General features: G+C 39.7%; 1 long non-coding RNA gene and 3 other non-coding genes across 5 annotated transcripts; 2 read left to right on the forward strand and 2 right to left on the reverse strand.

Moving 5' to 3' along the window:
- The first annotated feature begins 16,547 nt into the window (after positions 1-16,547).
- TRNAS-GGA (transfer RNA serine (anticodon GGA)) lies at positions 16,548-16,619 on the forward strand. Its single transcript has one exon. It is a non-coding gene; the product is annotated as a tRNA-Ser (tRNA).
- Positions 16,620-37,908: 21,289 nt separating this feature from the next.
- Positions 37,909-37,980, reverse strand: TRNAY-GUA (transfer RNA tyrosine (anticodon GUA)). The gene has a single exon. It is a non-coding gene; the product is annotated as a tRNA-Tyr (tRNA).
- A 5,682-nt stretch (positions 37,981-43,662) lies between these two features.
- Positions 43,663-121,528, reverse strand: LOC138990003 (uncharacterized). Of its 2 annotated transcripts, none has more exons than XR_011466193.1 (5): positions 121,125-121,528; positions 120,976-121,032; positions 51,770-51,890; positions 44,880-44,928; positions 43,663-44,265 (listed from the first exon to the last, which is right to left on the reverse strand). It is a non-coding gene; the product is annotated as an uncharacterized lncRNA (long non-coding RNA). The 2 variants fall into 2 exon arrangements; XR_011466194.1 differs by lacking the exon at positions 51,770-51,890 and adding an exon at positions 74,877-75,069.
- On the forward strand, positions 96,402-96,508 carry LOC138990081 (U6 spliceosomal RNA). The gene has a single exon (XR_011466245.1). It is a non-coding gene; the product is annotated as a U6 spliceosomal RNA (small nuclear RNA).
- Positions 121,529-126,235: the final 4,707 nt, after the last annotated feature.

Raw genomic sequence — 126,235 nt, forward strand, 5'->3', positions numbered from 1 at the left:
TAGCATGGAAACATATAAAACATACATATACTATAAAATAGCATGGACACATATACATATAAAATATACATATACATATAAAATAGCATGGAAACACATACATATAAAACATACATATACATATAAAATAGCATGGAAACATATAAAACATACATATACATATAAAATAGCATGGACACATATACATATAAAATATACATATACATATAAAATAGATAGCCAGGGGGAATTTCCTGTATGACTCAGGAACTCAAACCGGGGCTGTGTGACAACCTAGAGGGGTGGGATGGGGTGGGCGATGGGAGGGAAGTTCAAGAAGGAGGGGACTTATGTATGCCTATGACTTATCCCTGTTGATGTAGGAAAGAAACCAACACAATATTGTAAAGCAATTATCCTTCCATTGAAAGTAAATAAATTAAAAATAATAATAATAATGGGACATCAAGATCATGACAGATAAAGTTATCTTTTTATCAAAAAACCCCACTTTTATCAAAAGTGCAGCTATGAAGAAAATACTATTTATGGAGAATTTTCTATAGAAGTAAATACAAATTTCCCTTGCAAAAAAAAAAAGTATGTATATATTTTATGCTCCCAAAGGTGACCTGTCCAGCTCCATGTACAAGGGTTTCCAAGAACTAAGTTCCCTTCAGTCTCCCTGTCCAGCCCTAGGGTGGTATCCTCGGGCACACGGTTGGAGCACCTCCCCAGCAGCATGTTTGCATTTCAGCCTATGGGAAAGAAATAGAGAACATCCGGGGCAAGAGGCTCATCACTAAGAAAATTACCTACACATGATATATTTTCACCCCTCTCACTTCCCATTGACCCAAACTTAGTCACATGGCCACAGCTAATCACAAGGCCACATGGGAAATGTAGTACCTATTTCAGTTCAGTTCAGTTCAGTTCAGTCGCTCAGTCGTGTCCGACTCTTTGTGACGCCATGAATCGCAGCACGCCAGGCCTCCCTGTCCATCACCAACTCCCGGAGTTCACTCAGACTCACGTCCATCGAGTCAGTGATGCCATCCAGCCATCTCATCCTCTGTCATCCCCTTCTCCTCCTGCCCCCAATCCCTCCCAGCATCAGAGTCTTTTCCAATGAGTCAACTCTTCACATGAGGTGGCCAAAGTATTGGAGTTTCAGCTTTAGCATCAGTCCTTCCAAAGAAATCCCAGGGCTGATCTCCTCAGAATGGACTGGTTGGATCTCCTTGCAGTCCAAGGGACTCTCAAGAGTCTTCTCCAACACCACAGTTCAAAAGCATCAATTCTTCAGTGCTCAGCCTTCTTCACAGTCCAACTCTCACATCCATACATGACCACTGGAAAAACCATAGCCTTGACTAGACGGACCTTTGTTGGCAAAGTAGTGTCTCTGCTTTTGAATATGCTATCTAGGTTGGTCATAACTTTTCTTCTAAGGAGTAAGCATCTTTTAATTTCATGGCTGCAATCACCATCTGCAGTGATTTTGGAGCCCCAAAAAATAAAGTCTGACACTGTTTCCACTGTTCCCCCATCTATTTCCCATGAAGTGATGGGACCAGATGCCACAATCTTCATTTTCTGAATGTTGAGTTTGAAGCCAACTTTTTCACTTTTCTCTTTCACTTTCATCAAGAGGCTTTTTAGTTCCTCTTCACTTTCTGCCATAAGGGTGGTGTCATCTGCATATCTGAGGTGATTGATATTTCTCCCGGCAATCTTGATTCCAGCTTGTGCTTCTTCCAGTCCAGCGTTTCTCATGATGTACTCTGCATAGAAGTTAAATAAGCAGGGTGACAATATACAGCCTTGACGTACTCCTTTTCCTATTTGGAACCAGTCTGTTGTTCCATGTCCAGTTCTAACTGTTTCTTCCTGACCTGCACACAAATTTCTCAAGAAGCGGCTCAGGTGGTCTGGTATTCCCATCTCTTTCAGAATTTTCCACAGTTTATTGTGATCCACACAGTCAAAGGCTTTGGCATAGTCAATAAAGCAGAAATAGATGTTTTTCCGGAACTCTCTTGCTTTTTCCATGATCCAGCGGATGTTGGCAATTTGGTCTCTGGTTCCTCTGCCTTTTCTAAAACCAGTTTGACCATCTGGAAGTTCACGGTTCACATATTGCTGAAGCCTGGCTTAAAGAACTTTAAGCATTACTTTACTAGCGTGTGAGATGAGTGCAATTGTGTGGTAGTTTGAGCATTCTTTGGCATTGCCTTTCTTTGGGATTGGAATGAAAACTGACCTTTTCCAGTCCTGTGGCCACTACTGAGTTTTCCAAATTTGCTGGCATATTGAGTGCAGCACTTTCACAGCATCATCTTTCAGGATTTGAAATAGCTCAACTGGAATTCCATCACCTCCACTAGCTTTGTTTGTAGTGATGCTTTCTAAGGCCCACTTGACTTCACATTCCAGGATATCTGGCTCTAGGTGAGTGATCACACCGTTGTGATTATCTGGGTCATGAAGATCTTTTTTGTATAGTTCTTCTGTGTATTCTTGCCACCTCTTCTTAATATCTTCTGTTTCTGTTAGGTCCGTACCATTTCTGTCCTTTATCGAGCCCATCTTTGCATGAAATATTCCCTTGGTATCTCTAATTTTCTTGAAGAGGTCTCTAGTCTTTCCCATTCTGTTGTTTTCCTCTATTTACTTCATGGCAAATAGATGGGGAAACAATGGAAACAGTGACAGACTTTATTTTCTTGGGCTCCAAAATCACTGCAGATGGTGACTGCAGCCATGAAATTAATGTTCATTGCAGCATTGTTTATAATAGCCAGGACATGGAAGCAACCTAGATGTCCATCAGCAGATGAATGGTTAGGAAAGCTGTGGTACATATACACAATGGAGTATTACTCAGCCATTAAAAAGAATACATTTGAATCGGTTCTAACGAGGTGGATGAAACTGGAGCCTATTATACAGAGTGAAGTAAGCCAGAAAGAAAAACACCAATACAGTATACTAACACATATATATGGAATTTAGAAAGATGCTAACAGTAACCCTGTGTACAAGACAGCAAAAGAGACACTGATGTATAGAACAGTCTTATGGACTCTGTTGCAGAGGGAAAGGGTGGGAAGATTTGGGAGAATGGCATTGAAACATGTATAATATCATGTATGAATCGAGTTGCCAGTCCAGGTTCGATGCACGATACTGGATGCTTGGGGCTAGTGCACTGGGACGACCCAGAGGGATGGTATGGGGAGGGAGGAGGGAGGAGGGTTCAGGATGGGGAACACATGTATACCTGTGGCAGATTCATTTTGATATTTGGCAAAACTAATACAATTTGTAAATTTTAAAAAAAAAAAAAAAGAACAACAACAAAAAAAAGAAATTAAAAGACACTTGCTCCTTGGAAGAAACGCTATGACCAATCTAGACAGCATATTAAAAAGCAGAGACATTATTTTGCCCACAAAGGTCTGTCTAAAAGTTATGGTTTTTCCAGTAATCATGTACGAATGTGAGAGTTGGACCATAAAGAAAGCTGAGCACCAAAGAACTGATGTTTTTGAACTGTGATGTTGGAGAAGACTCTTGAGAGTCTCTTGGCCTGCAAGGAGATCCAACCAGTCAATCTTAAGGGAAATCAGTCCCGAATATTCTCCTGGGTTCCCTTACCCTACTACTCTCTGCCCGGGTGCCCTTTCCCAATAAAGTCTCTTGCTTTGTCAGCACATGTGTCTCCTCGGACAATTCATTTCCAAGTGTTAGACAAGAGCCCAGTTTCGGGCCCTGGAAGGGTTCCTCCTTCCTGCAACAAATGGCAACTCTGGCAGGGACTCTTCTTCGCTGAGACTGACATCCTGACGACTCGGGGTACTCAGGGGCCAGCTTGCCTGCCAATGGACCAGACTCAGCGGCTGCAACTGGGACCCTTTTGTCCCTGGTCTCCTCCTGACGCGGACAACTGGCCAGAGTGCTCCGACCGGTAAGGAACAAGAGACTTCATTGACCTCTCTCCCCTTCCCTCTCTCTTTCCTCTCTTTAACCCTTCCTATCCTTCCCCGTTTTTCTAGTCCCCCAGTCCTGGATGCAGGAATCTCATCAAAGGGCCCTCAGCCTGAGCTGAGGATTGGAGACTGATCACCTCCTCTTGGCAGAGAACTCGAATTCTGGTTCTGGTCTGGTCTGATTTCTGGTAGGGCCGAGTTCCAGTCCTCCCTTCTCTGGAGGCCCGGGGAAAAATCCCATAACACCTGGGTATCTGTAGGTGGCAGGAGATGTCTGTAAGGCCACCCCTTTTGCCCCCCCTCCTCTCCCTTCTTCTTTCAACCTGGCTTCCTTTCCTCCCTTGAAATCTTTGATGTTAGTACTTGGATCTGAAGTTCTGTGTCTCTATAGGAGGTTTTCTGAGAGACTGTATTCTTGTATTTAAGGGCTTCCCTGGTGGTGCAGAGGTTAAAGTGTCTGCCTGCAATGTGGGAGACCTAGGTTCGATCCCTGGGTTGGGAAGATCCCCTGGAGAAGGAAATGGCAACCCACTCCAGTATTCTTGCCTGGAGAATCCCATGGACAGAGGAGCCTGGTGGGCTACAGTCCACGGGCCGCAAAGAGTCGGACACAACTGAGTGACTTCACTTTCACTTTCATTCTTGGAAGGTCTGATGCTGAAGCTGAAACTCCAATACTTTGGACACCTGATGCCGAGAACTGACTCTTTGGAAAAGACCCTGAAGCTGGGAAAGATTGAAGGCAGGAGGAGAAAAGGATGACAGAAGATAAGATGGTAGGATGGCATCACTGACTCAATGGACATGAGTTTGAGCAAGCTCTGGGAGTTGGTGATGGACAGGGAGGCCTGTCGTGCTGCAGTCCATTTGGACACAACTGAGCAACTGAACGGAACTGAATTAAAACTGTAGGAAACACCACCCAAAGCAGACCTACAATCCTTCTGGCCAATTTTCCAGGCTCAGACAGAAGCATCCAGAGATTTTGGGTGAAGGGGTCCAGTGCCCAACCTGATTCAGCCACAACCAAGTAGGAATGTTGCTCTAACAGCCCCGATTTCCCTCTAGGGAAATGGGGGGCTGTGTGTCATGAAAGTGTTACCATCTCCCAAGTCTCCTGCTCCCTCTCAGAGAAGCCATCATCCTCCAAGTTTATGAACATCATTAGTTAAAACACAGACCTAATTCTGACAGTGATTGCAGGAAAATGTACTTTAGGATAATGAGGCTAAGACATTGGGGATAACAATGACTATAACTATCTCTTTCTAGGTAACTTACATACTTGGCAAACAATGGGCTTGTGAAGACGTGATTTTCCTTCTCCTTTAGTGAAATTGTATGTTACTGTTTCTGAATTGTTCATGATTGTTTCTGAAGAGTAAAATTTTATATTCAGTTGCTCCTAGGTCATATGCCTGTCCTTCTAGAGTTCCCCAGATCATTCATTTCATTAAATATTATCTTTTCTGTGAAGTTCCCTTCACAACAGTTCTGATGCCTTGGTCTAACCAAAAATCTTTTAGCCTACACACTGGCCACATGTTTTTCAGAGAAAACTTTTATTTATTAATAAATATATTACAGACATAACATGACTAGATGGTATATGAAAGCTGAAAACTCCTCAGTGCTACCCAGATCTTAATCTTCAGTCTGTCCTTCACCTTACCCACATGGGCAGGAGGAGTGGGGAATGTTCTGGTTGCTGCCTTCATGCTATCCTAATGGAATTTTTTTTTTTTTTTTACAAATCCCAGAGCTGCTTAACTTCCCCTGACATATTCTTATCTATGAGTTCAGCTCCTGAATTTTTCTGAAATTTGTAGCTTATACATCCCTTAACCTTTCAAACTCTTAAATATAAAATGTATAAAGGAGAAGGATGCTGACTGAAATCTTGGTGGTTTAAAGTTTCAAATAGCACTTTACACTCACTCATAAGAAGACAAAAGTATCCCACAATACACTAGCCTGGGCAAAAAGCCACAGGAGTGTCCATTGATCTAATAAGACCATCCCAGCTGGAAGATCTTTTGGAAAATAACTGAATCGCATTTTAACTCCAACGCTTCTCCATTTGAAAAATGGGAACTCTGAGGCCCAGAGGGATTCAGGACCAGCCCCAGGTCACTAAATCAGCAAAAGGCACAGTAGTCAGAAGACCGAGGATCCAGTGCCCTATTTTCTCCACTACAGAGTTGTTTGTTGGAAAAAGTATATTTCTGTTTTGGCATTCTTGAGTCTACAGATTCCTAGCATAAGTTTTGGCATAATGAAGTATGGTGTTGTAATCTTCTTCCTAACTGTAACCCTTCTTCAGTCCTAAAAACCATATAAGGAATTTGATCTCTATCATAGTTTCCAATTAGCTTTGACAAACTTGATGTCTTGCCAACCAGTACACTACATCACACCTACTGAGTCCAACAGAAAAATGATTCTATTAAATACCTAGACTTAATATCTCAGCTAAAAATCACCATCTGTTCACACTTAATTACAATCTTCCGAAAACATATTTATTTAACAATCTTAAAGAAAAACTCCACTTGCAGAGAGGAATTAGGATTTGAATTTTTAGTCTTTGTGCCGAAGAGCTGTCAATTAAACTTAATATTATCTCAATCCTGGCTCAAGTCCTACTGGAAACAGAAGCACACATTTTTTTTTTTTTCAGATGGTTTCCAAAAACACACTCTTGCATTTATTTCTGAAGGAAAATTTTAAGATGGTGAAAAATAAATAAATAAAACAGGATGCATTTCTTGCTCTTTCTTTCTTTTCAGCTTTATTTCTTAAGTATACCTTTCTTGAAAACAGGAATGGAATGGAAAAAACTCAGCTTCCAGGTGTACTTTATCACTAATTGGCTTAACATGCCAGACAAGAAGCCAGCCAGTTATTTTCACCTCCTGTCATTGTACTTATATGCCTCTCAGAAGGACTCTTCTGGGTTCAATCAATATAAAGAACTGTATATAAGCAGTCCTTTATTCTGCGACACTCCTGTAGAGATCTGATTTGATGTCATTCAGAGTCTCTTTTGAATGGTTTCAATAGCCAGAATCTCAGGCACAAGGTGCTTTTACGAAGTTAAACAGACACTAAGCTTGAAGAAATTTACAGAAGAAAAAGGAATGCCCTGCCCATTCAGAATAAACTTATAAAAACTGATAGTCACAACATTCATAACCAAGACCTTTATGGTTGAACTGTCAGTCACCTCACAAGACAAAATATCCCTCGCCAAAAAAGTATTCTATTTCGGGAGTTATTTTCTGAAATGGAGAAGAATGAATTGAACTGCCTCTGGCCATCTGTGTGTATTTTTTTCACTCTCGTAGCCTTTGCTGCTTGGAACATATTGTGGTATTTTGGCCTCTGTTGGGGAAAAACAGGCAATTAAGACACTTTCCAGAGACCCACAGTTTTATAGGAATGACTTTCAAGTAGTATTTATTCACTTGTTTAAGAAATAAATACTACTGCTTATTACATACCAATTTCTATGTAAATATCTGGGAATGCAACCAGGGCCCAGGTAGACGATTTTGCTGTCCTCATGGAGTTTACAGTCAGGACAGAGACAGAAAGACCAAAAACGTTAATTTAACTAATTACATGAAAAGAAGAAAAATTGTCAAAGAAATTTGGACTTTTTAACATAATTCTCAAAAAATGATGAATACACTGTTTCAGTGTTTAAATACTGATCTATGAAAATAAAGAAATTAACATTTATTTAATCGCTATGTAAAGTCCAGGACTTTACATATATTATTCACTTACTTCTGACAAAGATCTTTATAAGTGGATAAAGGAAACTTGGAGCTTCCCTGGTAGCTCAGCTGGTAAAGAATCTGCCTGCAATGCAGGAGATCCCAGTTTGATTCCTGAGTCAGGAAGATCTGCTGGAGAAGGGTTTAGGCCACTCACTCCAGTATTCTTGGGCTTCCCTTGTGGCTCAGCTGGTAAAGAATCCACCTGTGATGCGGGAGACCTGGGATTGATCCTTGGGTTGGGAAGATCCCCTGGAGGAGGGCATGGCAATCCACTTTGGTATTCTCGCCTGGAGAATTCCCATTGACAGAGGAGCTTGGCAGGCTCCATAGGGTCGCAAAGAGTCGGACACGACTGAGTGATAAAGCACAGCACAGTACAAAGGAAACTTGAGCTTAAAAAGTGGAAGTGTCCAGAACAAAAAGACGGTCTGTAAGCTATAAAGCCAATAATCAGATCCACATTCAACTGATTCAAAATGTGTGCATTTGTTCACACACCTTATGACTTCCTCAACTAAGTCTTCTTTGGCATCTTAGCAGGAAAGGTCACATTGCTTCAGACTTCTCTTTCATCAGCTAAAAGTAGACATACAAGTTTCTCTAGCCAATATCTTTACCTCTGATAAGAATAATTGTTTAAGAGTAAAATAAAAAATCAACCTTATGTAAAATCTCCAAAGAAGACAATCTCTCCCACTTCCAGGGACAACACAATCTGATGTTTCATAATTCCACAAGCATTCTAATACTCAATAATCTTCTACTTGCTTAGCAAGTTCTCATTGCCAGATCAAGTGCCTGTGGTAATAGATCTTAAAAGAATAAAGCCCAGAATTGAGAAGTTAAATAGTTTATATATTTCAACATTCATTATTCATAAAACAATGAACTAACAACAAAAAAATCTGGCTTCCTAAGCAAATTACAGTCAGCTTGCACAAGAATGATCCTGTTTGCATCCTGCTAGATGAATACAGCAAAAGGAAAGTCTACTACTTACCAATATTTGAGATAAGTCGCAAACAAGCAGCCCATATTTACCTAAAGAATCATTTGAAAATCTTTTATTAATAAAAAAGGACACATTTTGTTTCCACATGTTTCACATAGCATCATAAGCCCACTCCAGATCATGCCTCCAACTGAGCAAACTAAAAACTCTTGAAAAAAATTAAATAACTACCGGAAGACTCTGAAATATATAGATTTTTAAATCATTAGCAAAATATTGGGTGAGTCCAAAAATGTATAAACAAATATCAAAATACATTATGGCCATGTATGGTTTATCCCAGTAAAACAATGTTGGTTTAGCATTTGAAAACATAATTCATCATATTAATAGAATAAAGGAGAAAATCTATATGATCAATGCAATAGATGGAGAAAAAGCATTTGATAAAATTCAACTCTCATTCACAATTTAAAAATACAAAAACTCTCAACAACTTAGGAATATTAGAGAAATTTCTCAAACTAATAATGGGCACCCATGCAAAACCTACAACTAACATCATACTTAATGGGGAAAGACTGAATTTTTATCGCCTGAAATTAGTAACAAAGCAAGAATGTCTACTTTCACTGCTTTTATTCAACATGACACTGGCAGGGAAAGGGGGAACCTAAACCATTGCAGTCATTTTTTAAAAGAGGGGGTGCAGAGAAGGTAAAAGAAAAAATAAATTAAAGGAATAAAGATCCGTAAGGAAGAAGTACTTCCTCTCTACTACAGTAGAGATGATAGAATTGCTTATGTAGAAAATCTCAGAGAATCTACAAAATAGAGATTCGAACTAATAAAAATAAATTTATCAAGATACATAACTAATGTTTTAAACTATTGAATTCCAATACACAAGAAGCAAACAATTCAAAAGTTACATTTTAAAAAATTCCATTTGCAGTAGTACCAAAAAGAAAAATCTAATCAAAGATGTCCACATTGAAAACTACAGAAACTGCTGAAAGTAAAGAAAATCTAAATAAATGAAAAGACATACCATATTCATAGATTGAAAGACTAAATATCATTAAGATAATAAACTGATCTATGCTAGTTTCAGTTCAATACCAATCAAAATTCCAGCAGACTTTTTTGTAGAAATTGACAAACTGACTTTAAAACATATATAGAAAAGCAAAGGACCTAAACTAACCCAAACCAAAGAACTTTTTAAAAAGAAAAACCAGGTTGGAAGACTTACCCAACCTGATTTCAAAAATTCCTATATAAAGCTATAGTAATCAAAGTAATTTGGTACTGATGAAAAGAGACACATATATGAACAAGAATAGAGAATCCAGAAATAAACGCACACATACAGTAAATTGATTTTTTACAAGAATACCAAGGCAATTCCTTGGAGAAAGACAAGTCTTTTTAACAAATGATGCTGTATACACTATAAAGAAAAAAAATTAGCATAACCCTTACCTCACACCCTACATAAAACTTAACTCAAAATGAATCACAGATCCAAATTTGAAACATGAAACTCTAAAATTTTCTACAAGAAGCAATACGAGAATTATAGTTTTGGAGAAAGCAAACATTTCTTGGATAAAACACAAAAAGTTTGAGTCACAGAGAAAAAGAATTGTAATTAATCTTTGACAAAACTAAAATGTTTACTGCTTGAAAGGAACCCCTAAGAAAACAAAACCACAAGCCACAGACCTGGAGAAAATATTTGCCAAATACATATCAGACAAGTACTTGTATGAGAATCTATTAGTATAAAGAATTCTTATCACTCAATAGAAAGAAGATACTCTAATTTTTTAAATAAGGAAAAATTTACATAAACACTTTACCTAAAAACATCTAGTTTTCCATAAGAATATTAAAAAAATGTCCAAGTTATTAGTCAACAGAGAAATGCAAATCAAAATCAGAATGAAATACCACTATACACCCAATAGAATGGCTAATATACACATTTTTAAACCAACAATACAAAGTGTTGATGAGAATATGGAGAACTGCTATTGAGAACATAAAATTCTACAACAGCTTATCAGTTTCGCAGATTCAGTATATACCTATCATACCACCTAGCTTGTCCACTCCTAGGTTTTTACCCCAAAGAAATGAAATTATGTCCCATTAAGACTTGTAAACAAATGTTGATTGCAACTTTATATGTAATAGCCAAAAACTGGGAATAGCTCAAGTGTCCATCAACAGGTAAATGGATAAACAACTTGTGGTATGTCCTTACAATGCAAGCTTACTCAGCAATAAAAAGAAAAAAACAGCTGGTATACTCAACAAAATGAAGTTTCAGATGAATCTCAAAACCACTATGCAGAGTGAGAGAAGCATGGCAGAAAGGAGTACATACTGTGTGATTCTATTTATGTGAAATTCTAAAAAATTAGAACTAATCTATAAGGACAGAAAGCAGATCAGTGGTTGCCTGTGGATTTTGGCAGAGGGAGGAATGGATTACAAAGGAGTTATAGGACAATTTAGAGAGAGAGAAATAACTGTTAACTTGATTATGGTGATGGTTTCATGGGTGTATTACATTTGTCAAAATGGATAAAATTGTACACTCTAAATATGTGCGGTTTATTATAGCAGTTCCATTTTACCCCAATAAAGATGTAAAATAAATGCATGCACTTTGTCTAATTGCCCCAGCTTCAAGTCAAGTCAGTGGACTGCTTCATTAGCTTCATATCTAGATGCACTCACATAGTCCCTGCTGTGGAGCCCAATCCCCAAATTCGATCATGTTAGATTGTAGCGTCATAAAATGTCATTTAAGGGAAGAATTAATTAATGTACAGAAACAGAATTCCCTGGTGTTCCAATAGTTAGGACTCAGCGCTTTCACTGCCGGTCTCTGGCTTGGATCCCTGCTTGGGGATAAGATCGTAGAAGCTGCACGGAGCGATTAAAAAACAAACAAACAACCACACACAGAAACCTTATCTGGTGATTAAGAATAAGGATCTCAGAGCTAGACTTACCCAAACTCAGTTCTCTCTCTCACTTGCTATGAGACCCTGCATGAGATTACATTTCCTGTGTCTCAATTTCCTCATTCCTATAAAATGGAGATAATAATTTTTACCTCATGAAATTATTCTGGATATTCAGTAGGCTGACACAAATATAGCACATGCCTGGCTCAGATCAGTTCAGTTCAGTTGCTCAGTCGTGTCCGACTCCTTGAGACCCCATGAACTGCAGCACACCAGGCTTCCCTGTCCATCACCAGCTACTGGAGCTTGCTCAAACTCATGTCCGTCCAGTCAGTGATGCATCCAACCATCTCATCCTCTGTTGTCCCCTTCTCCTCCCACCTTCAATCTTTCCCAGCATCAGAGTTTCTTACAATGAGTCCATTCTTCACATCAGGTGGCCAAAGTATTGGAGCTTCATCTTCAGCATCAGTCCTTCCAATGAATATTCAGAACTGATTTCCTTTAGGATGGACTGGTTGGATCTCCTTGCAGTCCAAGGGACTCTCAAGAGTCTTCTCCAACACCACAGTTTAAAAGCATCAATTCTTCAGCACTCAGCTTCCTTTATAGTCCAACTCTCACATCCATACATGACTACTGGAAAACTCATAGCTTTGACCAGATAAACCTTTGTCAGCAAATAGGTTTCTAATAAATGAAAACCCTGCCATAACACTCAAATGGGAATCCCAAATTTTCTAATTCTTCACAATATTCTATCATGTTACAGCAAGGTAATGAAATCATCCAGGTGAACCTAAATAGCTATGTAATTGATGGAAATTCTAGGAGCCAATCATCAATCATATCTTTTTCAAATTTCCTTCATTGATGGGTGTGTTTTCATGGGGATTTTATTGCCCTAAGAGTATAACCAAGGCTCCACATTTTCTCTCTTCCTGCCCACCTCCTCTTCTTGTTTTTGCAGTTGCATCAAAGTCCTTGTATGAAGTTTCTGATCTAAAATATTGGATGTAGATGTTTTCCCAGGAAATTTGTTAACTCTTTCTGTTTATAAATGGATTAAAATTTTCTACACGAAATGCCAGGCTGGATGAAGCACAAGCTGGAATCAAGATTGCTGGGAGAAATATCAATAACCTCACATATGCAGATGATACCACCCTTATGGCAGAAAGTGAAGAGGAACTAAAGAGCCTCTTGATGAAAGTGAAAGAGGAGAGTGAAAAAGTTGGCTTCAAACTCACCGTTCAAAAAACAAAGATCATGGCCTCTGGTCCCATCACTTCTTGGCAAATAGATGGGGAAACAATGGAAACAATGACAGACTTTACTTGGGCTCCAAAATCACTGCAGATGGTGACAGCAGCCATGAAATTAAAAGATGCTTCTCCTTGGAAGAAAAGCTATGGCCAACCTAGGCAGTATATTAAAAAACAGAGACATTACTTTGCAAAAAATGTCCATCTTGTCAAAGCTATGGTTTTTCCAGTAGTCGTGTATAGATGTGAGAATTGGAACATAAAGAAGGCTGAGTGCCAAAGAATTGATGCCTTTGAACTGTGGTGTTGGAGAAGACTCTTGAGAGTCCCTTGGACTGAAAGGAGATCAAACCAGTCAATCCTAAAGAAAATCAATCCTGAATATTCATTGGAAGGACTGATGCCAAAGATGAAGCTCCAATACTTTGGCCACCTGATGCCAAGAATGGACTCATTGGAAAAGGCCCCGATGCTGGAAAAGACTGAAGACAGGAGGAGAAGGGGATGACAGAGGATGAAATGGTTGGATGGCATCACTGATTCAATGGACATGAGTTTGAGCAAGCTCTGGGAGTTGGTGATGGACAGGGAAGCCTGGCATGCTGCAGTTCATAGGATTGCAGAGTCAGACACGACTGAGCGACTGAACTGAACTGATATCTGTCCTACGACACTGTTAGTGATCTGTCCCAGTCTGGAATTCCCTTCATCTGGTACATAGTTGGTGTTTCATAAATGTTGCTACCTTTATTTTCCTGGTTCAGGATTAAGTCAACCAGCATAGGGCTAAATACACACAACATAGAAATCAAATGGGACTATTAGGTTCAGAGATACATTCTATAGGAGGCTCATCAGGCTTGCACAGAAACACAAGTGTAGCTGGCAAAGATTCTTGAGAGTTCCTTGGACAGCAAGATCAAACTGGCCAATCCTAAAGGAATTTAACGCTGAATATTCATGGGAAAAACTGATGCTGAAGCAAAAGTTCCAATACTTTGGCCACCTGATGTATAGAGCTGACTCACTGGTAAAGACCCTGATCCTGGGAAAGATTGAAGACAAGAGGAGAAGGGGTGACGGAGGATGAAATGGTTGGATGGCATCACCAACTCAATGGACATAAGCTTGAGCAAACTCCAGGAGATAGTGAAGGACAGGAAATCCTAGTGGGCTGCATGGAGTCGCAAGAGTCAGACATGACTTAGCAACTGAACGAGTGTAGCAGATGTGTCATTTTAATGCTATAGCTGCTTCTGATCCTAACCCACTAGCAGCACTCTATTTTTTTCATTCCAAAGTAGACTAGATGTTCACTTCATTGACGGTAAAGAAACAGGGGCCTAAATAAATGATTGCTTACTTCTATATCCCAGTCACTGTACTAGAAGCTTTCTTTATCATTTCTATAAATCCTAGAATAAACCACTTCTGTTTTACACATGACATAACTGAGGCTTGACTTGTTTAAGGCTGTAGATGAAGTGTGGAATAATGAAGCCAGGAGTCCAATCCACACAAGATTTTGGTCACGCAACCTCTGTGGTGTACATTATACCATATCACTTCTCAATGTTTGTGGGCTTAGAAAGGGCAACTCTTTAATTTATCTTCCAAATGGAGAGACTTCTAAGAGTGAATGTGGCAGGATGATAGGCATAAACCAGAACTCTGCTGGGCACACTGAAGTGAGTGATTACCCTAATCTGAATTATCAACTATCAATTATCAAATATTCAAGCAATATTTCAAAGCAAAGAGATATCAAGAAAAGAGATGAAAATCTGTGGCATGCTGAATGCTGGCCAAATAGACTCTGCAAAGGAAGATGTGATCCTGATTTTAGGGAAAATAACTGGGACATGATCTACTTCCTCACTACTCACTGGATCTGCAGACCAGCAACAGCCCCTCAGACCTACTGCATTTGAATCTGCCTTTTAACAAGATGTCCTGGTGATTTACATGCACATTAAAGTTTGAGAAGCACTGTTCTACAGGTCTGTAAACTTGCTTACCATCTGAGTAACATGGAAGTTTAAAAAATTCAAGGGTGCATCACCCAAGATCCTAATTCTGTGGAATTTGGGGTGAAGCCAAGAATCCGCATTTTAAAAGAGCCCTCCATGAAAGCCTCGAGAACGGGCAGATTTGGGGCTCACAGATCTAGAGCATCCAATGTAAACGGCAACCAAGTTTTCACCAGGAATCATACAAAGTTAAAATAAAAGCAGCTTAAGAGTCATTGTATTTACATTTTTATCAAGAAATTTATCTTTTTTTCAGCCAAAAAAATCCTTTGAGAGATAGATTCCATAGTAGGAAAGTATGTTAGCTGAGGAATTTTCAATGAAATGAAGCAAAGCATAATATTCCCAAAGAAGGCCTTCCAGCTCCTGGAACAAACTCACACAGCCCTAAGTGTGCCCAGACACAGACACAAACATAAAATGAGACCGAGAAGATAACCAAATGTTGCTTCCCAATACATTCACAGCCCTGTGGCCATAATTACTTGGTCTTTGTGAGAACATCTGTTCCCCTAGTCTCATCCCGAGGCCCAGAGTTATGCGCACAGTCTGTTTCTGTGTCATTTCTCAGGGTGTTGTCCCACATCAGAAGCGAAGCCTGAATGATTACAGACACTTTGCTGTGTTTTACGGACTCTTCCACCTACATTTCTTTTTGGCAGTCAATTTGCTGTTAAATGTCTAATGAGTCTTTAGTGAAGCAAAACTCAGGCATTAAGCTTCAGTGACTAGACTGAATCTAAAAACTCAGATCTTATTCTATGGTGAAAAGATAGAGCAGCAAATTCACAAACGATGTAGTCCAGACTCAGGACAAAAAGTCAAGGTCATGTTCACATTCAAACTCTGAAATAAAAACAGTCCAGAGAAGCAACATCAGGCAGAAGGCAAGAAGACAGTGCTGATGACCTGGGCTTCTGAATCACGTCCAGTGACAGATTCCTGCCACTCCTGTGGCCTTTTCAGGCAGCGCTAGCGGTAAAGAACTCACCTGCCAGTACAGGTAGATGTAAGGGATGTGGGTTCGATCCCTGGGTCAGGAAGATCCCCTGGAGGAGGGCATGGCCACCCACTCCAGTATTCTTGCCTAGAGAATCCCATGGACAGAGGAGCCTGGCAAGTTAAAGTCCACAGGGTCACACAGAGTCTGACACGACTAAAGTGACTTGGCACACGTGCACAGCTCTTTTTGAAGAAAAACTGTAAACTCTAAGTCTCTCAAGTGTAGAGATTCCATTGTTTCTATTCTCTGCCTTTTTGACATATCATATCATTACTTCTACTGGTTACTTTTTCAGTATTTTATAGTGAAAAGAAAGGACAATAAACATCTGAGTCATCATGGTCTGGATTCAACAATCATTAACATTCTGCTTTATTTGTCCTATTATTTAAATTTCTGTTGAAATTTCCACATGAGTTGTGGACATTATGACTCTTCATTACCAAATACATAAGCTTACTTCTCTTGAGACTAAGCTCTCATACATAACCATGATATTACTAAAACACTGCAGAAAACTGGCAAAAATAATTCCCTAATATCACCTTAGGGCTTCCCTGGTGGCTCAGAGGTTAAAGCGTCTGCCTGGAATGCAGGAGACCTGGGTTCGATTCCTGGGTTGGGAAGATCCCCTGGAGAAGGAAATGGCAATCCACTCCAGTACTCTTGCTTGGAGAATCCCATGGATGGAGGAGCCTGGTGGGCTACAGCCCACAGGGTCACAAAGAGTCGTACACGACTGAGTGACTTCTGCTGCTGCTGCTAAGTCACTTTAGTCGTGTCCGACTCTGTGTGACCCTATAGATGGCAGCCCACCAGGCTCCCCCGTCCCTGGGATTCTCCAGGCAAGAACACTAGAGTGGGTTGCCATTTCCTTCTCCAGTGCATGAAAGTGAAAAGTGAAAGTGAAGTCACTCAGTCGTGCCTGACTCTTCACGACCCCATGGACTGAAGCCTACCAGGCTCCTCCGTCCATGGGATTTTCCAGGCAAGAGTACTGGAGTGGGGTGCCATTGCCTTCTCCACTGAGTGACTTCACTTACTTTCTAATATCACCTAATATCCACTCCTTATTGAATTTGCCTGATTACCCCTGAAATGTCTCTATTCCAACATTTTATTTCGCCATTTGTCAAAGAGCAAAGTTGAAAGAATTTTACAGTACACTCATATACTCACCACCCAGATGCTGCCATTCATTTTTTACTGTGCTTGTTTTACTACATCATTACATTTATCCGTACACATTCTTTAGCCATCAACCCATCTTACTTTTGGACATATTTCAAAGTAAAATGCATCAGCAGTTTACCCTTAAATATTCTGTGTGCAAATTGTTAGATAGAGTTCAATGCTTGTTTATAATTTTTCTTTTGATGGGAAATTTACATACAATGAAATGCACAAATATTAAATTATATTCGCTGAGTTTCAACAAATACATACATCTATGTAACCCATGTCTATGTCAAAAAAGAACATTACCAGGAATTTCTTTCCTGATCCTACCCAGTTGCTCCCCTCCCCTCTCAGAGGCAAGCTCTGTTCTGATGTTTTTCACCATAGATTCTATTTTGCCCATTCTAGAACTTCATATAAATAGAATTATACAGTGGTTTCCTTGCTAAATCAACATCATCAGGGTGCAGTGGAACTTTGTGTGATAGTGATGGAAGTAAAGAAAAGGAATTCTCACTGTACGCATTCATGCCATAGCTCTGTTTCCATTGGAAACCACTGACCACCATAAAGGAAAACAAAGTTGTTCACATAAGCTGCTCCTAGCTTGGTTTTTGTCATATGTACCATGCTGTGCCACCCAGATTCCCACTTCAAGAGTGAAGGATTGGTCCCCCAATGCTGAGAAGATGGTCAGATGATAGCCTTCTGTGCCAGATGGGAATTGCCTCAACAGAAAAGAGCCATGTCACCCAAAGTCACTGCCTCTTCATAGGGCAGGCTGTATTCAGTGACTGGTCCACCTAGATAAAGAATCTGCTCCCTCACTCCAATTTGGTGCAAGTCTAAAGCCCCACATTAGCCTCATAGCTTCCCATGGGCTTGTCTGAGCCCATATTAGATGGAACCCCAGCCAACCCCTCCCTCTGCCATGTCCTTTCTGTCCCATTCTTTCCACACCTCTTGACCCCCAAGAATACTCCTTAGTACCCCTCATATTGTTGATCTTCTCAGAGTCGATTTCCTGGAGAATCCAACCTGCAGTAAGGGTTACACGGCCAATCACCATTAAAGAGGTCACAGCTATTTCACTGATAATTCTATAGAAACCAAATTTACTCAGATTTTGCCAAAGGAGATGTCAAGGCACAAAATTTATGTGATTTTTCTTGAGATTATCCAAGGTGCCAATATTGTGCAAAGGCAGTGTGCCAAGGCATGCTCAAAAGGCACATAAAAACGCTGCCAAGTTTTCTTCTCTGTGTAAAATTTATGTTTGTTACAACAGAGTAAAACTCACCATTTCAGTTATGCGTGCCAGATGGAATGTTAAGATTCATGGGTTTGCAGAGTGGGGTACAGAGCAGGGAGTTTAGAACAAGTGTTAAGTTTAGAACAAGTGTTAAGAAGCAGAGTATTCATAGAAAGATAGTGTGTTTAGTGGAAATGCGCTGTAATCTCCTCATGAGTATATACAAGAATACGGACAGAACAGTAAATCTACTGAAACAGCAACACCATGCCGAAAGGTGACAGTGACTATAGCAAGAACTGTGGGATGGCTTTAGAGATGCTACAAGAAATGGTTTTACAGTAGGAGCAGTTACACGGATGTTTCTGCTGTCTGGTTTAATGTTTGGAGATCTGCCATCAAAATCTCCATCTTTCGAAAAAGCCAACATTGAATGTAAAGAAGTTGAGACCCCTGAGCTGGGGTTTAAAACCCAAGAAATAAGCGTACCCCAACCCCTACTCTATGGGTTCTAACTACTACACCTATAAGTAGAAAAATAGATACAGTTTTCATCTATTTTGGGAAGAACAGGCTTGTGCTCTTTCCTAATAAAGTTAAGCATATTGGCACTTGAAGCCTGTTAATACACAGGATTGCTAATCAGAAAAGAATATAAAAGACACAGGAGGCATTTACTTTAGAAGCAAAACCAGCATTTTGATGTCCCTGGGTCTGTTCAGCATAAAGATGTAGCCCCATAGAGGGAATCAAAACGTGGCACTTCATTTTGACAGTGTCTACATGGCCTTTCTATTTTCTTTTCTCTTTAAGTTTGTTGGCACGTTTCTTCCAGCAGAGCGTATCAGCTCAGCACACAAAGCATTCTTTATACTCCTGAAAATGAGGTATTGATAAGCCCAAAGGACTCAGATGAGACAGGTTTCTGGTTCTTTCTGGCATCAGTGAGATCCAATTTTCAAAAGGTCTGTGGCTAGGGTTCCAGAGTCACATGTGAACTACTGGATTCTATGACTTATTGGCAAATCAGCAACTGTCTCACACAGATGAAAGCCAAAAGTGGACTGCTCTCCTGCATCAAGACTGGTTGTGGTAATGACCCTAAATTCATCACATAACCACACAACCCCTTATTTCATGCAAGCTAGTGAAAAGCCACAAAATTCACATACAGGTCTTGCTCTTTAAAACAAAAGAAATATTTTAACTACGAAGCCCAAAGTGGAGGCGAGTCTTCGATCTCAGCAACTTATCGGCAATACCTCCTGATCATTCTTCGCCCAACAGGCTGGTCATTTTCATAAATGTAGCTGGCAGTTCCGACTTCACCTGGAGGGGAATGTAACCCAGAGCAGCCAACCAGAACTTCAAATTCTCTGGTTTTTGTCAGATACTGTTAGCATCGCAGTCTTTTCTAAATTTAGGCTAGTGAATCACACAAAACAGTGACCTGACTGCGAAGCTTCATCGAGTTTATATGGGGGTGCAATCAACAACACATTGTATTGTAAAGGTAAACAATGTGAAAACAACCAAACCTCCTCCTGGTTCAACACCAACAAAAGAAAATGACATTGTGAACTAGGCTTGCTTTGCACGACCGAATACAGATGTGCTCCCTTGCATTTTTTAGCTTCCTTTTCTAATGCTTACAGTATAGTTTATGGATTCATAGCATATGCATATGTCAGCTTATGGCGCTCAAGGATTAATTTCACTTTATCCAATATGTTGCTAAGCCTCTCAGGGAATTTGTGGTCTAGTGTGATGAGCTGACATAAAACTAATTTAGCTCAGATTCTGTTTTTCATACTGTCACAATTTAACTATTTGCAGCACTGTTTGCAGGAATTCAGATAAGGTTATTTAATGAAAGAAAAATGACAAGTAAGACATTCCTTAGCTTTCCCCGATTCTAGCCAATTCCTCACCCCTTACATCCAACAGATTATCAAGATCTAAAGACCCTAGTTCAGTCCAGCAGTTGACATCTCCCCTCTCCCATAGGTATTGTCTTAGTTCAGATTCCTTTGGTTTTCCTCTGGGCCCTCACAGTGACCTCCTACCTGGTTTCCCTTTTACCAGAGTCTCTCTTCCCTGAAACCAGGATTCATTCTGATCTGATCATGTCAGTCCCTTCTTAGAACGGCGGAGCGGGGGTGGGGGGTGGGGCGGGGGCGGGGAGGGCGGAAATATATATATATAGCTTTATGGGAGTGCAAAGAAGTTCTGGCTTCACAACATCATTTGAATGAATGAATTTATCACAGTCTACAACCTTATCCTCAGATCCATAAGCTCAGAAATGAGTGGTATCTCAGCAATGGATCTACACTAAAAATCGTGCAAGATTCATGTAAGAACTAAAATTGTCAGCATATTAATTTCCATTAAAATGTAACTTCTAGACAAGCCTTAATCCTCATTTTGGCCTGAGGTGCATATTTCTCTACTAGAAGCACAGTTACATGAAAAGCCATTTTATCATAATGCCCTTTACAGCCCTGGAGTTTGCTCGGGAAAGTGAGTTGTTTGGCCATTTGAGACCTTCAGGGGATGATGGTTCAGGCTATGACCACATCACTGCAAGTACTGAAACATGCAGCACACACGGAACTCTCCACCACGGCTCTGCTTTGCTGAGCTTCTATTTTCCACAATCCAGGCTGACCAGCCATTTTTGGCTGGCACAAAGCAGAGGATTAGGTTTCCTTATTTTGCATAGAGTTCACGCCATTTCCTGGAGATTACTTCTCCCTTGGAATTCTGGGACGGTTTCTGGAACTCCTTAGTAACAAACTCATGGATGGGCCTAACTTGTCCACTCTCTCAATAACCAAACACATTCCACCCATATCTTCTCAGAAGACAGCTTTACTTCTAAATTCTTCAAGATCTCTTCCTGTCACCATTTAAAGTCTGGCCCCAAACTGCCTCAAGTGCATTTACTCCCACATGTCCACTCTCTCCAGACACATCAAACTCTTCACCCTTTTCCTTCCATGCCAGAGAAGTAGTCTCCTTAGGCTGCAAGCCACAGAAACAGTTTCCGGTTAACTTAAGGAAGGGATTTACTAGGGTCGGATGGCTCAGTGGTAAAGAATCCAGCTACAGTGCAGGAGTCGCAGGATACCCGGGTTCAATCCCTGGGTTGGGAAGATTCCCTGGAGGAGGGCATGGCAACCCACTCCAGTATTCTTGCCTGGAGAATTCAACGAACAGAGGAGTGTGGCAGGTCCATAGGGTCACAAAGAGTCAGACATGCACTGCAGCATGGCATGGGATAGCATGGGCTTCCAAGTGGGGCTAGTGGTAAAGAACCCTCCTTCCCATGCAGGAGATGCAAGAGACACAGGTTTGATCCCTGGTCAGGAAGATCCTCTGGAGGAGGGCATGGCAACCCACTCCAGTATTCTTGCCTGGAGAACCCCATGGACAGAGGAGCCTGGCAGGCTGTAGTTCATGCGGTCGCAGTCATTCCTGACAGAAGTAACTTAGCATGCACGCAAGCATGGGGTAGCACAGAACATCAGGGAAAACCAGGTTGCAGACAGAATAGAAACCAGAGCAGAGCTGAGGACCTAGACAGTGAAGACAGCTCTGTTCAGGGAAACCCCACAAGAAAGACTGAACTCCAGCCACTTCCTATCATGCCTGAGGTTCAAAGGCTCACATCCCACACTTCAGCTTGGGGACAGCAGGGCACCTTTTTGGAGGACCCCCAAGACTTTTAGAAAGAGAGGAATAATTTCTCAAAAGAAAGGAAGGTTCCAGAACTGTCACTGTGACCAATGAGGGGAACAAGGCTAATTGAGAGTGGATAAACTGGGGGACCAATATGTGGAGCTGGACCTAAACACTTAGAGAGCAGAAATCCACAGGTGCATGGGTAATCTGAAGGTTAAAGCAGAAAATGTCCATGGAGGCAACACACTGCACAGAAAGGAAAAGGGAAAAATGGGGAGAGAGAAGGAAGGAGCACTCTAGTCTATGGACATAATTCAGGGAAATCTTACATGTGGTGAGAAAAGAGTAAGAATGCATAATGGGTATTTGCTTAATAATTAAAAACTTGAAGACTGAGTGAATTTAAAAGAATAGTCTCTTACACAAGTTCAAGAAATTAATACTTGAAGCTTTATAGCAAGGCCCAGCTCTTCAAAAAGGGCTCCACAACACGAAAGTCTGACCCAGCTACTCCTCCCCTTCTAACTCTGTCCTTCAGCAACACTGCTCATTTTTTTATTCCCTCAAACACCAGCTCACTCCCATCTCAGAGCCTTTTGCACATGTGGTTCCCTCTACTAGAGTCGTCTTCACTTCCTGTGTTAATCAGAGAACAGAATCAATAAGAGACATATCTCTATATTTATCTGCCTATCTATCTACCTACCTGTCTTTCAATTTGTCTAGACAGATTTATTTTAAGGAGTTACTTGATTATGGAGACTGGGAAGCCCAAAAATTCAAGAGCAGCCAGCAGGCTGGAAACTCCTGCAAGAGTTGGTATTGCAGTCTTGGTCCAAAGGCTGGAAACTCAGGCAGAATTTCTATGTTGCAGTCTGAAGGCAGAATTTTAATCCTTTCCTCTTTGGGAGACCTCAGTCTTTATTGTTAAAGCCTTCAACTGATTAGATAAGGCCCACCCATGTTACGGAAGGTAATCTGCTTGAATCAAAGTCTACAAACTTAAAAGTGTTATTATTGTTTAGCCTCAGTTGTGTCTGACTCTTTGTGACCCCAAAGACTGTAGCCCACCTGGCTCCTCTGTCCATGGGGTTTCCTTAAGCAAGAATACTGGAGTGGGTTGCCATTCCCTTCTCCAGGGGATCATCCCAGTTCAGGGATTGAACCCACATCTCCTGTATCTCCTGCATTGGCAGGCAGATTCTTTACCACTGAGCCACCAGGGAAGCCCCAATTTAAAAGTTAACCACTTCTAAAAATAACCTTCATAGTATCATCTAGAGTGGTGTTTCACCAAATACCTGGGCACCGTAGCCTAGTCACATTGACACATAAATGTAACTACCACACTTCTTGTCCCCCTACCCATCTCCACCACTCTAGCCACCTCCTTCATGTCTCAGCTTAAACCTCAGTTCCCCAAGGAAGATTTCTTTAACCTCATCTTCCATGGACACTTTTAGAGCACTCTGGACCCTTCCTTCTTAGCACCTCCCACAGCCAGTGGTTAATCTGTGTGTGTTTCCGGGTGTGGGCAACTAAACCATATAACTGTTCACTACTATATATCTCCCCCCCACTGTAAGTCCTATGAGGTTAGACTGTTTTTCTTAACACTCTGCTTCTAGCGGGCTTCCCTTGTGGCTCAGCTGGTAAAGAATCCAACTGCAATGCAGGAGACCTGGGTTTGATCCCTGGGTTGGGGAGATCTACTGGAGAAGGGAAAGGCTACCCACTCAGTATTCTGGATGGAGAATTCCAAGGACTGTATAGTCCATGGCGTCACAAAGGGCTGGACACGACTAAGCGACTTTCACTTTCACTGCCTCTAGCACCAACCACAGTACCTCCACATCCTAGGCATTCTGTACATTTTTATTGAATTAATTAATAAAGGAATCAGAGAAATGGTCCCGAGGTTTGTCATCCTAGCACTTTTTTTGACTTTCAAAGGTTAAAACAGCCACAGACATCAGCAGAAACCCTTTGCTTGCTCACTTTGTTCCAACTTCCTACAAGAAGCATCACATAAAATGTTTTTTCCAGAAGTTTAATACAAGGTGCCTCATGGGACCATGCCTAGCCTGACAAGTAAATATGGTCTAGTTTTCTCTTTCCTTTTATTCCTAATCCCAAGGATAGTAAAGAAAAGAGGGTTATTTTGGGTACAAAGAAACTTCTTCCAGTGGTGAGCAAACCTCACTTGGGTCTTGAAGCACTCCAGAAAAATCTTCAAACATATAGAATGGAGACTGCATTTACCCTGGGAATCATCTAAATACATACAATTTTTCATGGATAATGGATTTGTTAAGCATGCTTGGAATAATCTCTATTCTTGAATAGCTATGAATAATTGCAATATTTGGAAATTACTATGCATTACCAGGCTAAGCAGGCATACTACAGTGAAATTAATTCATTAACCCTTTTCAGAATGCTGACCTTACAGGTCAAGACCCAGGAAAACTGAATTGATGTATCGGTAAATATAAATCAAAAAACTTAGTAAGATGCCTTCCTAAACAAAATACCCACCAGCATTTTTTGTCATGATGATTCAGTTCAATGAGAAAAAGACACTATGAAAAAGAAATGAACAAGCAAATACAGACATATCATCTGGTTGGAAAACCTTTTATCCCTTCTGGCATCTTCTGCATACCCTGAAGCCCATCCTCAATTTTCTCAAAACAACCTTTTACTGCCGTTCTATTTTTCCTTCCTGTTTTTTTCCCAACTTTTCCTCCAGATTTTTAGATAATGAGAAGGCAGATAATAAGTCTAGACACTATATTATTTTTATTACTTTATGTGAAAGAATACATCTGAAAACTTACTTTGGACATTGCTGTCAAAAATAAAATGCTAAATATGCCCTATAGCTGTCATTTGAAAACAAAGATACACCAGACACAGATGAGGCAATGAACAAAACAGATGTACAGACATAGATAGTGGAGTCCTTTTTCAACAGGACATGAGATACCTAAGGATAAAAGCCTATCTTTGTTTTTACAATCCACCTGGGATAGACCAGAGCAGGGGTGAGGGGCATCACCGATCACACTGGGAGTGTTAGAAATCCAAAGCAACATATGAGAATATTCTTCACGTGCCCACAGGTTGATTTCTAAATTTAAGAATGTCTGTATCAGTGGAACTGGACGTGACAAACTTCTCGGGGAGTTAGGGGGAGGGATGGAGATCCCATTAAGTCTAGGAGAATTTTTAGAGCAAGAAGTCAGAAAGGAGCTAGAGATGAGAATGCAGAGTGGGAAGAAAGGAAGGAGAGCAACGGACAAAATATGAGAGCACAGATAAGGACAATGGACACTAGGGTTGGTCCTTAGACACTTGGCTGCAGCAGAAAGCAAACATTCCTAGGAGGGGCGGAGAGGTGTCAACCAAAAATTCAGAGGCAGAGGGTCTTGATTATCAAGATCTAAGAGGAGTTCTAATAAGCTATAGCAAATCAGCCAAGGGAATAATAGAAGCTACTGGCAGGGAAGTCAACAGTGGAATCAGTAAAAGATTCTTTACTCTGTTTCTTATTAGTTTTTGACTCAGAAAAAGAAAACAAAATTTAGAAATAGCCTCTGATTCAGGACCACAGTAAACCAATAAAAAGAAATGTGGATTTTACCAGCCCAGGTGGAGTTCAGACTATAGTCTGGACAAGTGGGATGTGTTCTGGTAAAATAACCAGTAAATTATTTGTGTTTATTTTCAAGTGCAATTACATGTTTTATGTGTGCTTTCAAGGGATTTAGATTATCCTCAATTGATACATGATGGCGATGAACTGCATCTAAAGATTTACCCAAGGGATTTCTAAATGCAGGCATGTCAAGTGAACAGCCATTTGCAAGAAACTCATCCTGGTGCTTGCATGGCACCATGGGTTTGAACCCTCCTTCAGGAGCCTTCAGAACAATAAACCATGATGCAAACCAGAAATTCACAAGGTCAGGCTTTCTGCAGTTGACTGACACTGCATTCACAGCTGGAAAGCTAGCAAGGTGGATAGTTCTAGTTAGAAAAGCCTCCGTTCTGAACAGCAAAAGAAAGGGGGGAGGGAGGAGACAGCAAAATGACACTGCAAAGACAATGAAAGGAATTGGGCATGGCAGCATGAATAAAAAATAATTGATATTTAAATTCCTTCTTGCCCCAATGTGAAAATCAGATTTCTTTCATTAAATTTTGGATTAGAAAGATAAGAAATCAGCAAAGAGCATAGTCAGAGTTAACTTTGAATTCACTTTTCTAGGGTTCACTCCCAAAGAGGTTGAAATACCTGAAAAGACAGGTTTTTTTTTTTTTCTATAGAATTATCAACCTAGACAGGTGGCTTGGTGTCTCAGGAGAAAACACAAATTTTAGTTTCCAAAAGGATAGTAGATACTATTTCAGTAATTAGTGTATTGGTAAGAGCTATGCTTCAGGTACTTTTGAGTGTTTCCATGTAGAATATATGCATATTTAACTACAACGGCATGGGATACACATGCTTTCCAGGTATATTCTAATCCTCTCAACTACCCAGGAGGGTGATACTCCTATCCTCTTTATTTTACAAGAGACACTGAAGCAACTTTGTCAAGGGTAACCTCTGGTTAGGGCAAACTGTGATTTGAACTCAGACAGTCCAATTCTCTTCTTGACCATTGTCATGGTTGTGTTTGAGACAGTCTTTCAAAATAGCTTCTCTACAATGATAATGAAAGCATTTTTTCAGAAATTACCTACACCAACTGGGAAGTACCATGTCAAAAAAATGTCTGACTAGTTGTGCGCCATGAATTCAGTACAGTTATTCTAAAGAGTTCAAATAAGTAGAACGCATCAAGAAAATTCAATATGACCAAGAGCTAAATTGTTCATTTGATGAAATCATTGCCCATATACCCCAAAGTTTATTTATTATATTATTGGATGATGCTTTAGGGCTGGTCTCATATGGACCATTTAAGGAAAAGTGAGCACTTCTTGGTCACAGTGATGGTTGATTAATCTCTCCCCTTTCACAGTCTCCTCTGAAATCCTTTGGTTCAATCAGACAAAAAACTTTTAACAGAAGGTGAGGCTAATGGTTACTCTTTTGTTTTTAATGACAAATATTCATAAATGAATTAAAAGACACTTACTCCTTGGAAGAAAACGAGTGACCAACTAGAGAGCATATTGAAAAGCAGAGACATTACTTTGCCAACAAAGGTCCGTCTAGTCAAGGCTATGGTTTTTCCTGTGGTCATGTATGGATGTGAGAGTTGGACTGTGAAGAAGGCTGAGCGCCGAAGAATTGATGCTTTTGAAGTGTGGTGTTGGAGAAGACTCTTGAGAGTCCCTTGGACTGCAAGGAGATCCAAACAGTCCATTCTGAAGGAGATCAGTCCTAGGTGTTCTTTGGAAGGAATGATGCTAAAGCTGAAACTCCAGTACTTTGGCCACCTCATACGAAGAGTTGACACATTGGAAAAGACTCTGATGCTGGGAGGGATTGGGGGTAGGAGGAGAAGGGGATGACAGAGGATGAGATGGCTGGATGGCATCACTGACTCGATGGACATGAGTCTGAGTGAACTCCAAGAGTTGGTGATGGACAGGGAGGCCTAGCGTGCTGCTATTCATGGAGTCACAAAGAGTCAGACACGACTGAGCGACTGAACTGAACTGAACTGAACTGATTCATAAATGTCAAAAACTGGGAAAATAATTAGATATTTATTAGTTAGGACCTGTTTATATCTTTTATTGATTATTTAAAGGGGCTCTATCTTTTAAATGTGCTAACATGTATGAATTTTTAAGCTTACTAGTAGATTCCTTCTCATAGAAGGTGCCTCTCAGGTAGCACCTTCCAGTGTCAGCTCAAATAATCAAGTTACTGATTTTTTTTCCTAAACTATCAAATTATTTTCACAACAAAACAATTAGCAGTTCTAATGTGAAATTATCTGAGTTTACTAATTGCTCCTCTGCTTTTATTTTTACTATAAAAATAGTTTCCGTAACAATGCAAAATAAAAGTCTGAGAGTAATCAAAGGAAAAAGGGGAGAGGGTCTATATTAACTTGAATGGATCAGCTAGTACTGCAGAAGTGCAGTAAATAGGCATTCTGGCCAACCAAAAGAAATCTCTCTTGCCTACAAAACTTCATCCTGTCAGAGAGAATCAGGCCAAGAATGGGGACAAAAACAATGTTCCTTAGGAAATAAATTCTTAGTATTCTCTGTGTGGGGAAAGAAGCCCATTTCTATGTTTAGAACTCAGTGAAAAAGCTGACAAGTGCAAAGCTTGTCAATCTATCAAAATGCCAAAATCCATCATTTCAGACACACAAAACTACACACATCACTTTGAGTTTCTTGGCTTTCCACTGCCCAGCAGGGTCCAATTGATCTTGGTCCAGAAAATTAACAATGATGTAAAAGTAAATATTCCTATAGATCAGCAGTAAATGGAATTATGCTTTCTCCCTACAACCAGGACTTGTGCGTTTTTCCAAGGTTGTGTGCTATGATTCATGGGGTCCCAAAGAGTCGGACACGACTGAGCGACTGAACTGAACTGAACTGATGACAACCTTAGAACAGAACTGTGATTCATATTTAGATTTTCCCTCTCTAACTAAACCTAATTTAAAATAAGTATGTGTACCCTGCTTTAATAAAAGCTATGCATACACAATTATTTATAAGAATAATTTATTTATAGAATAATAGTTATGGTATAAGACAAATGTCTCTAGCATGTATTTGTAAACTTGTACATAGGTTAAAATAAGTTTGCCTGATCTGAGCATGCATCTCCTCCTACTCTTAGAAAATTAGAAATTCTAAAATATAAGCAAAACTGTTTTGAAGTTACTCAAACAAGCTGAGGGTCTCGGTGGCCCAGGAGGTACCCTGGTTGGGACTGGAGTTTCAAGGTCCACCCAGAAATTTAAGGCACTTTTTTTTTTTAATCTCACAATAGCACGGAACTTAGAATTGAGTCCCCTGCAAAACAAGACTATGCTATGCTATGCTAAGTCACTTCAGTCGTGTCCGACTCTGTGTGACCCCATAAACAGCAGCCCACTAGGCTCCCCCATCCCTGGGATTCTCCGGGCAAGAACACTGGGTGGGTTGCCATTTCCTTCTCCAGTGCATGAAAGTGAAAAGTGAAAGTGAAAGTGAAGTCGTGTCTGACTCTTAGCGACCCCATGGACTGCAGCCCACCAGGCTCCTCCATCCATGGGATTTTCCAGGCAAGAGTACTGGAGTGGGGTGCCATTGCCTTCTCCAAAACAAGACTACAGAAGGGCAGGTTCTCCCCAGTCTGGGGCAGTAGTGGGACAGCTTGTCACCTGCAGGGGTTCTAGGAAGAAGAGAAAGGTCATGTGAAAAGAAGAAAAAATCTTAAACCTGTGACATTAGTGGATACGAGAGTTACATTTGCATGGCCTATGTGATAAATAGTAAACTGAGAACTAACAATGACAGCACAAAACCAAGTCCTGGACCATTTAAACCCTGGGACTCTCAATAGAAACAAAAATAAAATGCCCTGTAGAGAAATGTCCACAGTATGGGCACAGAAAGTCACATAACACACCCCACTGAAGACAAGCTAACAAGGAAAAACACAACCAAGTACTTGGAAATGATTTGCACGGAGAGAAAAATCAGCAGACGTGATGAACTGGGTCAGCCAGAAATCCTACAACTAGACCATAGAAGAGAGAACAATCTGAAAGAGACATAAAATAACAGCATTAAAAAGATGATAAAGGGCAGTGAATTAGAAACCCACAACCAAAAGGTGAAAATATGCATTTGGAAATTTTAAAACATGCTTCTAAATCATTCATAATCAGTGAAGACAACATGCTGGAAATTTTTAATACTTGGAACTGAATAACTATGAAAATGTAACATAAAAATCTGTGAGACATAGCCAAAGTATCCTTTAAAAGGAAATGTATATACTTTTTTCTTTATTTTTAATTGAAGGATAATTGCAATATTTGTGCTGGCTTCTGCCATACATCAACATGGATCAGCCATAGGTATACATAAGTCCCCGCCCTCTTGAACCTCCCTCCCACCTCCCACCCCATCCCACCCCTCTAGGTTGTCACAGAGCCTCGGTTTGAGTTACCTGAGTCATGCAGCAAATTCCCACTGGCTATCTATTTTTATATATGTTAGTGTATATATTTCCATGCTACTCTCTTCAAATGCATATACTTTTAAATGAATGTTAGGAAAGAAAAAAGAACAATTGTAAGCCCAGCAACTCAAGAAGTGAAGAAGAATACCAGAGTAAGCCTGAAGAAAATAGCCAACATAAAAGCAGAACTTAATAGACAAGAAAACAAATAAATATTAGAATTGATAAATAAAACAAAAACTGACTATGGAGGGAGAAAACACACACACAAAGGAAATTTAAACCTCTAGAAGACTGATCAAGGTAAAAAAGAAAAGATATTAGCAGCAAATATTAGGAACAAAGAAGGGATGGAACTATAGATAGAATAGAGATATTTTGAAGCATATAATATGTTAAACTGTACGCCAACAAATGTAAATTCAAACGAAAATTCTAGAAAAATATAAATTATCAACACTGACGAATGAAAAGATAGAAAGCCAGCATAATTCTATATAAAATTTTTAAATGATCTGTAAAAACCTAGCTACAAAAAAATGCCTCCAAAGTTTTACAAGCAGTCTATACCAAATCTGCAAATAGCAGATAGTTCATATTTCATACAAATGATTCAGAGTTTAGAAAAAGAGAAGTCTACTACTCATTTTATGAAACTAGCATAACCTTAATACTAAAACTAGCTAAGAACTGTATGGGGGGGAAGTTACTGACCCCACTATTAATATAGACATAAAAATCCTACATAAAATACTAGCAAAATAAATCCAGCTGTCCTATGGTTATGGGGGGAACAGTGGGCAGGAGGGATAGGGAGTTTGGGATTGACTTATGCACACGTGTGCATGCTCAGTTGTTTCCGAGTGTCTGATTCTTTGTGACCCCATGGACTGTAGCCCACCAAGCTCCTCTGTCCATGGGATTCTCCAAGCAAGGATATTGGAGTAGGTTGCCATGCTTTCCTCCAGGAGCTCTTCCTGACCCAGGGATTGAACCATCATTGGCAAGCAGATTCTTTACCTCTAGTGCCACCTGGGAAATAGATAACCAACGAGGACCTACTGGATAGCACAGGGAATGCTGCTCAGTATTCTGTAAAAGCTAAATTGGAAAAAAATTTGAAAAAGAATAAATACATGTATAACTGAATCACTTTGATATATACCTGAAACTAACACAATACTGTTAATTAACTATGCTCCAATATAAAAGAAAAAAAAAATTTTTAAGGGAAAAGTATGCCTTTCTACTCCAAAAAAAAAAGTTTCTTAGGGGAAAAAGAAGCATGATAATAATGTAAACAAAATTTTTCTAATCAACTTTAACATATATTTACATTTTTTTAATCTGTAAAATAAAGTTAACTGAAGCAAGTGGAAATGTCTACTCATAAATAAATAAATCCACACCTACCAGTTTCAAGATAGTGATTAACTATGCAAAAGAAGGTCAAGAATGGGATGAGGAGCCATCAACTCCATTGCTAATATTTTGTTTCCCAAAAAAAAAGAGGAAAATAAGGCAAATGTTACTAGCTTTAAAATCTAGTGGTTGGTACATGGGTATCTGTTAGATTATTCTCTGTATTTTCTAATTTCATAATTTTTAAAAATTAATAAGTAAAATCAACAAATCACCTATATATCCATGATCTCATTTTGGTAGACCCTCCCAAATAAGGTTGTTGGGTGTCCATTTTACAGATGAGAAGTAGGTTCCTCAAAGTTAAATCCATTATCAACTATCACAGAGACAGAAAGGGGAAGAACTGGGATTCCAACTTAAGTCACCTAAACCAACATGTTCCTCCAAAAATTCCTTATCTTACAAAATTACCCATAGAGTCCCATAAAGATCAAGTTCCATAGTGCATTGAATATTTATTTCAATTTTCAAAAATTTGACTGGCAATCAACCTTTCAGGATAAGATTGTTTTTTACCCCATAAATTAGTGCATTCCTGAATTCATGGAGCTTGACTCTGTACAGCTGACAAAAATGGGTCTATAATAACGTCACTGTCTGGTTGCAGTTGGCATTTACACTGGAGGCTCTGGGATCCTGAGCCCTGTGGCTGTAAAAGCACCCCTTTCTCCTGCCCAATATCCTTCCAAAGGGATAAAAAAAAGAGCCACCAAGAAACTCTTATCCACATGACCTTAAGCTATCTTGAGATTGTTGAAGAAAATCTGTGACCTGGCATTCATACTGACTTACCAGCTCAGTTTAAAAATATATGTTCAACAGTCAAGCAGCTGTTATTTCTCCTTCCTTTGCCAACTGATTATGTAGAGCAAGTTTTGTAATTTTTCCATTATTCACGATTCTTGGGTTATCAGTCTTCTGTACAAACGATAACATGCTTTATTGGAAGATAAACTGTCTGAGGATGGAGTTGGAAAATAAGTGATTCGGGGCAACTGAGAAGGGGTTTTGTGCATCAGATGGTTTTAATTAAAGCAATGATATCAAATCTGCTTTTACTTACAGAGGCGAGACACCTCCCAGGGTCGGTCTGAGATTAAAGCCTTTGTTAGTCTTTTCCACCAAAACTCTACCTAGGTCTTCTGAAGTTTTCTGTTTTCCTGTTGAATGCCAGAGAAACTTTGGTATAAAATTACGGAAGAGAATGGGGAAAATGCTGATGCCAGTGGCTGTCCCAAAAAAAGAGAGGGAGGGAGAGTAAGAAACTGTTGCTGCCACTCCTGCCAAGTCACTTCAGTCGTGTCCGACTCCGTGCGACCCCATAGATGGCAGCCCACCAGGCTCCCCTGTCCCTGGGATTCTCCAGGCAAGAACACGGAGTGGGTTGCCATTTCCTTCTTCAATGCATGAAAGTGAAAAGTGAAGGTGAAGTCGCTCAGTTGTGTCCAACTCTTCACGACCCCATGGACTGCAGCCCACCAGGCTCCTCCGTCCGTGGGATTTTCTAGGCAAGAGTACTGGAGTGGGGTGCCATTGCCTTCTCTGAGAAACTGTTATACTATCCTTTTTTTCTGTTTGTTTCTGATTTGTTTGTTATGTTTATGCAAAATCCTTTATTATCTAGAGTTGCATTAGCATAGAATATGGGCGTAAGGACCCTAACCTTCCTCCAGTGATGACAGTCTCTTCTTCCAACAGAGTACATTTCTCCATTTTTCTTCCCTCTACTACCAGTACCAATTGCTCTGAGCACCCTACAGTTTATGATCACTCTCTCAGGGTTCTAAAACAGTTTTAAGACCCCCATGTCATTTTTATAGAGATTATAAGTCTCCTTCATTCATAATTTTTATCCAAATAAGGCCCTTGACTTCACCTGTTATGGGAGTCTCACATGAATTTGTGATGTGCGCTCTACCTCCCTGGTCAGATTGTGGGCTTTTACTAAATTCCTTTAAAGTAATATTTGGGAAACATATTTCAAGATAAAACACTTTTTAATTAACCATCCTCCTGCTCTCTAACACTGCTTTGACCTTGGGCTACAGTGACAATAAAAGGTTTCTTTTAAAATTCAAGTTATAATACACTCTGGTCTGACCTATACAAAAAATACAATTCATCCATATCTCTAAAGACAGAGGAATGAACTTTTAGGATATATTTAAATTTAAAAGTAATCCCCAAACTTTCCTAAGTCTAGCCACCAACACAATTGAGTGATAGTCTAATAGCAAAACTGGTTTATTAAAAGTTTGTCTCTTTCTAATTTTGATCCCCTCTAGCTCCATTTAGGCAGATAAAAAAATTTCATGAAACCTAATTTCTAAAAGCACTTAACACAGTTCCTCAGATTTTCAAATGGAAAAACTTGCCTCACATCTTCCTAAGTAATGCTGTCTAGGTAAACCAGCCTTGACCTCTGGGGCATCTTCTGAAAAAGCTGGGCCAGGTCACCACATGGACTGAGAATGGAGAGAGGACAATCTCGTTTCCCCAGTGGTGATCATACTGCCCTAAACATAGCAGATTCTCAACAAGGAATATGGAGTAAACAAGCACATCTCATCCCTATAACCCACTTGTCAATTCACGTACACTGTCTTCTGAGACTCATCCATTTACTTGTTCATGTAAAAAATGTTGTTGAGTACAACACAGGACGCAACAGAAACGATCCTACTTCAGGGAGCTTATACTGTAGTGGAGGGAGTCAGGCAATTAATAAGTGAATGCATAGTATTTAGGTATTGATAATTGCTGTAGGAAATAATTAGTCAAGAGGGAAGATAGATGGTTTTTCAGAGAGGGCTACTCCAATTATAAGCTTAGTAGTCAGGGAGAGGATTTCAGACAAAGAGAGAATAAATACAAGGACTTGGGGAAGTCAAGGAGGCCATATGGCTAGAGGTGATTGAGGAAAGGGGAGAGTGACAGCTAAGAGATCAGGGAGGAAATGAGGGAACAGAAAATACAGGCCCCCCCGGGTCATCTCTCGGGTGGAGGAGGACAATCACAGACTGGAAGTCAGGAGACCCCATGCCTCATCTTAGGGGAAGAAGGTTGTTCAAACCCTGTTGAGAGTTTCCATGCAAGAATGTGATCCAGTAAATCTTCTGAGTTTTAAATGATGGAAATTCCTTTTAAAAAAAAAAAAGGTGTACACAAGACAAAGGATGTCTGAGGGCCACTCCTGCCCAGGGCTGTCCTGGAAGCCCAGGCTTGGATTCTCCTTCCAGGCGTCGCCTCCTGGTCTCATGGTCTTTGCACCACCAGGAAGTACAGCGCAATCCCTCAGAGGGCGGCCAGCCCCCTCCCCAGTCCAAGGGAATCATTTCCTACAACTGCAAACAAGTCCCGCTCTCTATCCTTTGCTGCGTCTAAGCCTAGAGAGTGAGTGAAATCACTCGGTCATGTTCAACTCTTTGCAACCCCATGGCCTACATAGTCTATGGAATACTCCAGGCCAGAATATTGGCATGGGTAGCCGTTCCCTTCTCCAGGGGATCTTCCCAACCCATGAATCGAACCCAGGTCTCCCGTATTGCAGGTGGATTCTTTACCAGCTGAGCCACCAGGGAAGCCCTCTAAGCCTGGGAATTTCTCTTTTATCTCTAGGCTTTAACATCATAGAAACAAAACCCAGAAAAACGTGCCTTCTGTTTCTGCCTGTGCACTACAAGTCCTCTCACACTCTCATCCCCTTCTCATATACCTCCTCTGAGGGAATGTGAATTACAGCAACTGCCTGAGTGAGGGGTGGGGAAATAAGAACAGGAATGCAGAGTATTGAGGTAAGACAGGAAAAATACTAGGCAGCAAAAAACCAAATCAATTGCTCAAAATATTACCAAGACACACATAAACCAGGACAGTGTGAAAATTACTTTTGGGAAAATAAAATAGTCCATGGAGAGTATTTGCTCTCCACAAACTTATAATTAAGATGATAAAACACACACATACATACAACTGTATGTGTAAAGCATGAAATTTAAGACTGTGTTAATTCTAGCTGGAATTATTAGGAAAAGGAGTTATGGAAAGTTGGACTTAAGCTTGGTCTTGAAGAGTAAATATGTTTGTATTTTTAAGTGAAAATTGTCACTTTTGGCAGGAGTGTAAATTGTACTTCTAGAAGAAAATTTGCAACATTTACCAAACACTTGAAAATGTGGATTCTGAATGTCCCAATGGTTCCACTTACAGGAATGCATGTTAATGACATGTACAAAGATGTTCATAACAGGACTATTTATAGTAGCAAAAATTTAAAAGGAACAACCCAAATATCTATAAACAGGGTAAGGAAATCATGGTGTATCTATAAAGTGGAATATTATGTAGGCAATCAAAATAAACACTTAAGAATATATATATATATATATATTGACCTAGAAAGATATCCATCAAAAAAAAATTTAGACCAGAAATTTCACAGTAGGAGTCATCTCATTTTTTTAAAAAAGTAAATGTGTATATGTGTGCACACACCCTGCATATTGAAAACTCTGAAAAAATGTACACAGCAAAATGATGCTGGTGGTTATGGTAGATAACGCTCCCATCCTGCCTTGGGTGGGGTGGACATACTTCCTGGCAATAGTAATGTTGGGCTTGGCCATGTGACTTGTGCAGAGCAATGGAATATGAACCAACGTGCCATCTGTCCAAGCTAATGCTTTAAAGGTGAGGGTATGGCTTTGGTTCAGCCTCTCACTCTTCCTGTCTGCTGTGAGGGTGGGATTGTCACAGGGCAGCTCCTCTAGCCTGAGATTCAGAACAGGATGCCATGGGGGCACATCCCAGAACCTGAGCTTACCCACAGCCACACTGCTGTCCTCCAGGAACAGGAGGGGAAAATAAGGCTTGCTGTGGGGTCACAAGTGACACACACTAAGCCACTGCTAGTGTGTGTCACTTGGTACCAGAACAAATTTAAGAAATACAGTAACTGTTGATAACCAATAAAAGTGCATGGAAACAAAAAAAGAAAGAAATACGGTAACTCTCACTAGGCAATTTTTTTTTAACTGAAATTACAAGTAATTTTTACTTTTAAAAAACTTACATATTTCTGTATTGTCTGAAATTTTAGCAGACATAAGTAAGGTTATGACTTACTTTCATTATCAAAAAAGCAATAAAGTTACAAAAATAAAAATAAAGTTTTCCGATAAAAAAACATTACTGAAAATGTATGAAAAAACCAAAAGTGGACCATAATCTCACCATGCATAGATTATCTCTTGACAGTTATAGAATATGTATTTCTAGTGTTTTTTCCCCTATGTTTTTTAATTATTTGAACTCATACTCTATAGACAATTATTTTTTTCTCTCCTATTAGAACATGAGTATTTTCTTATGTTAATAAATTTGTTATGTTATGGTAACAAATAATATCATATAAAGACAATATATTGTCTATTATAAATGTGCCACATTTAATTCTCCTTTGCTAAACATTTAGGTTGTAAGTTTTAATTATAAAAGTAACTGTAAGGGCCATCTTTATACACTGAATGTTTTTCTATATGAAAAACTATTTCCTCAAGAGTGGGTGAAATTTAAGACCCTGTGTGTGTGTGTGTGTGTGTGTGTGTGTGTGACTCAGAAATGTCCAGCTCTTTGCAATCCTATGGACTATAGCCTGCCAGGCTCCTCTGTCCATAGGATTTTCCAGGCAAGAATACTGGAGTGGTTGCCATTCCCTTCTCCAGGGGATCTTCCTGACCCTGGGTCTCCGGCATTGCAGGCAGATTCTTTAACATCTGAGCCACCGTACATGCTGCCAAATTGTTTGATGGGTAAAAATTTGACGAGGAAAAAAATAATAGAGGAGTATAAATAAAAGTTTGGGGCCACACTAAGTTGGGCGGAAGAGGAGCAAGTTTTCTCATACTGCTGTATGGGATAAAGAGTTTTAACTTGATGTTATCAGCATGAGGGGAGCCGCTGCAGGTCCTTGTGAAAGGATAAATAGAAGGAACATGACATTTTAGGGTGATTTCTGAGCCAGCTACACTCACAGTGAACTAAAAGGTACACGGAGGTTAGAGACAGAAGTTTGGCACTGCCCTGCTTAGTCACTCAGTTGTGTCCGACTCTATGTGACCCCATGGACTGTAGCCCACCAGGCTCCTCTGTCCATGGGGATTCTCCAGGCGAGAATACTGGAGTTGGTAGCCATTCCCTTCTCTAGGGGATCTTCCCAACCCAGGGATCAAACCTGGGTCTCCTGCATTACAAGCAGATGCTTTACCATCTGAGCCACCAGGGAAGACCCAGAAGTCTGGCTAGGAAGTTGGTATAGTAGGCTTTGGTATAAGTGATGAACGTCTGGCTTAAGGTGAGGGGAGCAGGCATAGTAAAGACACCCGAAACACAGTTACGTACAACATAATAACAGTACCGTCCTCTGCAAATTCATCAGCAGCAGATTCATTAAGTTTCTCCACAGCTAGGCTCTGACAGAGGGAAGATTTTGATGGGCTTAGTATCCATTCATTTGTGGTGTTTTTTTTTTTTTTTTCCAGCAAAAAGGGGGACCAGAGCTATGCTTCTGCTTAACATTTGGTCATCCCAAAAGCTAACTAGGAATTTTTCCAATTTCCACAGAATAACCTGTTTTTGTTGTTAATGACATGGGGAGCAGCAGTAATCTAGAAATCCTGAAATCAGAAAACCACATCAGAAAATAACCCAGTCCTAGACAATTCACAAATGTCCAAAGTAGGCCCATCTTTGGGATGAGATCATCTTACTTTCTTTACTCATAGTTGTTATTTGTACTGAAGTTTTGGGAATTCTAGTTTTGAAGGAACACAACAAAATCAATTGATCCTTGAACAAAAAGGGAGATTGGAAGAATTTTACACTGTTTTTTTCATTGAAACTCACACTACCTGAAACTCTGATTTCATTTATATGCAATCATTACAAAATACGACAGAGAGGACAGATGAAGAAATGGTAATGACAGCTCAGGAGAACATCGCTGGGTTTCATTGGAAATGTATGGCTTGAGCATGAGGACAAAGCCAAGAGCATTTTTACTAAACTGTAGACTGAGTTCACAGATGTTATAGAATCACTTTTAAGTTAGAGTAATAATCTTTTCAAAATGCTTGTCTGCACAAGCTTTTAGAACTGTGATATGTCAGCCAAACATATACCAAATGAGACTTCATTTTTAAGGATAAACATAAGTCCTTCCTTGAGGTGTTGCATGAGTAGGATATTGCAGGCACTTTCATTTGATGCTCCGAGGATATGGAATTGGCATGAATGAGTGATTTTCAAATTTATCTAGTAGAAATGTCAAAACACTGACAGCAAGAATATCTTTCATACCCATGTAAAGAAAATAGCAGAAAAATGGCAAATTAAAAGCAATGAATTCAAATCAAAACTAATCAAAATAGAACTTAGCTATGAAACATTTCAGCCCCCTTCCTAAAAGTCTTAACCATCACAGAAAGAGTTATAAAGACTCAATGAAATCGTGTTTCAAGAGTCCTTCTTACCTCAAATATTTACTCCAGGGACTTCCCTGATGGCCCAGTGGTGAAGAATTTGCCTGCCAATGCAGGAGACACAGGTTCGATCCCTGGTCCAGAAATGAAGATCCCCTGCAGGGCAACTAAACCCTCACACCCTAGAGCCCGTGTTCCACAACAAGAGAAACCACTGCAATGAGAAGACCACGCAGCTCAACAGAGTTGCCCCTGCTACCTACAACCAGCGAAAGCCCACGCGCAGCAATGAAGCCTCAACCCAGCCAAAAATAAAACAGTAGTTTATCATAAGAAATATTTACTCTAAAGTTTAAAACCATCCTCAGATTTCTTTTAAATCATTCCTTTCTCAGTAGAAAATGTGTGCCACAGTTTAAAAACATCTTCCATCACATTAGTTCCTACATATTTCATATATTACCTCAAAAGGAAGAATTGAATCAGTGACTAACAGGGTCTAAGCTAAAAATGATAGAAATCAGTAAATATTTCTACAACTAGTTCAAAGTATAAATATTTTGTTCTGAAAGAATCTTTGTTTTTGCCTAAAGACTAATCTTATCTGTGTGTGTGGATATGTGCTTGGTCATGTCTGACTCTTTGTGACCCTATACACTGTAGCCCACCAGACTCCTCTGTTCATGGGATTCCCCAGGCAAGAATACTGGGGGTATTCCGGACCCAGGGATCAAAACTGGCTCTCCTGCACTGCAGGTGGATTCTTTACCATCTGAGCCACCAGGGAAGCCCAATATTGTCTAATAAACCTTAAATAAAGCAAAACTTTGCTGGCAGAAAACTTCAATTAGTCCCACTCCCTTCCAAAAAAAAAAAAAAAAGTGCTCTCTCTTTCCATCTGTCCCCCTAACTAGGCAGCACAGGGATGTCTGGTTCAAAAGTTTAACATGGTATTTTTATTCCCAGCACACCAAAGAATAACATCCTTTAGTGCTGTCTCAGAAGTCTTGGAGCACCATTCAAACATGTCAGGCTATTTCTTGAAGAACATGTGCTAAAACCCTGGAACTCAACCTCAAAGTCTGTCCTAAAACGCAGCCCAAATATTCAGGCCTTTCCAAACAAAATCAGTTTATGATTAAAATCTCACTAAGACCAGGCCTTTTATTTTGACAAGGAAAAAACACTTGAGGTATTTTCATATGGTCAGGTTTCCAAAAATAGCAGCTTTGGGTGCACATCATCTGGTAAGCTGGCAGCAGCATGATCCCAAACCTCCTCCAGGGAAAACCATGCAAAACCTGGAAAAGGAATCCTAATGTAGGTGAAGGGTCAACAGTGTAATTTCTAACAAGTACCTGCTTCTCCGTGCAGTGGAGAAATCAAGAGTGAAGGTTTGAATCTGGTGAACCTAGATTCAAACTCTACCAGGACCCAACCCTAGAATCTTCTCCCTTCCTAAACTGAAGTTGTGCTTTGACAGAAGAAAAAAACCGACCCTACTACAGGTACACAAAAGCTCACAGGTATTCCTTCCCCAAAATGGTTCCATGATCCAATGCTTACAAATAGCTTACAAATAGCTGTGAAAAGAAGAGAAGGGAAAGTCAAAGGAGAAAAGCCAAGATATACCTATTTGAATGCAGAGTTCCAAATAATACCAAGGAGAGATAAGAAAGCCTTCCTTGGGGATCAATGCAAAGTAATAGAGGAAAACAATAGGATGGGAAGGAGTAGAGATCTCTTCAAGAAAATTAAAGATATCAAGGAACATTTCATGCAAAATGGGCACAATGAAGGACAGAAATATGCTTGAGGCAGAAGATATTAAGAAGAGGTGGCAAGAATACACAGAAGAACTATACAAAAGAGATCTTCATGACCCAGATAATCATGAAGGTGTGATCACTCACCTAGAGCCAGACATCCTGGAATGCAAGGCCAAGTGGGTATTAGGAACAAATATGAACAAACTACAAACAAAGCTAGTGGAGGTGATGGAATTCCAGTTGAGCTATTTCAAATCCTAAAAGAGAATGCTGCGAAAGTGCTGCACTCAATATGCCAGCAAATTTGGGAAACTCAGCAGTGGCCACAGGACTGGAGGTCAGTTTTCATTCCAATCCCAAAGAAAGGCAATGCCAAAGAATGCTCAAACTACCACACAATTGCACTCATCTCACATGCTAGCAAAGTAATGCTCAAAATTCTACAAGCCAGACTTCAACATTACATGAACCATGAACTTCCAAATGTTCAAGCTGGATTTAGAAAAGGCAGAGGAACCAGAGATCAAATTGCCAACATCCATTGGATCATCAAAAAAGCAAGAGTTCCAGAAAAACATCTACTTCTGCTTTATTGACTATGCCACAGCCTTTGACTGTGTAGATCACAACAAACTGTGGAAAATTCTTCAAGAGATGGGAATACCAGACCACCAGACCTGACTCCTGAGAAATCTGTATGCAGGTCAAGAAGCAACAGTTAGAACTGGACATGGAACAACAGACTGGTTATAAATCAGGAAAGGAGTATGTCAACGCTGTATATTGTCACCTTGCTTATTTAACTTATATGCACAGTACATCATGAGAAATGCTGGACTGGATGAAGCCCAAGCAGGAATCAAGGTTGCCGGGAGTAATATCAATAACCTCAGATATGCAGATGACACCACCCTTATGGCAAAAAGCAAAGAAGAACTAAAGAGCCTCTTGATGAAAATGAAAGAGGAGAGTGAAAAGTTGGCTTAAACTCAACATTCAGAAAACTAGGATCATAGCATCTGGTCCCATCACTTCATGGCAAATAGATGGGGAAACAATGGACACAGTGACAGACTTTATTTTTTGGGGCTCCAAAATCACTGCAAATGGTGACTGCAGCCATGAAATTAAAAGACATTTGCTCCTTGGAAGAAAAGTTATAACCAACCTAGACATCATATTAAAAAGCAGAGACATTGCTTTGCCAACAAAGGTCTGTCTAGTCAAAAGTATGGTTTTTCCAGTAGTCATGTATGGATGTGAGAATTGGATTATAAAGAAAGCTGAGTTCTGAAGAATTGATGCTTTTGAACTGTGGTGTTGGAGAAGACTCTTGAGAGTCCCTTGGACTGCAAGGAGATCCAACCAGTCCATCCTAAAGGAAATCAGTCCTGAATATTCATTGGAAGGCCTGATGCTGAAGCTGAAACTCCAATACTTTGGTCACCTAATGTGAAGAACTGACTCATTTGAAAAGACCCTGATGCTGGGAAAGATTGAAGGTGGGAGGAGAAGCGGACAACAGAGGATGAGATGGTTGGATGGCATCACCGACTCTATGGACATGAGTTTGAGTAAGCTCCGGTAGTTGGTGAAGGACAGGGAAGCCTGGCGTGCTGCAGTCCATGGGGTCACAAAGAGTTGGACACCACTGAGCAACTATCTGAACTGAACTTATCCAATGCTTTCAGGAAACTCTGGGTCAAATGTTTTAAATGTTTCCTTTCTTGCAGGATTTCTCAGAGCCTTTAATATGTTAATATATGATGAAGATTGCTCATTTCCTAACTTCTTTGACCATGGGTGCTCTTGTACTGCCACACTTATTAACATCTCACTAAAGGATTTCACTGGCTTCCCAGGTGGCTCAGTGTTAAAGAATTCACTGTCAACGCAGGAGTCCACGGTTTGATCCCTCGGTCGGAAAGATCCTCTGGAGAAGGAAATGGCAATCCACTCCAGTATTGTTGTCTAGAAAATTCCATGGACAGAGGAGCCTGGCAAGGTATAGTCCATGGGGTCGCAAAGAGTGGGACATAACGGATCAAGTCCACAGAAAAAAATTTCACTAGATAGTGAAATCTTTTTTGAGTTTAGGAAGAATCTAACTATTTAACTATTCATCTATTTCACACAGGACCAACCCTAGAATGCTAAACAATGCCACACTTGTTCTCCTTCCTCTAGTTCACTTTCTCATGGTCCTAAATTTGAGGACTTCCCTGGTGACTCAACTGGTAAAGAATCCACCTGCAATGCGGGAGACCTGGGTTTGATCCCTGGGTTGGGAAGATTCCCTGGAGAAGGGAATAGCTACCCCCTCCAGTATTCTGGCCTGGAGAATTCCATGGACTGTATAGTCCATGGGGTCGAAAAGAGTCGGACACAATTGAGAGACTTTCACTTTCACTTTCAAACTTGAGGGATGTCTATTGTCCCTCCCCACAATCCCCTCTTCCCTACAGTGGTATTTAACTCAAAATCAGAGCCAGAGAAATTTCAACTGGCCCTTGAGGTCCTCTGCCCATAAGACTCTGGGGATCTTCCTGCAAGCAGCGTCCTGGATCTGCCAAAAGTTTCCCACATCTCCTGAGAGACAAACGTATAAGACATAGATAGTTGGAGCTAATGTAGTAACGAAGAAAATGGATATAATCACGTTTACTCTCATAAAATGGAAGCGATTATTTTTATTTTCACATCATTGTCAGCCCTTTTTATATATCACCATGCACAGACACTTAATAAATACTTTTTACTATTATAATGATTGAATCCACAAATCCATCTACATGAAACTGAATCCATAGTTTCAATCCAGCAATTAAATTTCTGAACCACAGAGATATGGAGTGACATGTCAAGTGGGAAGATGTGGGAGCAAAGAGAGGTGTTGAAGCAAGCAATTAAGTAAAAGAGTCTGCAGCCCAGATGCACTGGTTTCACAAGTTGAGATTTGCTCCTGCAGGGCCCAGAGCTGACATCATGGGAATGTATATCAAGACCAGCAAGGAGGTTATGTGGCTAAGAACCCCAAACCCGTCTAAAAAGCCCAAGTAAAAGTGTTCATTAGTGAACTAGTGCTGTCAGGTATAAGAAGACAAGAGAACATTCTAGATTAGCCAGAAATGTGAGCAATGACAAGGAAAGGGGGTCAAATATGAAAAGAAAGAATAGGAAGGAGTTAAAATGGCAGAGGTTATCCCAATTTGGTACCATCAGAATTTCTGCTCTCTGGAAAGATTTATGACGTTTGCATCTGTTTTTAAGAGTGACAGCTTCTGTGGGTCCCACACTTCCTGGAAAGAGTATCCTCAGGCCCTGTTGGTTTAAGATGGGACAACAAAACATTAGCAACCTCAAAGCACCAGCTGATGCTACCAACTCCAAGTCTATCTGGAGACCCCACTGAAAGGAAAAAGAGTCAGCATGACTTATGAAGCAGCTCTCAGGCTATCTACCCCAAGGAAGAGGAGACTCTAGAGAGAGAGGCACTTAATTCCCATTTATAGCTCCTCAGTTCAGTTCAGTTCAGTTCAGTCGCTCAGTCGTGTCCGACTCTTTGAGACCCCATGAATCGCAGCACGCCAGGCCTCCCTGTCCATCACCAACTCCCAGAGTTCACTCAAACTCACATCCATCGAGTCAGTGATGCCATACAGCCATCTCATCCTCTGTCATCCCCTTCTCCTCCTGCCCCCAATCCCTCCCAGCATCAGAGTCTTTTCCAATGTGTCAACTCTTCGCATGAGGTGGCCAAAGTACTAGAGTTTCAGCTTTAGCATCATTCCTTCCAAAGAACACCCAGGGCTGATAGCCCCTAGTCAACCTTAATTCAAAGTTGAAATTAGGGCAAACAATTCCCAGATATGACAACCTTTTGAAGGATGCAGTATTCTAGGGGCGGTAATTAATAAGAAAAGTTTGCTGCTTACTGCCTCTCGGAATTCGAAGCATTTTTATCTCTGGTCTTCAAGGTCACATCTGTAAGAAAAGAGGAGCAAGAGAGATAATGAAGTTGAAGGTGCCTTGAAACTGGCAATACAACACAGGAAAGGTCTGTTTAAGACAAGCCACATACAACCTTTATGATGTGTGTGTGTGCATGCTCACTGTCATGTCCGACTCTTCGAGAGCCTGCCAGGCTCCTGTGTCCATGAGATTTCCCAAGCAAGAATACTGGAGTGAGTTGCCATGCCCTCCTCTCAGGGATCTTCCCCACCCAGGGATTGAACCCGAGTCTCTTGTGTCTCCTGCCTTGCTGGCAGATTCTTTACCACCAGCACGACCTGGGAAGCCTGTAACCTTTATGATAGCTCTTACTATTGAGTGACTGCAGCCATCCTTAGGCAACCTAATAGACTCAATTCCCTCTCACATCCTCCAGAAATGCCAAAACCATCCTGCGTTTAATCAAAAGACCTATGTTTATTCAACATACTTAGCTCTAGAAAGATAATCCAGGGAACCCAATGCCTTCTTTACTCTGTGTAGCCACTTGCATTTTCTTACTTATGTTTTTACTTTCTATGTGTCCAATTTTATTTTCAATGATTGACCTGGATTTTAGGTTTTAATAGCCTAAATATCAGATTTTGTTAGTTCAGCTGTATAGTTAAAATGTTCTTACGCTTTTGCTCTTAATTAATGGATACCATTCAACAATGAAGGATTCTGTTTAATCTTTCTTTTTAAATGAGTTTTAAATTATTCTTTGTTTGCACACGGCCCAAGAGAAGCTTTTCTGGGGGGCTGGTAGACAAAGTGGTACAAGTTCACTTCCCTTAATAGACAAAGATTCCCTGTGATGGTAAAAGAAAGAATTTCCCCACCTGGTAGTTATTTAGGAAACTGATTTTTAACCTACTCACAGGATTTTTATACTTATATTAAATTCCACCTTTGTTAGTTTTGACCTGGTAATTCAGCCTGGACATCCATTTTTAAATGAAGGGTTTTTTTTTAAGACTTTCAAAAAAGTAAAGATATAAAAAGTCAAAAGAAGGTCTAGTCCTCTCTTTCCCAGACTCTAACGTGCCACAGCCAGAAAACACAGTTTTTTTATCTACTCCAAACTCAATTTGGAGGAATACCCTCAAAATCTGCCTTCTCAGCACTATGTATCCAGATATGATATTAGTCTGAAAATAACCCCAAAAAGCCAGATGCTGTTTTGACCGTCTACATGCTTCAGAGTTGATGGGGACATCAAATAGAGCCCAGCCCCCAAACACGCACACCTTGGCCTGTAGACTATAAAAATTTATTAGGTGAGCCCACTTTAGAGTATTGCTGAATTCTTTAGCTGGCAGTGATCTTGGTTTCCATCAGGGACAAGCTGCCTTAAAATAAGGCCCTTGAAAGGACTTACTCCAGACCCTCAGGGAAAGGAGCTGCCAAGTAATTTCAGGGGAGAATTCAGTTGCTCCGGAAACAGGTTTTGACAATGGCTCTGTGTGCCAAAGGGCTAAGCTCGTGAGGGCACCAGGTTCCCGCCCCTCAAGGATACTTGAGGCTCTGCTCTCCAAACAGATGACTTCATTCTGACAACAGGGCTTTTTCTTTTTTTTCCAAGAAGCTGCCAGTTCATACACATTATAAAGTAAATTCTCTCGTTGACACTGGAGTGGCAGGAACTACAAACACTGCTTTTTAAAAAGTGTGTGAGTTGGAAAAGATAAGCTGGAAAAGGAACAGAATTTCTCCCCAAAAGGATTTGTGGTAACCACGGAAATGAATCACCCAATCAGCAATCACTTTGTCAGCCCCAGTATTGATTAAGAAGGTATGTGGAGTTATGTGAAACGACTCTAGCTCAGGAAACTTTACCTCAGGCTCAGTAAGGTGCTTTAAAAACATGGGTCCCAGAAATATTGAAACCTTCTCTTCCCTTCACCCTTCAAGAAACCACATTTACTAAAAGAAGAAAAAGATAACCAGTCCCTATTCAACAGCTCACCAGTTTTTAACATCCCATGCCCGCATCTTCCAAGGGGCACCAGAGGACAGAGGTATGGGCACAGAGAAGTCTTTTACGCAATTATTCTTCTTTCACTGCTAACACTGAGGAGTAAGAGCAATCAACTTCTTCCCGGTTATGTTCAGCCTGAGTCCGCATAAGCCATGGCTGTAAACACACCTCAATAACATAGAGAAAATGAGAGTTTGGACATGGTAAGGCTACTTTATCACCCACCACCTTAAACCTTTGATTCCTTTCTCTACGTCAGAGGTTCTCAACTTTTTCTATAGAAGTCCAGATGGCATATATTTTAGGTTTTGCAGCCTGCATGTGATCCTCCTCCTCCCCTTCTTCTTCCTCCTTCTCCTCTTCTCCTTCTTTTTAAAACACTCACTGACTCGATGAACATGAGTTTGAGCAAGTTCCAGGAGCTGGTGATGGACAGGGAAGCCTGGTGTGCTGCAGTCCATGGGGTTGCAAAGAGTCAGACACAACTGAGTGACTGAACTGAACTGATAGTGTAAAAACCATTCTTAGCTTGCAGATTTGATTCATGGACCTTAATTTGTTGACCCCATTCTACATTACATCACAGAAGTTCTGACATATCAGAATGTAGGTCACTACTTAATCCAAGTTTCAGACGACCAAGCAAGCACACTTTCAGAACTACCTCAAGCTCGTTAAGCTAACACACTAAATCCAGAAGCTCTGGTGAATGCACCAATACCAACAAATTCAGCCTGACATCACATTATATTCCATTCTCCTCAGACTGAGACACTTGGAATTTATTCCCACACATGCTCCATACTCCCCAGGTTTCACATGATAAAAATTAACTAAATCATGCTATTCTTTTAGAATATATACTCTCTCTTCACAGGTCAGACTTATATCTGTACTCCCGTACATGGTGGGATCTGATTAGCTACGCACCTCAGATCAGATCAGATCAGATCATTCGCTCAGTCGTGTCCGACTCTTTGCGACCCCATGAATCACAGCACGCCAGGCCTCCCTGTCCATCACCAACTCCCAGAGTTCACTCAGACTCATGTTCATCGAGTCAGTGATGCCATCCAGCCATCTCATCCTCTGTCGTTCCCTTCTCCTCCTGCCCCCAATTCCTCCCAGCATCAGAGTCTTTTCCAATGAGTCAACTCTTCCCATGAGGTGGCCAAAGGACTGGAGTTTCAGCTTTAGCATCATTCCTTCCAAAGAAATCCCAGGGCTGATCTCCTTCAGAATGGGCTGGTTGGATCTCCTTGCAGTCCAAGGGACTCTCAAGAGTCTTCTCCAACACCAAAGTTCAAAAGCATCAATTCTTTGGCGCTCAGCCTTCTTCACAGTCCAACTCTCACATCCATACATGACCACAGGGAAAATCCATAGCCTTGACTAGACGAACTTTTGTTGGCAAAGTCATGTCTCTGCTTTTCAATATGCTATCTAGGTTGGTCATAACTTTCCTTCCAAGGAGTAAGGGTCTTTTAATTTCATGGCTGCAGTCACCATCTGCAGTGATTTTGGAGCCCAAAAAAAGAAAGTCTGACACTGTTTCCACTGTTTCCCCATCTATTTCCCATGAAGTGATGGGACCGGATGCCCCTAGGGGCCATGAAAACTGAGGCTGGATGGAACTGGCAGAATAAAATATTCTCACGGGACAACAGGGTCAGTTGAGATTAAATAGAGTTTTCAGGGAAGGGAGAGACCATCTCAGACTTGGGAGGAGGAGCTCATTTTGCCAGAAAGGAAGTTTCAGGGACATTTGAGAGGAATTCAGAAATTTCAACTTTTTCTGAGTCCATCCAGATTGTTCTCATTCCAAATCTCATAGTCCCACTCCTTCCCAATCAAGTTCCTAATTTTCATGTAAGAAATGTGGCAAGTCTGTGATTTGCATTGTAATTTTGCAACACACACAATTACATTTTGCATTTGGCTTTCAGTGATATTTGAAAATTAGGTGGCTCAGTGGTAAAGAATCTGCCTTCCAATGCAGGAGACACAGGAGATATGGATTCAATCCCTGGGTCAGGAAGATCCCCTGGAAAAGGAAATGACAACCCACTCCAATATTCTTGCCTGGGAAATCCCGTGGACAAAAAAGCCTGGCAGGCTACAGTCCATGGGGGTCACAAGAATTGGACACGACTTGGCAACTAAACCACCGCTACCACCACACCCAAGGTTCCTTCATAATCTGCAGTACCGCATCCACAGATTCAACCAACCAGGAACCGTGTAGTACTGTAGCACTTACTATTGAAAAAAATCCACGTATAAGTGGAACCATGTAGTTCAAAGTTCAAACTCATGCTATTCAAGGGCCAACTATGTTTTTCCTTGGAAAGGAACTTAGTGCTGTGTTCAAGGCCAAGAATTCAATACAAGAATTCCATCATTTGTTCTGTTTGATAGGACCTTTCTTATTAGAAACATTCTCTTCATCGAAGGAAGGAAAGAAAGAAGAAAGGGGGATGGGGGAAGTAAGGGAAATTACACCAAATATTTAAACAGAAAGGGCTTAATATAGGGAATTGGTTTCACAGGCATTGGAGGAATGAAAGAAAAAAGAAAAAACTAAAGATAACCTAAAGATGATAACGAAAGGAAGAATCTACAATGCTGAACTGATTCAGTTCAGTTCAGTCGTTCAGTCGTGTCCGACTCTTTGTGACCCCACAAATGCCAGGCCTCCCTGTCCATCACCAACTCCCAGAGCTTGCTCAAACTCATGTCCATTGAGTTGATGAAGCCATCCAACCATCCCATCCTCTGTCATCCCCTTCTCCTCCAGCCTTCAATCTTTCCCAGCATCAGGATCTTTTCCAATGAGTTGGTTCTTTGCATCAGGTGGCCAAAGTATTGGAGTTTCAGCTTCAGCATCAATCCTTCCAATGAATATTCAGGACTGATTTCCTTGTGATTAGGTGAAGAAAAAAAAAGGAAGTGGTTGGGATTATCAAAACCTAGAAACTCAGAAGAGGAATACTTGTTAAGCTGGCTAGGGCTTAGCCCTCTGAGGAGACAATATTTTCCGGCTGATGATAAAAACCTGAAAATCTCGGAGAAGGATGTCCATGGTCCTAGGAAAGGGGCAACATCTGGCTACCAACTGTATCTCTGAGCAGGTGAGATACAGCTGGTTCTGCCAAAACTAGAAGAAACCAAAGGCAATAGTAAACATCCAAAGTCAAGTCAACACTGACAAGACTAAATAAAAACAAGAAAGAAACCTTTATTCCTCTGCCCTCCCTTTCAGTCTTACGATAAAAATTAACAGGATGCACAGGAAGTCAGCTGGCAAGAGAGTCTGGATATGTGTTTGGCAGAATTCTAACTTCAGCCTCACAGGACAGAGTATAAGGTTGTGGGTTTGGGCCTCAGAGTCAATAAATAAATGATCGCCACCGATAGCAGTAAGTTTCTCAGTTCTTTCTGTTTAAAATGAACTGGGTGGCTTCTGTGATGACTTTCAACTTTTTATACCTTTCCTGTTCAACATTTTACAATCCCATTCCTCTCTGTCACACCGAGATCCACATTTCAGACAGAAGAACTGGGCCTACAAGTCTTATCCATATGACACCTATGAATGACCACAATTTAACTTGAATTTTCTTCCTTTTTAAAAATATTTATTTATTTATTTGACTGCCCCAGGGTTTTAGTTGCGGCTTATGGGATCTAGTTCCCTGACCAGGAATCAAACCCGGACCTCCTGCACTGGGAATGCAGAGTCTTAGCCATTGGAACACCAAGGAAGTCCCCTAACTTGAATTTTCTCACCTTGGTTCTCTTCTTGGTTTCAGCAGGTAGATATTAATACTCAGATCTGTTACCTCAACCATCAAAATGTGTTTCTTAAAATATTTGCTAAATATAATATACATATGTGTGTTATGGGTGTTAGTCACTCAGTCACGTCCGACTCTGCAACCCCATGGATGTAGCCCACCAGGCTCATCTATCCATGGGATTCTCCAGGCAAGAATACTGGAGTGAGTAGCCATTTCCTTCTGCAGAGGATCTTCCTGACCCAGGGATCAAACCCAGGTCTCCTGCATTACAGCCAGATTCTTCACCTTCTGAGCCACTAGGGAAGTCCAGACTATACATATAAATACCACAAAAAAGATAAAACAAGGCCAGAGGGGAGGGACAGGTTCATAGCATACCCTATGGAATAAGTCCTGGGATATTCAAAAAGCAAAATTATTGTATCTATAATATATAATATTACTGTGTAAAAAAACATATTAAGCTGAGGCATTATGTACCAGGCACTAAGTTATTTACATGTATTAATTCATCACACGCTTCTACCCTTTACAATGGAAATTAATATCCCTATATTACAAATGAGGGAATTGAGAAACTAGCTTTCATTAGTTTCATCTATATACGAACATTGTAAATATAATTTACACACCTATAGTGCATCTATATTTAAGTAAATAGGTATATGTATGTACATTTAACTTTCTAGGCCCACCCAGCTAAAGAACCCAACAGCTTGACAATGTTGCATTGTGTGATGGATATCAGACACAGAAAGAGCCTCTGGCCCTTTCTTTGGTCCATTTCCAGTGAAAACAGAGCGTAATGAGCTTGCTATAGACTCTGATTCCAGAACTTTTAGAGGCTGGAGATAGTGATGATCTGTCTGTGAGGCCTGTATGTTTATCATTTCTCAGAAGCCAGCTAGCAGACCAGGCCATCTGCCAGTACACGGTTAGCGCCTTTATGTCAACTGCTTTGTCAGCCAGGTACTGTGGCATTTCCTAAGTCATAGCTTAAAACATAAAACCACAATGCAAAGCCAAGATAGCAATAAGAGACCTTTCTACATACCACACACTAGTAGCTCTGTGAAAAGGCATGTGACACATTTTGTGTACCGTAATTGGTGTCCAGAGCAGTACAGCGCCTCTGATCTGATGTGTCTCTCCCCCATCTGTTTTGAATTTATATGCTGTAGACAAGAACAGAGTGGGTGAGAAAATGAAGGATATTTTGATATTTGTTCAGAGAAAATAAAGCCAAGTTTCCTCCAAACCATTTTGGTGTCCTGTTCAGTGGGCAAAGGACATATGAAATTAATTCATCTCTAAGAGTCTAGTTTTTCTTATTAGAAATTCTAAATTTCTAAAAATTAAGCTAAGAGGATTTTTTTTCAGTTAACCAGTCTTCAAATAAAACTGTATATGCCTACAAAGACTAATGGAAAAGGATTATTCCATTATCTTCAGATTCAATTTTATATTTCTAGTACATGATATAGTAACCGATACTTGCCTTCCCAATATAAAATACTTCTAGTACATGATATAGTAACTGGTACTCGCCTTCCCAATGTAAGCCATTCTTTTAAAGGACAAAATATATGAAACAATTCTTTTCAAACATGGGCTGCAGACCACCCAGGACTTGATTTGAGAAAGGAAGGAAACAAATTAAATAAATCCTTAAAAATAACCCTGGTTTCTACCTGGAGACTAGAGTATATAAAAGCAAAGCTCAGGGTCTCAATGAATTAAGGAGACAATATTAGAGTTTGGAGGTCAAAATACCAGGGAGGAGAGAGACATACACAGAGAAAGAACTCTAGAAGTCTGCATAGGTGGCCCCTTGAGTCTTTGACAAAATATCCATTTCTGTGTGAAGTGTCGTTAAGACACCACAAAACCAGGCGAAGAATAACTGCCAGTGAAAGAACAACGAATGAGTTGCTGTATGCTGAACAATTCCCAGAACTCATACAGGGCTGGGAGGCATCCAAGTTCTAACCAGTTGTGGTGGAGAAATCTCACTGAACAAGCAGGCCAGTTAGAAGAGACTCAGAAGTATTAGGGCTAAATTACATTAGGGTGAAGCCACTGCAGACCTTCACTAAAAAAACAAACCTCAAAAGAATCAAGATGATCTAAAAGAACTTAATTCTCTGGCCAAAAAAATTCAACACTTTTTTAAGAAGAAACCAAAATCCACTTAACAACATGACAATCACAATGTCCAGTGTCCTGTCAAAAATTATTAGCCCTACACAACATTGTAAATCAAAAACACTCCAATAAAAAATTCTCTTAAAAAAGTATTAGCCCTGCTAAGAAGTAGGAAAATGGGACCTGTAGTCAGAGCGGGGCTGGGGAATGACAGGGATGGTGGGGGGAGTAAGTCAGCAGAAACACACATAGTAATTACAGAGGTGATGGAATTCACAAAAGTTTTTAAAGTGATATTCTACATATGTTCAAAGATTTCAAAGAAAATACAAACAAAAGAAAGAAATTGAAGATATAAAAGAGAATCAAGTGGAATTTTTGCAGCTGAAAAATACATTATCTGAAATAAAAATTTATTGAATGAGATTAATAGCAGATTACACTAGAAAAGATCAGTGAATTTGGAGACATAAAAATAGAAATTATGAAATAATGGCCAAAATGTTTCAAAATTTAATGAAAAATATAAACCTTTAGATCACAATACAGCTTTCAGAGTATAAACACAAAGAAAAACACATTCAGGTACATCACATTTAAATTGTTGAAAGCTGGAAATAGAGAGAAAACTTTAAAAGTAGCCAGAGGGAAAAAACACACATTTAATATAGAAGAACAAAAATAAGAAAATCACTGACTTCATATCAGAAACAAAATGGCCAACTGAATGACATTTTTTAAAGAACTGAAAGGACGGGTAAAAAGTAAATCTAGGATTCTATATCCATCAAAAATATTTTTCAAAATAAAAATAAAATGAAAGCATTTTCAATGCAGGTTGAGAGAATTTATGATCAAGAGATACAAATTACAATAAATATGAAAGGGAGTTTTTCAGGTTGAAGGAAAATGATAACAGGAGGAAATTCAGATTTGCAAAAGGAACAAAGAATTCCAGAAATGCTGAGGATACAATTAAATACAAAACAGATTTTTACATTTTAAAAATTCTAAAAAAGTTAACATATGGTTCAAAACAAAAATGATAACAATGAATTGAGAGATCTATAATACACATAGAAGTTTTATAGTTTTAGCTTCTATTTCTAGATTTCAGCATCTATTCTAGGTCATTTGCTTTGTAGCATTGTAAGTTTTTAAAATATCCACCAATCTCTTTTTAAAAGCTTCCTAAGATCTTGGATCTATAGATTCGTTTTAAAATCTGAATCTATAGATAATTCAAAGAAATTGGATCTATTTACAAAATTGAGTCTTTTGACCCATGAACATAGATGTCTATTCATTTAGGGCTTTCAAATTTTGTCCAGTAATAGGAAAGTAGTTTTTATTTTAGAGGTCTTAGACATTTTTCTTAAATTTATGGGTAATTTATGTTTTTTGATACTACTGTGAATTACATTGTTTTCAGGTTTTATTTTGCAATTGTTCATTGGGCTAGTATACAGAATAGAAAAAAAATTTTTAATATTAATTTGCATCTTGCAACCTTGATATATTCACCTATTATAATAGTTTTTATCGTTGATTCTTCAAAATTTTCAATATGTTCAATATTTTCAATGTCATCTGCAAATAAAGCTTTACTTTTTCCTTTCCAATCTGTGTGCCTTCACTATCTTTTTATTGCTTTATTGAGCTGGCAAAGATCTCCATTACAATACTGAATGGAAGTGATGAGAATGTATATCCTTTCCTTATCCCCAGTATTAGGGGGTAAACATTCATCATTTTCTGTAGATGCCATTTAATTGGATTGAGGACTTTCCCTCTACGCCTAGTTTGCCAAGGAACTTAACAAATATATGTGCATGGTTACTGAATTTCTCCAATACTTTTTCTGCATTTATCAGGATGGTCATAGAGTTTTTCTCCTTGATTTTATTTGATACAATGTATTCCATTCATTGCTTTCTAAGGGCAACCAACTTGCTTTCCTGAGATAATTCTCATTTGGTCAGGATGTATTATCTTTTTATATACTGCCAGAAAAACATCTATTTCTGCTTTATTGACTATGCCAAAGCCTTTGACTGTGTGGATCACAATAAACTGTGGAAAATTCTGAAAGAGATGGGAATACCAGACAACCTGACCTGCCTCTTGAGAAACCTGTATGCAGGTCAGGAAGCAACAGTTAGAACTGGACATGGAACAACAGACTGGTTCCAAATAGAAAAAGGAGTACGTGAAGGCTGTATATTATCACCCTGCTTATTTAACTTATATGCAGAATACATCATGAGAAACACTGGACTGGAAGAAACACAAGCTGGAATCAAGATTGCCAGGAGAAATATCAATAACCTCAGATATGCAGATGACACCACCCTTATGGCAGAAAGTGAAGAGGAACTAAAAAGCCTCTTGATGAAAGTGAAAGTGGAGAGTGAAAAAGTTGGCTTAAAGCTCAACATTCAGAAAACGAAGATCATGGCATCCGGTCCCATCGCTTCATGGGAAATAGATGGGGAAACAGTGGAAACAATGTCAGACTTTATTTTGGGGGGCTCCAAAATCACTGCAGATGGTGATTGCAGCCATGAAATTAAAAGACGCTTACTCCTTGGAAGGAAAGTTATGGCCAACCTAGATAGCATATTGAAAAGCAGAGACATTACTTTGCCAACAAAGGTCCGTCTAGTCAAGGCTATGGTTTTTCCTGTGGTCATGTATGGAAGTGAGAGTTGGACTGTGAAGAAGGCTGAGGGCCAAAGAATTGATGCTTTTGAACTGTGGTGTTGGAGAAGACTCTTGAGAGTCCCTTGGACTGCAAGGAGATCCAACCAGTCCATTCTGAAGGAGATCAGCCCTGGAATTTCTTTGGAGGGAATGATGCTGAAGCTGAGATTCCAGTACTTTGGCCACCTCATGCGAAGAGTTGACTCATTGGAAGAGACTCTGATGCTGGGAGGGATTGGGGGCAGGAGGAGAAGGGGACGACAGAGGATGAGATGGCTGGATGGCATCACTGACTCGATGGACGTGAGTCTGAGTGAACTCCGGGAGTTGGTGATGGACAGGGAGGCGTGGCATGCTACGATTCATGGAGTCGTGAAGAGTCAGACGCGACTGAGGGACTGAACTGAACTAAACTGAACTCTATTTTGTAGTGTTTTATTAATGTTTATTGTAAATGTGTTAATAAAGGCTGTTGGTATAAATCAGTCCTGAATATTCATTTTGGTCACCTGATGCAAATGACTGACTCATTGTAAAAGACCTTGATGCTGAGAAAGATTGAAGGAGGAGAAGGGGACGACAGAGGGTGAGATGGTTGGATGGCATCACCGACTCAATGGACATGAGTTTGAGCAAGCTACAGGAGTTGGTGATGGACAGGGAAGCCTGGCGTACTGCAGTCCATGGGGCTACAAAGAGAGTCAGACACCACTGAACAACTGAACTGACTGACTGACTGATCGGTATATATTATCTTGCTCTGATTTTAGTATTAGGGTAATACTTCTCTCTTGCTCTGTTTTCTGAATAAGTTTGATATTATTTCTTCTTTAAACATACGCTAGAATTTTCCATTGACGGAGAAAGCAATGGCACCCCACTCCAGTACTCTTGCCTGGAAAATCCCATGGATGGAGGAGCCTGGTAGGCTGCAGTCCATGGGGTTGCTGAGAGTTGGACACGACTGAGCGACTTCACTTTCACTTTCACTTTTCATTTTTCATGCACTGGAGAAGGAAATGGCAACCCACTCCAGTGTTCTTGCCTGGAGAATCCCAGGGACAGGGGAGCCTGGTGGGCTGCCGTCTATGGGGTCCCACAGAGTCGAACACAACTGAAGCGACTTAGCAGCAGCAGCAGCAGCAGCAGAATTTACCACTGAAGCCACCCAGGCCTGGAAATTTCTTTGGAGAAAGTTTTTAAGTTTCAGATTTAATGTTGTTAAAAGAATTAGGGGTATTCAGATTTTCAATTTCTTTCTATGCCAGTTTTTGTCATTTATGCCTTTCAAAATATTTGTCTATTTCACCTAGGTTTTTCAATTTTTTTGTTATCAAGTAATATGCAACAGTGTATAATATTCTTTTATCTTTTTAATTTCTGTGGGATACATACTGATGTCATATAATTCCTCAGGTTGATAATTTGAATCTTTTCTCTGTGTTTCTTGATCAGTCTAGGTAGGTGTTCCAAAAAAGACAGCACTGATTTTATTAATGTTCTCTATTTTTAAAAGCATCTTAAAAGAACAAATATTTATTATCTCAGTCACTGTGGGTTAGGAATCTGGGAGTAGCTTAGCTGGTAGTTTTGTCTCAGATCACAGTATGAGGTTTTAGTAAAGACATTGACTAGGGCTTCAGTCATCTGGAAGTATACCTTCAGTTCTTCACCACCTGGGCCTCTTAACAATGTTGACAACTGAACTCCCCCAGACTGAGTGATAGAATTGGGAGTGAGGGGGACTTCTCTATTGCTTTTCTGTTTTCTATTTCATTGATTTCTGCTCCTTATTTTTCCTTTCTTCTATTTAGTTAGGGCTTAATTTAGCTTCTTGAGTAGGAAACTTAAATTATTGGTTTTAAAGCTTATTCTGTCTCATGTAAGCATATAGAGCTGTATCCCTTTAAACACTTCTATACAGTTTTATATATTGTGTGTGTATGTCTCATCATTCAGTGTAAATATTTTCAAATTTCCCTTGTGATTTCTTCTTTGACCCATGGCTTATATGAATGTTTTACAAAATTTCAAAAAATGTGGGAATCCTCAAGTCATATTTTTATTTTATTTATCTATAATTTATTTCCATTGTGATCAGAAAACATGCTTGCCAAGATTTCAGTTATTCAAAAAGTATTAAACATAGGTCAGCTTCCCCTGAATTGATCTATATGTCCAATGTAATTCCAATCAAATCCTAGGAAGCTTTTTAAAGAAATTAACAGGCTATTTTTAAAACAATAATATAATATAAAGGACCTAGAATAGTCAAAGAAATTTTGAAAGGGAATCACAAACTTGGAAAACTTAAACTATTTGAATTTGAGACTGTCTGTAAAGCTATAGAAATGGAGACAGTATGGCATTTACATAGGTATATAAAGAAATGGAACAGAATAGACAATTCAAAAATAGAACCAGACATTGTTGATTTTCAACAGAAGTGCAAAGGTAATTCAATTAGTAAAAGATAATGTTTCTAGAATAGTTCTAGAAAACTCAGATACCACATTTAAAACATAAAAATAAACCTTGGCCCTTACCTCACATCATACACAAAAAATTAACTTGAAATTGATCTAGAAAAATACATGAGAGGAAATCTTTGTGACCATGGGATAGGTAAAATATTTTTAGATAGAGCAAATAAGTACAAAACATAAAAGATGAAATTATAAATTAAACTTAAATTTATTTTTTTTTTTTTTTAAAAAAAAAGCGCGGTCGCCTCCTCGCCCTCTCCTCGGCCTCGGCGCCACCTCACTGCCGCGCGAGGGCCTCTGCGGGGACCTGCGAGCGAGCCTAAACTTAAATTTAAAATGTAAAACTCCTAGTCCAAAGATATCATTAAAGAATAAAGACAATCCACAGATGGGTAGAAAATATTCATCACACACATACTTAATGAAAGTGAAAGTGAAAGTCACTCAGTCATGTCTCTTTGCGGTCCATGAGTCTGACTCACAGACTGTATTGTTCATGGAATTCTCCAGGCCAGAATACTGGTGGGGGTAGCCTTTCCGTTCTCCAGGGGATCTTCCCAACCCAGGGATCGAACCCAGGTCTCCCACATTGCAGATGCATTATTTACCAGCTGAGCCACAGGGAAGCCCAGGAATACTGAGGTGGGCAGCCCATCCCTTCTCTAGAGGAGCTTCCCAACCCAGAAATTGAACTACGGTCTCCTATGTTGCAGGTGGATTCCTTACCAACTGAGCTATCAGGGAAGCCCATACATAATAAAGGTCTCATGTCAAGAAAATTTAAATAACTCTTACAATTTGGCAGGAAGAAGACAAAAAAATATTAAGAAGATTTTAACAACAGACACTTCACAAAAGAAGATATACAGGTGTCCAATAAATGCATGAAATAATGCTCAACATCTTTTATCATCAGGAAAATGTATATTTAAACCTATACACACCACTGAATTATCTAAAAATAAAGACTGACACCATCAAGTTTGGTGAGAATTTGAGGCTACTAGAACTCTCAGATATCATTGCTGGGCCTGCAAAATGGAACAACCACTTCGGAAAATAGAATATCAGTTATAAAGCTCAACATATGAACTTGCTATATGATCCAGAAATCCCACTGCTGGGTATTGATCCGAGAGAAATGAAAATGTATGACTCCACAAAAATTTGAACATGAATCATTAAAACAACTTCACTTATAATAGCTAAAAACGATAAACAATCAGAATGTCTACAAACTGGAAAATGGATAAACAAACTGCAGAATATACATACAATGGAATTCTGCTCAACAATAATGTTGATATACACAACAAAATAGATGAATCTCAAAAAATGCCAACAACAACAACAAAAAAATGCCAACAAAAGGTACACAGTGTAAGATTCCTTGATAATCTAGAACAGGCAAAACTAATCAATAGCAACAGAAAGCAGATCAATGGTTGCCAGGAGCCAAGACTGACAGGGATTTATGGCACAGGAACAAAGAACTTGGAGAGTAATAAAAAGTATTCTGTATCTTGATTGGAGTGGTTGTCACAATTGCATACATCAATCAAAATTTATTGAACTGTACACTTTAAATGTGTGCATTTTACTGAATACAAAGGATATCTCAATATAACTTATTTTATATACAAAAAGATAAGATTTCATAGAATGACCACTGTCTATTTTACCATTCAAAAGGGTATATGAGACTTTGGATCATAGGGACCTGTTTCCAGTTGGACTGTCCTTATGATTCTTTTGTCTTGAGCAGTGTTGCACCTACGACAAATTGTACTTTCCAAACACAGCAGCATCCCACAGATCATACTACATTATGACCTTGGTCTTTCTCCCATCAAAAACTGGGGTCTGCAAGGGGGAAGGGATAGTTATGGAGTTTGAGACTGACAGGTGCACACTGCTATATTTAAAATGGATAACCAACAGGGACCTACTTATAGCACAGGGAACTCAGCTCAAAGTTATGTGGCAGTCTGGCTTGAAGGGGAATTTGGGGGAGAATGGATACATGTATATGTATGGCCGAGTTGCTCTGCTGTGTACCTAAAACTATCACAGCATGGTTAATCAGCTATACTCTAATACAAAACAAAAAGTTTTTTTTTTTTTTTAAGTAGCATCTGTGTTGCCTCCCCTTAAGTACACTTGGGTTTGCTTAGAACCAACAGAAATGCAGCAGAAGTGACTCTGCATACCTTCCAAAGCTAAGTTAGAAAGGGTGACATAACTTCCCCCTGACTCACTGGAGCACTAGTCTTAGAAGCCTGGTTTACCATGTAACATGCCAGCTCTCTGAACCACCATGCTGTGAGGAGGCCCAAGTTATCCCAAGGAGAGACCACATAGAGACGCTTTGAGACCACCTGGAGAGAGAAAGAAAGATGCCCAGGCAAACCCTAGCTCCTACAGGCACCTGCTGTTCCAGCTCTAGTCATCACTTAACTACCATCCCTTGAGATGGATGATGCCAGAACCACCCATCATAGCCCTTCCCAAATTCTGACCGGCTGAAACTGAGGCATAATCTGAGGTGCAGAATAAGTAACCAGTACAACACCCAAGCAACACCACACTTGACACAGTGCTCAGAATCAATGAAAGGAGGGGGTGTTGTGTCATCCTTCTTTTTAATAACTCTAGAACTATTCCACTCTCTTCAGACCCACTGCTCCAATGTAGAAATCAGCACACCTTTGACATCAGAGACTGCCAAAACACACGCAGTGAGTGGCGCCCAGCTCTGCAAGAAGAGTGGCACTGAATTAATCACCAGTGAGACAGCCTGGCTCTTTCATAGGAGTGGTGACAGATAAACTGCTAAACCCACAAGCAAACACATTTCTCTTTTCTGCACCCTGGACTCCCTTGGAGGTTTCTGGAAAAAGAATTTTACTCAGAGTAAATGGGCAAGCAGGATTGGCCTAAGCTGAAGCACCTTTCAGAAACACGGGCCTGTTGTTTTCCCTCTCAGTGAAGGTTCGTGATATACGTTATTATGTAAGACCTGGCGTTAGACCAGGAACTGGCTCAAACAGACTTTGAAAAATAATTCCACCTCAAAACACATCCATCTCGCTGCATCGGCATGTTGACAGACAAGCTGAACTTCAGGGAGGCCTACCCGCTGGTAGGCATAAGTCCCAGCATGGCAGGTAATGGGCAAACTGCCTTTATCCTGATCAAAATCCATCCATCCATGTCTGCTTGGCAGCCACCATGAAAGAAGTTGAAACAAACAAAAATGTATTACAAACACACACACACACACACACACACACACACTTTCCTTACTCACTAGTTGAGGAAAGGGTAGACAAAGAAATTAAGTATGTGCATGTGTTTATTTTAAGTGGGTGTTTATTTTCCAGTTTCCATAGGAAATAAGTGAACTAATATTATCTTCCAAAAGTAAATACCTTTATGCAAAACTCCCTAAAATCTATTTCAGGCCAAGATTCCTGCTGTAAGTTCCTCTGGCCTTTACGCCTCCAAGTTCTCACACTGTGGTCTAAAGCACAGAGGATTGTTAACAGAGATCCATGGCCTCGTTCTTCCCTCAGCTTTTCTGAAAGCTGAATCACAGAGTCTTTGTATCCCTCTTGCCAGATCCTACTGCTTGAGACGAGAGATAAAAATCTGATGGGAAACCAAAAATGTGAAGACTCCTGGAGGTTGAACCTGTCAGTTCCTCTTGGCCATGTATATCTTTTGCAGACAATTAATCTCCTTACTGGATCTTTTCTGGGATTATGTTAACCAAGAGGGCTGCAGTCCCTTTTGAGGTGTATTCTTGGGGAGCCCTGTGAATTTTGGGTTGCTGTGCTTCTAATAGTATTTGCCATACACTGTGTTTATGGGTTTTGTTTGCTTGCCCCAGTAAAGGATGGTTACTAAGATCCTTCTTAACAAGCACTCTCTCTTTCATCAACACCACCAACAACAATCATCTGCCTAATTTTAAAAGAAACAGATATTTCCAATGTCCATGTAATGACCACTGTGTTTTTTTTTTTTTAATCACCAAAGGCTACATTTTCAGTAAGCTCCTGACATTTTGAGAGGACAGGTCCAGAGACCTTCCCCAACCACAAAATCTCAGACACGGGAATGTTTATTCAGGCCTCTGGCACTGGGTCAAGAGTCCTGAATTTCCTCTCTATGTCATCACTCTAACCACATTTTGACCTGGATAAATGCACATAAATGGAGAAAACATAACCAACTACAGGCTGATGCTCAGAAAAAGATTAAATTATTGAAGATAAGTGTGAAGGGAGACCTGAAAGGCATCTAAGCCTTCTGTTCTTAATAGTAATTAAGCTCACATATATTAAAGATCAGTTGTTGAAATCATTAGGCTGACTACAGAAAAATTATTAACACTTTTGATCATTACATAGGGGATATTCTGTTGTTGCTTGATGTAGTCACTGGGTGAATTCTAGCCTTGCTATAAATCTTGAAGCCTTTATGTGTCTTGAGAACATAAATGTCAAAACACGGTACATATCACCCAAAAGACACACTTGTAAAGACTATTAAATAAGTCAAATAAGTTATAGGGAAAATATTTAAAAGATTGATTATATGGAAAATTAATACTCAAACAAAATGTCAAGCAAAGGCAAAACAATTAAGGAAATCATTGTTCCTTCAGTCAATGAACTATTAGGCAAACATTAAGATTATTAGTGTGTGGTCATTACATTGTGGATGTTACCAGCCCAAAGAGCCCTGGGTTCTTTAGGGGTAATTATTCCATTCACTCAGCTTGTGCCTCCATTCGTGAATAATCATCCTGGACAGTTAAGCACACCCTTCCTGCAGGCACTAATTCTATTTTTCATTTATTCAGCAAGTTCCAGCGTATCAGTACTGGAATGTTACTCTCATGATGAAAATAAATCAAAAAATAATAATATTGATAATAACAGCCACCATCTTCAATGATTTACTTCAAGGATTCTATCCCTTGGCTTGGAATCCCAACTCTGCCACTGAGTGTATGACTTTGGGAAAGCAATGAACTTGTCTTATTTTTTAGTTTTTTTGCATGTAAATATAATATTGTAAAGTAATTAGCCTCCAATTGAAATAAATAAATTTACATTAAAAAAAATTTTTTTTAAAGAATATTTCTGGCTGTTGATTGGCTATTCTTTACCATGTTAGGGAGATACTCTTTCAACTATAGTTTATTTACTAAAACTTTTATCAGGATTACATATTAAATTTTAACTCTTATCAAAAAATAAATAAATAGAGATTATAATACTTCTCTTTGTTGTGAGGATAAAGTCAGATAACAGATGAAAAGTGCCTGGCATGTAGATAAGACTCTCTTGACAGGTATTGTTTTTCTTCTTACTTCAACATTGTATCTGCCTACCATTCAGCAATTCACAAACAGACAAAACCAAATGTAATTTACACAAGTAAAAAACATGCTGTTTATCTTCCTTAGATATTTATAATCTATGGTAGAAATTATGTGGTCTCTTTTTCCAATATGGAATGTCAACTAAGACCTGTATGCTCTACCTCTCCTCAAACCTAAGCCCTAAGGTTATAAATTGATATATCATGTCAACACAAAAGAAGAAAGGACTATTCATAAAAGTCAATTACATTCAATTTCATTCTAGGTACTATGTGAGGCATACATATACTTTATCACATTGCCGCATTTTAAGGGCTTCCCTGGTGGCTCAGTCGGTAAAGAATCTTCCTGCAGTGAAGGAGACCCGGATTTGATTCCTGGGTCAGGAAGATTCCCTGGAGAAGGAAATGGCAACCCACTGCAGTATTCTTGCCCGGGAAATCCCATGCACAGAGGCCTGGCAGGTGACAGTCCATGGGGTCACAAGAGTCGGGCATGACTTAGTGACTAAACCACCACCACCAATCCCACTTTAAAGATGAGGAAACAGAGGTTCAAAATGGTCGAGTAACTTGTCTTAGACCCCAGTGAAGTAAAACGACAAAATCAGGAATCATTTCTGGATCTGTTCAGTTTCAAAGACCATACGCTTTCCCTGATGTTTAGCCACCAAGTTTCAGTTCCTAACCACAATGTCATAAACTATTGTTCCAAGAAAACGAGACCACTGTTTACTATCTGTCACGGCTAGTTTTTAAATCAAGCCTGAGGATATAAAAGTTATGACCTCTACGTCTTAAGTAAAAGCCTACTTGAATTAAAACAAAACAGTGGAAAAGGCCTCAGTAATAGTATGTGAAAAATCTGCAGAATGTGAGATATCCACTGGCTTTGTTCAGCGGAATGTCCCCGCACAGAGCCGGGTGGACGTCAGTGGGTGTCAGAGCAGTCAGTTTCCCCAGAATAGAATACGTGAGGCTAAAGCTATGTGTTCTCTATTTGTGGTCCCCATGCCATACGTTCAACTGTGCCATAATTATCCTTTGCTGCAGTTTATTAACCTTCATCCCAACAGGACTGTAGATTCTGACTAGGCTTAATTTTAAATGGAAAAGCAAATTCAATTCATTCTTTCAGTGTGTGAGTCATGTAGGCAAAGCAAACTGTGACCGGCAGTATCTTTTCCGGTTATACAACGCTCTGACAATGCACACTTCTCCGGGGAGCCACTACCAAGGCTGGGCCCCTGAGGGGGTGGCCCCCAACCTGTGCCACCATCGCCAGCCCCTACCACAAGCCACAGGTAGTTCTTAACTGAGCACCTTGTACAGCATCTGGTACGTGTGGACGTTCAGCAAACATTTGTTCAATGAATAAATGAATGCAGCTGTGTCTGCCCAAGCCAGCAGAGGAACTTAAAATCACTCCTTCCTGATTCCTCATACTAAGACTGTTCTGTCTGTGCCTCCTGGCTACCAACTAGAACTTCCCAATTCACAGGCCAAAGGCAGTCTCAGGTTTTCATCTGTAAAGTCATGATACCTGTCTGCTCCCCAGGTCTTAAGAGGATTAAAATGGATGAGGTTGTCAAAAGTTTGGGAATCACAGTTTATGCCCCACACCCTCCAGAATGGGACAGAAGGAATATATCTGATTTTCATCCATGGCCTCACGTCAAGATCTTTTGAAAAGCTTTCAAAAGATAAGCCATCCCTCTGAAAAAAAAATAAAAAGAAAGCCAGTGAAATCAGAATCTCTGAAGATGGGTCATGAGTACAAAGATTGTTTAAATGTGCCCCTGGTGATGTGAAGGTATAGCCAAGATCTGAAGATCACAAGGCTGGAGAAGGTCAAGAGGAGCAACATCAGCCTCACACAAGCAGGAAGAAGCATCTTGCTCTTCTAGAAGGGGAAGGTAAGAGGATGGGAAATGAAACATGGTGTGACACCTACTGATGTTGTCAAAACGTCCTTTCCCAGCCTGTAGTCCTCACTGCTGGCTGTGGCCCGCCTACACCATCCCCTCCTACTCCTCCAAATCATCCTGGAGCAGCCTGTGGTCTCATCTTCGACTGGGCAATGGGAACCTGCTCAAGTATATTCCTCTTTTAAAACAGAGCTAGTCTCTTCTACTTTCTACCCAGTGTCCCAGTCCCAGTCCTCACAAGCCCTGTTCTGCCTCCTATCCCCACCTCCCACATGGGATCCTCACCTTAAAACTAGAGTTCCTAGTGACAAGCCCCACATGAATATGGCTGGACTGTGTATAAGCTCCAGGCATCATAGAAAGGACCACATCCAGTAAGTAAGGAAGACAAACTGGAGAAGGGAGCATAAACAGAGACCCAAAATGTCAGAACTCCTAATTTCTAAAATATTCAATCAGCTCATACGGTTCAATATAAAAAAATAAACAACCCAATCAAAAAATTGGCAGAAGACCCAAAGAGACATTTCTCCAAAGAACACATATGGATGTCCAAAAAGCACATGAAAAATGATCAGCATCACTAAGTATCAGAGAAATGCAAATCAAACTACAATGAGGTATCACCTCACACAGGTTAGAATGGCCTTCATTAAAAAGTCTACAAATAACAAATGCTGGAGAGGATGTGGGAAAAGGGAACCCACCTCCACTGTTAGTGGGACTGTTAACTGGTATAGCCATTATGGAGAACAGTATGGAGGTTCCTTTAAAAACTAAAATGAGAACTACCATATGATCCAGCAATCCCACTCCTAGGCATATATCTGGAAAAGACAAAAACTAATTCAAAAAGATACATGTACCCCAATGTTCATAACACCACAACTGTTCTCTGTGTTATGAGAGTCACTGATGCATCATATTGGAAAAAATGCCTCTAGTATGGTGTAGAAATATACATGTGCACACACACACCCCCATGATTCGGAGATTAAAAGCCTACGTTCACAGTTCAGCTGTTTATAGACTAAGTGTGTCTCCCAAAATTCATGTGCTGAAGCACTGAACACCACTGTGACTATATTTGGAGATGGGTCCTCTAAGGAAGTGGTGGTTTAGTCGCTAAGTCATGTCCAACTCTTGTGACCCATGGACTGTAGCCTGCCAGGCTTCTCTGTCCATGGGATTTCCCAGGCAACACTATTGGCATGGATTGCCATTTCCTTCTCCAGGGTATCTTCCCAATCCAGGAACTGAACCTGGTCTTCTGCATTGCAGGTGGATTCTCTACCAACTGAGCCACCAGAGAAGCTCAATTCAGGTTAAATGAGATCATAGGAATAGGGCCTTGGTCCAACAGGATTAGTGTCCTTATAAGAAGAGATACCAGAGGGCTCAGTTCCTTTTTCTGCCTTGTGGGGACAGAAAAGACTGCAAGCCAAGAAAAGGGTTCTCATCAGGAATTGACCCTGCCATATCTTAATCTGAGCCTTCTAACCTCCAGAACCATGAGAAAATAAATGTCTGTTTTTTAGGCCACTCAATCAATGATATTTTGTTACTGATACAACAACCTTAGACAAGTCACAACATCTCCAAGCCTCAGTTTCCTCATCAATAAAAAAGAGATAAATCCTACATCTTCATAAACATCAAATGAGGTAATGTATGTTTTTAAGAGCTCTGCAAACAGTAGAGTATTAAGTAGGCATTAATCACTCATTAATCTCTACCTCTGTGCTCTCATACTTAAATCCTTGTGCTAGCTGAATATTTACCACATTGTATTAGATAGAATTGTTTTTTCCTGTCTCCCTTGTCAGACAGTTAAAATCCTTTTGACCAGGAGCCAAGTCTCATTCATCTTTGTACCTCCAATGCCAAGACATACAGTCACTGCTCAAGAAATGACTGCAGAATGATCCCTCGGTGGCCTTAGATACCCTTTCTCTGTGTCCCATAACAGCCCCACACATACTGCCATCACTTAGCATTAGGTGGTGAAGTTATTAATTTTTCAATTTTTCTTCCTCACTGAAGTAAGAGCTTCCAGGTGATAGAGACCACCAAGTTTCATTATTGTATCCCTAATGACTAGTACTGGTGGGCTACAGTCCATGGGGTCACTAAGAGTCAGACACAACTGAGCGACTTCACTTTCACTTTTCACTTTCATGCATTGGAGAAGGAAATGGCAACCCACTCCAGTGTTCTTGCCTGGAGAATCCCAGGGACAGGGGAGCCTGGTGGGCTGCCGTCTCTGGGGTCGCACAGAGTCGGACACGACTGAAGTGACTTAGCAGCAGCAATGACTAGTACAGTGCCTGGCCCCAGGTAGGAAATCAGTAAATGTTGATGAAAAGAAGGGAAATAATGCATTTCTTGAAGAATCAGCATCCTTGAATTTCAGTGCTCACAGTTGTCCTGTATTCAATCCACCATCTCCAATGGAACCAACTCAATGCCCTTCACCTGACTCAGTCTTTGTTCAAAGGGCTTCTAAAAGGTCCCATCTCATGTAGCTCTTTTATCCTATTATAACTAGCAAAGGTTCTGAATGCACTGTTTTATTGTACAAATCAATATCAACCCCCCAGAGAACCAAGAGAAGTCACTTACAGCATCAGCAGTTGCTATGCAACCACCCTCCAAAGTTCAGGTTGAAAGATTCAGAGCTAAGGTAGTGATTTTTCCTACCTAGAAGGGACCATAATTTCTAGGGAAAAACAGACCATTATGCAGAGTCACTCAATCTTCTTGCAAAAGGAAATTTAACCACATCAGAAAAGCATATTTTCTAGGTCTTCTAAGTTGTGCATATGTAGCCTTTTTATGAAGAGATATGTATGTTTAGCTACTGGATCCCAAACAGACACTATATATAAATGTGTATAATTTATTAATATATTTATAAATATTTATATCTGTATATTAGAGAGTAAATATTTTTATGACAAAGTAGTTCCAAGAGGGTCAAATTATCCTATTTCTTTTTACAAATGTAAGCATTTTAAATGAATTTCTATTTTCTCATAGCAAAAACAAAATTCAGAAAACAGAGAAATATTTAAAGAAAAAACAAAGAAGCCATATCAAACAACTTAGATAAAACCACTGTTGGTACTTGCTATGTAATCTTCCAGATGTTTACACAAAAGTCATTAAAAGCATTATATATATTTATATTATTATTATATATAATGTTCCTATGTATGTACAAACATTTGGAATATAACTATTGTATATTTAGCTAGAATATCTATTTTCTTACTAAAATGGAAACATATTCTATGCATGGTTTAGATACCTCTTGTCTTTAAAACTTCACATTATTCCATGGATGTCTTTTCTAAGTTCAGTTCACTTCAGTTCAGTCACTCAGTCGTGTCTGACTCTGCGACTCCATGGATTGCAGCATGCCAGGCTTCCCTGCCTATCAGCAACTCCCGGAGATTACTCAAACTCATGTCTGTAGAGTCAGTGATGCCATCCAAGCACATCATCCTCTGTCGTCCCCTTCTCCTCCTGCCCTCAATCTTTCCCAGCATCAGGGTCTTTTCAAGTGAGTCAGGTCTTCTCATCAGGTGGCCAAAGTATTGGAGTTTCAGCTTCAGCATCAGTCCTTCCAAAGAACACCCAGGACTGATCTCCTTTAGAATGGACTGTCTGGATCTCCTTGCAGTCCAAGGGACTCTCAAGAGTCTTCTCCAACACCACAGTTCAAAAGCATCAATTCTTTAGTGCTCAGATTTCTTTATGGTCCAGCTCTCACATCCACACATGACTACTAGAAAAACCATAGCTTTGACTAGACAGAACTTTTTACACAGTGGAAGTGACAAATAGATTCAAGGGATTAGATCTGATAGACAGAGTGCCTGAAGAACTATGGACAGAGGTTCATAACATTGTACAGGAGGCAGTGATCAAGATGATCCCCAAGAAAAAGAAATGCAAAAAGGCAAAATGGTTGTCTGAGGAGGCCTTACAAATAGCTGTGAAAAGAAGAGAAGTAAAAGGCAATGGAGAAAAGGAAAGATATACCCATTTGAATGCAAAGTTCCAAAGAATACCAATGAGAGATAAGAAAGCCTTCCTCAGCGATCAATGCAAAGAAATAGAGGAAAACAATAGAATGGAAAAGATTAGAGATCTCTTCAAGAAAATTAGAGATACCAAGGGAACAATTCAGGCAAAGATGGGCACCATAAAGGACAGAAATGGTGTGGACCTAAAAGAATCAGAAGATATTAAGATGAGGTGGCAAGAATACACAGAAGAACTATACAAAAATGATCTTCATGACCCAGATACTCACGATGGTGTGATCACTCACCTAGAGCCAGACATCCTAGAATGCGAAGTCAAGTGGGCCTTAGGAAGCATCACTTTTCTAAGTTAGCATATACTTACAGCATTATTTTGAAGGCTGCATAATATGTTCTAGCTTAAATGTATTAACATCTATTTAATTATTTTCCTGTTTTCTTCATTTTTCACCATCATAAATCATATTTAAAAGATATCCTCATGCACACATCTTTGAAAACTCATCTGAATATTTCAGTAAAATCAATTCAGGGATTGGATCAAAGATTATGCAATTATATTAAGGCTTTTAGATTATTTGCAAACAAATTACCTAATCCTAGGGATTCACCCCACCCCCTCCACAAACCAGGATTTTAGATCAGTACAAATTTAGTCAAATATTTGAAAATTTTTAATTTATTTTATTTTATTTATAAATGGCAGTATGGTTTATTAAGCTGTGCCATGTACAGGCGCTTGCCCATGGCACTCTTAATGTACAAAGCCCAAACATTCTGCCAATTTCTCTTGAGCAAGGACACCAGGAAGTTGACAGCTAAGTGGACGTTGTACACAAGCTCATCATCTGTCATCACCATGTGGCCAACAGGCGCTGCCAGACATGGCATCTTCTTCATCTGGAACTTGATGGTGGACTTGACTTCATCACCTTTGGCTACCATATTCTCATTACGGGTCAGCAAGGAAGGCAATTTGCCACCTTTTTAAAGTCTGGACCCAGGATTCATGGGATATGCTTGATCAGAGACTCTGAAGCCAAAAAGGGATCATTCTTCTTGGACACTTTGATGCACTGCCAAGATCCCATCCTTGTTCCTTTTCCCCACTCAATCCTGAGAAACTGAATATACAAACAGATGATGGCGAGACTTTATCTAAAAGTACAACTGTGACCCACCACCCACAGAAACCAACTCAAAGAAGCCAATCTACTGCCCGCAGTCATCAGTCCCTGACTTGGCCAAAATGGCCAAGACTCGATTAATAATTGACAATTTCTCTAATTTTTGCTCCCACTTCTAACTTAGGACCAACAAGAGAAAGCCAAATACAGTCTCCTATCTAGGCAAATAGGATGCCCCACTTCTAGTTAGCCCACCGAAACTTCCCCATGCCAACAGGACTTACCTAAAGCATTCTTTTTTTTCCCATTATAAAGTTTTCCCACTCCTCCACCTGTTTCTTTGCCAAGAGCAAATCATGGTAAATGATTCCCTTGTGACAGACAGCAAACTGAATAAATAGCCTTTGCCTGTATAGCCTTCATCTATGTCCACAATCTCAACTCAAGCCCTGCTGCTGAGAGATGACTCAAAGTTTTCTAATAAACACCCTTCACATTCTCAATTCAGCCTGCAGTGGGCAGATTATCATAACCAAAGGTTAGTCCTTTCTCATTTGAGATGTGATAGCCCAGAGGCTAGTGTGGCAACCCAGAGAGCTCTAGACCACAAAAGCCTAGATCCCTGGCTGGGAACTCAGACTCCTCTCTTAGCTCTGCCATTAACCTGCTTTATGTTTTCAGGCTTGTCTTTATGTTTCAATTCCTCCTCTATAAAATGGGAACAAATCCTGTGCTCATTCACAGGCTTAGTGTAAGAACAAGACAAAGTACAATGCAGGACTGTGCTTTGAAATGGTTACTAATTATGAAATGTAAGATGTTATCGCGGACACATGCAGCCCTTCTTTCAACACCCCCTGGTGTCTCAGACATGGAAGAGATCAAATAGGGATAAAGAAGGGAGGGAAAAAAAATTGGCTCAAGGCACAACTAGCTGGACAGAGTGAGGAAGCACAAGCTGGCCAGCGGCTGGAACTGGTTCCCAGTCATGTTATTCTATGCTTTTAAACTCCCACACACACCCCATCCTCCGCCAAAATACATAAACCTCTTTGAATTATACTCCTTCTCTTACAGGAGCAATTGACTACAGTTGGATGTGATTTTCCTTTGTTTGTTTTAATTTATGGATGACCAGGAATGCTGCCCTGCCTCCCTTTTTCAAATACCCACCACTCCTCCTCCATCAGAGGACCTCTTCTGGGGTCTTCATTTTCTGGTAAATTTTTTTGATAAGAATAGTTGTGGTTAGAGGGAGCTCCAAGCACAGCTCCAAGCCTTACGGCTCATTAAGGACTTTCCCCAACTCCGCCTAAGGCAGTAAATCACTGGGTGCAGGAAAAGTAGGTTGGGCGAGAGGGCAACCAGAGCGCCCTTTAGTTGGCTTCAGAAAGGAAGGCTGCCTGGGTTTCATTCCAGGATGACGGTCCCCAGGATCAAGAAGAGTTTGAGGAACGTAAGAGGGAAGAAATCAAGACTTATAAACACACTTTTCATCTCTCAGCCAGCACCTGTTATTTTGCAAGTAAGCAAAGCAAAGAGAGAATGAATGTTACAAGTTGCTCAAGAAAGCATCTTGGCTTAGAGTTTCTCACTTAAAATCACCAAGAATGACTCTCTCACACCCCACATAGAAGGCAGTTTTTGACTAAAGTACCTCCTAGAAGGCAAATTATAAGACAGCATCTCCATCCTAAGTAGAACAATGAAACTACTTTTGTTTTTTTTTCCTGATTTTAGTATCAGTTTCCAGGTCACACTAGTGGTAAAGACCCCTGCCTGCCAATGAAGGAGGCCATAAGAGACACGGGCCTGATCTCTGGGTCGGGAAGATCCCCTGGAGGAAGGCATGGCAACCCACTCCCGCATTCTCGCCTGGAGAATCCCATGGACAGAGGAACCTGGCTGGCTACGGTCCATGGGGTCTCAAAGAGTTGGATACAAGTGAAGTGACTTAGCACTCACGCACAGAGTACTGTGCTTCTGGGCTAGCATTTCCCAAAGTCGTTAACATGCACAGGTGCATGCGTGCGTGCTGTCACCTCAGTCTTGTCTAATTCTCAGTGACTCCATGAACTGTCACCAAGGAACCCCGATATGCATGTACCCTACCTCAAAAGAGAGTGTGTGAATTTAGGAAACTTTGATTACTTTCCTCTCCCAGGCCATCATGGTGCATATTAACTTGCTAAATGCTCTGAGATGTCCTGCACTGAAGACACGTGTTTATCTAAAATACAATGTTTCACAAATTTGCTTGATCCCAGAATCCTTTTTTGTTAGGTATGACACCTATTAATATTCTGGAGAAAACATTGCCCTCAAAAAAGAAAAGGCTGCATTTGGCCATTTAGATTCTGTTTGGTTTGAAGATAAAGTCAAATCTACCTCTAAAGTCAATCTTCTCAGTGTATGATTTCTCACTAGAGTAATGCTGACATTCGCATGAACCCCAGTCCTAGATCAGGAAAAAGTAAGTGATGGTTACTGTCAACTCTTCTCTCTGCCCCCACTCCCACCTTCCAACACCTCAGCTCTCTTCTACCACATCTCCCTAGCAGAGGCGATCTGATAGTTTTGTAGAGTCCACACGGCAGACAGCAAAACAATTAAAATGGATACTGGCCAAAGAAATCTGTGAAGCAGATGATAACGTCAAATATACATTCAGAGCATTTTTATGTGGTTCTTAAATGGAAAGAAAGATTTCTCTTCTTTCAATCCTTCTGTTTATAATTTTTAACAAATGTACTTCTTGGAATAAGCAAATTTAGAGATAGAAGTGAAAGAGCTGCATATGGAACTTGAGTTTTCATAAAAAGAGCATCCCCAAGAGAAAGTAGCAGGAGATTTGCAAAACCCAAGCAAGGAACGGTCTTAAGTTTACACATGGAAAAGTGTTCACTATGTATTGTTAAGTGAAAAGGCAAATTACAAAACTGCATATGCAGGGTGATTAATTTTTGTAAATGCAGCCTACTCACTGTTTGTTAAAAGAATAAATATGCATAAAAAGGAGACTATAAGAGTTCATACCAAGTTGACAGTGGTTAGCTCCAAGTGGAAAATTCTTCTTACTTCCTTTTTTTTTTTTTTTTTTGCTTATCTATTTGTTCTAACGTTTCTCAAATAAAAATATTTTTAACAATAAAACAATATTTTAGAACTGCTCTAACCTACGACGCACATTATCTGTGGAAAAATATCTAAGGAGGAAGGAAGCAGTTTCCCTCACAGGCACATGCCTACTTCCTAGTAGGAAGTCCAGTCTTTTTTTGGAATTACCTTCCCCAATCAGTTCAAAGAATTTCCAAGGCTATAACCCAGATATCTACTAGTTGGTGGAATCCCTTATGTTAGTCATGTTAGTTGCTCAGTCGTGTCCAACTCTTCGCAACCCCATGGACCATAGCCCCTCCAGGCTCCTCTGTCCATAGGAATCTCCAGGCAAGAATACTGGAGTGGGTTGCCATCCCCTCCTCCAGGGGATCTTCCCAACCCAAGAATCGAATCCAGGTCTCCTGCGTTGTTGGTGGATTCTTAACTGTCTGAGCCACCAGGGAATCCCCTTGTATCCCTTACGAGCCAGAAGAAAAGGGTGGGGTGTCACATGAAGGATTATGGTCTCAGCCTGCCCTCTTTCATCCTGCCCTGTTAACCACTGTAGCTCCCTCATTCACAGGACACTACCCACTCCAGGCCAACTGGTTTCCTCTAAACCACCAAGTGCAGCTATTCTTCTCCCTCTCCAGACATCTGCTTCTCATAAGAACTCCTACAGAAGGGATCCCCACACAGTGCTATTGAGTCCCTCTGGTTCTCTCCACTGTGTCACAGCCCATTCTCCATAGGGTCACAGGCACTGCAGGGTAAGAAAGGGGCCCTGGTGGTGAAGCAGGTGTATTTGAGGAGGAAAGGCCATGTATGAGCTGATAAGCATGTCACCTCTGAACTCTGATATTTAGGCCTTGCTGCTCAGTCAAATTGCCAAATTATTTCTCATACAAAGTGGGTTTCATTTTGGTTTTGGGGTTTTTTGCTTTTTGTTTTCGGAAACAGAGTTTTGTCTCTCTTCACTCTGGCTTCCTGCAGATCCCTGAGCACATCAGAAAATTCAATACATATCAAAACTCCAAAAATAGACAGAGTTCACATGCTTTTTCCTAATAAGACTCTTGGGCTCCAAGCAATCAAAAAATATGGTGAAGTCTTATTAACTGAAAAATCTACGATAGTTGGGATGTTAAGAAATGCCCCCCAACTTGGAAAGACCATTAGAAGACTGATCCAAATATAAGGCAAATAAGAGTTAGGCTTGATACTTACTTTTCCAGCCAAGAGTTGTTACCTGTGGACCAAAAGGCAGTGCTGATCACAGGACTGTGGGCTGTGATCAACAATGCCAGAGTCCTTGGTTTACCAACCGATGGGGAACTCATCCCCATGACTGAATACAGATGATGCATGGTCATGAACTTCTTCAGGGCCATGGAAGTCATGAAAGTGTTTCTGCCTCTTCCTAGAAAATCCAAGGAGAGGTTGGTGAACATCAACTGCGTGGCAGAGATCAAGCCCTGAGCCTTTGGAGTGGGAGCACTGACTCCAAGACCCTAGACCACCAGAGAACTAACCCTGGGGAGTAATAAATAGTGAGAACTCACACAAAGGAAACCATTGGAATACAAGACCTGGCATACAATACAACCACCAGTAGCACCCTATGCAAGACGCCTTATCTAAACAAGAAACAAAACAAAACACAAACCCAATCATCACCATACAGGATTACCACCTGATTCAGCCTTGCCCATCAGAGGAAAAACAAACAAACACTCAGAACAAATCTCACCCTATAGGAAGTTTACACAAACCACCGGACCAAACTTAGGAGGGCAGAAAGCAAAAGGAATAAAGAATACAACCTTGAAACCTGAGAAAAGAAGACCTCAGACACAATAATTTAAAAAAGAAAAATAATGAAATGGCAGAGAAATACTACACAAATGAAGGAACAAGCTAGAAACACAGAAGTCCAAATAAATGAAAAGGAAACAGGCAAACTACCTGAAAAAGAATTCAGAATAATGATAGTAAAGATGATCAAAAACCTTGAAAACAAAATGGAGAAAATGCAAGAATCAAATAAGAAAGACCTAGAAGAATTAAAGAATAAACATACAGAGACAAACCACACAATTACTGAAATTAAAAATACTCTAGAAGGAATCAATGGCAGAATATTTGAAGCAGAAGAGCAAATCAGTGAGCTGGAAGATAAAATGGTGGAAATAACTTCTGAAGAGCAAAATAAAGTAAAAAGAATGAAAAGAACTGAGGGTAGTCTCAGAGACCTCTGGGGCCATATCAAATGCACCAACATTCGAATTATAGTGGTCCCAGAAGAAGAAGTGAAAAAGAAAGGGTATGAGAAACTTTTGAAGAGATTATAGTTGAAAATTTCCCCAGCATGGAAAAGGAAATAGTCAATCAAGTCCAAGAGGCACAAAGAGTCCCATACAGGATAAACCCAAGGAGAAACACACCAAGACACATACTAATCAAACTAACAAAGACTAGACACAAAGAAAGAACATTAAAAGCAGCAAGGGAGAAACAACAAGTAACATACAAGGGAAATCCCATACACTTAACAGCTGATCTTTTGGCAGAAACTCTGCAGGCCAGAAAGGAATGGCAGGATATATTTAAAGTGCTGAAAGGGAAAAATCTACAACCAAGATTACTGTATTTGGCAAGGATCTCACTCAAAATTGATGAAAACATTAAAAGCTTTTCAGACTACCAAAAATTAAGAGAATTCAGTACCACCAAATCAGCTTTACAACAAATGTTAAAGGGACACATATAATCAAGAAACACAAGAGAAGGAAAAACATCTACAAAATCAACCCCAAACAATTAAGAAAATGGAAATAAGAACATATATATCAAAAATTACTTTAAATATAAATGGATTAAATGCTCCAACCAAAAGACACAGACTGGCTGAATGGATACAAAGACAAGACCCATATATATGCTGTCTACAAGAAATCCACTTCAGACCTCAAGACACATATAGACTGAAAGTGAGAGGATGGAAAAATATATTCCATGCAAATGGGAAGCAAAAGAAAGCTGGAGTAGCAATCCTCATATCAGACAAAACAGACCATAAAATAAAGAATATTACAAAAGATAAGGAAGGACACTCAAGGGATCAATCCAAGACAAAGACATAACAATTGTAAATATCTATGCACCCAACACAGGGGCACCTCAATACATAAGACAAACACTAATAGACATAAAAGGAGAAATTGACAGTAACACAATAATAGTAGGAGACTTGAACACCCCACTCACACCAGTGGACAGATCATCAAAACAGAAAATTAATAAGGAAACACAAATCTTAAATGATACATTAGATGAGATGGGTCTCATTGATATCTTCAGGACATTCCATCCAAATGCAGAAGAATACACCTTCTTCTCAAATGCATGTGGAACATTCTCCAAGATAGACTACATCTTGGGTCACAAATCAACCCTCAATAAATTTAAGAAAATTTAAATCATAGCAAGCATTTTCTCTGACCACAACGCTATTAGACTAGACATCAATTACAAGAAAAAAACTGGAAGAAACAAAAACACATGAAGATTAAACAACACGTTTCTAAATAACCAACAGGTTACTGAAGAAATAAAAAGGGAAATAAAAAAATTTCTAGAAACAAATGACAATGAAAACACAATTCAAAACATGACAACTATGAATGGGATGCAGCGAAAGCAGTTCTAAGAGGGAATTTTATAGTGATACAATCCTACCTCAAGAAACAAGAAAAACATCAAATAGACAACCTAACTTTACACCTAAAACAACTGGAAAAAGAAGAACAAAAAAAAATTAGTAGAAGAAAAGAAATCATAAAGATCTGAGGAGGAATAAATGAAAAAGAAATGAAAGAAACAATAGTAGAGATTAAAAAAACTAAAAGCTGGTTCTTTGAGAAGATAAACAAAATTGACAAACCTTTAGCCAGACTCATCAAGAAAAAAAGAGAGAAGAATCAAATTAGAAAATTAGAAATGAAAAAGGAGAGGTTACAACAGATAATGCAGAAATACAGAGGATTATAAGAGACTATTATGAAAAACTATATGGCAATAAAGTAGATAGCCTGGAAGAAATGGACAGATTCTTAGAAAAGTTCAATCTTCCAAGACTAAACCAGGAAGAAATAGAAATTATGAACAACCCAATTACAAGCACTGAAATTAAAGCTGTGATCAAAATTCTCAAAAAAAAAACAAAAGCCCAGGACCAGATGGATTCACAGGAGAATTCTATCAAACATTTAGAGAAAAGCTAATGCCTATCCTTCTAAAACTTTGAAAAAACTGCAGAGAAAGGAACACTTCCAAACTCATTCTACGAGGCCACCATCACCCTGATACCGAAACCAGACAAAGACAACACAAAAAAAGAAAACTACAGGCTAATATCACTGATGAACATAGATGCAAAAATCCTCAACAAAATTTTAGCAAACAGAATTCAGCAACACATCAAAAAGCTCATACACTATAATCAAGTTGGGTTCATTCCAGGAATGCAAGGATTCTTCAATATACGCAAATCAATCAATGTGGTACACCATATTAACAAATTGAAAGACAAAAATCATATGATCATCTTAATAGATGCAGAAAAAGCCTTTGAGAAAATTCAGCACCAATTTATGATTAAAACTCTTCAAAAAATGGGCATAGAAGGAAGCTACCTCAACATAGTAAAGGCCATATATGATAAGCCTATAGCAAACATATTCTCAATGGTAAAAAACTGAAAGCATTCCCCCTAAAATCAGGAACAAGACAACGGTGTCCACTTTCACCACTACTATTCAACATAGTTTTGGAAGTCCTAGCTACAGCAATCAGAGAAGAAAAAGAAATAAAAGGAATCCAGATCAGAAAAGAAGAAGTAAAGTTCTCACTGTTTGCAGATATGATTCTGTACATAGAAAACTGTAAAGATAGTATCAGAAAATTATGAGAACTAATCAGTGAATTTAGCAAAGTTACAGGATACAAAATCAATACACAGAAATCACTTGCATTTCTATACTAACAATGAAAAATAAGAAAGAGAAATTAAGGAATCAATCCCATTCACCATTGAAATAAAAATAATTAAATATCTAGGAATAAACTTACCTAAGGAGACAAAAGAACTGTACACAGAAAATTATAAGACACTAATAAAAGGAATCAAAGATGACATAAACAGATGGAGAGATATTCTATGTTCCTGGGTAGGATGAATCAATATTGTGAAAATGACTATACTACCAAATGCAATCTACGTATTTAATGCTATCCCTATCAAATTACCAATGGTATTTTTCATAGAACTAGAACAAAAAATTTCACAGTTCATATGGAAACAAAAAAGACCCTGAATAGCCAAAGCAGTCTTGAGAAAGAAGAATGGAGCTGGAGGAATCAACCTTCCTGACTTCAGATTATACTACAAAGCTACAGTCATTGAGACAGTGGTACTGGCACAAAAACAGAAATAAAGACCAATGGAATAAGATAGAAAGCCCAGAAATAAACCCATGCACTATGGGTACCTTATTTTTGACAGAGGAGGCAAGAATATGCAATGGGGCAAAGACAGGCTCTTCAATAAATGGTGCTGGGAAAACTGGACAGCTACATGTAAAAAGAATGAAATTAGAACACTTCCTAACACCATACACAAAGATAAACTCAAAATGGATTAAAGACCTAAATGTAAGACCAGAAACTATAAAACTCTTCGAGAAAAACATAGGCAGAACACTCGATGACATAAATCAAAGCAAGATCCTCTATAACCTACCCCCTAGATTAATGGAAATAAAAACAGAAGTAAACAAGTGGGACCTGATTAAACTTAAAAGCTTTTGCACAGCAAAGGAAACTATAAGCAAGGTGAAAAGACAATCCTCAGAATGGGAGAAAATAATAGCAAATGAAACAACTGACAAAGGATTAATTTCCAAAATATACAAGCAGCTCATACAACTCAATACCAGAAAAACAAACAACCCAATCAAAAAGTGGGGGAAAGACTTAAGTCATTTCTCCAAAGAAGACATACAGATGGCTAACAAACACATGAAAAGATGCTCAACATCACTCATTACTAGAGAAATGCAAATCAAAACTACAATGAGATATCACCTCACACCAGTCAGAATGGCCATGATCAAAAAGTCTACAAACAATAAATGCTGGAGAGGGTGTGGAGAAAAGGGAACACTCTTGCACTGTTGGTGGGAATGTAAATTGATACAGCCACTATGGAAGACGGTATGGAGATTCCTTAAAAAACTAGGAATAAAACCACCATATGACCCATCAATCCTACTTTAGGCATATACCCTGAGGAAACCAAAATTGAAAAAGACAAGTGTATCCCATTGTTCACTGCAGCACTATTTACAATAGCTAGAACATGGAAGCAATCTAGACGTCCTTGACAAATGAATAGATAAAGAAGTTGTGGTACATATACACAATGGAATATTACTCAGCCATAAAGAGGAACCCATTTGAGTCAGTTCTGATGAGGTGGATGAACCTAGAACTATTATACAGGGTGAAGTGAGTCAGAAAGAGAAAGATAAATATCATATGCTAACACACATACACGGAATCTAGAAGAATGGCACTGAAGAACGTATTTACAGGGCAGCAGTGGAGAAACAGACATAGAGAATAGACTTACGGACATGGGGACAGGGGAGGAAAGGGTGAGATGTATGGAAAGAGTAACATGGAAACTTACATTACCATATGTAAAATAGGTAGCCAATGGGAATTTGCTGAATGGCTCAGGAAACTCAAACAGGGGCTCTGTATCAACCTAGAGAAGTGGGATGGGGAGGGAGATGGGAGGAAGGTTCAAAAGGGAGGGGATATATGTATACCCATGGCTAATTCATGTTGAGGTTTGACAGGAAACAACAAAATTCTGTAAAGCTATTATCCTTCAATTAAAAAAAAAAATTTTTTTTAAGAGTTACGCTTCCCTGGCAGCTCAGTGGTTGAAGAATCTGCCTGCCAACGTAGGACACACTGGTTTGATGCCTGATCTGGAAAGATCCCACACGCCAAGGAGTAGCTAAGCCCGTGCACCACAACCACTGACTCCTGAAAGCTCTGCTGAATCCCATGCTCCACGACAGCAGAAGCCACCACGATGAGAAGCCTGTGCACCACGGCTAGAGAGCAGCCCCTACTCGCTGCAACTAGAGAAAAGCCCGCATAGCAATGAAGACCCAGCACAGTCACGTTAGTTAACTGACAACAAAAAAGAGTGGTGTTGCTAATTCCACAGGCCAGCCTGACCCACGCTTACCTCTGACATAGTCATAATGCCCATCACCTAAGTGACCATTTGAAGTAAAAGATTTTTATTCAGAATTCCCCCTAAGGACTGGGAGGAGCCTCAGTAATCTCCTCTAACCTCCCCATATATTTTAAAAATATTTTTGGTGCTAGTGGTAAAGAACTCGCCTGCCAGTGCAGGAGACATAAGAGACACAGGTTCAATCCCTGGATCTGAAAGATCCTCTGGAGGAGGGTATGGCAACCCATTCCTGTATTCTTGCCTGGAGAATCCCATGGACAGAGGAGCCTGGCAGGCTACAGTCCATTGGTCTCAAAGAATCAGACACAACTGAAGCGACTTAACATGCATGCATGCATGCACCAGGTCTTAGCTGTGGCACACAGAATCTTTAGTTGCAGCAGGCGAACTCTTAGTTACTGCATGTGTGATCTAATCCCCTGACCCAGAATCGAACCTAGGCCCCCTGCATTGAAAGTCCAGAGTCTTAGCCACTGGACCACCAGAGAAATCCCTAATCTCCTCGTATTATAGGTGAGGAAACAGGCTCATGGTCACTCCAGCACAGTAGTAAAACAGACTAGATTCTAAGCTCCCCAACTTCTAATTCAGTGAAACACAATACCAAATTCTCAATACTGAAAAATAATATAGTAATAGTGACATATATACTTCGAAACAGTTAACCAGCTCAGATCCAAGCTCTGTACTAGTTTGTATTTTTTCCTTTGACAATAGCATTCTCCTTAGTCCTTGATATTACCCTTGTTTTACAAATAAATATATTGAGGCTCAGCGAAGTAACTTCGCCAGAATCATACAGTTTAGACATGGTGGAGCAGACTTCTAGCTCAAGCTAGTCTGACCCCAAAGCCCATGTTTTTTCTGCTACTAAACTGATCTCATGAAAACCAGGAAAGACAGAGTGGATGAAAGCTCTTATATTTAAACATAAAGTGGTGATTTATCAAATGGATTTGCAAAGAAAATAAACCTCCATAAGTGTGTTGAGTGGCCCCAAATCCTTACAATAAAAACCAGTTCCAAATAAATCAATGACCTGTCTCAATGGACTTCTCAAAATGAATGTGATCTCTATGAAGATGATTATGTTATTCTAATCAAGTTACTTCAGGGAAAACAGAGTAGAATCCTTTTGTGTTGCAGGAGCATTGCAAACATCAAATAGCAACTCATAAAGAAAAATAAAATGTTTTTAATCCATAAGTAAACCATCTTTAATTCTTAAAAACAGCTAGAATGTGAGAAAGCATCATTTAATTAGAATTTTATAAAACTTAGACCAAAGAAAAATTATATGTTTGCAAACTGCTTTAATGCACACATACTTTTTAAACTGCTAGATGTGGACTTTAAAAAAATGGAGAAAAGCTTAACGCTTGCCAACACTCTTTCACTAGAAAACATATTAATAGATTGTATGTGTGTAAAATGGTTGTGTCACCCCATACAGGAGTGTATAAAGATTTTGTTCTTACTAAATGGGTTGGTTGAGATAAATATGATTTATTTGAGTGAATGCATGTCAATGTTGCTCTGAATGAAAACAAAATAAATCCCCCAAAAAACAAAAGAGCAGACATAACTTTCTCTTGCTGGAAGCAAGAGAATCTTCTTCCATCTAGGGTTTCTCTATAGTCCAGCTCATACATGAAATGAGATATTCAGCTCAAAGAGAGAGACCCAGAAGGACTATGTGGACACCAACCATATTGTTAACACATCTTTTCCTTTCCTCTTCTTTTTAAGAGAATTTTCTAAGTAAATTAGTGATAGACATAAAATAAAGTTTAGAGAATACAGAAATAAAAACTGACATCATTGAGAAATAATCACAGTGGACATTTGGTTGTAGTTTCTATCTTAAATAAACTGTGTATAGTTTTTATTCTATTTTTGTCAATATACTTTGCAAATTTTATCCACCTTTAGCTGTATTCTACAAAAGCATGATTTTTTAATAACAGCATATGGATGTCTAACAATTTATTAAGCCACTTGCTGTTATTAAATATTTAGTCTGTTTGTAATATTTAATTTTGCTGTTATAAATATAAAAGTGTAATAAATACCTTTTCATGTACATTTTAATCTGCATCTGGAGTGATCTTAAAATTAATTTTTTTAAATACCAAAAATAGAACTATTGGGTCAGAGTTTTAGTTTTAATTTTTTCCTTTTCATACTCAACTAATGCTTTCTCTTTTTAAAGATTCAAATAACATTGAGATATATAAAAGAAAAAAGAAAAATTCCCCTTGCTGCCCACCTACTCCCATTCTTATTTCCAGATGACTATTTCAATTTTGAATTGAGATCATTCTATTATTTACACCTTGTGTTGAATATTTTTCTTACAATCCTATTCTCTGTATTCATAAAGTCTCTCATTCTCTGATTTACTACTTTCTTATAGCTGCCTATTCTTTTTTTTTAATAAATGTAATATACTTTGGGTGGTTTTATGTCTCCAAAGATAGAAAGTGGAATTCTTTTAAGGGTGAAATTCTTTTTGGTTTTCTGAATTTCCTGTCTCCTCTAGAGTCCACTGATCTGTTTAATCATTTTGATCTTCTCCTTCTTGCCATTAGTTTTCCCTTTATAGCTGGTATTCCTGGATGACCCGCTCATCTCTATGAATGAAGGCTTGGGAAGCTTTATTTGGATAGCTTTGCAGTTGTAGAGATCTTGCCTCATCCCCACCCCAAATTGCCTGAATGGGAGGATTGACATACACTCTCTAGAAGGTTCCCAGATTCTGAGGAGCCCTTCCCAAGCAGCATTTTATGCCCTTGTGTTCAAGCAGATCTTGGTGTTTTAGCCTGGAATCTATGCCCCTCTCCCATGCCCCCACCCCTATGACCAGAGGTTTGTGGACACAACTGCCCCCTGTTCAGTAATAATAATCAGCCTATTGCTATATAGTCCCTTAAATGCTCTTTGTTCTCTTAAAAATTTCTCAGGACCTGCTCTTGTCTCCATGGCCATTTTCTGTGTATTTTAGGCTGGAGTTTTCTCAACCCTTATCAGTTCAATCCTGTTACTCTCCATCTTCCAGGAAATTCTTCACAATTTCTGATGTGTTGATGTTGCCCTTTCTTGTTTTCCTTGGTTGTGGTGGGTCTAGTCTTTAGTGCATATATCTTTCTTTCTTTTCAAAGGATTTGGGGCAGGGTGGCGGGGGGGGCAGAAGTGATCAAGTGTGCCTAAACTACCACATAGATCCAATATATCACATATTTCTCTACTGTAAGAATGATATTATTTTATATTTGATAATATTCCCTATCAAAACAATCATCACCTTCCATACTGAACAATTGTCTCAGAAAGATGTTGGATGCAAGTAACAGAAAGTGCTGATTCAAACTGACTGCAAAAGTAAAGGGAATGCATTGACCATCATAACCCAGAGTTTCAGAGGTTACAAGACCTTCAGGTGAGGCTTGATGTAGAAGTTCAATATTGATACCAAAGACTGTCTCTCTCATCATCTTCTTCATCCCAAGGTTTCATCTTGTGGTTGGGAGATGAATACCGAGAGTGACTTACTTTCTTGTTAACATCCAGCAGAAAAAGAGTGTCTTTTCAGGAAGGCTTTTTGAGATTTCAAGAAAATTTCTTTCCCAAAGGCACCTATCAAATGTCTCTCCACAGCTCACTGGACCAAAATGGGTCACATGAGTCAATCACTGTGGTCAGGGGAAAGGAACGTACTGATTTTAAACCTAAAAGGGGACACTCCAGATCTGAAATAAGTTGAGGTTATGTCTCAGAAACAGAGGTATGTATGGGATGAGGGGCTTGGAAGAAGGGGATGGGTAAATTCTGAACAGCAATTAGAGTCTATTACAAAAATAGAAGGTGGATAATAAGCTACCGTTTAAATTCTATTTAAAATCCTAAAAGATGCTGCAGCTAAAGTGTTGCACTCAATATGTCACCAAGTTTGGAAAACTCAACAGTGGCCACAGGTCTGGAAAAGGTCAGTTTTCATTCCAATCCCAAAGAAGGAGTGCCAAAGAATGTTCAAACTACCACAAAAGTGTGCTCATTTCATATGCTAGCAAGGTAATGCTCAAAATCTTTCATGCTAGGCTTCAACAGTACGTGAACTGAGAACTTTCAGACGTACAGCTGGATTTAGAAAAGGAAGAGGAACCAGAGATCTAATTGCCAATATTCGATAGATTATAGAGAAAGCAAGGGAATTCCAGAAAAAATTCCGATGCATTGACTACACTAAACCCTTTTACTGTGTGGATCACAACAAACAATGGAAAATTCTTAAAGAGAAGGGAATATCAGACTACCTTACTTGACTCCTGAGAAACTTACATGCAGGTCAGGAAGCAACAGTTAGAACTGGACATGTAATGGACTGGTTCAAAATTGGGAAAGGAGTACGTGAAGGCTGTATATTGTCACCCTGTTTATTTAATTTATATACAGGATAAATCATGAGAAATGCCAGGCTGGATGAATCACAAGCTGAAATCAAGATTGCTGGGAGAAATATCAATAACCTCAGATATGTAGATGATACAATCCTAATGGCAGAAAGTGAAAGGAACTAAAGAGCCTCTTGATGAGGGTGAAAGAGGAGAGTGAAAAAGTTGGCTTAAAACTCAACATTCAAAAAATTAAGATCATGGCATTGAGTCCCATCACTTTCATGGCAAGTAGAAGGGGAAAATGTGGAAACAGTGACAGATTTTATTTTCTTGGACTCCAAAATCACTGCAGATGCTGACTGCAGCCATGAAATTAAAAGACGCTTGCTCCTTGGAAGAAAAGCAATGACAAATAGACAATGACCCTAGACAGGGTATGAACAAACAGAAACATTAATTTGGTGACAAAGATCCACACAGTCAAAGCTATGGTTTTTCCAAGAGTCATGTAGAGACGTGAGAGTTGAACCATAAAGAAGGCTGAGCACCAGAGAATTGATGTTTTTGAATTGTAATGTTGGAGAAGGCTCTTAAGAATCCCTTGGATGGCAAAGAGGTCAAACCAATCAATCCTAAAGGAAATCAACCCTGAATATTCATTGGAAGGACTGATGCTGAAGCTCCAGGACTAAGTAAGGCCACTTGACGTGAAGAAATTGGAAAAGACCCTGATTGGAAAGACCCTCGTTGGAAAAGACCCTGATGCTGGGAAAAATTGAAGGCAAAGTGATAAGAGGGTAGCAAAGGACGAGATGGTTAGACAGCTCAATGGACAACTCAGTGGACATGAATTTGAGCAAACTCCAGGAGATGGTGAAGGACAGGGAAGCCTGGCTTGCTGCAGTCCATGGGGTCGTAAAGAGTTGGACTCAACTTAGTGACTGAACAACAATAATAAACTAAAATAGCATATGGCCACCACAGCCATGAAATAATGTGAATATCTACACACACACACACACACACACAAAGCCATCCAAACGCTGGGCTGGAGGAAGCACAAGCTGGAATCGAGATTGCCGGGAGAAATATCAATAACCTCAGATATGCAGATGACACCACCCTTACGGCAGAAAGTGAAGAGGAACTAAAAGGCCTCTTGATGAAAGTGAAAGAGGAGAGTGAAAAAGTTGGCTTAAAGCTCAACGTTCAGAAAACTAAGATCATGGCATCTGGTCCCATCACTTCATGGCAAATAGATGGGGAAACAGTGGAAACAGTGTCAGACTTTATTTTTTGGGGCTCCAAAATCACTGCAGATAGTGATTGCACCCATGAAATTAAAAGACGCTTACTCCTTGGAAGGAAAGTTATGACCAACCTAGATAGCATATTCAAAAGCCGAGACATTACTTTGCCAACAAAGGTCCATCTAGTCAAGGCTATGGTTTTTCCAGTAGTCATGTATGGATGTGAGAGTTGGACTGTGAAGAAAGCTAAGCACCGAAGAATTGATGCTTTTGAACTGTGGTGTTGGATAAGACTTTTGAGAGTCCCTTGGACTGCAAGGAGATCCAACCAGTCCATTCTAAAGGAGATCAGTCCTGGTTGTTCTTTGGAAGGAATGATGCTGAAGCTGAAACTCCAGTACTTTGGCCACCTCATGCGAAGAGTTGACTCATTGGAAAAGACTCTGTTGCTGGGAGGGATTGGGGGCAGGAGGAGAAGGGGACGACAGAGGATGAGACGGCTGGATGGCATTACTGACTCAATGGACATGAGTTTGAGTGAACTCCGGGAGTTGGTGATGGACAGGGAGGCCTGGCGTGCTGCGATTCATGGGTTGCAAAGAGTCGGACACAACTGAGGAGGTAGCAGCACATTTACATTATGGAGCTGAGAATCTGCTTCTCCCTGGGCAATGGTAACATTTGCCCATTTACTTTTAAACCCTTTTCATACAATGTACATATTATCTTAGGGATCTCTCCTGGGAATTTTCAAAAAACACTGTATGATTTTTATATTTTATGTGAACAATTTTTAAATTAAATTATTTGCAAAGAATTCTCCAAACTAAAAATTCTGAGGACACAATTCTCTAGAGGACTGCCCTCACTTAAGTCACCAGTCATGGGCCTTACCTGGCAGTCTAGTGGTTACGACTTCACCTTCCGATGCAGAGGTTGTGGGTTTGATCACAGGACTAGCAGTCAAGGAACCAGAATATGAAACAGAATCAATATTGTAACAAATTCTGCAAAGACTTTTTTTAAAAATGGCTCACATTAAAAAAAAATCTTTAGGGAAAAAAAAGACAAGAGTCATAAGTTTGGAGTCCCCAAAGTCACTCTCATTTCAAACCAGTTAGCTACAAACTTGGGGGCCCCACAGACTTCTTCAGGTTTAATAATACTAGAACTTAGGAAACACTACATTTACTGTTATATTAGAGCAAAAGGACAGAAATTAGAATCAGCCAAAGGAAGAGCTGCATAGGGGTAAGTTTTCTGAAAGGGTTGCAAATGTGAAGCTTCAGTCACTTTCAGGGATGTATTACCTCCTGATATTGAAGTGTGACAGTCCTCAAAGGATACTGCCAACCAGGGAAGCTCAACTGAGCTTCAGTTTCCAGAGATTTTCTTAGGGTTTCATTACAGAGGCCTGTTTGATTGAATCATTGGCCATGTACCTCCTTCTCCACCCCTCTGTGGAACAGAGATCAGACTGTTATTATGGAACTTGGGCTGATGATATATAGCTCAAAGCCCCAACCTTTTAATCATACAGTTGATCTTTTTGGGTGACCAGACCCCAGCCTAAGTCACTTCATTATCATAAATTACTAGGTATCATCTGAGGGTCCCATCCTGAGTATCAGAGACATTTCTATCACTCTAGAGATTCCAAGAGTTTAGAGGATATCTCCCAGGTATCTACTTATTACATCTATTTCATGTAGATCATTATATTACTAAAGTTGCATTAAATAGATTTTATCACTATATTGAATGTTTTTAATAAATCAAGGAAAACATCCATCTGTTTGCCATTTAACAAAGATAGAATGCTGAAGTTAATTATATAACATAAAATATGATTCTTGACATATAGATTTTTAAATGACTTATAAAACATTCAGGGGCTTCCTGGGTGGTACTAGTGGTAAAAAAAAAAACCCACTTGCCAATGCAAGAGACATAAGAGGTGCAAATTTGATGCCTGGATCTAGAAGATCCCCTGGAGGAGGACTTGGCAATCCACTTCAGTATTCTTGCCTGGAGAATCCCACGGAGAGAGGAGCCTGGCAGGCTACAGTCCATAGGGTCACAAAAAGGTGGACAAGACTGAAGTGACTTTGCACACACACATGTAAAAACATTCAAAATGATTTTTAAAACACCATATTTGCATGTTTGAATTAGGTCTAAATATTTATGAAACTATAGATGAAATTTAATTATGTGTTCTGGCATCAAAAACTGTTATTGTGACCCAATATTAAAATTCTTACATTTCATGTTTTTAAAAATTTAAGAATTTGTTTTTATGATTTTATGTTTTTTTTAAAAAAGACATACAAGAAAAGATTTTCAAGTACCATTTAGAAACATTTATCTGCAAATAATTCATTGCAGGGTTTTTAACCTTTATTCTCAATATACAAAAGTCAGTTGGTTTTAATCACTAATATATTTTCTGTTTTTTAACTCTGAAATTTTTAAATTGATTGTGGGGTTTCTATTATAATGTTGGTATACATGGTAATTCATTAATTTATTCATTAGGTTAACTATTCTAACATGGAATTTCATGATATCAATGGTAGAAAATAAAAATTAATTATTAATTAAAGGACTGTGGTACAGATTCAGCCATCTATTATTTTATTAATTGAACTATCAATTGCACTCTTTGTTAATACCTTCTTTTTCTTGCTTTGAAGAATTTCTTTTTTAAATCAATCTATTGAAGTATAATTTAAATATTATAAACCACTTATAGTTTAGAATTGATGACTTTTGACAACTGTATATATATGCTCTAAACAACCCTTCAAAAACATAAAACATTTCCATTACTTTGAAAGGTTCTTCTTTCTCTTCACCCCAGCCTCCACTTTTCATAACTATAGATTTGTTTTCATTTTTAGAGTTTTATATATATTTTATATATTTTTTAGAATTTTATATATAAAGTATATAATTTTATACATATTATATATATATTATAAAATATATATAATCATACCATATGTAACCTAGCATCTGGCTTCTTTCATTCACCATAATGACTTGATCAACCATGTTATTACATCTGCCAGGAGTTCATTCTGTTTAATTGCTGAGTAATTTATCAATAGTAATTTTCTGCTGGTATATCACATTTTGCTTTTCCAATCAGCAAACACCAGTGGACATTTGGGTGGCATTCAGCTTTGGGTGATCATGAATAATGGTGCTACGTGCATTTTGTGTACAAACCTCTTTGTGTATACAAGCTTTTATTTCTCTTGGGTTAATGCCTAGGAGAGTTATCTGGTTGGTAAATCAGTATATGTTTAACTTTTTAAAACACTGTGTGCTCTTCCAAAATAGAACCATTTTATATTTCTATGTGCAAATCTTTTGCTCATTTTTAAAACTGAGTTGTACATCTTATTATTCAGTTGCAAGATGAACTCTGTATATCCTCTGGAACTGAATCAGATATATGCATTCTCAGATATATGCATTGCAAAAATTTTCTCCTATTCCATGTCCTGCATTTTTATTTTCCCAATGGTGTCTGTGGATAAGCAAAAGTTTTTCATTTTAATGAAATCCAGTTTATCATTTTTTTTCTTTTGTGGTTTGTCCTTCATGTGTTCTGAGAAATTCTTGCTACCCAAAGTCAGAGAGTTTTCTTTCATGTTTTCTTTTAAAATTTTTATATTATTGGCTTTTACAGTTATGTCTGATTAATTTTGAGTTAATTTTGTGTATGGAAAAAAATAAGGGCTGATGCTCTCTCTTCTCCTATGGAGATTAGTTACTCCAGCACCATTTGCTGAAAACTAGTTGAACATACTTATGTACAACTATTTCTGGACTCTATTCCCTACTCTTGAGCTGTTTACTTCTATTGATCTTATATGACTCTCTTTTCACAAATACTATAATGTTAATTACTTTAACTTAATAGTAAATCTTAAAATAAGGTAGTATATGCCCCTGAACTTTGTTTTGTTTTCTTTTTAAATTTGCTTTGGCTTTTTCATTTGCATTTCTATACAAATTTTAAAATCAGTGCTTCAATTTTGTATTATCCTTTTTATATAGTATTGGATTCAATTTACTAAATCTTAGGATTTTTGCAGTCAGGTTTATGAGGAATAATGGTCTGTTAGGGGGAGTTTTTTCTGTATTCTCTTTCTCAAGTTTGGGTATCAGGGTTATGCTGGCCTCAAAACACAAGCTAGAACAGATTCTCCTTTATTCAAAAGAGTTTGGGTTAATATTCCTTTGAATAGTACATAGAATTCACCAGTGAACCATTTGAGCTTGGAGTTTTTTCATTGTAGCAAGATTTTTGATAATGAATTCCATTCCATTACTAAAGAAACTATTCACATTTTGTTTCATCTTATATCAATTTTAGTTGTATTTTTCAAGGAATTTATTTCATCGAAAATATCTAATTATTGCCATACATTTTTTTCAGAATATTCTCTTATTTTTGCTTTAAGATTTGTAAGATCTATAGTGATAATTCCTCTTTCTTTCCCAGTATTGGTGATTTATGTTTATTTCCTTAATTAATTAGGAGTTTATATCCATTTTGCTAGTCATTTCAAAGAGCCTACTTTTGAATCATCTGTTTCTGTGTTGGTGATATTTGCTCTTGTCTTTTTTACTTTCTTCCTTTCACACACTTTAGATTTACTTTGCTCTTCTTTTTCTTTAGTGTCTTTAAGTGGCACCTTACATCATGCTCTTTTTTTTTTTTCTTTCCTATTATGAACATTTAAAACCATAAATTTCCCTTTAAACACTTCTTCATCTGCAACTCACAAATTTTGATATGTGGTACTGAGTTAAAATATATTCTAATTTATTTTGTGACTTTTTCTTTGGATCATTAATATTTTAAAACATGGTTTTTAATTGCAAAATATTTGGGATTCACCCAGATATGTTAATGTTGCTTGCATGCTAAGTCACTTCAGCCATGTCCAACTCTGTGACCTTATGGACTATAGCCCTCCAGGCTCCTCTGTCCATAGGACTCTCCAGGCAAGAATACGGGAGTGGGTTGCCATGCCCTCCTGCAGGGGATCTTCCCAACCCAGGGACTGAACCATGTCTCTTACATCTTTTCCATTGGCAGGAAGGTTCTTTACCACTAGTGCCAGCTGGGAAGCCCATCTTAATACTGGCTTCTATTTAATTTTATTGTGGTCAAAGAATATATCTGTACTATTTCAGTCCTTATGAATTTAGTAAGGTTTTGTATGGCCCCAATATGGTACATATTGGTAAATAAATCATCTACAATAAAACAAATGTGGGTTGTGCCCTAAAATACATGTTTATTTTGCAGTTATTGTGTGAAAGATCTTATAATTATCAATTAGGCTGAGATAGTTGATTATGTGTTAAGGTCCTCTGTCTTTACTGACTTTTGGCTAGTCATCTTATAAATTCGTAAGAGACTGTTAATAAAATCTCCTACTAAATATTCTGGAATATCTCCCCATATTTATGCCCATTTTTACTTTCTATACTTTGAGGCTATTTTTAAGGACATACACATTTATATCTGGTTTGTTTTCCTTATCATTCCTTTTTATCTCTGGCAACACTCTTTCTTGAAATCTATTTTATCTGATATTAATCATAGCCACCTCAGCCTTCATATGCCATTTTTATGGTACATCTTGTTCCTGTCATTTATTTTCAAGCTCTTGGTATTTTTATATTCCAAGTGCATCTCTCCTAGTCATACAGAGTTGGGTCTTGCCCTTTTATGCATCCTGATAATTCCAACTTCTTGATTGCTCAGTCCATTACCATTACAAATGTGAGCTCAGCTCTTGTGGTTACCTCAAAAACACAGAGATGAGGGGTCCCCTGATGCTGGCAAAGGAAAGAGCTAGGAATCTTAACACTGACAACAACCACAAAGACCCACATGTACACTTTGGAGAGTGAGTCAGGGCGATTTAAATTGACTTCAGCAGAATGTCTGAAACCTCAGTAAATTCGAAATAAGCCAGCTGTGAGCTCCCTAAGGAGAAAATTTGCTTTGTGTTGCAACAGTTTTGATATATTTAACTCCAGCGTCATTATCAGAGCCCTAACAGCCTGACAGGTTTACTGGGTTCAGGAACCCTTTCACTATTTAAATAGTTTTTGTTTTACAACTGATTGATAAAATTGAGGAGATGAATTCCTCATGAAAATTTTCTGCACAAGATATTCTAAAGAGACCAGTAAAAATATCAAGAGCCCATTTTTAGTCCTGACTAAAATATATAAAACAATAAATCAAGAAAAGTTTTTCTCTTTTCCTGAAACTGTCAGGCAGTGAAAGAACTAAATTAATGGATTATATTTTCAGGGTTTCTGTTTAAAATGTGACCCAAATATTTTCTATTTAAAGATTCTTCAAATTGTATAGCTGTGCGTGCATGCTCAGTCATGTCCGACTCTTTGCAACCCCATGGACTGTAGCCCCCCAGACTCCTCTGTCCATGGGATTTCCCAGGCAAAAAATCTGGAGTGGGTTGCCATTTCCTGCTCCAAAGTCTCTTCCCGACCCAGGGATCAAACCTATGTCTCTTGCATCTCCTGCATTGGCAGGCAGATTCTTTATGACTATTCCACCTGGGAAGCCCCCAAAATGTATAGCTAACCAGTTCAAAAAAAGAAATGCCTAATACATTTTCTCACCTAATAAACACTTTTCAAAATGAATTGATAGCAGAAAAATGAATGATGAAATTTTCTGGTAAGTTTTTGATTCTCAGTGAAAAAATAATTCTCCCCATCTTTGAAGGCCCTAGTTAAGACTCAAGTCTTTCCTGAACCCTCCAGACCATAAGCATCAACCAGTTCATGCAGATGCTCACACTAAATAACCAGTATCATCCCAGGGGATGATTGGGCTGCAGCCCAGCCTCTTGGCAACTAGAATTTTGGCTATTTCTACCATTAATTCATCACGTATAAAGCACCAGGCACCATGTGCTATGTGCCTAGTCACTCAGTCTGATTGACTCTTTGAAAGCCCATGGAGGATAGGCCAGCAGGCTCCTCTGTCTGTGGGGTTTCTCCAGGCTAGAATACTAGAGTGGGTTGCCATGCCCTCCTCCAGGGGATCTTCCCAACCCAGGGATCAAACCCAAGATTCTTGCATTGCAGGCAGACTCTTTATTGTCTGAGCCACCAGGGAAGCCCAAGAATACTGGAGTGTGTAACCTATCCCTTTTCCAGGGGAGCTTTCTGACCCAGGAATTGAACCAGAGTCTCCTACAATGCAGGCGAATTCTTTACGAGCTGAGGTAAACAGGCACCATGCTATGTCTTAATCATACATTATCTCACTAAATCTTCCTAGCAACCCTTCACAGGAAACCCAGGATAAGCTAAATGACTTACCCAAGATCTCACACCCAGTAAATGGCAGAGCCAGGATTTAAAACCAACTGTTTTGTTTCAAAGCTTATGCTTTCGTGATATGTAATAGATTTAATCCTTTTACAGCTACTACTCAGTGTGGCTTTGTATAGTCTTAGAGGCCAGAGTTCAAAACTTGCTTCTTCTCCTCTCTAGTTATTTGTCTTCTGACTACCTCTGAACCTGAATTTCCCCATTCGTAAAATAAAGAAAATGACATCTCCCTTTATGGAATGTTTTAAATAATTGAGTTAATGCATGTAAACAATACATAGTCTTAACCACAAATTCTGTTATTGTTGTTTTATTTCCTGATTTAAGCTCCTAGCTTCCAGCCCTGGGTGCCCAGAATCTCTGTAGTGTGGTTCATAATGTAGGCTAAAGCAGCCCATCTCATGTCACTCTTGTATGCTTTCCATATCTCAGGGAAGTATAAGGGAAAGACCATGAATTGAGTGCTTTATACAACTCTATCAGTCACCCCTTCAGCTGCAACCCCAGCACTGCCAAGTCTTCCACTCCACTGTGGAAGGTTACAGATTTCAAGTGCAATTATTCCTGAAAGAATTAGCACAGAAAATACAAGATCCACCCAAGTATTTAAGATGCAAGATCTAATCATCTCTCAAAGAGAACCTGTTACAGAATCTAAGAGCACTTGCATCTCAAAAGGAGGAGAAGGGATAAAAGCAAACTTTCAAGTTTGACCCCATCTCAGCTCCAAAGCCTAACCTCCACTTCTCAGATCCAATGACTCTGGAGGAGTCCACAACTGAAAAAAGGCAGGGTCACTTACCTGCTTAGCAAGTGGGAGAAGACACCCAACACCTGGGGAGCACCTCCATGCCTACCACAGTATACACACACACACACACACACCTTCTACAGTGAGCTTAAGTACAGAGAGCAATTTACTTCTTTATGGCTCAGCTTCTCTATCTCCAAAATAAGGTGATTCTACCTGAAATGATCTCTAATATCCCAGCCAGTCCTGACCACCCGTGCTGAAATAACCATTCATTCAAGCAGAGGGTAAAAGCTGAAGACAGTCTTACTCCCATGGGACAACTACACAACTAAAGGAAAGCCCATGCCCCTCGTGTGCCTGCACTGGTTGGAATGAAGGCAGAGCCCTAGAAGCTGTGCTGGCTTCTTCTGTTTACACTCACCACGTTGGTGATCTCATCCAGGCTTATAGCTGTAAATACCCCCTCTCTTTGGCAAAGCATAATTTATCTCTAGCCCAGACCTGTCCTCTGAACTCCAGACTTGTATAAAATAGCCATCTCCATTAGGATGTCTCATAAACATCTCGAACTTACATGGGCTGAACTGAGCTTCTGATATCTGCCCCCAAGTCTGCTCCTCCCCTTTCTTCCACATATTCAGTTAACATCAAGTTCACCCTTCCTGCTGCTCAGACGCTTGACTCCTCTCTTTCTCTAACATCTTCTATCTGATCTCTTGTGAAATCCTATTGACACAACCTACAAAATGTATCCAGATCCATCTATTTGTCACCACCTCCACTGCTACCACTGTGGTCCAAGTATTCATTGTCTGTCATTCAGAATGTTACCGTAGCTTCTAATTTATCTCCTTACTTCTACCCTGGACCCCTTCCCCAGTCTTTTCTCAGCAGAGCATCCAGCTTTATCTTTCTAAAATGAAAGTCAGATCATGTAACACCCTCCCAAATCTTAAAGTTGCTCCCTTTTTCTCTCACAGGAAAAGCCAAAGCCAGTTTGGCCTCTCTAACCTCATCTCCCTTCTTTGCCCTTCCCTCACTCTCCCCTGGGGTCCTTGAATATACTATCCAAGCCCCTCCTCAGAGCCTCTGCTCTTTACTCAGCCTGGAATGCATGTGCGCCATGCGTCTGCCAAGTTGCTTCAGCCGTGTCCGACTCTTTACAACCCCATGGACTGTAGCCCGCCAGGCTCCTCTGTCCATGGGAGTCTCCAGGCAAGAACACTGGAGTGGGTTGCCATGCCCTACTCCAGGGGATCTTCCCAACCCAGGGATCGAACCTGCTCTCTAATGTCTCATGAAGTGGCAGGCGGGTTTTTACCACCTGGGAAGTCCCTAGAATGCTCTTCCACAAATGATCACACGACTTAATCACTTCCATTAAATGTCTCTCTATTGAAAACTGCCACCTCACAGCTACCAAGACCATCCTCTTCCCCTCTTGTCCATTTAAAATTTTTCTATATCACACTTATCATCTAAAATGCTAGACATTTAACTGATTGAATGATTCTCTGTCTCTCATACACACCCACACACATAGACACACACAGACGCGTACACACACACACTCGAATGTAAGATCCACAATGGCTACATTAAAAAAAAAAAACAGTGCTCGCTTCGGCAGCACATATACTAAAATTGGAATGATACAGAGAAGATTAACATGGCCCCTGCGCAAGGATGACACGCAAATTCGTGAAGCGTTCCATATTTTTTACTGGATGCTTGGGGCTAGTGCACTGGGACGACCCAGAGGGATGGTATGGGGAGGGAGGAAGGAGGTGGGTTCAGGATGGGGAACACATGTATACCTGTGGCGGATTCATTTTGATGTTTGGCAAAACATACAATTATGTAAAGTTTAAAAATAAAATAAAATTATTAAAAAAAAAAAAAAAACACTTTACTGAGATAAAATTGACATGCACAATGGCTAACATTTTGTTCACTGCTATATCTCCAGCACCTAAAACTGTGTATGATACAAAACAGTTTATAATATTTGCTAAATGAAAGAGACACAGATGTAAAGAACAGACTTTTGGACTCTGCGGGAGAAGGCAAGGGTGGGATGATCTGAGAGAATAGCATTGAAACATGTATATTATCATATGTGAAACAGATCGCCAGTCCAGGTTCGATGCATGAGACAGGGTGCTCAGGGCTGGTGCACTGGGATGACCCTGAGCAGGGAGGTTGGAGAGAAGTTCAGGATGGAGAACACGTGTACACCCATGGCTGATTCATGTCAATGTATGGCAAAAACCACTACAATATTGTAAAGTAATTAGCCTCCAATTAAAATTTTAAAAATAAAAAAAATAATAATATTTGCTAAATGAATTATTCAACATGAGCAGTATACTTCCAAATTACGGGTAATCAGTTTAGAGGAGTGAGCAACCACCCAAGTCTCTGATAACATATGCATGTCCAGTGTGTACCTACGGGTCTTCTTGCCTGCACAGCTCTGTAGCTGGCAGCTAGACACGTTAGTCTGGATTACATGTGGCTGACCTGTTCAGTACTGGTCCCTGTGAACTCTGAGGGAAAGGTTGCATTCACATCAAGTCTCTGAGAACACCACTCCTCGAGTCACCATGGGTTTATGGTAATTTATTTGGGCCTCAATAGAAGGCATGGTGGATAAGCTAGGACTGACTCATCTGGGAACTCCATGGCTGGGTGAGCCAAATCCTATTGGCTCCCCAGGGACCCAGCCTATCATCATCACATCTGGCACAGAACAAACCCTCTGCATCTAGAGTGACTTGAAGTTGAATCCATCAGGGTCTGAGTCGCCTCCTCCTCTATGTCTCTCCAAGACGGGAGGCAGCCAAGAATGGGGTGTGAGCGAAGCGTGATACCAGGAGTATGTGTGGGTTTGGTTTTGCACGCAGCTTTGACTTCCTCATCTGGGCCATTTTCGTTCAGCATGTAAATCACCAGGATATTGACTCAGAATGAAGACTCAGCAGCTGTGATCTGGTGCTACAATGTATTCTAGAAGACGTGGAGCCTCCAGCCTGTGAGTTCTCAGCGGTCAGAAGTGGTGTGAACTGCATGGGATGTGGGTATTAAACAGAGTTGCAAGTTTATCACGCAAAGTAGAGTTCTTTGTTTCCACACATTTGTCATGATCATGATCTCCTTTAGAACAGGGACTGGGCCTGGTATATTTTTCCTTCCTCCATACCAGGTCCAATGCTGGGCACACGTCATGGCTCAGTAAATCTACTGCACGTGCTTAACCACACACAGCTGTCAGAAGGAATCCTGTTCCCCTTTCAAAATTAGGAATAATAACCATGGGCCTATTCTTTATGCTTATCATTCAAAATTGATTACAACAAACAGGGATTGATTTTTCACTATGAAAAAAAAAAAAAAAAAAAAGAAAGCCACTGTTTTTGCCTCTTTCTTTGACAGCATAGTTCATCCTGTGTTTCTCTCCAGCACAAGCAAACAGAGGTCATCAGACAACTGAAGTTTTTTTGTAGCATAAGGAGGTATGTGGGAATTATTAGAGAGGTATTTTGCCTCTCTAATTTATTTCTACCACAGAAATAAATCAGAGAGGCAAAATATTAAAAGCACAATTTCATGATAGGCACCCTGACTAAGAGCTTTTAAGTATGCTTCTGAAGCAAGAAACCATTCTGAGAGCCACTCTCAAGGAATAAAGCACAACAGTTAGGACTCAGCCTGTAACACTAGTTAATTTCATTCCAACCCTGGCCCTGACACTTGCGAGCTGTGTGACCCTCGGTGAGTTACTTAACTTCTTCATTCAAGAAGTGGAGATTAAAAAAAAAAAAAAAACAATGCCCACTGTGGTGGGTTTTCAAGGGAAGGATTACTTAACAAAACAGTGTGCTGTGCTTAGTCGCTCAGTCATGTCCAACTCTTTGTGACCCCATGGACTGTAGCCTGCCAGGCTCCTCTGTCCATGGGATTCTCCAGGCAACAATACTAGAGTGGGTTGCCATGTCCTCCTCCAGGGGATCTTCCCAACCCAGGGATCAAACCCAGGTCTCCCACATCGCAGGCAGATTCTTTAACGTCTGAGCCACCAAGAAAGCCCAAGGGTAAAGTGCTTAATAAGGGACAGTTACTAGTATCATTAGGCTTCCCAGGTGGCGCTAGTGGTAAAGAACCCGCCTGCCAAAGAGTAAGATGTAATAGACTTGTGGTTCGAGCTCTGGGTCAAGAAGAGCCCTAGAGGAGGGCATGGCAACCCACTTCACCATTCTTGCTTGAAGAATCCCATGGACAGAGGGGCCTGGTCGGCTATGGTCCATAGGGTTGCAAAGAGTTGGACACGACTGAAGCAACTTAGCACGCACTAGTGTCATTACTGAATAGCAAGAAGAGATAAGAATAGCAAGAAGAGATAAGAAAGCCTTCTTCAGCGATCAATGCAAAGAAATAGAGGAAAATAACAGAATGGGAAAGACTAGAGATCTCTTCAAGAAAATTAGAGATACCAAGGGAACATTTCATGCAAAGGTGGGCTCGATAAAGGACAGAAATGGTATGGACCTAACAGAAGCAGAAGATATTAAGAAGAGGTGGCAAGAATACATAGAAGAACTGTACAAAAAAGATCTTCATGACCCAGATAATCACAATGGTGTGATCACTTACCTAGAGCCAGACATCCTGGAATGTGAAGTCAAGTAGGCCTTAGAAAGCATCACTACGAACAAAGCTAGTGGAGGTGATGGAATTCCAGTTGAGCTATTTCAAATCCTAAAGGATGATGCTGTGAAAGTGCTGCACTCAATATGCCAGCAAATTTGGAAAACTCAGCAGTGGCCACAGGACTGGAAAAGGTCAGTTTTCATTCCAATCCCAAAGAAAGGCAACGCCAAAGAATGCTCAAACTACTGCACAATTGTACTCATCTCACACACTAGTAAAGTAATGCTCAAAATTCTCCAAGCCAGGCTTCAGCAATATGTGAACCATGAACTTCCTGATGTTCAAGCTGGTTTTAGAAAAGGCAGAGGAACCAGAGATCTAATTGCCAACATCCGCTGGATCATGGAAAAAGCAAGAGAGTTCCAGAAAAACATCTATTTCTGCTTTATTGACTATGCCAAAGCCTTTGACTGTGTGGATCACAATAAACTGTGGAAAATTCTGAAAGAGATGGAAATACCAGACCACCTGACCTGCCTCTTGAGAAAGCTGTATGCAGGTCAGGAAGCAACAGTTAGAACTGAACATGGAACAACAGACTGGTTCCAAATAGGAAAAGGAGTACGTCAAGGCTGTATATTGTCACCCTGTTTATTTAACTTATATGCAGAGTACATCATGAGAAACACTGGAGTGGAAGAAGCTCAAGCTGGAATCAAGATTGCCGGGAGAAATATCAATAACCTCGGATACGCAGATGACACCACCCTTATGGCAGAAAGTGAAGAGGAACTCAAAAGCCTCTTGATGAAAGTGAAAAAGGAGAGTGAAAAAGTTGGCTTAAAGCTCAACATTCAGAAAATGAAGATCATGGCATCCAGTCCCATCACTTCATGGGAAATAGATGGGGAAACAGTGGAAACAGTGTCAGACTTTCTTTTTTTAGGCTCCAAAATCAGTGCAGATGGTGACTGCAGCCATGAAATTAAAAGACGCTTACTCCTTGGAAGGAAACTTATGACCAACTTAGATAGCATATTCAAAAGCAGAGACATTACTTTGCCAACAAAGGTCCGTCTAGTCAAGGCTATGGTTTTTCCTGTGGTCATGTATGGATGTGAGAGTTGGACTGTGAAGAAGGCTGAGCGCCAAAGAATTGATGCTTTTGAACTGTGGTGTTGGAGAAGACTCTTGAGAGTCCCTTGGACTGCAAGGAGATCCAACCAGTCCATTCTGAAGGAGATCAGCCCTGGGTGTTCTTTGGAAGGAATGATGCTAAAGCTGAAACTCCAGTCCTTTGGCCACCTCATGTGAAGAGTTGACTCATTGGAAAAGACTCTGATGCTGGGAGGGATTGGGGGCAGGAGGAGAAGGGGACGACAGAGGATGAGATGGCTGGATGGCATCACTGACTCGATGGACGTGAGTCCTGGTGAACTCCAGGAGTTGGTGATGGACAGGGAGGCTTGGCGTGCTGCAATTCATGGGTTCACAAAGAGTCGGACACGACTGAGCTACTGAACTGAATTGAGTGTCATTACTGTTGCTAATCGGACCATCCACGTGTTTCTCCTGAGGTCTAGCTCCCACTCAGTTTCACAGAATGATGGTCCTTTTTGATGCCAGATGCAAGTTCTCCTCTCTGAGTGCACTGATCTTGTTGCAGCCCAGCTCCCTTGATTCTGTGGAAATTCTAACCAACGTTGCATTTTCTCTCCTGCCAAGGGTACATTCTACTTTATCTCTCCAACTCATTGAGAAACTTCTCTGCTTTCCACTCAATTAGACTTAACACATCAACCCTAGACAAGGGCTCTCTGCTTTCCCACAGCCTTCTTCTCTTTCCTTCTTCTTTCTTCTTCCTCTTCTTCTTTTTCCCTTCTCTCTCTCTTCCTCTGTCTCTTTAAGTAGTAGACTCTATTGAGGAAGATGTTTTAGGTTTACAGAAATTTGGGGAAAAGTATAGAGTTTTCATATACCTGCCTCCCCAGTTTTTCCAATTATTAACTTTATGCTTGCATCTGTTACTACAGGTAAGCCCATATTCATACACCGTTTACAACAGACTTCACTCCTGGCGGTGTACATTCTTCCCTCACCTCTTTTTTACCTGTTCTTTCCATGGATCTCCCTCATTCCTGACCTAGTCCCTCTTGTATCTGAAGGCCCTGCCTTGCTTCATCATTTGACAAAAAGTGTACCAAGTCACTAATGCCTTTGTCTGATCCCCTCTGCCTCACAGCGCAGTCAGTGTTTTCAAGGCAATGTCTTGCCACATACTAAAATAGAGGGGATTTTCAAATCACAGAGGGGATTTGCCATTTCCTCACAGGCTAAAATGCCTTTAGGATGTGTGCTTAACTACACTCTCACCCCATCCTGCATTGCACAGAACTTACAAGCCCTGGTGAAGAATTTGAGTCCAATTTTATCCTTAAGTAAGCTCTGGAATGCCCCAGGCAGGATCGTTAACTTGTCTCCATTACAGACTAAATGTCCAAATAGCCACCTCCCTTCTGTTGGCTCCCACAGGGCTCTGGGTGTGCTCAAAGTCCGCCCCCTGGCATGAGGAGACAATTGGGCCATTATATTTATTTGCATCAAGAACAAGCAGCCAGCTCAGTCCAGCTCTGTACACCGGGATGCAAAAAAAAAAAAGGCACCAAATATAGACCACTAGGACAATTTATTTGTCTTAAGAGTGTTTAAGACACATAAGTAAGCCCCAGCAGGTTATAAATGGTCAGCTTTGTACAACTACCACACAAGTCTGAAGAGTATTCTATGTGGATTCAGCTTAGAAACCTATAATGGGTTATACCCCGTAGGTGGCTGTGACAAGAGTTGACTCTTTGAATCCACGAAAATCCAGGAAATTAAAGACCCACCCCCACACCCTTCTCCACTTTATGTTTTTAAAGATTTATATCATTGTCTTACCCCAAAAGTCAGCTTGAAATTTCCACTTTTTCCCCAAAATAGAATGCTGGAATTAACAAGTCTTAAAATTTCCAAAAGTTCTCCTTGTCCAAATCTTTAATTTTCAGAAAACGAAACTGGCAGCCAGAATGGTTTATACACTAGTTGAGCCAGCTCTATTCTAATTCTAGCTTTACTACCTCCCATAGTCCAATAGTTTTTTAAGTTACAAAGGTCACCGAAACTGTTGACTGTAACTGAAATACATGCCTGTGTGCCTACAAGTCTATTAGAAAAAAAGAAGAAGAAGAAAGGAAGGAAGAAAGGATTTAGAGCCTGGTTTTCTCATTCATAATTTACAGATAGAAATACTGGGGACCCCTTCTCATTGCCCCAGAATCCACTCCTCTCTATCAGAGAGCAGCCCTCCCAGAGAATTAAGGATTTCAACTAGCTAGTCTGTCCCCTCATCCCCTCCAGAGAAGATAAATATGCCACCTCTCCCTGTAGTTCAGTGCAGTATATTACAGAAGAGACCCCTGGGACAGTGTCTTAACCCACCACAGGAGGAGGCTCTGCCAAGCTTCAGTCTTGGATCACTGTGAGGGTAAAGTCTTGGATCACTGTGGGGGTGAAGTCTTGGATCACTGTGGGGGTGAAGTCTCCATGCAAAGGCAGCTGATTATGATGGCAAGGATGTGGTGGGGTAAGTGTGAAGGTTGCCTGAGTGACAACTGTGAGCCTCTCTCATGAAGACAAGCAGCAAGGGGATAGAAGACTAGGCAGAGTAAAACAAATCCCTACAAACACAGGAATAAGATAATAAGATCATCAAACTTTGTGTTCCAGCACTATGGACAAAATAAAGCAAGAGTGGCAGAAAGGAACCCAAAGCACCTGTCCCTTCCAGGAAGGAATTGCTGCCACCCACTGTTGACCAGGCAGTTCCAAAGCCAGGAGGGGTCAGACAAGGTTACACATTTTTGTTCAAGCTGCCCCATCTGCCCCAGCTTGTTCTGCTGCTGCTGCTAAGTCACTTCAGTCGTGTCTGACTCTGTGCGACCCCATAGACGGCAGCCCACCAGGCTCCCCCACCCCTGGGATTCTCCAGGCAAGATCACTGGAGTGGGTTGTTCTACCCAACACCAAAATGTAGACAGTCTCCAGTTAGTTCATGACCCAAGCCAGGGTCAAGGTGGCTGTAGCCCACAAGGACCTGATGATAGAAGGGTCTGCCAACCAGCAGCCTTCTGGCTTTTCCTCTGTGTTAAGATCCCCTTAGTGTATCCCTACCAAAAAGTCCCACCTCTTCCTCTTTCTTCCCTCATGTCCCTTTTCAGATGAGCCTACACGACAAAGAACTGGAAACCTCTGGATCAGGAGAATGAACACCAAGTCTAAACATCTCTGTGAGCCATCTGGAACCCAGCACAAGTCCTGTAACTGGCTTAACCTCTATCACATGGATTCTCATTTATCAAGTTGGGAAAACAGCCAGGAAGCTGATGCTGGGAAACATTGAGGGCAGGAGGAGAAGGGGACAACAGAGGATGAGATGGTTGGATGGCATCACCGACTCAATGGACATGGGTTTGGGTAGACTTCGGGAGTTGGTGATGGACAGGGAGGCCTGGCATGCTGCGGTTCATGGGGTCACAGACAGTCAGACACGACTGAGCGACTGAATTGAACTGAACTGATAGTTTATAGTTCAACCCCTTTAGAGTTAAGGGGTCAGAGCTTTGGGGTCAGAGATTTGAGTTTAAATTGCAGTTCAGCTGCTTACTTTGTGGGTAACTTGGGTTAAGTTCCTTGACTTCTCTAGGCTTCTGTTTTCTCATCTGCAAAATGCAGATAATAACACTGTTGTATCTATGAACTGAAACAACGTATATGGGAACAAAAGGTAACAAAGGATATAAATTTGTTGGCAGGAAGCAAAGTAAAAACACAATAAATGTTAGCCATTTGCATTGCCATCATCATCATCTCCTGGTCAAATAGCAAAGGGGCAAAACAGTGTTCACATCTCCCTAAAAGTAATCGAGTGCTGCATTTATTATTATCCTTATCACAGGGAGTCTGGTTTGCCCTTTCCTTCCATCTGTTTCACTAGGTCAAACGAAGGGCAAAACCACTTTTTCACTTTGGGGAGTTAATGGGATCTGCGAAACCGATATTTTGCCCTCAGTTTTCAATAGATTTAGAACAAAAGGAGCCTGCAAAACTCAAATAAACCTGGAACAAAAAAAATCATCTAGCTTTGCTTTCTGTGACTTCCTTGAGTCTTGTGCATCTCCTAGTGGTGATCTCCTAGAATAACTCACAAAATTCATCCTTTACGTTGAGTAAGAGAGAAACTGGAGCAGTCATTCAAACATCGAGGGTGACCTGAGAACATAGCAAGACACTTCACTGGGTTTTCTTTCTGTTTGGTTAGTTAGCGGATTTTCTCCAGCTTTAATGATATATAATTGACATACTGTGTAAGTTTAAGGTGTACAATGTGACTCTGATACATGTATATATTGTGAAATGTCTACCACAATAATATATACTTAACTAATACAATTACCAGTTTGTTGTTATGGTGAGAATATGAAAGCTCGATTCTCAGAGTAACTTCCAGCTTTATAACACAGTATTGTTAACTAAAGTCACTGTGCTATACACCAGATTCCTGGACCTTACTCATCTTACAATCAAAAGTTTGTACATTTTCCTGTAGTTGTTTCACATTGTTCTGGCAAAAAGCAAAGTCCTCTAGTGACCCTGGGTGACCTGGACACAGCCTCCTGGTTCAGCCCACCTCACTCTCCTGCCCCCATTCTCCTAGACATGGGGCCCTTTGCTGAGACCCTTACATCATTATCTTGTTGGAGTCTCAAAAGCTCCACCAACCCATGCAGGAATATCACTCAGCCTGCATATAGAACGTCTCTGTACTGTACTATTTCTTATACATTTGAACTAAAAAAAAACTGTACATTTTGATCAGCATCTCCCCGTTTCCTCTACTCAGCCCCTGACAACTACCATTGTCTCTGTTTCGGTAGAGTCCAATATTTTTAGGTTCCACATATAAGTGAGATTGTATAGTATTTGTCTTTCTCTTTCTAACTTATTTCACTTAGCATAATGCCCTCAAGATCTATCCATGTCATCACAAACAGCAGGATTTCCCTTTTTATGGCTGAATAATAATCCTCTGTGTGTGTATGTGTATATCTCACATCTTCTTTTTCCCTCATCCATAGTTGGACACTTAGGTTGCTTCCAAGTCTTGGCTATTGTGAATAATACTGCAATGTTGAGAAGCAAATTCTCTGTTTTTTCCTAGGAATTCTAAGGTCTCAGGTTTTATGTTCAAGTCTTTAATTCATTTTGAGTTGAAATTTGTGTATGGTGTATCACAGTGGTACAGTTTCATTCTTTTGCATGAGTATATCCAATTTTTCCAACACCATTTATTAAAGAGGCTATTCTTTACCCATTGAGTGAATACTCCCTAGTCAATGTTAGTTAACCATACATGTATGGGTTTATTCCTGGACTCTCAATAGTGTTCCATTGATCTACATGTCTGTTTCTATGCTAGTAACATATTGTTCTAAGCATATTGTTTGCAGTATAGTTTGAAATCAGGAATGTGATGCTGCCAGCTTTGTTCTTCTTTCTCAAAATTGTTACGTGAAATCTTTGTAATTCGATATGAATTTCAGTATTTTTTAAAATTTCTATTAAAAAATGCCATTGGAATTTTGATAAGGATTGCATTGAATCTATGGATGTTTGTGGATAGTATGGACAGTTAAACAATTTTAACTCTTCTAATCCTATAAACATGGGATATCTTTCCATTTATTTGTATCTTCTTCAGTTTCTTTCGCCAATCCAAGACACTTCACTGTTAAAGGGACAAATAGTAAGCATAGCTTCTCTATAAAGAGTCATTAAGGAAATTGAGGGTCAATGAAATCTTACCTCTAGTCTTCTGAGTACAAGAGCTACAAGACAGTGTGTTTTGTATGACCTAAATTAAAACTATAAGAAAATACTGTTGACTAGTAAACAGTCTCTAGAGCCACTTTGCTGTCTCCTATCCTAATCAATCCCCAGGTCCCTTCCCAGGCAGGATCAGAGTCCCATGAGAGCTAAGGAACTAGCTAAAGAACTAGCCTTCTTACATGGGCTCTACCCCAAAGTTGGTGCATCTCCTAGGGGACACTGTTTCTCAACACAGATGTACACATTGTCGTCAAGTTCTCCAGTTATCCTGTTCACACTGCACAAGAATGTCCTTGACAGTGCCCACAATTTTATGTGATGGCAAAATAGGTGAGTAGTTATATAAGATGTCACACATTCACATGGTTGAATGTTATGCACCCACCAAAATGTTTATAAAGAACTTGCGATAACATGGAAAGTGTTTATGTTATAACAAATTTTTTAAGACAGGGAAAAATTTTGTTGATGCAGTATAATCATAACTATATTGACAATGCAAAGAAAGAAGTCAACCACTAACTGTAGTTTTTTTATGGATAGTAATTCTTGTTGTTTTCCAGTCATGTCCGACTCTTTTCAACCCTATAGACTGCAGCACACCAGGCTTCCTTGTCCCTCACCATCTCTCAGGGCTTGCTCAAACTCAATGTCCATTGAGCTGGTGATGTCATCCAACCATCTCGTCCTCTGTTGTCACCCCCTCCTCCCGGAGAAGGATGGTAATACTTAGTGTAATTTTTTCTATTTTTCAATTTTCAAAAATTTCTTGAATTGCAATATATTAATTTGTTATAAAAATAATAAGATAGATTTAGAATTTAATAGGAACCAAGATGACAGCACAGTAAGCTCATAAAATTCCCTCCACTCATGAAACAAATTTACAAATATATATGGAGCAATTCACTCAGAGAAAAGCTCAGAAACTGGGGATGGTATGAAACTAGAAATCAATCCAAAGAGGAAAACTGAAAAATTCACAAATATGTCATGATTAAACAGAATGCTCCTGAAGAATCAATGGATCAAAGAAGAAATCAACAGGGAAATCTAAAAGTATCTTGACTCAAATGAAAACACAAGTACAACATACCAAACTTTAGGGGATGCAGCAAAAGCAATTCTAAGAACGAAGGTTGTCACAATAAATGCCTCTATTAAAAAAGAAAAAAAAGAATAGACATCCTAATTTTATACCTCAAAGAACTAGAAAAAGAAGAATTAAACCCAGAGTTGGTAGAAGGAAGATCTAATTTTAAAATAAATTCTATTAACTCAAAAGCATAAAGCTCTTAGATAAAATTATTCTGGTAAAAATATTAAATCAAGCCAATAGGTCCTTTATTCCCATTGAAAACTAGGTCAGTTGGCCACTGAAGGATAGAAAAACAAGAAGGAAATCAAGAATGGCCCTGGCTTCTCCCAAGCTGCTTGCCCCTGGCAGTAGTATGTGTGAGCATGCCCGAGCGCCATGGTCCCCATGAGGAGAAAACAGTCATATCCTTGCCTGCCAGATGGCCAGGGTGGATTCCAAACTAAGAAAGCATCCATGAATTAGGACACTCATCCAAGCTCCCCTGTCTCAGAGCCTGGAGGACACTTGAGAAAAGGTCAGGCCTTGAGTAAAATGTTAAATGTTCCCAAATAAGAACACTTACTTGCCTTCCAGTGTTAACCCAGCCCAGATGTGCCTGACCCCAAACTCTCCTGCCCACAGCAGGGTCTTAAGACCTCCCGTTGGGCAATAAACACATTCAAATGTCCATCATTTAAAAATTAAAGTTAAAAATATTTAATAAAATTTTAAAATAAAATAACATGTTCTCACATCAAACCACCATAACCTTCCTTTTACCACCAATTTTTTAAAAATTTTTCCTGGGCTTCTCTGGTGACTCAGTGGTAAAGAAACCTCCTGCCAATGCAGGAAACATAGGTTCCGTCCCTGATCCAGGAGGATCCCACATGCTTCAGAGCAACTAAGCCCTTGCACCACAACTATTGAGCCTGTGCTCTAGAGTCCGGGAACCACAACTATTGAGCCCACGTGCCGCAACAAGAGAAGCCACCTCAGTGAGAAGCTGATGCACTGCAACAAACAATGGCCCTCCCAGCCATCCCCAAAACTAGAGAAAAACACATGCAGCAATGAACAGCCAGCACAGCCAAAAATAAATTATTTTTTTTAAATAACTCTAAAAAAATTTTTTTCCTGTGTTGACTCCACCTCACTACTTAGAGTGATAATTTATTTAAATAGTTATTCCCAGGGGTGTTATTTAAGAGATATAACAACTGAAATGGCATCAATCAGCATTGATTATGTGCTAAATAGACTGGGCAGCAGCCAGGCAGAGGGAGTGTGGCCTTGCAGCAAGGGGAGGAAGAGTCCGGTTAACAGTGGCCCTCACTTATCCACTCACCCACCCACTTGCAAACAAACCTTCCAGGACTACTCCACAAGGTTAATGAACAAGAGCATCGATTTAATATTAATGTGATAGCTAGCAATGAATGTGGGCAACTTCTCTCTTCCCTAATTCCCCACAGTGTTTTTCCTGATCTCCAAGTTCATGTCCTGACTTAGAATGTCTAATCATCTCCACTCCATTCCCATGCTTTATAGTTCACCTCCCACTCACAGCCTGAAAATCCAAAATCACTACATGATCCCTCCCTCTCTCCTCCCAAGAAACTATAGAACACTCAACAGCTGTTATGTGTTGTATTTCCAACCACCACCCACCCTGCCCCGCCACCAAAAAAAAAAAAAAAATGACAACCAATACCTCAGAATTTGGATACAAGGTTACTGAGAGTGTAATTGGCTAAGATGGTGCCATACTAGAGTAGAATCGAATCCAGAATGACTGATAGCTTTACAAGAAGAGTGAAATTTGAACAGAGATGAAGAGGGAAAATGGTGAGGAGACAGAGACAGGGGTGAGGCTGCCATAAGTCAAGGAAGACCTGGGCTACCAGAAGTTTCAAGAGTCAAGGAAGGATCTCTCCCTGGAGAATTTGGAAGGAGTATGTCTCTACCAACACCTTTCAGATTTCAGACTTTCAGCCTCAAGAACTTTGAGAGATCAGATTTCCATTGTTTAAGCAACTCAGCTCGTGGTCCTTTGTTACAACAGCCCAAGGAAACTAAGACAGTAGCCATCATGAATTCTCTCACATACTTCAGACCATCTTTACCACAGGGAGCTCCCATACTTCAGACCATATTGAATGCTCTCCCACACTGCAGAAAATTTTAAAATTTCACAAGAAGGGGTGAACTTCAGTTCTTTTTCTTCCTTTTATGGCTGGCTTCTTTCTCTTAATACTACAGTTACCTTTTCTCTCCACTGGGAATCACCTCCAATCTCCTTGGTTCCTCCTCTCTTCCCCACTTACGAGCTTAAAAGAGACAAACTCTCTTTTGCATTTGGAAAACCAAAATAGACATTTAAATGAAAGTCTGTTTTTAAATTAGGGTGTGACGTTTGAAACTTCTATGTGAATCTCTTAGAAATACATTTCATACCACCCTGGGATACTTCATTTTAGGGAAAAAGTTTAAAAAAAAAAAAAAAAAGTATTTTTCCTTCAAAATTTTGCTAACTAGTATCTCTTAAAACTCAACATTCAAAAAAAAGAAGATCATGACATCTGTTCCCATCACTTCATGGCAAATAATAGATGGTGAAACAATGGAAACAGTGGCAAACTTTATTTTCTTGGGCTCCAAAATCTCCACAGATGGTGACTGCGGCCATGAAATTAAAAGGCACTTGCTCCTTGGAAGAAAAGCTATGACCAACATAGCATATTAAAAATCAGAGACATTACTTTACCAACAAAGATCCGTGCAGTCAAAGCTATGGTTTTTCCAGTGGTCATGTATGGATGTGAGAGTTGGATCATAAAGAAAGCTGAGTGTCAAAGAACTGATGCTTTTGAACTGTGGTGTTGGAAAAGACTCTTGAGAGTCCCTTCAACAGCAAGGAAATCAAACCAGTCAATCCTAAAGGAAATCAGTCCTGAATATTCATTTGAAAGGCTGATGTTGAAGATGAAGCTCCAATACTTTGGCCACCTGATACAAAGAGCTGACTCATTAGAAAAGGCCCTGATGCTGGGAAAGATTGAAGGCAGGAGGAGAAGGGGATGACAGAGGATGAGATGGTTGGATGGCATCACTGAATCAATGGACTTGAGTTTGAGCAAGCTCCAGTAGATGGTGAAGGACAGGGAAGTCTGGCATGCTGCAGTCCATGGGGTTGCAAAGAGTCAGACACAACTGAGTGACTGAACAACAACATCTCTGAAGAGATTTAGTCCTGTCTCCTTTCTACTTAACACTTTTTCAGTTTATTTATTGCTACCAAACAATTTAGGCATGATTTAAAAAAAAAAAAAAATTAAAAAATTTGAGTAGGAGGGGGCGGTCCTAAGATGGCAGAGGAATAGGATGGGGAGACTACTTTCTCCCCCACAAATTCATCAAAAGATCATTTGAACGCTGAGAAAATACCACAAAACAACTTCTGAATGCAGGTGGAGGACACCAGACACCCAGAAACGCAGCCCATTGTCTTCGAAAGGAGGTAGAACAAAATATTAAAGATAAAAAGAGAGACAAAGGAGTTAGGGACAGAGACCCGTCCTGGGGAGGGAGTCATAAAAGAGGAGAAGTTTCCAAACACCAGGAAACCCTCTCACCTGTGGGTCTGTGAGGAGTTTTGGAATATCAGAGGGCAACATAACTGGGAGGAAAAAATAAATAAAACCCACAGAGTACGCGCCTAACCGCAACTCCCAGCAGAGAAGTAGCCCAGACGCTTGCGTCAGCCACCAGCAAGCGGGGGCTGAACAGGGACACACAGGCTGCGTTGCTTTAGGGTAAGGACCAGGCCCGAACGCCCTGAGGACAATCTGAGGGAGCTAATGTGAGATAGCAACCCAAACTGTGGGATAGCCAGAGAGAGAGAGAACTTTCCCACGAAAAGCTCTAACCCTAAGGCACTGCCTGGCCAGCTCACAGAACAAAGAACTGAGCAAATACCAGAGGAGAGCTAGCTGGCATCGGACCGGCCCATCCCCCACCAGAGGCAGAGAGGCAGGCGGGCAACAGCCAGAGCCAGAAGGCAAGGGGCAAACTCGGTCCCAGAGATGGCATCTTCTACTAAACTGCAAGCAGGCTCCCAGTTGCTAACTAAGTCTTCCTGGGATCCTGGACGGTTGACATCCACCAGGAGGGTTGCAGCCAGAGATCGGCTCTCCAGAGGAGACACACAGCACACCTGAGAAGGTGCTCCCACTGCACATCCAGGAAATCAAGGGGCTGGGACCAGGGAGGTGATAAGACCTACGGCTCCACCTGAGGAGAGTGCGTTCGCCAAGCACCCAGTCACCTGAGCTGCTCAGACCTGGGAAGGACACAAAATGCATGCCCAACCAAATCTGGGCCTTTGTGGAGTACCCAAGAAACTGAACCTGAGCAGCTTAGACCTGGGAAGTGCAAGCAACCCAGGGCTCGCTTAGACAGTTCCCCTACAGAGCAACCTGGAGCCTGAGCAGTGTAGACCAGGAAAGCACACGCCGTGAGTGGGGGCAAACCCAGTGTGGCCCAGACACTGTGAGCACTCCCCACACACGCCAGTGATATTTGTTTGCAGTGTTCCTCCCTCCCCGCAGCACAATTGAACAAGAGAGCCTAAATAAATGACCACCTCCGCCCCCTTGTGTCAGGGCGGAAATTAGACACTGAAGAGACTTGCAAATAGAAGAAGCCAAAATAAACAAAGAAGAGGGAACTGCTTTGGAAGTGAAAGGTGCAACAGATTAAAACCCTGTAATTAGCACTGACTACATTGGAAGGGGCCTATAAACCTTGAAAAGAAGCTTAAGCTGGAATAAGGAACTATCTGAAACTGAACTGACCACACACTGCCCTCAACAGCTCCAGAGAAATTCCTAGATATATTTTACTATTATCATTTTTAAATTTTTTTGAATTTTTAAGTTCTTTATTACTCCTTTAATTTTCATTTTTAAAACCTACTATTACCTTGCAAAAAATAAGACCCTGTTTTTAAAGCAAATTTCATATATATATATTTTTTTAATAATTTTTGCAATTTTATTTTGGTTTTTTAATATTGTATTTTTGAGAGTCTAACCTCTACTCTAGATTTTTAATCTTTGCTTTTTGGTATGTGTTATCAATTTTGTACCTTTAAGAATCCAATCTTCAGCACCCATTTTTACTTGGAGTGTGATTACTGGCTTAATTGCTCTCTTCCTTTTTGACTCTCCTTTTTCTCCCCCAGGTCACCTCTATCTCCTCCCTCCCCTTTCTCTTCTCTAATTAACCCTGTGAATCTCTTTGGGTGTTTCAGGCTGTGGAGAACACTTAGGGAACTGATTACTGGCTAGATTGGTCTCTCTTCTTTTGACTCCCCCTCCTTTCCTCCTGGTCACCTCTATCTCCTTCCTCTTTCTCCTCTTCTCTATGTAACTCCATGAACCTCTCTGAGTGTTCCAGACTGTGGAGAGCAAATAGGGAATTGATTACTGGCTAGATTTCTCTCTCCCCTTTTGATTCCCCCTCTTCTCCTCCTGGTCACCTCTATCTCTCTCCTCCCTCTTCTCTTCTCCATGTAACTCTCCATGTAACTCTGGGAGTCCCTCGCTGTGGAGAATCTTTACACCATTAACCTAGATGTTTTATCATCAGTGCTGAATGCATGGAGAAGTCTTGAGACTACTGTAAGAATAGACTGAAAGCCAGAGGCAGGAGGCTTAAATCCAAAACTTGAGAACACCAGAAAACTCCTGATTCCAGGGAACATTCATCGACAAGAGCTCATCCAAAAGCCTCCATACCTACACTGAAACCAAGCTCCACCCAAGAGCCAACAAGTTACAGATCAAGACATACCAAGCTAATTCTCCAACAAAGCAGGAACATAACCCTGAGCATTAAAATACAGATGGCCAAAAGTCACACCAAACCCATAGACACCTCAAAACTCACTACTGGACACTTCATTCCACTCGAGAGAGAAGAGATCCAGCTCTACCCACCAGAACACCAACGCAAGCTTCCCTCACCAGGAAACCTTGACAAGCCACTCATCCAACCCCACCCACAGGAAGGAACCTTCCACAATAAAGAGGAACCACAAACTTCCAGCATACAGAAAGGCCACCCCAAACACAGCAATATAAACAAGATGAAAAGGCAGAGAAATATTCAACAGGTAAAGGAACACGATAAAAGCCCACCAAACCAAACAAAAGAGGAGGAGATAGGGAGTCTACCTGACAAAGAATTCAAATAATGATAGTAAAAATGATCCAAAATCTTGAAAACAAAATGGAGTTACAGGTAAATAGTCTGGATACAATGATTGAAAAGATGCAAGAAAAGTTTAACAAGGACCTAGAAGAAATAAAAAAGAGTCAATAATAATCAATAATGAATAATGCAATAACTGACATCAAAAGCACTCTGGAGGGAACCAACAGTAGAATAATTGAGGCAGAAGATAGGATAAGTGAGGTGGAAGATAGAATGGTGGAAATAAATGAAGCAAAGAGGAAAAAAGAAAAAAGAATTAAAAGAAATGAGGACAACCTCAGAGGCCTCTGGGACAATGTTAAACACCCCAATATTCGAATCATAGGAGTCCCAGAAGACGAAGACAAAAAGAAAGACCATGAGAAAATAGTTGAGGAGATAATAGTTGAAAATTTCCCTAAAATGGGGAAGGAAATAGCCACCCAAGTCCAAGAAACCCAGAGAGTCCCAAACAGGATAAACCCAAGGCGAAACACCCCAAGACACATATTAATCAAATTAACGAAGATCAAACACAAAGAATAAGTAGTAAAAGCAGCAAGGGAAAAACAACAAATAACACACAAGGGGATTCCCATAAGGATAACTGCTGATCTTTCAATAGAAACTCTTCAGGCCAGGAGGGAATGACAGGACATACTTAAAGTGATGAAAGAGAAAAATCTACAACCCAGATTACTGTACCCAGCAAGAATCTCATTCAAATATGAAGGAGAAATCAAAAGCTTTAAAGACAAGCAAAAGCTGAGAGAATTCAGCACCGCTAAAACAGCTCTTCAACAAATGCTAAAGGATCTTCTCTAGACAGGAAACACAGAAAAGGTTTATAAACTTGAACCCAAAACAACAAAGTAAATGGCAATGGGATCATACTTATCAATAATTACCTTAAATGTAAATGGGTTGAATGCTCCAACCAAAAGACAAAGACTGGTTGAATGGATACAAAAACAAGACCCCTATATATGCTGTCTACAAGAGACCCACCTCAAAACAGGGGATACATACAGACTGAAAGTGAAGGGCTGGAAAAAGATATTTCATGCAAATGGAGACAAAATAAAGCAGGAATAGCAATACTCATATCAGATAAAATAGACTTTGAAATAAAGGCTGTGAAAAGAGACAAATAAGGATACTACATAATGATCAAAGGATCAATCCAAGAAGAAGATATAACAATTACAAATATATATGCACCCAACATAGGAGCACTGCAATATGTAAGGTAAATGCTAACAAGTATGAAAAGGGAAATTAACAGTAACACAATAATAGTGGGAGACTTTAATACCCTACTCACACTTATGGATAGATCAACTAAACAGAAAATTAGCAAGGAAACACAAACTTTAAACGATACAATAGACCAGTTAGACCTAATTGAAATCTACAGGACATTTCACCCCAAAACAATGAATTTTACCTTTTTCTCAAGTGCACACGGAACTTTCTCCAGGATAGATCACATCCTGGGCCATAAATCTAGCCTTGGTAAATTCAAAAAAACTGAAATCATCTCAAGCATCTTTTCTGATCACAATGTGGTAAGATTAGATGTCAACTACAGGAAAAAAAACTATTAAAATACAAACATATGGAGGCTAAACAACACACTTCTGAATAAACAACAAATCATAGAAGAAATCAAAAAAGAAATCAAAATATGCATAGAAACGAATGAAAATGAAAACACAACAACCCAAACCCATGGCATTCAGTAAAAGCAGTGTTAAGGGGAAGTTTCATGGCAATACAAGCTTACCTCAAGAAGAAGGAAAAAAATCAAATAAATAACCTAACTCTACACCTAAAACAACTAGAAAAAGAAGAAATGAAGAACCCCAGGGTTAGTAGAAGGAAAGAAATCATAAAAATTAGGGCAGAAATAAATGCAAAAGAAACAAAGGAGACCATAGCAAAAATCAATAAAGCTAAAAGCTGGTTCTTTGAGAAGATAAATTGACAAACCATTAGCCAGACTCATCAAGAAAAAAAGGGAGAAGAATCAAACCAACAAAATTAGAAATGAAAATGGAGAGATCACAACAGACAACACAGAAATACAAAGGATCATAAGAGACTACTATCAGCAACTATATGCCAATAAAATGGACAACTTAGAAGAAATGGACAAATTCTTAGAAAAGTATAACTTTCCAAAACTGAACCAGGAAAAAATAGAAAATCTTAACAGACCCATCACAAGCACAGAAATCGAAACTGTAATCAGAAACCTTCCAACAAACAAAAGCCCAGGACCAGATGGCTTCACAGCTGAATTCTACCAAAAATTTAGAAAAGAGCTAATACCTATCCTACTCAAACTCTTCCAGAAAATTACAGAGGAAGGTAAATTTTCAAACTCATTCTATGAGGCCACCATCACCCTAATACCAAAACCAGACAAAGATGCCACAAAACAAGAAAATTATAGGCCAATATCACTGATGAACATAGATGCAAAAATCCTTAACAAAATTCAAGCAAACAGAATCCAACAACGTATTAAAAAGATCATACATCATGACCAAGTGGGCTTTATCCCAGGGATGCAAGGATTCTTCAATATTCTCAAATCAGTCAATGTAATACACCACATTAACGAATTTAAAGATAAAGTCATATGATTATCTCAATAGATGTAGAGAAAGCCTTTGACAAAATTCAACATCCATTTACGATAAAAACTCTCCAGAAAATAGGCATAGAAGGAACATACCTCAACATAATAAAAGCCATATATGATAAACCCACAGCAAACATTATCCTCAATGGTGAAAAATTGAAAGCATTTCCCCTAAAGCCAGGAACAAGACAAGGATGCTCACTCTCACCACTACTATTCAACATAGTTTTGGAAGTTTTGGCCACAGCAATCAGAGAAGAAAAAGAAATAAAAGGAATTGAGATTGGAAAAGAAGAAGTAAAACTCTCATTATTTGCAGATGACATGATCCTCTACATAGAAAATCCTAAAGACTCCATCAGAAAATTACTAGAGCTAATCAATGAATATAGTAAACTTGCAAGATATAAAATTAACACGCAGAAATCTCTTGCATTCCTACACACTAACAATGAGAAAACAGAAAGAGAAATTAAGGAAAAAATTCCATTCACCACTGCGATGAAAAGAAGAAAATACTTAGAAATAAAGCTACCTAAAGAAACAAAAGAACTATATATAGAAAACTATAAAACACTGATGAAAGAAATCAAAGATGATACAAATAGATGGAGAAATATACCATGTTCATGGATCGGAAGAATCAATATAGTGAAAATGAGTATACTACCCAAAGCAATTTATAGATTCAATGCAATCCCTATCAAGCTACCAAAGGCATTTTTCAGAGAACTAGAACAAATAATTTCGCAATTTGTCTGGAAATACAAAAAACCTCGAATAGCCAAAGCAATCTTGAGAAAGAAGAATGGAACTGAAGGAATCAACCTGCCTGACTTCAGTCTCTACTACAAAGCTATAGTCATCAAGACAGTATGGTACTGGCACTAAGACAGAAATATAGATCAATGGAACAAAATAGAAAGCCCAGAGATAAATCCATGCATCTATGGACACCTTATCTTTGACAAAGGAGGCAAGAATATACAATGGAGAAAAGATGATCTCTTTAACAAGTGGTGCTGGGAAATCTGGTCAACCACTTGTAAAAGAATGAAACTAGAACACTTTCTAACACCATATACAAAAATAAACTCAAAATGGATTAAAGATCTAAATATAAGACCAGAAACTATAAAACTCCTAGAGGAAAACATAGGCAAAATACTTTCTGACGTAAATCATAGCCGGATCCTCTATGACCCACCTTCCAGAATAATGGAAATAAAAGCAAAAATAAACAAATGGGACCTAATTAAACTTAAAAACTTTTGCACAATGAAGCAATCTATAAGCAAGGTGAAAAGACAGCCTTCAGAATGGGAGAAAATAATAGCAAATGAAGCAACTGACAAAGAATTAGTCTCAAAAATATACAAGCAACTCCTGCAGCTCAATTCCAGAAAAATAAGCGACCCAATCAAAAAATGGGCCAAAGAACTAAACAGACATTTCTCCAAAGAAGACATACAGATGGCTAACAAACAGATGAAAAAGATGCTCAACATCACTCATTATCAGAGAAATGCAAATCAAAACCACAATGAAGTACCAGCTCACGCCAGTCATAATGGCTGCTATCAAAAAGTCTACAAACAATAAATGCTGGAGAGGGTGTGGAGAAAAGGGAAGCCTCTTACACTGTTGGTGGGAATGCAAACTAGTACAGCCACTATGGAGAACAGTGTGGAGATTCCTTAAAAAACTGGAAATAAAACTGCCATACAACCCAGCAATCCCACTGGTGGGCATACACACCAAGGAAACCAGAATGGAAAGAGACACGTATACCCCAGTGTGTATCACAGCACTGTTTATAATAGCCAGGACATGGAAGCAACCTAGATGTCCATCGGCAGGCAAATGGTTAAAAAAGCTATGGTACATATACACAACGGAATATTACTCAGCTATTAAAAAGAATGCATTTGAATCAGTTCTAATAAGGTAGATGAAACTGGAGCCTATTATTCAGAGTGAAGTAAGTCAGAAAGAAAAACACCAATACAGTATACTAACGCATATATATAGAATTTAGAAAGATGGTAACGATGACCCCATATGCGAGACAGGAAAAGAGACACAAATGTAAAGAACAGACTTCTGGACTCTGGGAGATGGCAAGGGTGGGATGATTTGAGAGAATAGCATTGAAACATATATATTATCATATGTGCAACAGATCGCCAGCCCAGGTTTGCTGCATGAGACAGGGTGCTCAGGGCTGGTGCACTGGGATGACCCTGAGGGATGGGATGGAGAGGGAGGTGGCGGGGGGGTTCAGGATGGGGAACACATGTACACCTATAGCTGATTCATGTTAGTGTATGGCAAAAACCACCACAATATTGTAAAGTAATTAGCCTCCAATTAAAATTTTAAAATAAACAAATAAAATTTAAAAAAATAAAAATCTGAGTAATAGAAGTTCAGCTATTACTGGATATAAATGATATGTAAACTTTGGATAATCTTATTACTAAAGATGAGTTTTGCCTTTATTAATATATTAGAGTTGATAATGATCAACTCTGCAAATATAATCTATACCAGTGGTCTCCAAATTTTGTTTTAATTACTGTCCCATCAGTTAAAAATAATGTGTGTTAGGTATTCACAGTATCTGTATATTATTTATAAAATATATATGGATACTATATGTTAAAATATACTAAATTTAGAATTTTTAAAGGAAGAAATTAAAAACTAAATGTAAATAGTAGTTCTTTTGTTTTCACATAGACCATTTTGAGAGCTTCACTTTGAACATAACAGTACATAGGATATAGGCAAATAGTAAAATCCTGAGTTACTTCAGCAGTACAATGTGGATGCTTCAGGAGCACCATAGAACTGGGTTATGGAGAATCCTTTTCAGATGCTATTACTCTTCTCTCGCTATTACAAAATCCTTCCCACCATCATAGCACAAGTTAGCAGGATAGCAAAGTATAGAGATGGTCAGAACAGAGAATTCAGCAAAAGATAATATATGCAGCCAATGATATATTAAAGAAAAGCAAGTCTTAAATTTCAGAATGATATGGGTCTGCACAAATGGAAATTACAGTAATATAGCCATACATTAGGAGGAAATATAATTGTTAAGGCTCTAGTATGACCAAACTGAGAGGAGGGAGGGGAGTTAAGAATGTTGAAAGTCATCTCTTAATTTCTTAATACACAGATAGTGAGTGCATATGATTTGTAATATGCCACACAAAACCCTATATAAACTGTTCTGTCTTTTCCAAGCCCATTGGCAATGTGCTTACTTGATAAAAGTTTACATTGTAAGGTAATGTCTTCACTCCAGCTCTGATTTATTGAGTGCTCTAAGTACCTTACAGACATTATCCCACCCAGCTTCTCAAGGTCAGTGTCCTCATCTACAAAAAGGAATAACCATCCCCAACAAGTAACTCCAGGCTTGTACAGGAATTCAGTCCCAGAGACAAAACTTTAGGCTAAGGCAGATCAATGCAGTGGGCTTCAACACTCCTATGCTACCAGTCAAGAACAAAGATCTACTTATTCTACTTGTCATAGAATGACATCAACTTGCCTTTTCAGCAGTCCTAGTTACTCCATTCGGAGAAGGCAATGGTACCCCACTCCAGTACTTTTGCCTAGAAAATCCCATGGACAGAGGAGCCTGGTAGGCTGCAGTCCATGGGGTCGCTAGAGTTGGACACAACTGAGCGACTTCACTTTCACTTTTCACTTTCATGCGTTGGAGAAGGAAATGGCACTCCAGCGTTCTTGCCTGGAGAATCCCAGGGATGGGGGAGCCTGGTGGGCTGCCGTCTATGGAGTCGCACAGAGTCAGACACGACTGAAGCGACTTAGCCGCAGCAGCAGCAGCAGCAGCAGTTACTCCATTAAATCTTTTCTACTCAGAAAATCAGATAGAGCAAAACAATCATTAAACAATTGGTTAAGCCGTTCTTGTTCTTTTCCTTATCAGCCTTAGATAGGGAAACACTTGCCAGAGCATTGAGGAGCATCCAGATTCTTCCCTACTATCAAAAGAAGTATCCTTGAACTCCTCTGTTTGAGGACAGAGGAACTCAACTGTTCCTCTGAGACAGAACTCAGCTGTTGCTGATAACACCCACCAAACTGATAATACTTTTGATCTAATTTTATTTTATTGCAGGGATGCTGCTAGAGTTTCTGGAAGGAATCAGCCATTGGATGAGAAATGAACTTGGAGTGCTTATGAATTTCTCTCAATTTAATGATTTTAAACCTTGGGCTGGGAAATGGTGGGTGAAGTGGGAAGGAAGTCATTTTAAACGTCCTGATACTAACCAAATAATAAAAAAGGATTTATTTTTATCCAGTGTTATAACATTGTTGAGTAATATACTTATGAAAAACATTACTGGAGCTTGAGAGGACCCAATAAATCACACTCTCTCTTCTGCCAAAGTTCTAAATTTATATAGAGAAAGGAGTAAAACAGATACAGAGCATATTAGCACCTATATTATTAATAAAGATTCTGCTGAACAATGTTTTGCCCCCAGTTTTGCCCCCAGAAGGCTCTAAAATAGTCCCTAGGAGTTCACCAATTAAATTGATCCCAATGCCACTTTTCATCCAAGGGAAAACATTCATACCTTATTCTATTTTCACTTTAGTCCATCCACAGTGTCCAAAATATATTACCAATAGTTCTGCAAAACACAAAGAAAATCCTTTAAGAAAAAAAGAAAAAAAACACTCCAAATACGCTAGACACTCTATGTATAAATTTAAGCCTGCTTACCATGAAGTTCCTAGAAAGAAATTAAAATCCTCAAATTAAATCCCTTTACAAACATTAGGCTAAAAACATGAAAAGCCCAAAGAAATTCACGTTTAATATCAAATTCACTTTCTTTGTATGTTAAAAATTCTAAGAAACCGTTTAAAGTTTCTCTTTCAGGGAGGGACGGAGTTCCGTCCCGGGAAGGGAATCTTAAAAAGAGAGAAGTTTCCAAACACCAGGAAACCTTCTCATTGCTGAATCTGTGCCGAGCTTTGGAAGCACAGAGGGCAACATAACAGGGAGAAAAAATAAATAAACAATTAAAACTCGCAGATTGCGAGCCCTACGGTAACTCCTCCAGCGGAGAAGCAGCGCAGACGCCTGCATCCGCCATTAGCAAGCGGGGGCTGGGCAGGGAGGCGCGGCGCAGGCTGCATCGCTGAGAGTAAGAATCTGGCCTGAATACCCTGAGCGCTATCTGAGCGAAATAATTTGGGCTAGCAAACCAGACTGTGGGATATCTACCACGCGAAAAGCCAGCCCTAACCTAAGACCGCCAGGCCTGCGCACGGAACAAAGGACTGAACAGAGATAGCCGGCTGCAGACCTTCCCCCTCCTGTGACAGGCAGCCAGAGCCGGAAGGGGGCAATCGCAGCCCCAGAGAGACATTATCAATAAAACTGTAAGCAGGCTTCTTTGCTAACTAAAACTTCTTGGGGGTCTGGACGGTCAACATCTGCCTGAGAAGGTGCGCCGGTTTTACACCCAGATAACCAAGTGGCGGGGAGGCGATAAGTCGCAGCATTGGCGCTCGCCAAACACCTCATCACCTGAGCTGCTCGGACCTGGGAAGAGCACAAAACGCAGGCCCAACTGAGTCTGCGCCTCTGAGGACTACCCGAGTGCCTGAACCTGAGCGGCTTGGACCTGGGAGGTGCATGCAACCCAGGGCCTGCAGCAGATTGTTCCCGGCGGAACAACCTAGAGCCCGAGCAGTGTGGGCAGGGTGGCTACACGCGCCGTGAGCAGGGGCAGCCCCAGGGTGGCTGAGGCACTGCGAGCCCGCGCCAGTGTTATTTGTTTGCAGCATCCATCCCTCCCTCCCCACAGCACGACTGAACAAGTAAGCCTAAAAAAAAAAAAAAAGTGTCCTCCACCGTCCCCTTTGTGTCAGGGCAGAAACCAGATACTGAAGAGACTAGCAAACAGAAGAAGATATAACAGAGGGAAACGCCTTGGAAGCTACAGGTAATAGATCAAAACCCTGTGGTTACTACAGACTACATAGGAAGGGGCCTATAGATCTTGAGAAATATAAGTCTGACCAAGGAACTAGCCAAAAATGAACTGAACCCACAACACCCACAACAAAACCAAGAAAGTCCTAGATATATTTTTATTATTTTTACGATCATTCTTTCTTTTTTTTATTAAAAAAATTTTTAAGTCCTCTATTGTTCCTTTAATTTTCATTTTTATAACCTATTACTTTGCAAAAAAAAAAAAAAAAGACCCTATTTTTTTCTTCTTCAGCAAACTTCATATATATATATTTTATAATTTTTTGACCTTGTTTTTTTTTTCTTCTTTTTTCTTTAACATTGTATTTTTGAAATTCCAAACTCTACTCTAGATTTTTAATTTTCGCTTTTTGGTATATGTTATCAATTTTGTACCTATAGTTTTTTTTTATATAATTTCTGTGACTTCTTTTTTCTTCTTCTCTGTTTCTTTCTCTTCTTCTTTTTATATAACATTGTATATCTGAAATTCCAAACTCTACTCTAGATTTTTAATTTATGCTTTTTGGTATTTGATATCAATTTTGTACCTGTATTTTCTTTATAATTTTTGTGACATTGTTTGTTTTTGTTTGTTTGTTTTCTCTCTTTATTTTTCTTCTTCTTCTTTTTTTTTTTAACATTGTATTTTTGAAATTCCAAACTCTACTCTAGATTTTTAATTTTTACTTTTTGGTATTAGTTATCAATTTTGTACCTGTACTTTCTTTATAATTTTTTATGACCTTGTTTGTTTTTGTTTGTTCGTTTTTCTCTCTTTCTTTTTTCCTTCTTCTTTTTTCTTTAACATCGTATTTTTGAAATTCCAAACTCTACTCTAGATTTTTAATTTTTGCTTTTATGTATTTGTTACCAATTTTGTACCTTTAAGAACCCAATCTTCAGGACCCATTTGTCACTAGGGAGCGAGATTACTGGCTTGACTGCTCTCTCTCCCTTTGGACTCTCCTTTTTCTCCACCAGGTCTCCTGTGTCTCCTCCCTAACCCCTCTCTACTCTACCCAACTCTGTGAATTTCTGTGTGTTCCAGATGGTGGAGAACACTTAGGGAACTGATTACTGGCTGGATCTGTCTGCCTCCTTTTCATCCCCCCCTTTTATCCTTCTGGCCACCTCTGTCACCTTCCTCCTTCTTCTCTTCTCTGTATAACTCCGTGAACATCTCTGAGTGGTCCAGTTGCGGAGTGCACATAAGGAAGTAACTACTGGCTAGCCCACTCTCTCCACTATTGATTCACCTCATTTCATTTGGGTCACCTCTAACTCCCTCCTCCCTCTTCTCTTCTCCATGTAACCCTGTGAACCTCTCTGAGTGACCCTCACCGTAGAGAAACTTTTCATCTTTAATGTAGATGTTTTATCAATGGTGCTGTATAGAAGGAGAAGTTTTGAAACTACTGTAAAAATAAGACCGATAACCAGAAGCAGGAGACTTAAGTCCAAACCCTGACTCCAGGGAACTCCTGACTCCAAGGAACATTAATTGACAGGAGCTCATCAAACGCCTCCATACCGACACTGAAACCAAGCACCACACAAGGGCCAATAAGTTCCAGGGCAAGACATACCAAGCAAATTCTCCAGCAACAAAGGAACACAGCCCTGAGCTTCAAGATACAGGCTGCCCAAAGTCACCCCAAAACTATAGACATCTCATAACTCATTACTGGACATTTCATTGCACTCCAGAGAGAAGAAATACAGCTCCACCCACAGAACACTGACACAAGCTTCCCTAACCAGGAAACCTTGACAAGCCACCTGTACAAACCCACACACAGTGAGAAACGCCACAATAAAGAGAACTCCACAAACTGCCAGAATACAGAAAGGACACCCCAAACTCAGCAATTTAAACAAGATGAAGAGACAGAGGAATACTCAGCAGATAAAGGAACAGGATAAATGCCCACCAAACCAAACAAAAGAGGAAGAGATAGGGAATCTACCTGATAAAAATTCCAAATAATGATAGTGAAATTGATCCAAAATCTTGAAACTAAAATGGAATCACAGATAAATAGCCTGGAGACAAGGATAGAGAAGATGCAAGAAAGGTTTAACAAGGACCTAGAAGAAATAAAAAAAGTCAATATATAATGAATAATGCAATAAATGAAATTAAAAACACTCTGGAGCCAACAAATAGTAGAATAACAGAGGCAGAAGATAGGATTAGTGAATTAGAAGATAGAATGGTAGAAATAAATGAATCAGAGAGGATAAAAGAAAACGAATTAAAAGAAATGAGGACAATCTCAGAGACCTCCAGGACAATATTAAATGCTACAACATTGAATCATAGGGGTTCCAGAAGAAGAAGACAAAAAGAAAGACCATGAGAAAATACTTGAGGAGATAATAGTGGAAAACTTCCTAAAACGGGAAGGAAATAATCACCCAAGTCCAAGAAACCCAGAGAGTCCCAAACAGGATAAACCCAAGGAGAAACACCCCAAGACACATATTAATCAAATTAACAAAGGTCAAACACAAAGAACAAATATTAAAAGCAGCAAGGGAAAAAACAACAAATAACACACAAGGAATTCCCATAAGGATAACAGCTGATCTTTCAATAGAAACTCTTCAAGCCAGGAGGGAATGGCAAGACATACTTAAAATGATGAAAGAAAATAACCTACAGCCCAGATTATTGTACCCAGCAAGGATCTCATTCAAGTATGAAGGAGAAATCAAAAGCTTTTCAGACAAGCAAAAGCTGAGAGAATTCTGCACCACCAAACCAGCTCTCCAACAAATACTAAAGGATATTCTCTAGACAGGAAACACAAAAACAGTGTATAAACTCGAACCCAAAACAATAAAGTAAATGGCAACGGGATCATACTTATCAGTAATTACCTTAAACGTAAATGGGTTGAATGCCCCAACCAAAAGACAAAGACTGGCTGAATGGATACAAAAACAAGACCCTTACATATGTTGTCTACAAGAGACCCACCTCAAAACAGGGGACACACACAGACTGAAAGTGAAGGGCTAGAAAAAGATTTTCCATGCAAATAGGGACCAAAAGAAAGCAGGAGTAGCAATACTCATATCAGATAAAATAGACTTTAAAACAAAGGCTGTGAAAAGAGACAAAGAAGGTCACTACATAATGATCAAAGGATCAATCCAAGAAGAAGATATAACAATTATAAATATATATGCACGCAACACAGGAGCACCACAGTACATAAGACAAATGCTAACAAGTATGAAAGGAGAAATTAACAATAACACAATAATAGTGGGAGACTTTAATACCCCACTTACACCTATGAATAGATCAACTAAACAGAAAATTAACAAGGAAACACAAACTTTAAACGATACAATAGACCAGTTAGACCTAATTGATATCTATAGGACATTTCATCCCAAAACAATGAATTTCACCTTTTTCTCAAGCGCATGGAACCTTCTCCAGGATAGATCACATCCTGGGCCATAAAGCTAGCCTTGGTAAATTCAAAAAATAGAAATCATTCAAGTATTTTTCTGACCACAATGCAGTAAGATTAGATCTCAATTACAGGAGAAAAACTATTAAAAATTCCAACATATGGAGGCTGAACAACACGCTGCTGAATAACCAACAAATCACAGAAGAAATCAAAAAAGAAATCAAAATTTGCATAGAAACGAATGAAAATGAAAACAACAACCCAAAACCTGTGGGACACGGTAAAAGCAGTCCTAAGGGGAAAGTTCATAGCAATACCGGCACACCTCAAGAAACAAGAAAAAAGTCAAATAAATAACCTAACTCTACACCTAAAGCAACTAGAAAAGGAAGAAATGAAGAACCCCAGGGTTAG

The sequence above is a fragment of the Bos mutus genome, chromosome 11, assembly GCF_027580195.1.
Source record: "Bos mutus isolate GX-2022 chromosome 11, NWIPB_WYAK_1.1, whole genome shotgun sequence".
NCBI classification, from domain to species: domain Eukaryota; kingdom Metazoa; phylum Chordata; class Mammalia; order Artiodactyla; family Bovidae; genus Bos; species Bos mutus.